Here is a 144,179-nt window from a genome sequence, read left to right as displayed (position 1 = left end):
TGAGGGAGATTCCCTCTTTTGGCTTATGGAAGCGTGTTTCACATATGAGTTTTAATACTGCCAGGATTCTTACTTCAGAGTAAATTCTGTTCTGTGTGTCCCGTTTGTCTTTCAGCTGGGATTCTACAAGGGGCCAGCCAGGTCCCAGGTTACCCTGAGCAGCATGGTCAACCAGACCCGGGTCGTCTTAGAGGAGCAAGCTCGGCATCTGCTGAATGAACAGGAGAGGGCAACCATGGGCTATTACCTGGATGAGTACAAGGAAAATAACATCCATGTGGATGCCCTCATCATGGCTCTGTTCGAACTACTCAACACCCAAGCCAAGGTACAGTGATGTGGCCAGGGCTATTGCCACTGGAGCTAATTCAGGCCATTTCTGGACACCTCAAGGCTCCAAATGGCAGCCAGGATTCAGGGAATGGGGAGGGGTAATTTGAATGCCCATTGGAATCTTCACTTTCCTCTCTATTTTGTCAAGGCCTCAGTTACACATTCAGAGCCCCCGGGGTCTAAGAAACACGTGCTTAAGATCCATACACCTTTGCTAGGCAGTAGAAGCAAAAGCCTCATTTGTTTGTACTAGAGTGGAGGCTAAGGAAGAGATCTTTGGAAACCATGGATTTGGGTTTGGGTTTCATAGGGATTGCGGATTCAGAACTAGAAATGACCTTGGAGGTAATTTAGCCCAAACTCCTCATATTATAGGTGAGAAAATAAGTCTAGAGAAATTATGAAATTTGCTCAGAGTCATATAGATAGTAATTGTTAGTCTCATGTGAAAAGTTAGAGCTAGGACTGAGGCAGAACATAGCAGTTCCCTCTGCCCACAAATTGAGATACTTGATATAGGTCTAAATGGTCATGGGGTCCTAGGAATTAGAAGTGGAAGAGATCTTCAAGTTCATTTGGTCCAATCCTTTTATTTTATTGATAGAAATCCAGGCCTTAGGTAAAGTGACTTGCCAAAGACCACTCAGACAAAGTATAGCAAAGACATGATTTAATTTGAAACCAAGCCTTCTAACTTTAGATTCAGAATTCTTTCCATTGGTGCAGAGGAAAGTTCCCTGACTCTGGAGCTAGAGTAGCTGCATCCAAATCCTGCTACTGATACCTACTACCACTGGTATAATCCTTGCCAGGTCACCTTGGCCCTGAGCCTCAGTTTCCTCATCTATAAAATGAAAATATTTGACATATTGGAAAATATGGCCTTTGTGATCTCATCCAGTTCTATATCCATGAATCTGTTTGACCTTGAGCAAGTTATTTTACCAAAGTGATCAAGAAATGTTATGGTTTGTGAAAAGGAGTTAAAATTGAAGGGGGCATTAGATATTATTTAGTTTAAGATTATAGAAGGGGAAAAAACCTCTCCTGGAGCTCTCAGCTAAATGCATTCTTTTGTTCCTCAGTTTTCCCTTCTCTCTGAGGTGAGGGGGCTGATCTCCCCCCATGACCTCGATCGCTTTGACAACATGGTGCTGAAACGGGAGATTGAGTCCATGAAGGCCCGGCAGCCATCCTGCACTGGCACGGATGCTTACTCTGTGGTGTCTTACAGTGACACTGGTTCCTCCTCTGGGAGCCACGTCACTTCGACCACGGTCAGCTCCGCTCGAGTGAGTGCCCACCATCCGCTTGGGGGTGGGGGTGGGGGGCTCAAATCCTCCCAGCCCCTGATTCTCCATCTCTGGAATCAGGCTCAGTAGCAGCTCCCATCCCCATCCCTTCCTTCCTTCCCTCCCAAATCATAACCAGATCCTGGTCAAGAGCTTTTTACAGCTGACCCTTTGTAACAATGTGGTCTGACAAATAGTGAGTGCCTCATGATCCCAAAGGTTTCAAGACTTTTCATCAAAATTAAATGATCTGATGCAAAAGAGAGGATACAAACTAGCAGGGATCCTTCTCCTTTGGGCCCTCCATCACCAGGTGTGACACATCAGTCTGGAAGCATCTATGTTTTCCCACATAGGATCAGTGATTGTCCAGCTTGTCTGGGTCTCCTGACTCAGTTTCTCCTCCTTGTTTCACACCTTTTGGTTAATTCACTCTACCTCGACCAATAAAAAGGAGGAAAAGGGAACAGAGATGAAATTCTGACTTCTCTGTCTGGAGCCTTGCTGCTCTCATCTACTGGCAAAGGAGGTTAGAACTATTGCAAATATGAGATTTTTATATTATCTAGAGATTTTCATAACACTGTCTCTCGTATTTTTCTTTGTCAGTGGATATCAAGGTAGGAATAATGACCTGTGATTTCACTGCTTAAGGGAGCTCCTGGTGAGGACCTTCTCTGAAAAGTAGTTATTTATAAATCACTTACTCCGGGTCACATAGCCAGCGTGTCAGAGGTGAGACTAGAATTCTGGTCTTCCTCACTTCAAGGCCAACTCTATCTTCTATGCCATACTGCCTCTGAGTATTCTAAATATGGTTCATACAGGACCTCTTGACCATTACCAGATTTTAAGAGGCCACAGATGGCATTCCTTCAGTTGCAAAGTGCCTCCTTCCCTTTGCAAAATGCCTCCCTCCCCTCCTCCTTAAATTGGGGCAGATGTGGGAACAAAGTCCCCTGGCAGCTTTATTTCCTACAAGAACTCCAAGTCCAAATGGTTTTCCTGGACAGCTGCAAGAAGCAGCATCAATGCCCTGATTACAACAACATCATCATTTCATGCTTCAGGATATAAACTGATCACCTGGAGTCCTGATTCTCCAGGATGAAACAAGAGCTGCTCTCCACGTGTTCAGCATAGCAAATTCACTTGGGTGTCTTGTTCATCCAATTAGTTGTGTAGCTCTTAAGAGATGGGCTAGGTATATATACCTTTTCCAAAGAATGACCTTTTCGGTGAAAATCAGGATCACCTGGGCATGGTAAAGGGCTCAAATACAAATGCAAAATGATGCCTTCTGAAGCCCTGAAGATAATCTGGGCTTGGGTTGAAAACTGCACGCTTTAAGCCATCACATGCCTGTTACCTTAAGATAGAGACCCTGCCAGAAACAAATTTCAATCATCTGCTGTTTGTTAGGAATCATTTAGATTTTAGGAGATGATTCTGCATGCTTCTTAAGGCCCCGAGAACAAGTCTTAAAATTAGTATAGAAAGAACAATGTCTGTGGCTCGAATTCTCCTGGCTCAATTACCAACTTGCCCTATCACTGTGGGGAGTACCATTCTAGCTCTCCAATTCTCTAATTCTCTGACCCACTGGTTCAGGTCCTACCGTGCACCACCATCATTTCACATGTTCTTAAAGGTCAAAATCTTACATAAGTACTGAAATAGAAAATTTCCCCTGAGAACTTCTTTGACCACATAAGTTTTGGTATGTTGTCTCATTATTGTCTTTCTCTTGCATGAAAATATTGTTTCTATGATTTGTTGTTTGACCTATTCAATCTTTATTTAATTTCCAATTAATTTTTGGTCTATTTTTTCATGGCTTTTTATTATACATAATTTTTATTGCATCATGATCTGAAAAGGATGAGTTTAATATTTGTCTTTTTGTACTTAATTGTGAGGTTTTTATGCCAAAATCTTGTCTTAAAAAGCCCTGACAGATTTTGAATTTTTTTGTATAACAGCTGATATTACCTCCCTTTCTGTGCTGAGGCCCTCTGGGAGTTGCAGAAGGGGCCTCTGATCTTTTCGCACATAGTTTCTATGTTTGGAATTTTTTTCTAACTAGCTAGGCTTCATTTTACTCAGTCCAGTCTCTGATGACCTGTAGGAGATGGTCCTTTCACCTATGGTCACTTTTATAAGCAAATGCCTTCTACTGTTGGGCAGTACCTAGCCTGGGACAAGAGAAGGTTCAGCTTTAATGATTGCCACTGACCCTCCACAGCCAGAAAGAGACCTAAAAGCCTTACAGGCAATACCTTCAGCACTTTAATTATAGCCTTCAAGGGGGAACCAGAACACTGAGCATGAAAACCTGAACACCTTCTTCATAACAGGGAAGAATGAAATACTTTGTGCCTGGGTGTAGTAAGACTATATGCATGTATCTATACATATGCACACGTCTGTGTACATAGTCATGTGTGCAACACACACAAATATATAATATACACACAATATATACTTATGCACATATATTACAAATGTGCTTGTTCTTCCATCCAAGCAGCAGCAAACATTTGTTAGAATACCTCGGGTATGCACTATTGTTAGTTGGTAAGGGATTTAAGAAACCTTCCTAAATGCCCAGGAGTGAAATTCGTTAAGTCTGGAGCTATGTACACTATGCAGGCTGAATCTGAATCTGATTATCTGGCCCCTTTTCCTTCTTCTGTCATCATTCCTAGGATACCTCCCAGGCTATAGCATTCAGACTCAATCTCTGGTTCCCCTCTGACGATGGATTTCTAAGGGTGGCATTTGCCTCCAAGATCTTGCCTGTGTTTCATATAAAGCCTTCTGGGAAGGGCTGAGAGGCTCTGCTTCTCCCCTAAGGCCCAGAGCACAGGCCATACTATTAGATGACCCCTAATTTTCTATTTTTAGTATGCTGGTTTCAAGACCACTAGATGAGTTTCTGTATTAATACTCACCTAACTCTAGGGCCCTCTAAAATTTCTATCCTGAACTGCTCTTGTGATTTTTACTTTAATAGTTTCATGCAAGAGAATATATTACTTAGTGGGTTTGTGGCAAAAAGGATTGGGGGATTCTTTTACCAGGGTCTTATGTTTATTTTTATTGCATTTTTGTGTGTGTGGTGATAGTGGTTTGCTACATCTGTTCTAGTCCCTAATGCATTGTTTTATTTTTGTTTTTCCCCTCCTTTTTGTGTTTGCCTGAATTATCTTTCCCAGGAGCGGCTCTTGTGGTTAATAGACCTAATGGAGGTATGGTCCTTTCACCGGGAAGGTTTCCTGCTGTGGTTTCCATAGTGAAAAAGATGAGATTGAGGGTGGGGTGGAGGACAGAAAGTGTTTGGCTGCCAAAGGCAGGTCTGTCTCTAAGGTCTGGCTCGATAGGGGGCCGAGTAGGAAGGACATGTTCTCCAGCATCTCCCCCTGTTTGCCTCTCGGTCTTTTTATGTGCCCATCTGCCTGTTCTTGGATCTCTCTGTCTCATTGTCTGGTCTCGTTGCCAGCTCATTAGGCTTTTCTCATGACTTCAGTCCTCTTCTTCCTCCTTGTCACATCACCCCACATGACAGCTGCCATGTCAGTGTGTTGTGGTGGAAAGAGACCTCAATAGTGGCAGACCTGGGAGTACAGTTCTATGACTTTGGCCAGATCACTCCATTGGTATCTCGGTTCAAACATTTATTTTTTAAGGGTCTTTCCAACTCTGACAGTCTATGCCTTAAGGGCTCTGATACTGTTGACATTCTGAGTGCCTTCCAGCTCTGAAATTCTATGTCCTATAGTCCTTTTTACTTCTGACGCTCTATAGTCTAATGTCTCTTCTAGTCTGATATTCTATGTTCTGAGATCCCTTATGTTTATGACATTCTATAGTCTAATGTCCTGAGGTCCCTTGAACCTCTGACATTCTATAGTCTAATATCTCTTCTAGTCTGATAGTCTGTGTCCCTGACATCTCTTATGCTTATGATATTCTGTAGTCTAATGTCCTTTCCAGTTCTGATAGTTTATGTCCTGAGAACCTTTATATCTCTCCTATTCCATGTCCTAAAGTCCTTTCAGCTCTAAGACTGTATTCTTTAAAGTCCCTTCCAGTTTTAATTTGTTTATTGATATGTGTGATAAAAGCTGCTTATGGGATTAATATGTCGCTGCCACAATATGAGATAGTAGAAGGGCTTGAATTCAGGACCTGAATTCAAACATTATTTCTAACACTTGATAGCCATGTGGACATGGGAAAGAAACTTAACAGAGTCTCAGTTTTCTCATCTGTAAAAAGGGAAAAATAATACTTTAATAATAACTACCTCTAAGGGCAGTTAGGTGACACAGTAAATGAAGTATTGGGTCTGGAGTCAAGAAAACTCATCTTCCTGAGTTCAAATCCAGCCTCAGACACATACTGGCTATGTGACTGGGCAAGTCACATCATCCTATTTGCCTCAGTTTCCTCATCTGTCAAATGAACTGGAGATGGGAATGGCAAAGCACTCCAGTATCTTTGGCAAGAAAACCCCAACTGGGGTCACAAAGAGTTGGACAATTGAACAACAAATAAAAATCCAACAAACATCTGTGAGCATCAAGTGAAATAATTATGCAAAGTTCTTTGATTCTCTAATTCTCTAAGAGCTTTATAAATGTCAGCTATTATTTTAATTACTCATGACTGTTTCTAACCATTGATTTATGAACTGACCAGATCTGATGGATTTGCCAAATTATTTCATACAATGGCCCTATGTCATCTAAGGGGATAGAGAGCTTAGCCTTCTCTCATTGCCTTTTCTTATCTTTGCTTACCTAGTAGCCCTCAATCTTTGAGTATCAACTGTTCAGACAAGTTAAAGGGCAAAAGAATTTTTACCAAGACCTCTTAACTTTCTTCCATGTCACCTGAACTGACACTTACTGAGAATTATTGTGCTCCAGGGATAAGGATGAGTACTTATCTAAATACATTAGTGACTGTGGGCCTTGGAGTAAGCAGAGATAAATGATGTCCGTTTGCATTAGTCTTATCTATTTCACTTGCCCTTTCCCAATGAAACTCAAGAACACATGAAGGATCTCAGTAGTCAAATCCCATAGAAAGAAACACAATAATGTTAACAAGTGTGATAGATTAAAACTTGGGTCTCCTAGTAAATCGACAAATAAATAATAGATAGGTGGATAAATGAGTGGATATATAGATATAGAGGATTTATTAAGTTTTTGTTATGTACTAGGTTATAGTACCTGGCTGGGCAGCTAGGTGGTGAAGTGGATAGAAACGCAAGATCTGGAATCAGAAAGACTTAAATCCATTCTAGCCTCAGATGCTTACTAGTTGTGTGACTCTGAGCAAGTCATTTAACTCTGTTTGCCTCAGTTTCCTTATCTGTAAATTGAGCTGGAGAAGAAAACTCCAAATGGGGTCATGGAGAGTCAGACACCACTTAAACAACTGAACAACAGTAACATCAAATGCACCGAGAATACAAATACAAGCAAGATATTGCTGTTTATTAAGAGAAAATTACACATAAAGGGGAATTGAAAAGAGTGGAAGGAAGGGTATAGAAGTGGATGGTTTGGAAATGACAAGGAAGCGAGGGTGGAGGCCTGGATCTGAGCAAGGTAAGGTGAAAGCTCACACATCTGATCCCAGAGTGGCTCCAGGAATAGAGTGCAAGTTTCCAGTGGGGATGAAGGCTGCAATGATGATGCTACATTGAAAAAAACATTGGATTTGAAGTCAGAGGCCTTTAGTGTGAATCTTGCCTCTGACATTGGCTGCCTGTATGATCATGGAAAATTCCCATTCTGGCTTCCGTGTTTTCATCTGCAAAGGAGTCACAACGGGTGGCCTCCAGTGCCACTTTCAGGCCTAGAACTATGATCTTGTGAGTCTACTATTCCTAAAAGTGGTATATGGCCTTCTCCATTCCTCTCCTTTCCATGCTGGCTGCAATCGCCCACACCCAGGCTCTTCAGGACAGCTATTGTAGCAGGCTAGAACTCCATCTCTCCATTGCATTGCCTCTTGTTCCCTGCTAAAGAAGATACATTATAATAATTATAAAGAAGGCTGCTGGGAGGTGGGGAAGGTGGGGGGGTAACCCCAGGGTTGCCCATGCAAAGTAAGGAATACAGCCCAGCTTTGGAGTCATCTTCAAGAACTCCCCGGGGGCTCCCTCAAGCAGCATCCTGAGCTTTACCACTAAAAGAGCCCTGGGAATTGACTGGCAGTCACACTCCGATTTTCAGAACTGTGGTATCAGAAGGAACATTAGAGAAGGCCCAGTCCTTACCCAAATAATTATTCCTTTTGACGCTCTTCTGTCAGCTAATACTTGAACTTTTCCATTGATGGGGAGCTCCCTCCCTAATGAATCTGTCCTTTAAAAATCTTGTGTTTTTTTTTTTTCTTTGCTTCTTCCATGCAAAAGTCCCACCAATGTTTCTGGAGCCATTTTTTTAAAAGTTACTTAAGGGGATAGCTAGGTGATGCAATGGATAGAGCACCAGCCCTGAAGGTAGGAGGACCTGAGTTCAAATCTGACCTCAGACACTTAATGTTTTCTGGCTGTGTGACCAGCAAGACACAACTCCAATTGCCTCAGAAAAAAAAAGTTACTAAGGAATAGATTTCTGATTTTCTGAAGCTAACCCATTCACTTCCCCCTTCCAACATCTCCCTCCCCTTCAAAATCCACAAACCCATTCAGAATTACTATTAAACCTTGTACATTGTACCAAAGTTGCTCTTTTTTTCCTTTTTGGCACATGTACAGCATGAAATGGAAACAGATAGGTGACCAGGGCCCCTGAATTTCGTCACTGTACATTGGGCAGGGGGAGGACCAATTACCATCTAGAATAATTCTCTTTATCAGGCAGAATGGCTATCTTTCCCAGGTTAAATGTCTTCTCCTATTGCAATTGTTTTCCATAAACAAGCTAATGATCAAGGAAGATCAAATGTAGTGCTCCTAAACGTGAAATTGTATTTATTTTTCATTTGCTTAATGTAGAGTCAACCCTGAGGATTTTCACCTTATTCCAAATAACATCATTTTTTCCTCCCCCTAAAAAAATATGCTGCCAAGACAACAAAATGAAAATCTGTATTGATTAATGGTGGGGGTTCTGTGGAGAGAACATCCCTCTCAACATTTCATTAAATAGCAAATGTTTATCATGAAAGGTGCCAAGTTTGTAGTTTCATAGAATGAAGCCTGCCTCATGTCCCTTTAATCTCTAGATGCTTTCCAAATCTAAAATACTTGGGTCTGTGATTTTCAGGACAGGAGAAGTAGAAGATTGTCCTCAACTCTTTAGAATGAAGTCTGACAGCCTCGTTTCAGGGAATTTCAGATTCTTTCTGAACCATAGCAAGGACAGGGATGCTGTATTATGCTGTTTGAAAGAATATAGACTTGGAAATATATATATAGTCCCGCCCTCCAACAGTCTGAGGGACAGTGAACTGGCCCCCTATTTAAAAAGTTTGAGGACCACTGTGACCATTCCCTGGAGTCGCAGCTTCTATAAAATAAGGAGGAACATTCCTGCCTTGCCCATCCCAACAGGATTGCTATGAAGATTCAATGGAATCAAGTGGAATGCATTTGAATTTTGGAAAAGCCCTTTACAAATACAATGTAGAGTTATTCTTTTTACCATGACTATTTAGGACATTTCAACTGCCATCAGCAATCTGCTAAACAGATTCATCCTTGAATCATGTGCTAAAGGAAGTTACAAGAGAAGGCAGAAGCTTGGACCTTACCGTGGACAGGACTATCTAGCTGATTGTGCTAGATGGCACAATAGAGTACTGGGCCTGCAATCAGAAAGACTTGAGCTCACATCTGGGCACTTGATCTTGCTTGCCTCAGTTCCCTCATCAGTAAAATGAGCTGGAGAAGGAAATTGTAAATCACTTCAGCATCTTTGTCAAGAATATCCTAATGGAGTCATAAAGAATTGGACAGGACTGGAAAAATAACAAAACTAAACAACAAGAGCAAGCCTAATTATATCCTGATTAGCCTGTCCTGACCCCTCTTAATTCTAGTGCTTTCCCTCTCTTGACTGATTCCAATTTATATTTACACAGGTTTTTTTGTACATAGTTGTTGATATATTGTCTCTTCCATTAAGTAGGAAGCTCCTTGAGGGCAGGAACTTTGTATTAGTATTTAGCTTAGTGCCTGGCACATGATAGTCACTAATAATTGTTTATTGATTGAGTGACATTTCAGACAAATTGTCCAAAATTATTCATTAAATGGTAGCTGAATTTCAGTCATCTTTTATTTTTAGTAAGATTGCTCTCCAAAGGAAATTTAAAGCCACCAAAAACCTTCCTAACATTAGATCAAAAATAAAAATTTGGTTCCTACCCTATAGTCTGTTGGTGAACATTTTAGTAAGCTAGTTAAGCAGCATCAATGCCAGAGGATCAAGATGGACCATAAAACAAGGAAATATTTGCTCTTTAAATCTGGAGATGGCATGTGGAAGAATAGCAAAAATCTGAAAACTTTAGGAAAGAAATCCTAAGAGGAAAAACTCAAGAATCATAATTGTAGAGCTGGAAAAAACCTTTACATTTTACCTCACCTCTTTTTCATGTGTGACCTGGATCCTTTTGGCAGGCTCTTGAAGCCTCTGGATCCCTTCTCAGAGTAACATTTTTAAAAGCATAAAATAAAAACATAGGATCACAAAGAAAACTAATTATATTAAAATATAGCTATCAAAATATTTTGAAAAAAAATTTAATTCACATACCCCAAGATAAGAACCCTTGGTCTACTCCAATTTTCTCCTTTTGACAACAGAAAAGTTAAATGACAGGCCCACTGTGACACACAGAGTAAATGCTGGAGTTTAAATGTAGGTTCTCTCACTTATGATTCAGCATTCTTTCTTCTGTGCTGCCTCCCCAAACTGGAATCATTCAACCTGGATCAGTAAAGACTGATGGAGGTGCTTAGTTACAGCCTCTTTAGAAAGAAATAATTCAGTACTTTGGATTCAGGACATTAGAAATAGGAAAAAGAAGATAAGCTAGTGTCAGAGCTAGAAGGGTTCTTTGAACATAGGGTGATAGGGTAAATAATATAACTTAAAGTCTTTAGGATATATAGAATGTTAAACATATGGCATAGAATGTTAGATCTGGAAAACATCTTAACAAATGAAATTATTCAACAAAGGGAGCAGAGATAGGAACAAGTTAAACTGCATGTGGAAGCACTGAAGGTTTACACTAAGAAACACCTCCATGTCAAAGATATAACCCTTATTTTCCTCTCTTTTCATCTCTTCTCCTCCTTTTCTTTTTCTTCTTTTCTTCTTCTTTCTCCTCCTCCTCCTTTTCTTCTTCTTCTTCTTCTCCTCATCCTCCTCATTATCCTTCTTTTTCTTCTCTTTCTCCTTCTCCTTTTCTTCTTCTTCTTCTCCTCCTCCTCCTCCTTCTTTTTCTTCTCTTCCTCCTCCTCCTCTTCTTCCTTCTCCTTCTAACCTTTCTCCTCTTTTCCTTCTTCTTCTCCAACTTTTCCTCTTTCTCCTCCTTCTACTTTTTCTTCTCCTTTTCTTCATCATTCTGGTACAGTAGACACAACACAAAGCTTTTCTAATAATAGGTGCATGATAAATATTTGTTGAATTTAGTTGAATTGATTAAATGTAGTTCCTCCCAAAGGCAACAAAATAAACTCTCCTGAAGACCTCTGACGGTCCCAACCATCTCTAGAGTATTGACCTGGAATCTTCTAGTTTTGGTAGACACTTTCAAAAATTGCTATTAATACTTCTTTTTTGCCTCCCTGATATTTCCTAATTACTACCCCCTTCCTCCTCCCTCCCCCCCCCCCCCCCGCCCTATAACAAATAAACCCAATCAAGAAAAACTGATCAACACATTGGCCAATGTCTGCCTAAGTATTACTCATTACACTCTTGTAGTCTTCCATCTCTTTTCTGAGAGGTAAGAAGCATGCTCTACCATCAGTTCTCTGACAATCAGATGCTGCCATGATTGAATTTCTTAGCTCTTTTTATGTTCTGTAGTAGACTCTTCATAGCAGACCAATGGATATATTTCTGCCACAGTTTCCCCATCCTCCTTTGCAATAATCATGATCTTATGCATTCAGTAACAGTTAGATCCTTATATTCCCAGTAAATGAAGATGAGAACCCATAAAGAGAAGAAATTGGAAAGCTTTTGTTTATAATATTTTCATTTCTTTTCCTCAAATCCTGCTGAGACCTCTTAGGCCCTTGTTGAAATCCCCAATCACTGTTCATCCTGAGTTGATGGGCTTTTCTCCTATTAAATCTCATATTCCTATTAAATTCCACTTTAAGATTCCTCAGCACACACACATACACACACACACACACACACACACACACAGAGCCCTCAGTGAGGCACCTGGAACAATAAATTCACCCAACAGTTTAACGGTATCTAAGATAGTTATTGCAAGTTTCTAACATTGCTATGAAGTTTGAATTTCAGCAAGAAACAATTCAGGTGATGAATGTTTCACTTTTGTCCATAGTGGGCTTATGCAACATCTGCTTCTGTGATAAGGACTTGGATGGGACCAATTCTATGTACAGCTGACTTGAGGATGAGAGCTGTGAGAGCCTTAAATGCAATATTAGTATTATATGTAGGAAAGGTATGTGGTTTCAAATTCCAGGTCTACAATGCATTATCTGACTTTGGGCTAATTATATCACCTCTTTGGCTCTCAGTTTTCTCATCTGTAAAATGAAGAGAATTGACTAAATGATACCTAACATCCTTTTCAACTTCTGAATTTTATGATCCCATAATGTGCTTTGGTCTGAGATGCCTTTTATTATGGTAAAACTATTTATTACATATTTTTCCACTTTTGCATTTTCTGTCAAACCCCTTTTTCCCTTCTTTCCCAGTTGACTCTGCACACAAAGAATTTCAGAATTAAGCAGGAATATTTGAGAACATGGGTTCTTAATCTTTTTTGTGTTATGGGCCCTTTTGGCAAACGATGAAAGCTATGGAGCTCTTCCCAGAATAATGTTTTTAAATAAAATACAGAAGATTACAAAGAAAACTAAAGGTTAGTGAAAAATAGAGATGTCATTTTCCCCCCATATATCTTTCCACAGACTTCTTTAGGATCTGTAGACTCTTTTGTTAAGACTCTTCTTGTAGACCAGCTCTCTCATTTTAAAAAATGAGGAAACTGGGGCTTAGAGAAATGACTTTTTAAGTGTCACAGAGCTCCAAAGTGGGGCAGCCAAGACTTGAATGCAGTTCTCCCAAGTTGAGGCCTTTCTCCAGCATACCAACACTGTCTTTACCACTAGATTCTTCACACAGAAACTTTAAAGAAAACAACCTAATCCTAGGTTTCATTTTATGTCTCCAGTGGAGCCTTGATTGTGACTCCATCAATATTCTTGAAGTCAAAGTGAGAAAGAAGGGGACTGTAAAAGTTAATAGCCATCAGGAAAAACCCAACACAAAATAACCTGCAGCTGGCAAGCTGTAATTGTTTAATACTAACTTCTAAAGTTTGGAAATTGATGTTTGAACAATGCCAAGCTCAGCACCTCTACCAGATGCTCCAGAAAATGACGAAATGCAAACAGCAGCCCCATTTGTCTTCCATGTTTATTCACTGGCAGACCCTGCAGCATTTCTAAGAATCACTCAGTGCTCTTGGATTGAATAAGTACCATACAAGAGTCAGGAGGCCTGGAGATCTACTACTGAGTCTGAAGCTTTGCAACCTTGAGAGCTACAGAATAGGGAGAGCAGTTGTATTTTTGTCTCTGATGGCATCTGGAGATGGCTGTCCCCTTATGGTTTCATTGAAGGATTTGGATTCTGAGACTTTAAACCTTGGAATTATAGAATGTTAGACTTAGGCAGGCCCTTTTAGGTCAGGATGTTAAAACTAGAAGGATCAGAAGAAAAGAGAGCTAGAATTAGTAGAGATCTTATAACAGGAATATTAGAGCTAGAAAGGGTCTTAGTGCATAGAATCAGAGTCACAAAATAAGAGTTGGAAGGGACCACAGAAGTCATGTAGTCCACCCTATACGTAGAAGACTCTCACATGTATAACATATCCAACAAGTGGTGATCCAGCCTCTGCCTAAAGACCTACTAGGAGAAGAAACCACCACTTCTTGAAGGATAAAAGAAGTTAGATATGGAAAAATACCATCTATTAAATGTAGAGTATGCCAGGTACTGAGTTAAGTGCTTTAAAAATATTAAATATTTACAAATATTCAGAAATTTAGAGTGTGATTTTTGGTCTTTTTTTGTGTGTATGTCCCCTTTAACAGTTTGATGAAACCTATGAATTCTTTTTCAAAATAATGTTTTTAATGGATAAAGTACTTAGAATTACTCAGGAAATCAATTGAATATAGTATTGAATATAGTTTTTCTCTTTACCCATCTCTATCTCTCTATTATCTTTCTATCTTTCTGTTTGTGAGCTTGTTTTTCTATCCATGTGTGTCTATCTGTTTATCTACCTATCTTTCTAAGAAATTCACAAATCATAGGTTAAGAAACCCTGCTTTAGAATATAAAATGTTAGAATGCAAAATGTTGTACTTCATTTTGGGGTCCAAACTCTGAGTTTTAATAAGTGGGGAAAAACGAAGCTTAGGCTATTCACCTCCAACATAAAGAATCAACAACAGAACATAATAAGAACCCAAAGTAGTGATTTTTTTTTATTATTCTTCCATTTTTAAAAGAGTAAAAAACTAAGTAGTCAAATGACAACACATCATAAGCATATATACCAGACATTTGCGGGCCTCTTGGAGGTGATGATCAGACATGACAAAAATTTTAATATACTTCACTTTGAAAGTCATAGTCCTATGCTTAAAAGTCATTACAATTTATGGCCACACACAATCTCTATTTTTGACCTAAAATATTAAACACTGGGGATTTCCTAAGCTGTGTGCTTGCACGTTTTATTTTATTTCTAACTTAGAAGATAATTTCTTGTTCTAGTTGCTTATGGGCTGAACAAGGAGTTTGGGGGTAGGGAGAGGAAAAGGAAATGTTCTGGATGTTGATATACATTCTTAGCTTCTTGAAGACTTACAGATTCATAGAGTTTTAGAATTAGAAAGTACTTTATAGATCCATCTAGTCTAATCAGGGCAGCCTAGATAGCACTGTGGAGAGAGAGCATCAGCCCTGAAGTCAGGAGGACCTGAGTTCAAATGCATCCTCAGACACTGAACATTTACTAGTTATGTGATCCCAGACAAGTCACTTTATCCCAATTGCTTCACTAAAAACAAAAAAAAAAAAAACAACTAAAATTTAGTTCTAACCCAGATGAAACTGATGAGCTGGGACTAACCCAAGATCATACTAGCAATAAGTTACAGAGTTGGTATTTGAATCCTGTTTTTCTGAATCTAAAGTTAATACTCTTTCTTCAGCATCATAATAATTCATTACCTGCTTACTAAAGGCTTATACACAAGGAATTATGCTGCTAAGTACTGAAGGGAATGCAAGGTATTCCTGGTCTTCATAGTCTAACATTGTACACAGCACAGGATATACACTAGAGTGGTGCTGTTAATAAGTGTGGTAAAATAAGTGTTAAGGAGTGGAAAGGAATGAAAACTTGGAGTGCTCCAGTTAGATTTCTCATAGTGCTTGATGGTTTTCTCTAACTTCCAATTAGGTGGGTTTCCTTTCTCCTCCCGACCACACTGATGAAATAATTGTGTTCTGAGGACCTGTTTCCTGTTTCCCCTAACTGTTCCCCTCACCCCACCCCTAGCAAAAATCTTTTCCCTATTGGAAGCATCACTTCTTCAAGGTCTAGCTTTTAAATATTTTTGCTATTTTTCCCCTTGTTCTAAACTCCCTTATTTGAGCAGTTTTGACCTTGATCCTTATCGGGAAGCTTTAGCAATAAAAAGCCTATTCTTTGAATATCTTTGCTGACTAATACATTAGGTTATTAAACTGCTGTCTCTGTCTATTTTAGTAGCAAATGAGGTAAGACTTTAAGGACAGGAGCCTTCTGAGCAACTGGATTTAGCAGATGGAGAAATGCAGACATCCTGCAGTTCCAGACTAATCAGTTGTTTATCCAACAATAAATAACAGGCAATAGAACAGAAGATGTGTTCTCCACTCTTTGGCACCTTCCAGCACCAATTATACCATTAATGGCAGAGAATGAAGTCATATTTCACAGTGCCCACAATGCAATAATGCCACTTCTGTCCAATGCAGTGATGAAGAAAGCCATTCTTTACCTTCTAGCTGCCTACTGTCATCATCCTAGGCCTCTGTCAATATCACACCTCCTTTTCTGGGGACTTCGGTTCACCCAAAGGCAGGAAGAATAAAATGTAGAACTAGTAAGGTCCTTTGGAACCACCTCGTCCAAACCCTTCATTTTACATATGAGGAACCTGAGGTCCAAGAGGAAAAGTATTTGCTCTACGTCACATAGATGATAACAGCTCACATGCAGAACATAAAGGTTTGCAAATAGCTTTAGAAATCTTTTGGTCCTTACAATAGTCCCATGCTGTTATCAGATCTGTTTTATAAATAAGAAAACTGAGGTTGGCAGAGATTTCAAATGACTTGCCCAGGTTCACCTCCTCTAGTGCTGACAGGGAAAAGATTATGAAGGATACAACCACAATGTTTGTTAAGTGTCAGGATTTGAGGCTGGGTAATTAGGGTGTTCTAAGACTATGTACTCTGGGTTTTCATTGGAAAAAGCTATTGTTAGTAGGGGCTGCCTAGGAAAGGCTCCAGGGAGGAGGTGGGCCATTGATTAAGCGTTGAAAGAAAGGGGACATTATGACAGGTACCAAATGAAGCCCAAAGGGAACTCGATAAAGAAGAACCAATATTTGTGATTCGCCTACATGCTAATAGTTTGTCCTCTTCTGCAAATCATTGTAATAATCTTGTCACTTAAAAAGTGCTTATCTCTTGACAGCTCTTCAATTGGACATCCAAATAGGGCTACAGCAGAGTTTCAGGTGGTACCAGTCCAGGGAACAGCCCAAGTATCATGATTCCTATTTTACAAATGAAATTCAGATTCAGTTAGATCAAGTAACTCACTTAGGGTCACACAGTTAGTTGGTGGCAGAGCTGAGTCTAGTGCACTTAGATTTGGAATCAGAAAATCTGGGTGAAGATCCACCTCTGCCGCCAACTAGCCATATGACCATAACTCAGTAAACTGGGCATCCTCCAGACTTGGCTCAGTGCTGAGCCAAACTTCTGGATAAGGCTTTCTATGACCAATGTCATATTTTTTTCTCTCACTTCTGTGCATGTTCCAGCCGTATTTGGATGTTGGATATTTCTCCTTTAACTTCAGAAGACATCAACAAAACTCTTACATTCCTCTTTTGCTTCTAATACATGCAAATGATATTTTTATAAATTCCTTGGCATTAATTGGAAGTACTTAGTCAAAGTCACTTTAGGCCCAAATTACTTCTCTCCGGTTCCCTGATTACTGTTCTTTACCAGGATGGTTTTTGGAGAGCCATGAATTAATTTCATTTTCCTTGGTGCTCATTTTTGTGTCTCTAGCCCAGTTGTTGACATGGGCCAAGACATGCTTTGACATTTCATAATGTCATTTGGGCTGCAATTACACAGAAAGCAAACATCTGGCACTGATTTGAATAGGTGATTGCCAAGATATGGGGAGGCCTTACCCTTTACAGCAGGGAATGGGAACAACAGATGAAGTAACAGAGATATATGCTATTTGAGCATCCCATGGAGAGAGGACCTAACTCTCAGGAACAATAACTACTGACTTAGTGAAACATGCAGGGGTGAAGGTTAGCAACCTTTATCAATACCTAAATAAAAAAAATGTCCTCTGCATGTTATTTTGAGCTAGGATGATGAAGGTGAAAGAAGACCCATGACATGACACTGAAGCATCAGAAAGACAGGATTGTTTTCCCAGGGCACAAGAAGCTTGCTTCTTCTTAGTGTGTCTTTGCTGACTGCTTTCTTTTTCCTTTCTTTCTAGAATACTCTGGACCTTGAAGAGACTGGAGAAGTAATCCAAGGCAGTATCAATGCTTTACCAGATGTTTCCCTGGTAAGATGTTCCATCTCCGGTTTTTGGTCTTTAATTGGAAGGAGACATTTTGGCCATTAAGAAGTAACAAAAAGGGGCTGCTAGGTGGTACAGCGGCTAGAACACTGGTCCTGGAATTAGGAGGACCAGAGAGAAGCAGCATGTCGCCATAAACCATAAATCATAGACGAAAGCTGGAATTTAAACCCAGGGAGTTCAAGTGATTTTCCCGTGGTAGCACGGGTAGTTAGCATCAGGCTTGAGTTAGAGAACCTGCCTTGGAACCCCCAAGACTAGGGTTCAAGTCCTGCCTCTGACATACTTGTCTCTGTGCCCGATGCACTAACTGCTTCTCCTCTCAGTACCCTTGGGCAGCCCTCTAAAGCTCTTAAGTTCCAACGAGGAACTGATCTGGATGAGGGCAGGGAGTTCCATATTTGGAATTCCTCACTCTGACGAAATTATAGGTTGGCACAAAACTGCAAAATAAAAAACAATCCAATATACCAGGCATGCAATCTGGTTTTAATGAAATACACTTGGCATAATGACAGAAAGGAGCTCTGCTTCTCAGTCCTAGCCCCAGCGGCACTGCTCTTCCCTCTAGTCTTAGCCATCTACTTAATGCCTGGGTTGCAGTGTCCTGAGTATATAAAATGAGGGGATTGAAGGAGATGCTCCTTCCCCGGGAGGGACCCTTCCCCTGTCATCTCAGCTTCTCCGTTCCCTTCCAGCTCTAATCTCTTGTGTCAGGGGTCCTAATCCTCCGACTCTCTCTCTTTCTGTCTCTGTCTCTGTCTCTCTGTTTCTCTTTCTCTGTGTGTGTCTCTCTCTATCTCTGTATGTCTCTGTCTCTCTCTGTCTCTGTCTGTCTCTCTGTCTCTGTCTAACCCCTGTTTTCTTTGTTCTAACAGCTGCCATCCCATATTATCTATTGTGTTTCCTTCTGTGTCTGTCTGCAAGCCACTATCTCTGTACGGCGACAATTGTCACTCATTTTCTCTTCCTCCACTCCCGCTGCGCTCCCCACGGGTAGAAGCTAATCCCTTAGAAAGCAGCAAAGCCAGGGAAGTGTCCTTTTTTTTTTTTTCCAATACCCCTGTAATTAAGTCTGTACAGACTTCCTGCTACAGGATATTGCTGATGCCAAGGAGTCCGTAAGATTCCCAAAAGGCGGAGGCTATTAGGTAACAATACCGTCTGCACAGACACTCGCCAAGCTCCAAGCCCCAGGGTCAGGCTCTATCGGCGGCTGAGATGACACAGATTTTCCACTACGGTGTTGCATTATTCAAGCAGGCCCAGTCACGTGGCACGGAGGATCCTGACAACTGTGGGAAACAGAATTCCAGCCTGGACCTTGGTTGGTTCTGGTGCAGCCTCTCCTCTCTTGAGTTTCCCTACACGGGAAGGCTCTCCCCGCTCTAGGGATGGAGTCTGACGGCCTCTGTTCTTGCTGGATTTTTTGGCAGGACGATGTCGCCTCTCTTTCTGAAGCTTCGCCCAACTTCAAGCTTCCGCCACCACCTCCTCCAGCTCAGTCCCTTGATTCTTCTGTTCCCCAACAGAGAAAGACTGGGAAAGACCACCCCAAACGACCTTCGTCAGAGTCTTCTCAATCGGGGCTTTTCTTCACAGCGCCCCGCAACCTCAGCCCACCGCCTGGCCAAGCAGGGAGGGACACGCCCAGCACCCCCTCCCCCGGAGCCACTTCCTCCACCCAGGGTTCTCTTGCCAGCCCCATCTATGCCACAATTTCTCCAGCCAATCACAGCTCGAAGAGACCGATGGATACACATCTGTCGTTTGTCAACCAGCACCCCATAGGCCCCTTCCCAAGAGTCCAATCCCCCACTCATCTGAAAGGCATGTCCCCTGAAGCTTCCTCGGGAAGCAGCCTCCCAAGTCCTCCTCTTCCCTCTCCTCCTGCTGTCCCCATAGCCCTGGATAAGGCCAGCCCCAAGTCAGGAACAAATCATCACTTTGTAATGGTGGAAGTACACCGGCCAAACAGTGAGCCAGATGTGAACGAAGTGAGGGCCTTGCCACAGACTCGAGGTGAGTGATCCGCCACGCCGTCGCGTACCCAGAATTCTCTCTACTCACTCAGAGTGCTCCTGTGTCCATTGTTGTTTTTCTATCCTTTGACTTTTATGAGAAAGGAACAAGAAAGAAACTACATTAGGGGCTTATTCCACCAAAAAAAATTTTTTCAGACTGTAGCCCTGGGGCCAAAAATTCCTACCATGAAGTGATAAAAGTCATTGCTGACTGAGAGACAATGTAGAAATTGATTAACCTCCTAAAAGACCTAATTATATTCAGTATAGTCTTTAGTGAGGATATGAGGGTGGTAAAATACAGTTTAAAAATGATTTTGAAGTCAAAAAAACTATGTACAAATCCCAGTTCTGCTACTTGTGAATTGTGTGCTTTCAGAAAGTTAATTTCTCTGAGCCTCAGTTTCTCTTTTCTGTAAAATAAGGCAAAAGACTAGGTGACTCCAAGGTCCCCTTCCAGCTCTGTTTTGAATATTTAATTCTATCCTGTTTCTTCGAAAATTGGTAATCAATATTAATAAGAAAGCAGCATGGTAGATTGGATAGATGGACAGCTTTGGAATCAAAGTCCTGCTGACACGTAGTTCACCCATATACTCTGACACCATAGGCAAAGTCATATAACTCCCTCATCAGCACTTCAGGCACTTCTCAAGACTTAAAGTTATAGATGAGTTTCCAATTTCCATGAATTAGAGGAAATTTTCACATTAGAACTTCACTACATCAATCACACCACAGATTGGGGGAAAATAATCACTTATGTGATTCTTTAAGCTTTGCAAATTGCACCGCATATATTATCTCATTTGCTCCTCACAAGAATCTTGTGAATTAGAATATTCTTTTCCTCTCCACATACAGAAGGTAACCTCTACCAAAGTCTACTTCCATTGCTTTATAATAGCATAAAAGTGTCTCGGAGGCTTTGACAGTGGCATTCTAATTCTGATAGGTCCTACCCAGCTGGAAAGACTTTGAATGTGGACAGGACTATCTCTTGTTCACGCACCAGCTCAGCTAAATAAGGAAGAGAAACTCACCAGGTTGGCCTAAGTCTGAAAGTTTTTCTGGTGGACCAGCCCAGGGAGCTCATAAAGGCCATCTACCACGAGGGGTTGCAATCTGAATTGGCAACAGAATCATCCAATCAATGAACTAATGGCTTCTCCAAGTACAGATCACTCAGACATTTATTAAAGTGTCTGAAGTATAAAGATAGTTGTGTATATAATAACAACAACAACAAAAAAACTCTTTCCCTAGCCATCCTATATTAATGGGAGCTTTCCATACTTCATCCTTGGAATGAGTTTCAAGATGCCAGGGAGAAGAGAGAAAGAGAAATGGCCTTCCGTACGGCACATTACACACTGTGCTCTGGTTTGTGAGTCTGGGGTGATGATACTGAGCTATCTTAGACCATCCCCTTTAGTCTCCTCTTCCCCCTGGGTGACAATGACAAACCCCTAGGATGAGCCCAGCCATTCAAGACCCAGTAGCTGGTAAACCACAAGGAGTCAACTGAATTAGTTGATTCCAAATTTCCTAGTAGGAAGTCCAGCAACATTTCGAGAGGGAGAGGTTCTAAATTGACTTTGATATCCCTCTAAGGTAGGACTTGCCATCCATTGCCAGCTTTCCAACTTCCCCACCCCTGGACGTGGAAAGATGGTGGCTTTGTTGGGCCATGTTGCCCTCTTGTGGTTTGACCTGTCATTGCTGGCTAGGTCTTCACAGCTGATATATAGTAATGGAAGGAAATTGGTGGAACATTGCACCTGACTAGGACCTGTTTACCCCTAGATCAGGGGATTTTGTCTGTCTGTCATAGAACCTTTTGGCAGTTTAATGACAGCGAGGGACTCCTTCTCAGAAGAATGCTTCTAAATACATAAAATGAGATCCATAACATTACAAAGGAAACCAATTACACTGAAATCCTTACCGAAATATTCGGTTTCTTTTAAGTTAATGGCCTCCAGGTTAAGAACACCATCTTAGATCATGGGGTAAGGATCAGACATTAACCCCTACACCTTCCTAACTTGCCTCCGAATTGGAAGATGATTTCTCTCAGTTTTCAGGGAAGGAATTGAAAAATGATTAGCTTCAGCAGCAGACACGAGAATGGAATAGAGCAGTCCAGACTTGAAGCATCCATTATGATCCTCTGAACCAGGGGTTATTAATCTCTGGTCTGGGAACTTTAAAAAATCATATTTCAATATAACTGGTTCCCTTTGTAATTTTATTTTATACATTTAAATACATTATTCTGAGAAGGGAGTCCCTAGTTTTCATCTGACCATGGAAGGAAGACCTCCACCTTAAACTCAAGCTTCTCTAAGCTAGTAAGCTTTTGGATTTTCAACTGAAATCCATTTGGATCCTATTTCTGAGCTCTAATCATGTCAGATAGGCAGGAGTCCAACTCTGATCTTCAGCTCTGACCAAAGAGCAGGCTCTCTTCCTCTTGCTGTCTCTCGTTCTGCTTATCACCATGTTTAGTCCCAGTTTATTTCACAAACTGTCCTAATGCCTGAAAACAAGTGATTAATTATTTTCTGCAACATTGTCTGGGACCTTTTTTTCCCAGCAGTAACAAAACACTATCAGAATTACAGTGTCAGAGAGGGTCCCTTTATTTATTTCCAGTACAATACAATAAACATTTAGTAAATGTCAGCTGTGCTCAGAGACCTGTGCTAGGAACTAGAGGAGATACCAAGCTTATATATCATAATAGTCCATGCCCTCAAATTGCTTGTAAAATACAGCCCATTATGGCTGAAGCACAATAAGTATGTATGTATGTATGTATGTATGTATGTATGTAAAATGATGTAAAATAAAATACAGTGAAAATAGTAAGAATTACTGAATGTCTACTACGTACAGGAGCGTTGTGCCAAGCCCTAGGGGACACTGAGCTGAATTAAGATATCTTCATCCTCAAGGAACTTACCAGTAGTAGGAGGAAGGGAGGAATTGGAAAAATAGTGATACCAGATGATTGAGGGTCTTGAATGCCAAGCAGAATAATGTTAAATACCCTTTAGGATACTAGGAAACCACTAACAATTGTTAAAAAGTGAAGAGGTCTATGTGTAAGAAAGATTATTCTGGTAGTGGGATGAAGAATGGATTACATGAAGAAAAAAAGTAGCAAAGAATAAAACATAGTATCCCTTTGCAGTTGTCCAAAAAGCGATACTGAGTATATATTTATTTGGAAGTATTAAGAGGAAGTATGTAGAAATGTCCAGTAGCCTGTAAATGCTGGGAAAAGAAGAGAGTTCCGATCTAGAGATAGAGATTTGCAACATAGAGGTGATATTTGTCAGTAACCCAGGGCTAACCATTTCTAAGCCTTCTCCACCTTTCTACAATGCAGGGGATATTGAGAATAGATTTTGCACTAGTACTGTTGTTATCAGTCCTTTGTTTCTAAAAGGATCAATGACATTATAGGTTATGTCTTGACGTGTGTATGAATTGGATTAAAATGGATTGGATAAAGTGCAGAGTTGTGCAGTCAGCCTTACTCTTCTCTTCCTGAGTTTTCCAAGTCCTTTGGAGAATTGCAAAGAGATGACACTCAATTGCTCTCTTATTTTTTCCCTTACAAGCAAAGAAGTATGAGTAAATTTCAGTAAACTAAACCATGGATCATCACCAAATAATGTCTTCTTGCAGTTTTAGTTGGCTGATTTGAAGTGAGGATGGCCTGGGATAGCACTGTAAATATCTCATTTGTCTGCTGCCAGTGCATGGCTGCCATGGCTTCTCTCTGTTGTGACTCCTGAGTCAAAAACCATTTGTACTCCTGTTTGGGTCCTCAAGTCTTATAGGAGTCACTTAAAAAACAACCACCCTAAGATTCCTTAGATGGCCCTGGTGGCCAGCTAGCCTCCTTATCCTCCTATCTAGCTCCTTGTGCTCCCTGCGGAGAGCAGCAGACTCAGAGGTCGGTCTCCCCAAGTGTTCCTCAGCAGCCTCCTGATCACTACTGTGTTTTCCTTCCTGCTAACAGCTGTTCTCCCGCTATCGCCCCCAGCAGCTTCCACCCTTTCCCAGCTGTCAGACAGTGGGCAGACTCTCAGTGAGGACAGCGGCGTGGACACCGGGGAGGCGGAGGCCAGCAGCAAGGACAGAGGCCGGCAACAGCCATCCACCAAGGGCAGAGGCAGCAAGGACCTCCCCCGGAATGAGGGGGCAGCAGAGGCAGCAGCCAAACCGGTAAGGAGCGGGGTGGGGCTGGACGCAAACCTGGGGAAGATTGGGGGGGGGGGGGTGAGATGGGAAAGGGGTGGGCGTGCCCAAGGGAGGGGTTTCCTAACTGTGATGCAGAAACCAATGGACAAGAGAGCTGGCAGATTCTATTTTGAACCCAGCCTATGGGTGTGGTGTGAGAAGCAGGGGCTGGTCAGCGGCTGTCTGCATGAACTACGCAGACAGGATTTTGCCGTACCCTGAGGGCGCCCAGTCACAGAGGTCTCATCACCACCTCCCTCCAACTTTAATTAAATATGCTGGCCTTGCCCTACCCCTAGAAACACTGAATCAGGACATCGGAGAGCTTCTCCCTCCCGCACACTGACCGAAGAGCTGGCAAACTAGAGACCAAATCTGCCAGTGTTGCCCAATCTCTATCACACCCTGGGAGTGGTGGCAAAAGATACCAGAATTTCTCTCTCTTCTGGGTGAGAACATAAGCCCTACTGAGCTTTGGCTGGCTTCTGGGTGACTCTCTTCCACATAAGGGTTATTTCCTGTAAAAAGCTCGGCTTGCAATAAATGTCCACAAAAACTGGGGATCGGTAAGCCTGTGATATTGGACAAGTCACGGACTTCAGCTGAAGTCACTTCCTTCATTATGGTAATTTGTAAATTTCTTGAGGATGAGGAATATATTGTATGTAGCTCTCCTACACTCTATGCTCATCATCCATGGTAGACTTTTTTTTTTTATTTATTTAATGTATTTATTAATTTATTTTTTGCTGAGACAATTGGGGTTAAGTGACTTGCCCAGGATCACACAGCTAAGAAGTTAAGTGTCTAAGGTCAAATTTGAACTCAGGTCCTCCTGGCTTCAGGGCTGGTGCTCTAACCACTGCACCACCTAGCTGCCCCTAATGGAAGACTCTTAATAAATGCTGAATGACTGGATGAGTTTTTTTAACTCAGTAGTTTGGATCAGCTGGACTATAAGGTTCTTTCTGGCTCTGAAATCCCATGATCCTTGGATAGGGCTGGCCAGCTTAGAAGAAACAAAACAATCCCCTTTTAGAGCCAGAAAGGCGCTCCAGCGCAGACCTTTAAGGGAGCCCCGGAAGTGGGTCAGGCATGGTGACTGACGGTAGCGTTCTCTCTGCCTCCAGCCTGGCCTCTTGGAGCCCACGTCCTCTCTGATCCGAGTGGTGAAGAGCGCGGCCACTTTGGGCATTGCTATTGAAGGGGGTGCTAACACGAGACAGCCGCTACCCCGGATTGTTACCATCCAGGTAAGGGAAGCAGCCACACCTGGGAAAGCGGGCTCCTCTGGGGGCTCCCCTAGACTCGCTAGGTGGCTCCTCCTGCCTGCTCCCAGGCCGCTAAAGTGGGCACTCAGGAATGCCAGCAGATGAAGCATTCTAAGGGCTCTGCCCCCTCTTCCCTACCTGTCCCCCACCATATTCTCTAGATCTTGGCAGAATTGGCGCTCCATCCAAACCTCTCTGGGCTTTGAAGCTTGCCGAAGATGGGATCTGGGAGCGAGGGCTTTGTCCTTAGCCCTCGCCACCAGAAGTCAGGGGCTGTACCCCGGAACCGAGGCTTAGAGCTGTAGACTAAGGGAGGGGAAGCAGGCCCTGGCCACCGAGAAGTGACGAGGGTTCCCCCTGTGCATGGGGGGTGGGGTGGGGTGGGGTGGGAGGGAGTCTGGGAATGGGCACGAGCCGGGTGCAGGGCCATCTTGCATTTGTCTGTGAGCCGGACTCCTCACGTGCATGTAGGTAAGGATTAATGAGGGTGGGCTCTGTCCAGGCCGCAGCAGTCTGTCTGAGCCGCCAGCAGCCAGCCCAGGACCATGGTGCTGGGAGCTGACCTCCTCTTCCTCTCATCCCTTTTCAGAGAGGCGGCTCTGCCCACAACTGTGGGAAGCTGAAGGTGGGTCACGTGATCCTAGAGGTGAATGGCGTGGCAATGCGGGGCAAGGAGCACCGAGAGGCTGCCCCGCATCATCGCCGAAGCCTTCAAGATGAAGGACCGCGACTATGTGGACTTCCTGGTTACTGAGTTCAATGTGATGCTTTAGGGGAAGGACCCCGGAGCCAAGTAGAAAGATGGCCCTAGGGAGAGTGCCGGGATCCAGGTGGCCAAGTCCAGCGGAGGCGCTGATGAGCTCTGCGTGGTCCCTGCCCCAAGCTCCACATCAGGCGCTCCTTCCCAGACCTCCTAGTGCCCCCTCCCTCTCCCAGGCTGGTGATAATGAGATGGCCGTGACATGACACGCCCGTTCCAACCAGCCTGACCCCCAGCCCAGATCAGGGCCCGCCGACTCCCCTCATCCTCAGGGAGGGTCCTGTTCCAGGGCACACGGTCAGCCTGGCTGCTGGCAGACAGACAGACAGACAGACAGACAGACTGACAGATCTTAGCATCCCCGGCCTAGCAGTCAGCCCCAACAGAGCTCAGAGTGCCGGAAGGAGGATGGGGAAGTAGAAAGGATGAAGAATAAGAAAAAGACCTAAGGGGGAGGGGAAGAAAGAACTCCAAGGAAAGAGCAGAAAAGGAAGCAGGAGAAGTTTAAGCTTTTGCTCATCCTTCCCCTGACCTGTTTACAGTTATCTCTACTTGGCTCCATCTCTGTGTTAAGGAACATTTCTTGTCTTTACCATGCGCTGAGCTCCGTTGTTCTTTCCCCTCACGGTGAACCCTTCTGAATCCCCTCTGAGTCAGGTCAGACGTTCTCCCTGCCTACCTGCTCTGGTCTCTTCCCCATGTTCCTCTGCTCATCCTCTTTGAAGGGAGGAATATATCCCACCTACCCAGAAGAGCCTGGCTCCATTCAGTATTCTTTCTCCTTCCCTCTGAGAAACTGTTAGCCAGAGCAGGGGTGAATAGAGAGCTCTGGGGCCCTGGCTGCCACAGGATGGTCCCCAGGAAATTGCCCTACAGCAATCTTAGTGCCACAGACTGGGTGGGCTGCAAGTGCCCTCCTGCCCTGGCTGTTTGTTCCACCCAGCTTACTTCTCTGCTGTCTTATTTATTATTTATTTTTCCACCCTGTCAGCCATGGATCCCAAGCTCCCCTCCTTTCCAGCAGCTATCCTGTCTGGTCATGCTGTGCACAGCCTAACAATGGATGCCTTGTAAATGGCCAGCAATGTCAGTGTATTTATATAAAGAGCTTGTGACTTTAATTTTTCAATAAATCTAACATGTTAGGAAAAAGTATACTGTGGGACATGCTTCTTCCCTTTGGAGAGCATCATTAGGTTCCTTGGTAGGAAGCCTCTTTACTGCCTCCCAAGGTTATTGTACAACAGTGTTTAATGAGTTTTGGACCTCTCTCTGATAGCTCTGTGGGCAAATCATTTAACCACCTCGGGCCCCAGTCTCCTCATCTGTAAAATGGAAGTAATACTACCTTAAAAATATTGATGCAGGGGGTTGGACTAAATGACATCCTGAGATCTTTTCCAAGCCTGTCTTATTTTATTTTTTTTATAAGCTCCTTGAAAACAGAGACTACATGGGATTCATTTCTGTGTTTTTCCCCATTCCCATTCCCATTGATTGATTCTGTGTTTGGGACAAAAACTGGGCAATCTATTCTGCTGTATGTCTCCTGCCGGCCACAAGGGGGCCAGCTTCATCCTGATTAAAGACCAATTTCCCTTCATCTCTCAGCTGGATTTGGAAAGGAATGAATCCTTTTAAGAACCAAGTCCTTCTAGCCTTTTTGGAGAGTCACTGAAGGTGCCCCATGAGGAGTTCACTGGAGGAAAGAGGTGCAGCATAATATTGCCATTGTGACTGTGGGTCTTGGTTTCCCTTGGTTTAAAATGGGATTGTTAAAACTTCACAGTTCTTATGATCCTTCCAAAGGCCAAATCTTAGGACATCTGTGAAATCCCCCTCTCTCCACAAGGCACTGTGGAGGGTTTCTGCATGATAGCCAGCTGAGGTGCTTAGAGAAGAATATTTCAGAAAGACTGTCTAGGACCCTAATAAATGTTTCCAGAAATAGTTTCTAGAGTCCATTTTATAATAACCTCAGGGCATCTAGCATTGAGTAATTTTTAAGTCTTTCCACAAAGGGATGAATCCTGAACTGGGTTTGTGAACCAGGCCAATTCCCATCAAACCAACTAACTAATTGGATCGTGAGGGATCAGGCAAAACACTCAAGACTCTCTCAGAGCATGTCCTCTGAGATAGATCTCCCATAACAACAGACGACGGGATCAGAGTGAGAGAATCTTACGGGAGAGTAATGCCTGTCCATCTGTGTTCCTAAGACTTTCTACTAGAGATATGTTGTAATATGGATGAAGAAGCCTTTAACATTGAAGTGCTAATGAAAGGATAAAATTAATATTCATCTTCATATCTCCAGTGCTTTGTATGTATTAACTACTCAATAGATATTGAATTAATAACTGGAGAGATAATTTACGTGTACAGATATTTGTGTGTATGTGTGTGTGAAACAACATGCTTTACTAGAATACACAATGGAGTGAAAAGACCTGCATTTGAATCCTAGCTCCAACTAGACATGACTTTGGGCAAATAATTTAATTTCTCTTGAGCATCAATTTCCCCATGGAGAAGCATATACAGTGAAAAGAAAACTGAACTTGGAGTTAAAAGAGTCCTAAATCTGACACTTGCTTTCTGTGTGATCATAGACAAGTTCTCTGTTTCCCCATTTGTAAAATAGGGATAGAAATGTGTATTAGCTCCTCCTTTGGGCAGTTAGGTGCTCTAGGGGGTAGAATGCCATACCTGACATCAGGAAGACTCATCTTCCTGAGTTCAAATTTGGCATCAGACCCTTTCTAGCTGTGTGACTCTGAGCAGATCATATCATCTTCTCTGCCTCAGTTTCCTCATCTGTAAAATGAGTTGAAGAAGGAAATGTCAAACCACTTCACTATCTTTGCCAAGAAAACTCCAAAAAGGACCCTGTGAGTTGACTACAATCGGAAAACAAATGAATAACAAATCTTCTCCTTAAGGTTGTCATAAGAATGAGTGGGATTTTGCTGATTGTGAAGTGCATTGTGTACTTTAAAGCTCTATACATAGAAACTGTCCATAAGTGAAGCTGTATTGGACACTGTGTTGTTCAATGGTTTTTAAGTTGTGTCTGATTCTTGATGACTCCATTTGGAATTTTCATGGCAAAGACACTGGAGTGGTTTATCATTTATTCCTCCAGCTCATTTTATAGATGAGAAAATTAAGGATGGGACTTGCCCAGAGTTACATTGCTAGTAAGTGTCTGAGACTGTATTTTAACTCAGAAAGATGAGTTTTCCGTACTCCAGGCCTGGGACTCTACCCACTGTGCTACCCATCTGCCCAAACACTGCATAAATGACAGTAATTGTTAAGATGGGATAATAACACTTGTATAAACATCCTCACAAACTTATGAGAAAAGTGCTTTTGTAAATCTTGATGATTCTTACTTAAAGTCAATAAGTCAGACAATAAAGAAGTGGACCATATAATCACCAGGCAGGAAGACCCTCTCTACTCACCCACATTTATCACACAAAAACATCATATCCAATAACAATGACTCACTTTTTTTTTTTTTTTTTTTTGCTGAAGCAACTGAGGCTAAGTGATCATACAGCTAAGAAGTGTTAAATGTCTGAGGCTAAATTTGAACTAAGGTCCTTCTGACTTCAGGGCTGGTGCTAGCACTTTAAAAAAAATTTTATTATAGCTTTTTATTTACAAAACATATGCATGGGTAATTTTTCAACATTGACCCTTGCAAAACCTTCTGTTCTAACTTTTCCCCTCCTTCCTCCCACCCTCTCCCCTAGATATCAGGTAGACCAATACATGTTAAATATGTTAATGTTAAATACAATATATGTATACATATCTATACAGTTATCTTGCTACACAAGAAAAATCAGAAAAATTAGAAAGAAGGTAAAAAATAACTTGAGAAGAAAAACAAAAATGTAAGCAGACAAAACCAGAAAGAGTGGAAATACTATGTTGTGGTCCACACTCATTTCCCAGAGTTCTTTCGCTGGGTGTAGCTGGTTCTCTTCATTACTGAACAATTGGAACTATTTGGATGCTCTCATTGTTGAAGAGATTCCCGTCCATCAGAAATGATCATCTTATAGTCTTTTTGAAGTATCTTGTTGATCTCCTGGTTCTGCTCATTTAACTCAGCATCAGTTCATGTAAATATCTCCAGGCCTTTCTAAAAGCATCCTGCAGGTCATTTCTTGCAGAACAATAATATCCCATAATATTCATATACCATAACTTATTCACCCATTCTCCAACTTACGGGCACTCACTCAGTTTCCGGTTTCTTGCCACTGCAAAAAAGGTTATTACTAATTTTGCACATGTGGATCCCTTTCTCTCCTTTAAGATCTCTTTGGGATATAAGCCCAGTAGTAATGCTGCTGGATCAAAGGGTGTGCACAGTTTGATAACTTTTTGAGCATAGTTCCAAATTAGCACTTTAAATTTTAAAAGTGCTTTTGTCATAATAATTATGTAAGACAAATGACAGGGTTATTTATAGTCATCTCTGTCTAGAGATCCTCATCTCATCTCCAGATTTGTTGCTAGATTTGAACCCAGGCCTCCTGCCTGATTCCAAGTCTAGCATTCTTTCCATAGCATCATACTAACATGGTCTGGACCTCAAACAGACTAGTCCTAGCAATAAAATTGCTACATAAATAGCTATGATTTTTTAAAAGATGTTAGGAAACCATTACAGGCTGTTACTGTTGTATGAACTGTAAGTGTTGTAAGGTTTACAGGAGGCAGAGGGAAGTACAGCTGCTGACCACTGCTGCCATATAAGAGTTGTAACCAGAAACATTTTCATTGGGAGCAAGGGGTGGTGAAGTAGTATATACTGGAAATGTCTGAAAGTTTCTCTTTTGATGCTGAAAATAGTGGATGGAGAGCTTGATGGGGTAGTAAGGCAATGAGTGAATGAGGCTCCCATGAGGCAAGTAGGATGTGGTACTTTCTAAAAGAGCTGGACATAAAAGGAAGATTCAGGTAGATAAGTTCAGCTATAATTTCTGTCTCTATCAAGAGAGGAAGCTGGCCAGTAAAAATGGTGTCAATTTCCTGTAAATTACCCAACTTGGGAAAAAGGCTCAGCTGCCCTATCCTACTTATAACCCTATTCCTTTTCCTGTAAAAAAATGTTTTAAATAACTTAATTCCATGAATCACTGAATAAGACTAGTCCTCTTCTAGGGAGGGGCAGCCCTCCATGCATTAAAGTGACCCAGAAAATTTTTCATTTCCTCCTCTCTTGTCCCAACATGTACATCCTAAATTTTGTCCATATTATCCTGAGAGACGAAGTTCCCTGCACCTAGAATAAGGCTTCCAGCAGGTATTAGTATTTCTTCACTCTAAAGTCCAGAATATCAGATTCCCCTTAAAAGAGTTTAGTAGAGCTCAGTGGAGGTTGGAGGGAAGGGAGAAGTCTGAGAGTCAGGAGATTTTGCTTCAAGTTCTACCTTACATTAACTTAGTGTATGATTTGGGCCAAATCATTTAACCACATTAGGCCTCAATTTCCTCACTTGAAAAATGGAGGTATTAGACTAGATGGTCAGTCCTTAAGGCTCCTTCTAGCAATAACATCCTATGTTGACAATAACTCATTATTTCTGTTTTTGAAGGTTTTCAAAGCACTTTTCTATTCCCTAATCTAGGCAGTGTAAATATTATTAAGCTCCCTTGTTGGAGAAGAAACTGAGGTGTTGAGATTTTAAATGATTCGCCCAGGGTCACCCAGTTAGTAAATTTCAGGGCCAAGGTTTGAACTTTGGCCTTTCGGTGCCATATCCAGCCCTTTGTACTATAACATATTGCTTAAAATTCTCTCCATCACAGACATTTTATAATAATAAAAATGTCATTAGTACCTAAAATTTGTATGGCAGTGGTCCTCAAACTTTTTAAATAGGGGCCAGTTCACTGTCCCTCAGACTGTGGGAGGGCCCGACTATAGTAAAAACAAAACCTCACACTCTGTCTCCGCCCCTCAGCCCATTTGCCATAACCCAGCCGGGCGTAGTTTGAGAACCCCTGCTCTATGGCAATATACAGTTTACAAAGCATTTTTTCCACAATGGCCTTGTCTTGGGCTTGTTCTTCACATCTCTCTCAGCCTCAGTTTCCCCTTATGTAAAATCATCAGTTTGGACCAAATTATCTCAATGGTCTCTTAATCCCTGGGAACAACGGAGTGGCTGAGTGGGGTGTAATTTTAAAGCCTCTAGGTCCTAGCTTTAGAAAAATAGCCTTCTCATTGAGGGAACTTTCTTTTCTTTAGAACGTTCTACTTTCAAAGTTGCCTACTGCCAAAATGTGTCAGAGCCCAGCTTCTGGGTTAGGCGAAAGCAGGTCATCCGCTCCTGGGGATGAAGAAAGGGATTATATTTCTGGTGTCACTCACCCTGATTTGGACACCTAGCGAAAGCCAGGGTTTGAAAGTGCTAAGGATAAATAAAGGGGCGGGAGGGCAGGCTGTGACAAGGGTGGGCTCTCTCCGACCACCATGAGTTGCCACGAGAGGGAAAAAGGATGTGGACAATTTTCCCAGAAGAGACACAAGGAAACCCTCCCACTCCTGTGTCAGCAAAACTTGACTCTCAGAACTGGAGGAACCGTGGGGTGGGGTACTCGCGTTTTTGCAGTTGGGGAAACCGAGGCCAGGCGGTGAAGACCGCAGAAGAGGGGAAGGGAAGGAAGGTAGTGGCGAGGGGGGTGGGGGGCACGGGGAATCGGGGATGGGAAGAAGAGGGGAGGGAAAGAAAAGAAAGCAGAGGGGAGTGATTTTGAGCCAAAAGATCGGGCGTTGTTTACCTCTGGCTACCTGTTTGATCTTGACCCCATTTTCTCTTCTGTAAAATAAAGGATGGCTCTAAACTCCTCCGGGGTCCCGTCCGAGCCTGAATGCTGTTACTTTACTGTTTGAGGAGGCCCGTTAATGGGCCCTCCCCACCCGCATCTCTAAGTGCCCTCTGCGGGAGGACGAGACTTTCCGGACACCACGGATTCTATGAAGGGCGGGCAGGAAAGGATGCGTCTCCTCGATTGGTGGAGACGGCTCACTCCCCGCCTTCCTGGGGCCGTTCCCTCTGTCCCATTGGTCAGGCCTCTGGAATTATGCTAAAATTGAGCCAAGCCCCCCGCCCCGAGCAGCTGCGGCTCCGAGATTGGAGACTATTGTTTGCAGTGTTTAACTCCAGGAAATTGACTACGGGAGGCGGGGAACAGTTGCACGGGAGCTGGGCTGGGTTGCTGGGCTGGCGGCTCCGGGCCGGGGATGCGGAGGACCGCGGCATCCCACTGAGGCATGACGCCCATCCCCACCTGGCATCAGGACGGCGGCGGCAGCAGCTCAGGTGAGACGGCAGAAATCACGCCCCAGAGCGGTGGACGGGAACTTTCCCCGGCTCCGGGGAGGCGCGGGCTGCTTCTGCGGCGTGTCCTGCGCCGGGCCCCAGCTCCTCAGGCAAAGCGGGGTGGAGAGACTGCGTGTTAGGGTACCCCACCCTGCGAGCCATCTCCGAGCTTCCCCGGACTTCTCAGAAACCGACCGGACTTCTTCCTCCTTCCCCGCCTCCTCCCACCCCTCCCCGGGCGGGGGCTCGGTCCCGCATCCGCACGACCTCGGTTAAAAGATCCCGGGAGCCTCAGGTTCTCCGTATGTGAACCCGGCGGTCTGGGAGATTTCTTTCATACCTCACATTCTTTCTATCCTTTAATCACAAGAAACTTGACTTTAGATCCTCACCTTAACCGTCCTATCTGCCGTCGGTCTGCTGGTAACATGGTCAAGCTTCAGTCTCGGTTTCCTCTCATCAGTAAATGAGGGGTTTGGATTCAGATGATCCCTGGAGCGTCTTCGAGCTCCAAATCCTTGGACTTCTCCATTCTGGGTCAGTTTGTATAGGTAAAGGTGTAAAGAGCCGAATTAAGTTGTCGCCTCTGAAATTATTTTTCCTTGATTCTATTACCTCCCCCGGGGAAGCAAGGATTCTTTCCCTCCCTCTCCCTCTCCTACAGTCCCAGAGAAGAGGTGCTGGACTTTCTGGAAGTTACAGGTGGCTGGGACCCCCTCGAGGGAAAGGGCCAACTTCTTAAATCCCTGAAGTGTTTCCTAAGGTGGGTTTGGTGGAGCGAGGAAACATCGTTAGTCATTTTCATGCATCCCTCTCTCCTGTGAAGGATTGGCCTGGAGCTTCTGGCTAGGAAGCAGCATTGTCTCTGATGTGGCTCTATTTGCCAGGTAGGCCCACCTTCCAAGGAAGCTCCTCTGAGGAGGTTTCAGGGATCTGGATTGCTTTCTGTGGTTGCTGTCTCGGGGCCTGAGTTGCTGTGGTTACCCCCAGGGAAATGGCGCCCTTGCCTGGGCCCTGGTTTGTGTGGGTCTCACTCACTAGGCAACCAAGGGCACACTGGCTGCGGCTCTGGCAAGAAGCTCTGGGTTGACCTATCTCATGCTTTCCCATGAGCCAAAGTAATTTCCACCCCTTTCTGGGGACTGCGTGTGTTTTGGCTGGGGGAGGGATAAGGTGAGAAGATCACAGGGACTTGGTCCAGTTATAAGATGAGCTTGTTCGGCATATTTTTAGTGATGCAACAGAGAGAAAAAGAGAAATGGATATAATCTAATGATTGGTGTGGGAGTAGGACTCAAGTCTTAAGGAAATACGCTATAGATGCATAGTAGACTGCACTTAAGAATCAAGAGATATAAGTTCTAGGCCTGACTCTTTAGAAAGCCTGAGGCTCAGATGACAAGTGACTTGCTCACCTGTAAAATAAGAGTTTGCAATGATAGGTCTCTAAGGTTCCTTCCAATACTAACATTCTAGAATCCCTAGGGTCCTATCAAGGTTTTATTCCAACCTTTTTTCTCCTTCCTCTTTTGAAAAGCCTTTGACTGGTGGGCACCCTTTATACACTTTTATAGTCATTTCAGAGAGTATCTTGGGACATTGAAAGGTTAAATGATTTTCCCAGGGTCACATAGACAGCAGTCATGTCATAAGCAGGACTTGAATCCAGGTCTTGTAGACTACAAGATCAGCTCTGTGTCTACTAAGCCATACTGCCTCTGAACTTCAGCTTTTTCTAAGCAGGGGATTTCATCAGCTCTCCAGGGTTGATGACTAGAGTACCTCAGAAGATGCCAAGTTTTAAGAGTTTCCAGGGAGATTTGGAAAAGCTGGGAGCAGATGTGTATCATCGTGCCTAGAGGATATTTTGAAAATTGATACTTGCCTTTTAAATTCCTATTTCTCCCACTCGGGGGAAGAAATATTTTTAAAGCCTCTAGGTTCTGGCATTAGAAAAATAACTTTCCCATTAGGGGAGCTTTCTTTTATTTAAAACATAATACTTCCAGGAAGAACCAGGCTTAGAAATCAAATCTCTTGATTTCAATGAACTGTGTGATCTTGGGAAAGACATTTAATATTTTGGAGCCTCAGTTTTCTCATCTGTAAAATGGAGAGTAATTGTCCTGCCTTTTCTCTCTCTACTATGAGAATCCAATGAGAATGGATGTCAGTCTTTAGTAAAATGTCAAGTATTGTCTTTATACTCATCATCTCATCACTTCCTAAATCTTTATAGGAGCATCTATTTAGATGTGGTTGGGACTTCAGAGATTACCTAGTCCCACCTCATTATTTTACAGAGAAAGAAATCAAAGTGCAATAACTTTTAAGTGATTTGCCCAAGATCCTCTAGGTGGGAAGTATAACATTTTCTGACTTTACATCTCATTAGGTCAAACAGCTTATTTAAAACTTGTCTTAATACTTTTTTATTGATTCTTTCATTTTTACCTATTACTTCTTCTTCCCTTTCCAGCAAGCCATCACTTATATAATATGAAGTGAGTGAGAGGCAGGCAGACAGACAGATAGAGATGGAGACAAAGACTGGAGGGAAAGACAAGTTGAGAGGAGAGATGAGGGATGAGAGAGAAAGAGAGAAGAGATAGATATAAAGACAAAGAGAGAAACAGAGACACAGAGAGATAGATATAGAGAAATCAGAGACAGAGAGACAGGGAGTGAGAAATAGACACATACAGAGAGAAACAGAGACAAAGACAGAGAAACAGAGAGAGTTTAGAAGCTAACTAATACATCAACCAAGTCTGACAATATGTTAGCAATACTCAAACTTTTTGATCTTAGGACCACTTTTATACTCTTTAAAATGAGTGAGGAACCCTCCCCCCAAAGAGTTTTTGTTTAGGTGAGTTTTATCTGTTGATATTCACTATTAGAAATTAAAATGTCTTAGTATTTTTATTTTTTTAGTATTCATATAATTTATATAATATATGGTTTAGTATTATTAGTTTTGAATTCATGGACTTACAAAAAAAACAAAAAAAGGTCTCAGGGATACCCAAGGATTCCTGAACCATACTTTGAAATCCTCTGATATCAGCAGGGTTTACCAGTCATAGATAGTCCCTCACCATTGCAGAGGAGAGAAAGAACTGCCACAGGGCCAACTTAGGTCATAATAATTATACAGTGTTTATTTTCTGTTTATTGTTATTGTTCCATTTGCACTGTGATAATAATTGTTTTGTTGCTTTTCATTATGCATCTGTTCATCTAAGTGAATCTGTTTACTATGCTTCTCTGAGTTCTTCACATTCAAATTTGTTCCAGAGAAGTACTACTGCATTTGAGTGATTGACTTTTAAGTGTGTCAGCTTTTTGTCTGATTGCCATAACCCTGGAAACAAGAGAGTGTCCTAAAATACTTGTAAAATGAATTTCCTCTGTAAAGGTATGATTTAGACTTGATGCCTACTGAGGTCCCTTCCAACTCTGACATCCTTTAAAGAAGGACTTTTTAAACTTTTTCCATTCGCAACCCCTTTTCACCTGAGAAATTTTATGCAACCCCGGATATATAAGTATATAAAATAGGTATATAAATCAAACATTTACTGATAGTAAATCATAGCTTCACAACTTCCACATTCAGTTACAAGACTCCATATAGACTCACATACCACAGATTAAAAAGCTAGGAATAACCAGTAAGACCACTGATGACATCGAAATCAAAGGAAGTTAGAAATGGAAGTAATTTAGTTATCTGTAAAATGTGCAGGATGAGTCAAAATTTGTCCATTGAGAAAGGGAAAAGAGACTGTTTCTAACTCCCAGATCAAGCTCTTAACATGCACTGCCTTGGGTGTGATTTGGGCCTATGAGGGACATAAAGCCAGCCCAGAGGGGACCATCAGGAAAAACCCTACTTTTGTGAGAAGGAAAGTGGTGAGAGACATTTAATTCATAATTTCAGACGACCCCAGTTTATTCTTCTATCCATTTGATCATCCTTTCATTTGGTGAAACAGCCCAGCTGGCACCCTAGCATAATCAGTGTTGCAGGAATCATGCTTATTTGGAGGGACTGTATACTCTTTTTCATAGTCATGAGTGCTCTTAGGAATTATGGAGCATGGGCTTTTTAAACTTGTGAGCAATGGGCAACCCAGCCTTGAAAAGTTTTGAACAGAGAAGTCACAGGATGATAGTTGTATCTTAGGGCAATGAACCTGATGTCCTGTGCATGATAGACTGGAAAGGAAGCTACTGCAGACCAAGAGAATATGTGAAAGTCTATTGTAATAGTCCAGGTATGAAGTAATAAAGGCCTGGACTAGGGTGGGGTCAATGGAGGAGGCAAGGTAGGCAAGAACTCCTGGACCGGAGGGTATATACTGGGCCTTCCTATGCTTTTCTCTTACTTCAGGGTGAGTACCATTCTCCATGACAGGTGTCTTTGGCAACCATAAGCCAAGCTAAGATTCTGTCGCCAAATTGGATGCCCTGGGCTCCCCCGGGGCACAGTCTGATAGCATCTTTAACAGTGTTGCTTAGTGCAGCCACCTGGACTCCTGCCAGAGACCAGCCCAATATTGGGAGATAAAAGAAACTATTCATCAGCATCCAGGACATGTGCAGAGGGAGGGGCTAGGGCATGGAACCAAAGCAAAAATATATCTGGCTGACAGGTCCCTTTGTGTCTAGCACCATGAAGGGAAAGGATAGCTGTTTCTCTGAGGGAAACTTACCCTCTGAATGATCAAGCAAATATAATTAACATGGCTGAATTATCATCTTTTCCCAGAATTGAAAGGAGATGTCGCTATATTTCACATCCTTGCTACCCTGGCTTGATGGACCCAAAGCTGGTCCCACAAGCAGTAGGTGAATCCTTGGTTACCAATGGCTTTCAGGTGACCTTGGCAAACACTCAATAGAGCCTTCACCCTCTCATTTCACAGATAAAAGTCTCATTTTTCTCAGTAGTGACTGGATGAGCACCTGTTGGGGGGTCTCATAGAAGAGATTTCTTCAGTTCAATTTGGATTGAATTCCTTCTGAGGTCCTTTCCTTTCTCAGATCCTATAAGAGCTTTGAAACTCAGTAAGACAGTCAAGGTCATGGAAGTCAAAGGATGTCAGAACTGGAAGATAACTTAATTCATCTTTAAAATGAACAAGTGGGACAGGATTATCCTTGGAAGAGAAAATAACTTTAGTGAAGTCATTTATTAAAATAAAATACTGTCCAAATGCAAGATCTTATATAGAAGAGAAAAATTGATTCAGCTTTGGCAAATTGGAATAGTCTTAAAAGAAATTCAAGTTTCTTGTGAAGGAAATTGTCTAGTAAGCTTAGAAGTCATAAAATAAGTGCTGTGTCTCTTGTCTATTCTCTTGGATGGGATGTCAGACGTTTTTATTTTATCCTTGAGATCTAGAAAATGGGAGAAAGAGTAGATTGAAGATGGGGCTGCAGTGTTACTCATTAATGGAAGCAAGATTGATCAATGGAGGAATGGGTGATACCCACACCAGTTTTGTGATAAAATCTTTGATCCTGCCTACAAGGGCATCTTAACTTATTGATCATCAAAAGATGATTTCTAAAGACAGAAGCCACGTATCAGAGTCTATGTATGTTTTGGGTAGTAAAAGTAGTTTAGTAACAGGTCTGAAACAGAGTCTCAGAGGTTAACTCACCATGGATTTCAGTGGTAATCATTGTCTGGACAGTGATTTGAAGCCAGGTCTCTCTTAACTCTGGGCCCAGTGAATTCTTCACTAAATCATGCTACCTGGGATCAGGGTAAACTGATATCCGAAAGAAGCATCTTGCTGAGGCTGAACATGTTCCCTACCCACACTTATTTCCTAGATGCTAAACTGGTGATACTGCTGAAGCAAAGAGGAAGTGGGTTAGAGGCCTGAGGAACACCCTGCAAGAGGAGTCACTGCACTTTTAGTACTTCAGACAGACAAGGTAAATGAAACAGCTGGACAAGAACATAGGCTGGAGGACTCAACTTGTAAAGCCAGTTGCCATTTCCCAATAACTAGACATCCTAACTGGTCCAGGCAGTCTCTCTAGGAGGCAGCTGTATCCTCAGGCCTAGCAGCCTCCCCCACCCCTCCAGACGGTCTCCGGTTCATTCAGAGACTTTCAATGGCTGCGAGAGCTTCACAATTGTAATCCTTGTATCACTAATTGCAGAACGCTGCTTTCTTTAATCACCTCCTCATGGAAATGTCAGGCCATGATATGCCCAGAACACAATAGCCCCAGCAGTGCCCAAGTCACTGGAGGGAAGCTGAAGATCATTAGTGCCAGAGAAAACCCCACTGCTGAGCTGGGGAAGAGGGGGGGAAAGACTCTATTGGGCAATGGTGGGCTTACTGCTCCTCTGGCCTTGCTCTGCTGCATAGTACCTGTGTGGCAGGCAGGAGCCAGGCTTTATGGAATAAAGCCATCCCCCATCTCCCCTCCCCACCCACAATAACAATGACAATTCACATTTCTGTAAAAGGTAAGGTTTGCAGAACATTTCCCTCACATAAATCTTGTGATAGAGATAGTACAAATATTTCTTTTTCTTCCTTCCTTCCACTTTCTTTCTTTCTCTCCTTTCTCTCTCTCTTCCTTTCTTTCTTCCCTCCTTCCTTTTTTCTTTCTCTCTTTCTTTCTTTGTTTCTCTCTCTTTTCTCTTTCTCTCTCTTCCTTCCTCCCTTCCTTCCTTCTTTTCTTTCTTTCTTTCCTTTTAAGTAGCATTTTTTGTTTTATTATATTGTCTCAGCCTACCTACAAGCAATTAATATTTCTCCAATTATTATCCATTCTGTCTTTATATATGTGAAAAAGTATTTTGTAACTGTATTGATGCAGTTCCCGTATGTCTTGGCAGGTAAATTCACAAGTATTTTATACTATTTATAGTTATTTCAAATGGAATTTCTCTTTCTTTCTTTTCCTGGTGTTTTTTATTTTTAAAAAATATACATAGTTTTCAACATTCACCACTGCAAAACCTTGTGCTCCTAATTTTTTCTCCCTCCTTTCCTCCACCCTCTCTTCTAGACAGCAAGTAATCCAATATATGTTAAATATGTGTAATTCTTCTATACATATTTCCACAATTATCATGTTGTACAAGAAAAATAAGGTCAAAAGGAGAAAAAAATAAAGAAACCAAAATGCAAGCAAATAACAACAAAAAAGTGAAAATATTATGTTGTAAATATTTCTTTATCTTTTTGATCTAGATTGGTGATATTATTCATCTGGGTAACCTCCAGTATAGAAACACCCCCGACCAACATGTTAGCTAGAGACCAGCTTCTTAAAAGTGTGGTTCACAACTCCATATGGGATCTTATAACTGAATGTGGGTTTGTGAAATCATGATTTATTACCAGTAAATGTTTGATTTGACAACATATTTTATATACCTATACACCCGAGGTTGTGTAAAAATTTCTCAGGTAGGAAGGTAGAAGAGAAGATTTGCTCCGTGTCATATGGGACTAACTCTTTGGCCTTCCTGTCTCCTTTTCTTTTTTTTCTTTCTTTCCTTTTTTGAAACATTCTTTTTTAAATTAAATAGTATTTTTTCTCTAGTTGTACATCAAGAAAAATTTTAGCATTCATTTTTATAAGATTTTGAGTTCCTAATTTTTTCCTCTCTCGCCTTTTTCTGAAGATGGTAGGCAATTTGATATAGTTTACATATGTACCACCATGTAACATATTTCCATATTAGCCACAATTTTAAAAGAGGAAACAGAAAGGAGAAAACATGAGAAAGAATAAAGTAAATTTAAAAATATGCTTTGATCTACATTCCAAGTCTATCAGTTCTTTATCTGGATATGGATAGCATTTTTCATTATGAATCTTTCAGACTTGTCTTGGATTATTATATGGCTGAGAAGAGCAGACTCATTTATAGTTACAATGTTACTGATGCTATATATAATTGCGTGATTCTGCCCAATTTACTTTGTATCAGTTCACACAATTCTTTTCAGGTTTTTCTGAAATTTAAGACAGATTTTCTACATACTATACATATTGATTTTCATGGAGGTAGGAATAGTAATAACATTAATAATACCTTACATTTATATATTGCTTACTATGTGGCAAGCACTTTGCCTAAGTGTTTCACAATCACTATTACCACTTGATCTTCACAACAACCCTGGAAAGTAGGTGCTATTATTATCTCCATTTTATAGATGAGGAAACAGATTAAATAGCTTGCCTAGGCTCACAGAGTTAGAGTTTCTGAGGCTCTAGATGGAGGGTTCAAATCCTACCTTTAGCACTTATTGACTGTGTGAACTTAGGCAAATTACTTTCCCTCCCTGGGCCTCAGTTTTATTATCTGTAAAATAAAGACTTTGGAAGAGATGTCCTCTGAGGTTCCTTTCCAGCCTTAGCTCTCTGGTCCTTTGGCTTCCTGGAGGGAGACAATGTAGGAGAGATGGATGGGTGGGACAAAAATTGATAATGGAGGAGGGAAGACAATTCACACATGGATATAAATTTATAGGTTATGTTTATAGTGATCCATTGGTGCACAACAACTCAGGGTGCTGAATGCCATCATTCTTGACTCAGCATAGTTAAATACCTGGAAAATATGTAGCTGTGGTGCAGAAACCAAGGAGCAAGGAAGCTGCAGAAAGATTCATCTTTTCTTTCAGAAAAGTACCTATATGATCCCAATGGAGAGATAAGAGAAGTTTTTTTCTTCTTTTTCTCCATCCCCCTTCCTACTCCCACCTCATTCCAGCCTTTTAACTACAAGACATCTGAATGTTTTTAATTAAAAGGCCACAGGAGCTCTAAATTAAAGCTTTAAAGTAGAGTCCCTTTATAGCCATAGAATGGGGTTGAGGATGAGGAAGAATGGATAGAATTATAATTTTTGTTTTTGTTTTTAAAAATCAGATCTTTGGATTCCTTTAAAATTTTTTATTTATTTCATTCAATGTTTTCCAATTATGTGCAAAAAATTTAGCATTCATTTTTTAAAAATTGAGTTCCAAATTTTCCCTCCTTCCTGCCCTTTCCCATCCCTTTAAACAGCAAGCAATATGATATTAATTATACACATGAAATCATTTAAAACCTATTTACATAATAGCCATGTTGCAAAAGAAAACATACCCCCTACTCCCTGAAGAAAAATAAAGCTAAAAAAAAGTATGCTTCAATCTGCACTCAGAGTTCATCGGTTTCTCCCTTGGAGGTGGATTAGCATCAGAGTAGCCAAGTCTTTTGCAGTTGATCATCCTTACAATATTGCTGTTATTGTGTACAATATTCTCACTTCACTTTATATCAGTTCACACAGGTCTTCTAAAGCTATTCTGCCCATCATTTCTTATAGCACAATACTCAGTCATAATCATACACCACAACTTATTTGGCTATTCCTCAATTGATTGGTGTGTTCTCAATTTCCGGTTCTTTGCAACCACAAAAAACTGCTATAAATATTTTTGTATAAATAGGGACCTATGATTTCAACCTTGTTGGGGAACTCTTGGTGTAGACGTTCTCTCCTTCAGTGCATATTATCAATTCACCTGCTACTTCTAGGGTGCCCAAAACTTAAGCGATTTGTCCAGGATTACACAGCCAGTGTTTGAACCCAGGTAAGCCTGCTTTGTGTCCCCTATATTCTGCTACTTCTCTGAATTGTATATTATTAGTTATATAACACAGATCCCACAGGGGATGCAGCTCAGCACGATGGAAACAGCTTCGGGCTTCGAGGTTCTTACAGAGAGGATTATAGTAACCTGAGTGCTGCTCTAGCCATCGCTGAATCCAAATTCATCATTTTACAAGAAGGGAATGGGAGACTCACTTAGAGGGGAAGGGGCCTTGTTTAAGGTCATACAGGTAGTTAAGTAGCAGAGCCAGAATGTGAACCCAAATTTCTGACTCCAAACTTCTACCATTGAACTACCTTGATGTACAGCTCTGAGCAAAGTCACTTCCCCTTTCCCCTTTCTCTATCTGTAAAATGAGGGGTTTGAACTAGATTGGTTTCTAAGGGCCTTTGCAGCTCCAACATTCTGAGTTTTATGCTCTAACATTCTAGTGTTCTAAGGTCCCTTTCAGATCCAATGTGCTATAATGCTGCGATTCTTTCCCTAGCCGGTGAGAGACCCATACAAGGTCTCTAAGGGGTTAAGATCTCTTAAGCTGCTTGCTGCGTACACACACAGACACCCTTCTCGTTCTCTGACGAAAACTTGTAGGAAATCTGCCTGCTTCCTGCGCAGCTTGTGAAGAAAAGGCAGGGGGCGGGGAAGGGGTTGAGGGGCAGAGATGTGGGTCTGTGAGGGCTCCTTTGCTTTGCTGACAGAACGACCTGGAAGTGTGCCAGGGAACCCGGGAGAGATGGAGGGAGGGAGGCAGAGCAAGTTAGAACAAAGACGAGCCGAAGTCTCCTGAGAGCGGGACCTGACTGGGGAGTCCTCAGGACTGTCCTGGGCAGAAAGTGGTGAGCAGGAATGGGGCCGGGGAGCCGAGGGGTGCAGCCCTTTGGGGTCAGAGTTTCCAGAAAGAATAGAGGGAGAAGCAGATCTCTGGCTGTAACTGAGGTCATATAGAGCAGTTGGGTGATGGATATAGGAATCCTCATCTCCATGTGCTGCCCCTCCTTCTCCCCTTCCCACCAGTGCACACACTAGTGGGGGGGGCTGCGGGAAGGAATGGATAAGCCGCTGTGAATTTCTAGGGGTTACATCAGCATCTAGAAAGGAGGCAGCTCGGCTCTGGGGATGCAGCCAGCGGGGCTGTAGTCATGAGACCTCAGGGTCCTGGCTAGAAGGGTGGACCAGTGGGTTGGGCCAGGATGAAGTGTTTGGGAACTTGTAGCAGCACCACAACTAATCTGAGCTCTGATCCAAAAGGCAGAGACTCAGCTAATCCGATTCAGCCCCTCGTCAATGAGAAGGGTCATGGTTTGAGACTTCTTGAGATTGAGTCCTAGGTTTCTGTTCTGAGTCTTTTGGGCTTCTGGGGATTTAAGCTCCTGAACCCAAGGGCTCTGCCCAAGTGGGCAGAGCCAATTCTTCCCTCCTTGAGTGAAACTGCTTTGACTTAATTGTTAGAATGGGGCTGATAATAGGGGTTGATGGGAGTGGTGAATATGTTTGGGTTGGTGAGCCCAATGAGGTTGGGCCCAGTGGTGTTGGACTCAGATTTACTCTATGGGAAGCTCAGGGATTTGGGAGAAAATCCAACATTTACTGGGTGCTTATTTGGTCTTATAAAACCATTGAGTCTTGAAGTGAATAGAGCATGGCCTCTAAGTGTTGGTATCTCTCATGAAGAAATGACTGTGTTCCTTATAGGGCAGTGGATGACGTGGAAGAGTATTTATTATCAGGGGGCATCTCTTATTTTGTGTCCTCTGTGAGTTGAAATAACTTGGGTACTAGTTGATGTGCCTGAAGAAGATCCAGTAATTAGGGGTCACCACTTAGTCACTGTATGACTTTGCACAGTTGCTTTAATTTTCTGATTTACATTTTCCCCCTCCATAACCCTTTTTTTCATGGAAGTTTTAGAGCTAGACAGGATCTTAAGGATCATATTGTTCAACCTCTCATTTTATAGATGAGAAATAGCAGAACAGAGGAGTGAATGAACTTGTCCAAAGTCACATAGCTTCTCAGGGCCACAGCCCAGTTTTGACTGGCTTCCTCAAAGGTTTGAAGATCAAATGAGATAATAGGTGTGAAATTCCTATGAAAATGATTTTGAATATCCAATTATTATACATATATATTTATATATATATACACATAAGATTATTATACTCTGAGAAGTGTGAAGAACAAGATTCTGAAAGAAAAAAAAAGAATTTCTCCCCCTCCATGAGAGACCTGAGTACGTCCTTTACAGCTAGCTAGAGAAGATGAAACTATAATAATAAACTCCATCATTTCACCATGATAATCTGCCAGGGCCATATGTCCATGGTGTCAAGGATGAGAACAGGCCAGGCCAGTGTCTTGGAACAGATGTAGGACCTGGGGACTTATAGGACCCTGTCGGTCTATGAGAGGGCAACCACAGATGACGGATGCTCTCCTCCCTGTAGTCAAAGTGAGATTTCTGTCCATGGTGACTCATCCCAAGAGACAGGAAGTTCCCCTTTTTACACTCTTGGGCCTTGTGATTGGGTAAATGGTAACTGAGAAACCACATTGAAAAAACCCAAAAAACCTTACTCTCCAGCTGGCTTCCTGGAGCCCCTCCATTTCGTGCTTTTTTTTTTTTTTTTTTTTTTGCATGGGGAGAGAAGAGCACACCTAAGTCTTCACAGAGTGGGTGCTCCAATCAGAGGCACACCCATACTAAGAAGCTGGGCCAGTTTGATACTTTGGGGACAGGTGGTGGGAGTAATAGTACCACCATTGTGGTCTGTTTACCTTTGTGAGTTAAATAGAATCAGTATTCACATTTTATAGCCAAAGATTTGTATAAAACAGATCAAGGACTATAGGGCTTAGAGTCAGAAAGGATTTTAGAGATCCATCCCAGTCCCTTACCAGTGTTAAACAGCTAATAAGAAGTAGGACTTTGACTTGAACTCGGGTCCACTGGGACCACTGTTCTCTGCTGCTCTCCTATTAGGGAAAAAGGAAGGGAATTTGCATTTATATAACTAAATGTTGTGGTTCAGTCATTGCAGCTTTGTCTGATTCTTTGTGACCCTCTTTTGGAAGGTGTTTTGGCAAAGATACTGGAGTGATTTGCCATTTTTGCCTCCAACTCATTTTACAGATAAAGAAATAGGGGCAAACAGGCTTTGGTGATTTATCCAGGGCCACACAGTTGGGAAGTGTTTGAGGTGGATTTGAATTCAGGTCTTCCTGATTCCAGACCCATTGCTCTGTGCCACTAGCTGCCTCTAGGAGGGAGAGATTGACTCTAGATTTCTCAGAACGTTTGAATTCATTCAACTTTGTGGGTACTTGGAGACTGGGCAGGGCTCACGATTCTAGCAGTCGAGAAAGGTCAGTACAGGACTACTTCTGGAGAGAAAGAGTCTCTAGGGAGCTACAGAGCCTGAGAAGTTAGTGTGTAACTGGGACTACAGGCAGGCTGCCTCTTAAAGGGGCTGGGAGGAAATCCAGGCTAACTGTCAGCAAGCATATATAAGCACTTGCTACAAGCCAGACTCTGCTAAACATTACAGAGACCCACAAAGGCCAAATGACATATAGCTGCTGAGCTCCAGCACTAGCAGGGTGTGCCTGGGAAAGAAAGCAGGGTTTGGAGTCAGAGCACTGGACTCTCATGCTTATTTATGCCTTCTGGCCCTCAGTTTCCTCATCTGTAAAATGAAGAAACAGTGGCCTTTCAGGCTCTGAAGCTATGATCTTAGTTCTCTACCCTGGCTGCAGCCTTTTCCCCCTGGATACAGTGTGTCTCAGGGTCTTTCTCTTCACTCCATTTTAGTCCTAAATATCTTAGAGATTTCCTCCTTAAAAACAAAAGTGAATCTTTTAAAAGGTACATCTGGAAGCATTGTGGAATAGTGTGAAAGCACTGGTTTGGGAGTCAGAAAAAATGGGATCCATGCCCCCAGACTCCCTGCTCTAAGAGAGACTCAGCATGTAAGAGGAAAAGTCGCCTTACTTCTCAGGGGAATTCTCTCTTTATATCTATCTATAAAGTAAAGGAGTTAGATTAGACCAGCAGTTCTCAAACTTTTTGGTCTCAGGACCCTTTTTATGGTTTTTTTATTAATTTTTGGTGAGACAGGTTAGGTGACTTGTCCAGGACCACACAAGTAGTATTTGAGGCTGAATTTGAACTCAATCCTATAGACTCCAGAATTAGTGCTTTATCCACCGTGCCAACAGCTGCCTCTCTTTTATACTCTTAAAGTTTATCAGAACCCCTCTCCCCAAAAAGCTTTTGTTTGTATGATTATATATGTATATACACACATATATGTGTGTATGTGTATGTACATATCAAGTTTCCAAAATAGAAACTCAAATGTTACTATAATAAAAATAGTTTTGACCTTGAGGACTCTGTGAAAGAGTTTGGGAGACTTTCAGAGAACCGCCCCTCTAGCTGGTCTCTAAGCTCCCTTCTTGACCTACTGCTCTATGATCTAGGATGGGGAAATTAAGGAGTCTGATCTTTGGAGCACAAGTTGCATCAGTTAGGATTCCTGCTTGGAGCTCTCCACACTGCCTTCCACCCCTCTGAAAGCCATGAAATAAAAGCCATTTGGCCACTGCATACTCCCGACTGATGTCATGGCCCGTGACAGTGGAGTCTGTGTCTCCAGCTGCTCCAAGTAGAGAGTGATAAGTCAGTCCTGGGAGCTGATCCACACTTGCAGCTGCCTCCTCTGACCAATTTCAGCTCAGCCCCAGGAGGGAAGAACTGATGTCAGGGGGAGCCTACCTGGCAGACCCCCAGGGAAGTGGAAGCCTTTGGGCTACTGTTCGACCTTATTTACTTCTCATCATTCCCTTTCCTGTTCAACTCACCTTCCCTCCCTTTTCTCATCTATTTTATTGGTTTTTTATTATTAAAAAGAAGTGCTGGAGAGGAAAGAGTCTGGGAGGTTGGAAGAGCTAGATCTGCCATCATGAGTGGATGGATGCCTTCCCTGCCCTAGTCCTGTTATCCCACCTATAAAATGAGGAATTTGGACACGCCAGGGTTTCTTAAACTTCCACTTTCAGGAATTGGTACACATCCACGATGGCTGTGAGAAAGGATGAGTGGGAAAACAGTAGGATGAGAAGTCAATAACAATACCTACTTCAGGATTGTGGTAATGAGATCATACAAAGTGCTTTGCACACCTTAAAGTGTTACATAAAATGTTAGCTGTTATTTTGATGTAGGGGTACTCAAAACTTTTTGCTCTCAAAAATCCTTAATTCTTAAAATCACCAAATTTAAAAACTATAAATATTACTTTTCCTTCCCTTGACCTACCATGTCCACCCATGACTTTCTCATAAGTTCCTAGTTTCCTAAGCTGCTTCTAGTCACTCACTTGTGGCTGTGAGAGGTGGGAGAGTCTTCAGTAGAGAATTTATCCAAGGCATACTTTGGGTTGGGAAATATTTGACTAGAAGATTCTGAAGGTCTGTTCCAGGCCTGATGTTTCATAATTCTACATTCTTGAGTCTCTTCTGTTACTAACATATTATAATCCCACCTCTTGGGTGGTGTGGATAAGCACAGCTCAAAAGACCACCTCCTCTCCAAGGCCTTTTTTAGTTTCCCCCCCCCCCTCTCCCTTTCAAAATCATTTTTGTTTTTGGTCCAGACCTGGAATTTTCATTGAGATAAGGGGGCTCTTTTTAACAATATAGATTAGTGACTCTTTTTTTTTCTAATTTATAGTTTTTAAATTAAAATTAATCTTGGTGCCTAGAACATTGAGAGATTAAGTCACTTACTCAAAGCCATACAGCCAGCCTGTGTCTGTGGTAGAGCTTGAACGTGAGTCCTTATCACTCTTAAGTAGTACAGGTCAACCCCTCCACTATGTCATGCTGTCTTCCATTTTACTTTGTATTTACTTATCTGCCTGTGTTATATCCCTTGCAAATTAAACAATTTTGAGGGAGAGAGTGTGTTGAATGTCTCTCCAGCTCCTATTGGCATATCTATGGACACCAGCAGCCTGCACATTTAATAAATATTGTTTATTAAATTTGTTATTTATTAATTTACTTAATAAATAATAAATATTAATAAATATTTGTGGAACTGAGTGGACACCATTTTTAATTTTATCTTTATCTTTAAATTTACCTCCTACTGAGTAAACCAGGACTGCCTTTTCTTTGCCCAAGATTTACCTTACTTGTAATTCTGGGTGGGGTAGTGGTTAGAGAGCTAGCCCGGAAGCCAGAAAAACCTAGATTCAAATTCCATGTCTGACATAAGTTTTTTGACCCTCACTTAATCTCTTGTGCTCTAGATAATTATGTAAGCTATATATTGCATAAAGAGTGCCAGCTTGACTTGGTAGAAGGAGTTTCCTTCATTAAGAATTTCCTATACCAGGGAAATCACAGCTCCTTTTCCTGTCTAGTCCCTATGCTGTCCTTATCCAAATTTTATGTCTCAAGACTTTTAGTGAAAAGTTCTCTGTTGAAAATAGTTTTTTTTTATTTTAGGTAGTGAGGGGTTTTGCTTTCTTTACCTCAAGGAAAAACTATGGTAGTGATTACTCTGTAAAACAAATGCCATCCAGTTCTAAATGCCATTCTAGGTAAAAATGGTATTTAACCAAAGGATTGCTTAAGAGATCACTCACTGAGTCAGCTGGGCTTGGAATCAGGACAACTTGGGATTAGAAACTTCCTCTAACACTAGCTGTGTGAACCTGGAAAAATGACATAATCTCTATGAGCCTGTGGAGATATATTATCTGTAGTATTTACCTCAGGTGTTGGCAAAAGTATACTAGTCAATGTTTAATAGTTGGTTCTTTCCCTTAAAATAAATACGTGCAACACAATTTTAAGTTTCATTTGTATTATTAATATTTTCTCCATCACTTTCTTAATTCTAGAAATCAATAAAAACAATAAGCCATGAATGATTTGTAGCACTTACTAATTTCCCAGGTGCCCACATTTATACTAAAAATCAGCTTTTGAAAATCAGTACTAACTGGTTTCTGTACAACCCTGCTGATCAAAACCTACTCTTTAAAGTTCCTTTGAAACATGTTTTTTTAATCTATTATTATTATTAGGTAAATAAATCTTTTCATATATTGAGTTTTGCTTGAAGTGGGGAATCCTTGTAAGCATTAACATTCCTTTTTCATCGTGTCTCTCATGAAAGAGGGGGTCTGGCAAGAAAAGTTTTATGACCCCTCTCAAGTCTAGAGTGACAGCACTGAAGTGAAGGACACAAGTGACTTTCCCTGGCCACCCCACCCCCTTTCAGGGCCTCCTTCATCACTATACCAAATATGGCCAGCTCAATGCTGCTAGCTTGTGTAACCGTAGGCAGATCCTTTCTTTCTGAGTTCCACTTTCCTTCTCTTCAAAATGAGGGACTTGGTTGGATTAATATTCTTTAGAACGCTTTTATTTCTGATGATCTATAGCCATTCAGAAAGAGAATCCTATTACATGATGAGAAATTGTCTCATTACTATTTTCACTTTCTGGAGGAGGAAACTGAGGGTCAATGCAGCAAGGTGGTTTAGGTGTGGCACTGGACATGATAAGATCTCTTATAACTTATAAGTTAGGGAAATACCATCAACCTCTTTCTCAGACTCAGTTTCCCTATCTGTAAGATGGGGACAATAATGCTTGTATTGCCTATCTCCCAGAGCATTATAAAGGAAACATTTTGTAAACCTTAAAGCACCCTGATAATGTGTATCATTACTGTTATTTCAGATGATGAAAAGGAACTGGAGGATGTAGAAAGCCAAGGAAATTCCACCTGTTCTCTTTATGGGTCCCCTCAGCAAGACCTTCGGCGGGACATGGCTGAAGATGGACTCCGCAGAGCCAGTAGGGATTTCCTAGAACTGCAGAGCACCGAGTGCCCTAGCAAACGCTGCCCGCAGCAGGTGTACAAGCGCCGCTTCAGCTCTGACTCCATCAGCCCCGCGGATCTGGGAGAGGCTCAGGCTCGATTGGAAGGGTCACATTATGGTGGGGAGGAGGACAGGCTCTCAGGCCGATCTGACATCAGTCTGTACCCCCCGGGACATGGTCCAGGCCCAGGCTCTTCGGCATCAGCAGACAGCATGTCTGAGAGTGTTGGTCAGTTTGGGGACAGCTCCGAGTCTCCCACCCATTCCTCCTTTGGGTGTCACCTGAGACCCGGTTTTATGGAGTCAGCAGACAGCACACCCGAGAGCACTAGTCAGTCTGGTGACAGCTCGGAATATCCCTCAGAGTCAGAGGCAGCTTCCTCTTTGGGTGAAATCCCTCCGAGAACGCCCCCAGCCAAATCCTCCCAGAGCCACTTTTTAGGCCCTTTGCCCCCTGAGGGACTGCAGCAAACCCCAAGTACTAAGGGCAGAATGAGCTCTGGTGATTGTTATGAAGAGACGCCTGGTGGCTTTATGGGAACTGTCACTCAGACAGGCTCTGCAGCCTCTCAGGACCTGTCAAACTCTAAAGCCCACATGCCCCAGAGTCCTGCCCATAAGTTGGAGAGGGAAGAGTCCAATTCTCCTTTTCCATGGGGGGAACCCCAGCCCTCAGACCAAATTCCCAAGCCCAAGAAGGCGTCCGCCGCAGCACTTCGTTCCCAGTTCAGTGGTTCATTCTGCCCCTTCAGTCCCCCAAAGAATAGCACCCCAAAGAGGCCAAACCAAACCAGAACTCCCAGGCAAGGGAAAAATGTGCCTGCCCACTCCTCATCCGAAGTCTCCAGATATGGCAGGGGCCAGCTGAACTACCCACTGCCTGACTTCTCCAAAGTGGAACCCAAAGTACGGTTTCCTAAAGACGAAGAGAGCTACCGTCCCCCCAAGGGCAGGAGCCCCTCCAAGCTGCTCCAGGGCTCCACGAGGCCCCTGGTCTTCAAGTCCCCTGCCGAGATCGTACGGGAGGTGCTGCTCAGCAGCGGGGATAGCTCCTCTCAGAAAACCTCTCTCCATTCCTACCCGGTGGCCAAAGTGCCCAAGGAATTCAAGACCCCTCAGCAGGCAACCGAGCTGGTGCGGCAGTTGCAGGTAACCACTCACAGCAATCTGGTCAGTGGGGCGGCAGCTGCGTTGCCAGAGGAGTCTCAGGGTCCCCATGCTCCACAGGAAGTGAAAGGCCCAACTTGGGTCCCTTCCATGACTAACATGCCATTTAACGATCAGGACTTGAAACAGTCAACATTCTGAAGGCTGGGGGTTCAATCACTTCCATTTGTGTATATGTCCATTTGATCCCATGGGAGCCTTTTTATAAGGATCTGAATTAAGGATTATACGAATAAGGATTCCTTTATAAGGAATGAAATCATCAAAAGGAAAAACAAATGGTGAGGAATGATTAAAGTATTCTTAATTGAAAAGGATACAGACCCAATCTTTGTGTCAGAAACACCTGGATTCAGGTACTATGTCTGATTCATATTATGTCTGTATGATGGTGGGCAGGTGACTTCATCTCTCAGTTCCCCAGTCAGCTCTCTGGATCGGAGTTCCTTACTGGAAGCTCTTTGTGTAAATGAAATCACAGATCTAGCAAAATACTTAAAGAATTGGGAAGTGCTCAGTGTCCATTAGCATGGATTTGGTCTGCTATTTATTGTGTAATTACTCAGTATCATGCTAAGGGAATGTAAAAGACAGGATCCCATCACGTGACTGTTCCATTTGGTGCCCACGCTAATAGATATCCAACTGTGCTGCTTTTCCCTACAGGAGGACTATCACAAATTGCTCACCAAATATGCAGAGGCTGAGAACACCATTGACCAGCTGCGGCTTGGAGCTAAGGTACAGAATTAAGATCATTACAACTATGTCTGCAACTGCCCATGATTGATGTGAGCAGAGGTAGCATCCCTGGTTCTTCAGAGAGAACAGTGACCTGCTCAGTGAGAGTCTGCTCTCAGAAGGGTATTGCTCCTCAAAAGGTGGGCAGGTAGTGACCACTAAAGTACTCCCAAACAAGGCGTCAATGTGCCTGCCCACTGTTTCTTAAGCACTGTAAGAAATGCAAAGTGCTTTACAAATACCTCATTTGATGAACACGATAACCCTGAGAGGTAGGTACCATTATTGCCCCCACCTTACAGGTGAGGAAACTGAGGCATACAGTAATTAAGTCACTTGAGGATGAATTTGAACTCAGATCTTCTGACTTCTGGTTTAGTGCTCTATCCCCACCCAGCTGCCTAACAGAAAAAACACTGAATTATAATCCAGGAAATCAACTTTGCCACTAACTCAGTCACTTCATTTCTCTGAATGTAAATGGGAATAATACTATCCACCCATCCCTCTCTTAGGTAGTTGTCCCTAGAACTTTGTAAGATAAAATAACATTAGTGAAAGTGCTTTGGGAATTATGAATTGAAGATGAGTAAGGTTAGTTTATATTTGTATGTTTTGGGGTTTGTTTGTTTTTTGGCAACAATCCTAGAATTTCTAGCCACATGGCTCTTGTGCACTTTCTACAAAACATTTGGCCCTCATGTCACTCAGTTGGCCTGAAAAATGAATACATAAGAATTGGAGGATGTCAGAGAAGCTGGTTCAAATCTAGCTCCATTGCTTGAGGACCTTTATGATCCTGTGCAAGTCATTTAACTCCCTTAGTCTTGCTTTAATCATATATGTAGTAAGAGTCGCTTCTGCTTGAAATCCTATGATTTATGTGGAAATGCCTGGCAGGCTGATCAAATCCCCACAGAATTTTCCCCCTGCCCCCACATCTTCTTCTCAAGGGCAGGTTTGTATTTTGCATTTTGTTGCTTCCTCTTTCTGGGTTTTACTTCACTGTGGCTAAGGAACTAAAGCCAGAGGGGAGGAAACTGAGCTCTGTTGTAACCTCTTATAGTTTCCTGCCTTTATCCCCTCAGCTACTCTAATTTGGGGCTACAGACATAGGCAGGAGCTGGGGCATATTTCTATTTCCAGACCATATGCCCTGCCTGTTGAGTAGTTGAAATTCAAGTCTCTCCCTTACCAACCTACCTTAATGTGACCCCATTGCTTGAATCCCAACAGAAGTGCCTTTTTTTTCCTTCTCCCAGGTTACTCCCACTTGTTCCACTTTGGCTCTAAAATATCTGATCTTTGAAATATTGTGTGAATGAGGGTGAGGCAAGATAAGATTAAGGGATAGGGCAGTGTTATGGAGAGATTGCTGCAAAAGCGTACCCAAGGCCCTGCTTCTTGTTCCACCCTTTACAACTAACTTGAGTCAGTCACTTAAAACTTCAGGGCTCTGTCTCCCCATCTGAGGAGAGCATGCTATCTTCATCCTATCTAATAAGGTTAAGAAAAGCTATTCTCCCTATTTTAAGGATCTAATGAGACAATATGTACAAGAAAACATCTTGTAAACTTGGAGGTTTGCAAGTAGATAAGAGCAATCATTGTTATTAGTGGAGGAAGAATGGAATAAATTGAAGGCCCAAGAGATCTGGGGATATGTTGTTTCTCCGTGGCCCCAATGAACAACTTTCTAGCTTAGTGTTCCATTAGGGAAAGAGGCTTCCCCTACCCGAAAATGAGATGAATTGTTTAGAAGTCTTAAAGACAGGTCCCTGGTATGTCTCTCAAGTCCTGGTCTATCTCCTCTCAATCACGTCAAGTATCACTGAAAATCAATGTTTTTCAAGTTGTGGGTTTCCAATTGTTTCTCTATCTCCCTATCATTTTGGCTCATCTTGTCTCATATCCTGGGAAACTAAGTCAATAAGAAGGACCCAAGTAGAACGGGAAAGGAAAAACAACTGTATGAATAATTTATATGCACATAGCTCTTCAAAGTCCACACAAGGTTTTCCTATGACAATGTCTTGAGATAGGGAGGTAAAGCATGAAGCCCTGAGCTGACATTTACTTAGACTTGAAAAACTGCACAAAACGAAGGAGTAGTATGTCTATAATAATATGGCAACACTTCCCACTATCAGAATTGGTTTATGAATATGTGATTCTGTGATTTCTAGCACAGGCGCATCTGAGAGCTTAGAGAATGACCCAGAAGCCTAAGCAAAGATGCCTTGGACTTTGTGAAACATGGTTACCATGATGAAGCTCTTTTGTATATGTTATATATCTGAACACTTCCAGTCACTTGTAGGACAGTCCACTGCATGAGAATTTCCAGAGACATATTTAATAGAAAGACAAGTTTAAATACACAGAGAAGGTCCATACAAGTAACTAAAGCCCTCCAGGACAGTATCTTTAAAAACACACACACACACACACACACACACACACACACACACACACACAAAGGTTTCAATTTGTTCTTTTCAATAGTATAATTAGCTCTGAAGTGTGAGGGTCTGTTCAGAAACATTAGCTCAGCAGTCTGGGCTAGCTTTGGTTTTATAAACAAGCTAAGAATGAGAGACAGGATGTAGCAGCTCAGTAATCTCAGCAACTGGGAAGATTGAAATGTTGGATCTTTCAAGCTCAGAGTTCTCAACTGCAGTGGACTTAGCCAATCCAGTGTCTGCAGTAAATATAATGAGCCCCAAGGAGCAAGGGCCACTGAGTATATCCTAAGGAAGGATGAACTAGCCCAAATTGGAGATGAAGCAGGTTTTGTGGTTGATCAGAATATGCTTGGGCCAATAAATGACCTGTCTGATTGGGGTGAGGAAGGAAGGAAGGAAGGAAGGAAGGAAGGAAGGAAGGAAGGAAGGAAGGAAGGAAGGAAGGAAGGAAGGAAGGAAGGAAGGAAGGAAGGAAGGAAGGAAGGAAGGAAGGAAGGAAGGAAGGAAGGAAGGAAGGAAGGAAGGAAGGAAGGAAGGAAGGAAGGAAGGAAGGAAGGAAGGGAGGGAGGGAGGGAGGGAGGGAGGGAGGGAGGGAGGGAGGGAGGGAGGGAGGAAGAGAGAAAGAAAGAAAGAGAGAGGGAGGGAGGGAAGGAAGGAAGGAAGGAAGGAAGGAAGGAAGGAAGGAAGGAAGGAAGGAAGGAAGGAAGGAAGGAAGGAAGGAAGGAAGGAAGGAAGGAAGGAAGGGAGGGAGGGAGGGAGGGAGGGAGGGAGGGAGGGAGGGAGGGAGGGAAACTGGTGCTTATTAGGGTAATTTGTAACAACTGCTACCTTTCTAATGCACACATCAGTTATCTTGTCTTCCTGATTATGGCATCAGTGACCCTCCTAACTTTCTAACCCTCTCAAATGCCAGATATGGCTCCTGGGGAAAAAGCTCCAAATTTGCACCCAGCTTTTATGCTTCTTACTACTCTGCTTACAGGGTACAGCCCAGACCCACTAGTAAGTCCCTCTTTGAAAAGGAGGCAGCTGTTCAGGGACACAGCTGTGTGACTCCTCAGCTTTCTCACCCACACCTTCACCCTGTCTCTCCTTTTTATTCTTTTCATTTGAATCCATTGTGTTTTTTTTTTCTTCCATGTGAAACCTTTTTCTTTGATAAACCAGATGAAGAGTGGGGGGTGGGGCCCTGAAGAGCCCTCTTTTCTGTACAATTTGCTAGTTAACTTCACAGCTTCTTTACATCATCGGGTTAAGGGGAGGGGGGAGAGGAGGAGACACTTCCTATTCCTTACTTAGTCACAGGAGAACAGGGAGAAAAACAAGGGATGCTGAAGAAATGGTCCAGCGCCCTACATGCTCCAGTCCCACATCCCTCTCCTTGGGTTCCCTAGGGATTTGTGTTACCGCAAATAGAGAAGACAAAGCTTTGCGGCAGGAACTGCCCCTTGGGTAGCTCAGGATCACCAATAGAAGTGTGGGGCGACTGGTCTCACAGAGAGAGGGAGGGTGAACAGATGGCGGAGGGGATTATTAAAATCCAGCTTTGTTCTCCATCAGGCCCCATAAGGGGGGAGGGAGAAGGGAGCCAAGCAGCTCTAATGATCAACACCACTTTGGAATAGGCTTTCCAGAGGAACGTGAAGAGAAGCTTAAACAGGGACTCTGCCAGAAGATAGGCTGCCTTTGTGGGGTGCTCTCCTCCTCAGCATTAGCAGAGCAGGTCTGAAGTCCGAGGTACATGTCCTGACCCTGGGTAGACAAGTGAACAGTGAAGCAAAAAGACTGACCCCTCTTCAGTTTCCTTTTAAACAAACAGATGAATATGATGTTTTGAAAAGAAAATTGTATTTGTAGTTGGAAGACCTGGGAGACCATTTAAGTGCTGGATCTGCCACTTCCATGACTTTGGGCAAATTATTTAATCTGTTTGATTTCCAGCTTCCTCTTCTTCAAAGTCTGGATGAAATCTCAGATCCCTCCCAGTGCCAAACCCTTGGATCCAGAACTTAGGTGTCTGCTCCAGGCAGTCACCTTGGCAAGCTCTAGGCTTATTTTCATAGAACAGTTGTATGATGCAATGAATAGACTGCCAGACCTGCAGGAAGAGTCATCTTCCTGAATCTGGGCAAGTCACCTAACCTGCCTCAGTTTTCTCATCTGTAAAATGAGCTGGAGAAGGAAATGACAAACTACTCCAATGTTAAAAAACCCCAAATGGAGTCAGGAAGAGTCACTGAAAAATGACTGAACAACCAATGTTTATTTCAATGTGGATGCTATAGCTCCAAACATATCTGGACTCTTGTGATAACACACAAAAAGTTTGGCCCATTATTTTATTGCCAAATTGTTTTAGATATTAAGTGACACACTTCTATGTAGATTATTCACAATATTCACCAGACACTATTATGAATTCCCTTTGGCTAATGTTCAGGGTTACATCAACCTGAAAAATGGGAAGATGGGCATCATTTGGACCATTAAAGGCTCTAAAGGCCATTCCTAAAGTGGAGTTTCCATAATGTCTTGAGCAATGATAGCCCTTTGAATAAGCATATAGATTACCAAGTGGAATAATTTAGAGATGACAACATGAATTTAGATATCCAAGCTTTACTATGAAAAAACAGTTGCATTATCTTATGTAAATTCCTCATGCGTTAATGGTGATGATAGTTAACTTTTTATAGTGCACCTTATGGTTTACAAACTGTTTTATAGCCATTAAAAATAATAAGTGTCTACATATAGTTTCTTAAGGTTTATAAAGCACTTAATATACATTATCTCAGCTGAGATTTACAACCTGTGAAGTTGATATTATCCCATTTTGTAGTTGAAACTGAGATACAGGAAGGGAAGTGACTTTTCTGTGATTAGACAGTTAATGGATATTGGAGGCAAAATTTGAATCCACGGTCATACTGATTACCTAGTATACTGTGCTGTTTCTCAGTCTCATTTGATCTTTATGTCACCCTGCTGACAAAAGTCCCTATAGGTCAAAGCTATGGTTTTTCCAGTAATGCTATGTGGCTGTGAGAGTTGTACTATAAGGAAAGTTGAGCACCATAGAATAGATATTTTCACATTGTGGTATTGGAGAAAAAAATTGAGAGTCTCTTTAACAGCAAGGAGATCAAATATATCAGTCAAAATAACTCAAAAGAAATTAATTCAGGATATTCACTAAAAGGTCAAATACTGAAACTGAAGCTCAAATACTTTGACCATATTATGAGGAGTCAGGACTTGTTGGAAAAGACCTTGATGTTTCGAAAGATTGAAGGCAAAAGAGAAAGAGAGTGGCAGAGAACTAAATGGATAGATAGTATAAACAACAATAATGAACTTGGACAGACTTCAGGAGATAGTGGAGGACAGAAGGGCCCATACTATAATTCATAGGTTTACAAAGATTCAAACAGGACAACAACTGAACAACAAAAATGTTCCTCCAAGATGCCCTATGAAGTAGGTAATTAAATAGATGTCATCCCATTGTACAGGAAACTGAGGTTTATATAGGGAAAATTACTTGCCCAAAATCCATCTTTCTTCCTTGGAAAATCAAGCTTATATATTCAAAGGTTTTGAGTGTTAGAATTATAAAGAGCCTTGGAAATAATCCCTTTCATCTTAAAAATAAGGAAACTGAGATTCAGAGATTTCAAGAGAATTTCTCAAGACACTTTCGTGAATTAATGATTAGTAACTCATTAGTAATTAATTTCTATGGATTAATTAATTGCAGAGCCAGAATTCAAGCGTTGGTCTTCTGCCTCCACCTAGTGTCCTTTCTTTGGCATTGCTCCTTTTCCCTCCTGGTCCCAGAGGCAGGTGTGCTGCTCCCCATTTTCAGGGTTAATTAGTTATTTAAGATTACCCATGTGTGTGATATGGTTACCATTTCCCTTTGAATTTTCTCTTTCCTTCACTGATCTTGATTTCTTTCAGATATGACTCTATCTTCCTATCTTCTTACAGGTAAATTTGTATTCAGATCCGCCAAAGCCCAGTCACAGTGTTCACATGGGGACCCTACCCCATGGGACCAAGGTCATGTCCTTCACCATTCCCCAAGCGAGGATGGCAGAATGGCAGTCAACAACCCACACTGGATCACAGGATTTGCTGGACTCAGGTGAGTTTGGAAGGAATTAAATCTCCTAACTGTTTTGCAACATCCATCAATGTCCCAATTATCCATCTAGTAGTGAGAATAATCATGAAGGGCATGAGTTCCACATCTAATAAAGAAGGTGCTACTGAAAGGACTAAAACACACAAAAATAGGAAGGAGGCTCTAAAGTCCCACAGACCCTGGTCATACCTGCTGACATACCATTGCAGTTGCTTTCCTGGCCCTGAAAGGTTCATAGAACTTAGAGCTAGAAGGATTTTAGGTTCTCTTTTCCAAACCCATCATTTAACAGAAAAGGAAACTAAGACCCAGAGAGGGAAAGTAATTTGCTAGTGGTCTTACAGCTTCAAACCAAGCTCTTCCATTTCTAATACCCTGTAATTTTCTCTGGGACAGTTAGGTCGTTCAGTGGATAGAGTTCCAAGCCTGGAGTGAGGAATATCTGAGTTCAAATTCAGCTTTAAACTATCATACTAGCTGTGTAACTGTGTAACCCATCTGCCTCAGTTTCTCAGCTTTAAAACAAGCATAATAATAACACCGATCTACCAATGTTGTGAAGGTAAATGAGATAATATTTGCAAAGTGTTTTGCAAACCTTAGAGTGTTACATGAATGCTAGCTATTATCATTAACATAGACAATGAAACCTCATATTATCTCCATGGTAAGCCCTCCTCAGTGGAGAATTTTAGAGTTAGAAGGGACTTTAGAGACCATTTGATTCAGCTCATATCAAAATAATACTCCTCCATGCAGCAAACCCAACAAATCCAGCTTTTGTTGGAAGGTTTCCAATGAAGAAGAACTTACTTCTTTTTTCATGGATTTTTGTATTCTGTTTGGAGTTAACTACTTTTTAATTTGCCCACTGATTGAATTGTAATTATTTTCATAAAGACCATCTACCTTGGAACGGTCTCCTAAGATGTAAGGTCATTGATGAGAGGGACTTCTTGGTATATTTGAAGCCTTGACTCTGCCTCTTCTCCCAGGTGCCCTTACACTGCTCCACTCATATCAGCACCTAGCATTCATAGTTAGAAGAGACTTTGGTTTGATTTCCAGCTTCAGCACTTAATAGCTATGTGACAAAGACTGCCCTGAACCTCTAGCTATAAATGGGGAGAATAACTATATTAACTAGGTCCAGGAAGAAAGACTCTTCACAATCCTTAAAATGAATAGAAATAGTCATATTTTGAAGGATCTCTATTAGCTTATTTATCATTGGACAGAGACATGACAGAGTACTAAAAGTTAAGATAATATTTCTTTGGGGAACTGAAAACTATGCTTCTTATACTCCTAATAATGATTTTAATAATAATAGTTACCATTTTTATTGTTTCGGGCACATTTATAAATATTATCTCATTTACAGCTCTGGGAAATAGATAGGGTTATTACCCTTATTTTACAGTTGAGGAAATTGAGATAGATAGAAGTTAAATTACATGTCCAACATCATACAGCTAATAAGATCTAAGGCTAGGCTTGAATTCAGGTCTTCCTGATCCTAGGACCAGTGACTTAGCTGCTTCACCACCTAATTTCATTTTTGATCATTCCACCATCCTCATTATATAGGACTAAAGTCTGTTTTATGTTTTTATGTATGTTGTCATTGTAAGTTTCTAGTATGACTAGTCCAGTGGCATTGATAATCAATGACTGGGGCCCAATGGGCCCTACAACATAAATACTGGGACTTTAAGGTCCCTGATATTTTCCATGATTATTGGCCTGTGGGAATAGGAGACTATGCTTACTCCCTATTCCTGCTTCAAAAAGCCAGTGGGATCTTCTGGAGGTTCTGGGACTATTGTACCCTTTTGTTTTGTGTTTCTGCCATGGAAAGAGCCACTGTTAAGACTCCATCCCTGATCATGAATCTCAACATTGATCTATTCCAGAGCTGTCAGCAACTCAAGGTGACCTAATTCCATCCCCAGCTGCCTCAAACCCTGGCCCACTGACAGATGGCACTGGCACCTCTATGCTAGAGCCATCTGTGGGAGATCGTCTGACTCAGACACTGGCCAATGAAGTGGTCAAGTTCCTAGCACAGGTGAGCAAAATCCCAGCTATGTAGTATGTGCAAAAAGGACAAAGGAACATTAAAAAAACAAAAAGCAAAAGCAGAAATCTGGATAATATGATGGTATACTTAGAGAACCCCAAAGACGCTTCTAAAAAGCTATTAGAAATAATTCAGAACTTTTGCAAAGTTGCAGGATACAAAATAAATCCACATAAATCCTCAGCATTTTTATACATTACCAACACAATCCAACAACAAGAGATACAAAGAGAAATTCCCTTCAAAATAACAGTCGATAGTATAAAATATTTGGAAATATATCTACCAAAGGAGAGTCAGGAATTATATGAGCAAAATTACAAAACACTTGCCACAAAAATAAAGTCAGATTTAAATAATTGGAAAGATATTCAGTGCTCTTGGATAGGCCGAGCGAATATAATCAAGATGACAATACTCCCCAAACTAATCTATTTATTTAGTGCTATACCAATCAGACTCCCAAGAAACTATTTTAATGGCCTAGAAAAATAACAAAATTCATATGGAAGAACAAAAGCTCGAGAATTTCAAGGGAACTAATGAAAAAAAAATCAAATGAAGTTGGCCTAGCTGTACCTGATCTAGAACTATATTATAAAGCAACAGTCACCAAAACCATTTGGTATTGGTTAAGAAATAGACTAGTTGATCAGTGGAATAGGTTTGGTCCACAGAGCAAGATTTTTTGTTTAACCTTTTTTTTCTGCATTACAAGGAAGTGTACAATTTTAGGGCTGGGGAACTGTGAGACTAGGTCTAGAAGTGACTTGACATAAAAACAAAACTTATGAACAAATTAACATGTAATTTTTAAAATATTTAATTAAAAAGTAAAAACTATATAATTATAGAATATTAATTTGACAGATGGGAAAGCTAAGTCTAAAAGAAATGATTTGTTGAAGGTCACACAGATAATTATAGAGCTGGAATAGATTCTTGGCTCACAGTCCTGGGATTTTTTTAAATTTTGAGCTCTTTTTGGTTACTTGAAAATCAAATTTATAGTTTCTCCCATCAAAAGAACTTATCTTTCAAAAAAGCATAGTATCATAGAATTTTCTCAAAGGACAGTAGAGAAATGTAGTCTTAAGCCCGCCAGCAGACTGCTTCCACACTACATGTGGACATAACATAATAGAGCCAGGAAACTGAACTGCTCTAAACACACAACATGCATGGGGCCCTGAGGTTAAGACCTAAGGTCTGAAAAGGATGCAGACGAGACTGTCACTCTGAGCAGTCTGCAAGAACTGCTGGCTAATGATGCGTGTGATTTTTCCCCTTTAATCCAGGTGGAATCTTTTGAAGGACTGGTCCAAGAAGGAACGTTGGTACCTCAGGATCAGCTCAAGGTACCAGTAGCTACTGTTCTTCTCACTTCAGCATTTATCTATAGAATCTGAGTTAAACATCTATCTGTTATATATGTATTTATTGTTACTATTATACTTGTAACTAGTCAATTACTTCTGAGCCTTCATCTCTCCCCTACCCCTCTAGTTTATTATAATACATATATAAATATAAAAATTTGTATTTACATATAATTTTATGTAGTATATTTATATTTTATTTATGTAAATATATGTCACATGTATGATCCTCAGATATTTATTAATATACACATATATTATATATACACATTATATATATACATGTTATAAAACTATACATATAAACTATATATATATATATATACATATAAATTACACTGATTTGTGTTATATATATTTATGTGTATTTGTACATAAATATATGTATATATACATCAGTAATATTAAATATGCATCTTTATAAATCAGTAGCCATATACATAAATATGTATGTATAAACTATGAGTAGATATTCATAAATAAATGTATGTATGTATGTATGTATGTATGTGTGTGTATATATGTCTTCATAAATCAGTGGCCAGGTGAGAATCAAAATTAGTAAAGGCCAGAGCTCTGGCCTGCCTGTCAAGGCTTTGAAGACCACCACAGCAGCTTCCATGAGGCAGGTTATCTCCTAGTTTTCAAGCATCAGGCTGTTTTGTATACTCCCTCCTCCTATACCCTAAGCAGTATCATGACTGGCTATAAGTCGCAGGGCTGCAACCTTTCAGATATGAGAGCCAAAGTTCTCAATTCCTGGTGCCAGAAAATGAGGATGAGTAGTAAAGGAGGAGATGGGAGGGGAAATAGCTCCAAATCTCAAGCAGCAAGAGGGAACCTGTGCTGACTGGGAGAGCTGAGGGGATGAACATGCTGACCCTCATAAAGGAGCTAGACCCATTTATGTCAACTTGGAAAATCTGACTGGATGCATAAAACGGCATCTGTCACTAGCCTTCATATTACTGAAAATTGATTTGCATTTGGGGTTAATAACTGACTGGTATGTGACTGGCTTGGTTGGTATTTTATCAAAAACACTAGGAATAATCTTAGTAACATCAGGTTCTGAATTTTTTTTCTTTTAAACTTTTGGGAATAATAACAGCCTCAATTCAGTTTACAAGAATTTCTTAAGTGCTTATTATATTCCAGATACTGTGTGGTGGGTCGCTGGCTGTAGTAAGGAAAAAGGAAAGGAAGGGTTCTTACCTAGAAGTAGTTTACATTCTCTTTGGGGGCAGAGGGGTATAAGGATACTCACATGTGCAAAGATAAGTAAATACAAAATACATATGCAGAATAAATTAAATTGGGGGAATCAGGGAAGAGCTAGTAGAAGGCAGTACTTGAGTGGATCTTTGAAAGGAGTTAATTAAGGAATTTCCACGTTGAAGGGAGTACATTCCAGGCCTGGACAAGAGCAGGGAGATTAGAAATCAATCTAGTTTGTGAAGATGGTAAGTAGAAGGTATAATAAATGATTCTAAGCTATCAGAGCTGAGATTTTAACCCAGGTGCCCTAGGAAACAAAGCTAGGGACTAATCCACTCTGCTATGTTGTTAGAAGTTGTCAATTCCTGAATTAATCACAAAGGGACATTGACTGTTCCTAGCTTTGTATAACTGCTGAGACATATACTAGCACCCGATGACTCTACGAGGCTCCTGCGGCCTCTGAAAGCTCATGCTCCTGCCTGTGTTCTTGTTCCAGGGGCTATGGAGGCTGAAGGAAGAACAGGATGCTTTGGAGAAAGCCTTTCTCTGGGCACGAGGAGAGCATAGACGCATGCAACAGCTCCAGACATCTGAGGTGTCGCCTGGTGAATTTGATCCTAACAGGTATGTGTTAGGGAAGGGAACCCATTGCCTGCGAGGATGATATCTGCATGGCCCTGGGTTTTATTCCTAAAATTTCCTTAAAGATTTTGTAATTATGTTCTAGGGGAATTGCAGTTAATCTTCAGGTATTCAGAATAATCTACTGCAAGGCTAGTGGTAACATGTACCAAAGGATGCCTGTGATCCACTTAGTGAAAAACCCAATTTGTGGAATATTTTTAAAAAGTGATAGTTTCATCCCTTTAAAGTATTTTATACATTAAGATTATGTAACTTGGTATTAATAAGTAAATGAGCTAATGGGGATAAGTACTAGATCTATAATTTCATCAGTATAAGGGGCTCATTAGAAGGAACTTTCTCCAACAATCTAAGTTGGCATTTATTCTGCAACTTGAAATATTAGAGCACTTCTTAGAGCACTGAGGGATTAAATGAGTCTGTAACAAGTATCAGTGCCATAGGTTCTGAATACAATTTCTGCCTCTCATGATCATTTCCTACGAGACTTGGTCAAGTCATTTAATTTTCCTATACTAGGTCTTGTTTTCTTTGTTTAAAATTTTTTTTCTCCAATTATACATAAAGACAATTTTAACATTCTTTTTTTTTTATTTTGAGTTCAGATTCTTTCTCCCTTCTTCCTTTTCTCATTGAAAAGACAAGCAATTTGATATAGTTTATCCATGTCAGTCATGCAAAACATATTGTCATTTTAGTCATGTTGTGAAATAACCTCCCCAAAAATATCCAAGAAAGATAAAGTGAAAGCAAAAATGTGCTTTGACTTTTATTCACCCTCCATCAGTTCTTTCTCTGAATGTGGATAGCATTTTTCACTAAAAGTCCTTCAAAATTGTCTTGGATCATTGAGTTACTAAGAATAGCTAAGTCATTCAGTTGCTCATTGTACACTATTTATGTTACTGGGCACAGTGATCTCCTGGTTCTGCTTATTTCACTTTGCATCAGTTCATGTAAGTCTCTCCAGGTTTTTCTGAAATCATCCTGCTGGTCATTTCTTATACAGGACAGTAGTATTCCATCACAATCATACACCGCAACTTGCTGAGAATTTTTTTTCAAATTAATAAGCAAGATTAAGTTCTATTAGGTATTATATGCTACATACTCTGCTAAGTAGTAAGGACACAAAGAATTACAAAATAATCCCTGCCTCAAGGAACACGTACATGTTCTAATGAGAAAGGCAACATGTAAATAATTAGTGACATACGAAATATATTAAATGGCAAATGGAAGGTAGTCTCAGAAGGGAAGATGCCAACTTCTGGGAGAGATTGACTGGGAAAAGGTCTCCTAAAGAACATAGAATTTGAACTGAGTCTTGAAGGAAGCCTAAGAGGTTGCGATGATAATATTCCAAGCGTGGGGAATGTCCAGAATAAATGAACAGAGATAGAAGATGGACTTCTTGTGTGAAGGACAGAAAATAGGTTCATTGTGCTTGGCTCATAGAACTCATGAAGAAGAGTGAAGTAAAGAAAGACTGGAAAGGTAGGAAGTATACATGAAATACTTTAAATTGCAAACAGAGGACTTTGTTTGATATTGGAAGTAATAGGGAGCCGCTGGAGTTTGAGTGAGAAGGTGGTCCTTTCTAACACTAAGATTTTATGGGTTTTTTTTCTTTTTTAGTTGATAGCAAAACCTACAAGAAAACAAGAAAAATTGACTTATATGCCCTTACTGATCTAGAGAACACGTTAACAGCTGAATGTCTGGGATGGGGTGGGGGGAAGCACAATGATGCACTTTTAAGTTTAAGCAGTCAACAAAACAGTAAATCAGACCCTGATTTGTGTACTTGGCTAATTTCTTAATGTACAGATAGTTGTGCTCAAAATGCAACAGTTAGTTACAGAAAATCTCTGACTGTAACAACGGATGGTGCTCAATGAGCTCTTACCAAGGATTCATACAGACTATATGTATATTCATGCCGATCCTATAGTACTGCTGCTAACTGTCTGAGATTCTGTGTCAGTGAGCATACATCACCTCTGCTCTTGCAGATTAGCTGGAGAGGATATATGTAGATTTTTTGTCACCTAGCCGGAAGACTTAAAACAGAGAGTAAGGCAGCCCAATGAACAGCCTGGAACCAAAGCCAATGAGGGCACGCTTCTCTGGAAGAACAGAAGCAGTGGGTGCTGATGAACCCACTGGGAGAAAATCACTGTGCCCTGGCAGCCCCCAGCTCCTTGCAAGCTGAGTCTTCAGAGGCTCTGGCTCTTCCTGGCTTACTTGTTTTCTAGCCATTCGGGCTCTGTTCTTGTAGTGGGCCAGTCTTCATGTTTCTATGTGTAGGATTTTTCTCCCCTACAGAGAGACACAGAAAGAGTGTGTCTGTCTATCTCTCCTTTCTCATCTCTCTCTCTCTCTGTCTGTCTCTGTCTGTCTCTCTGTCTCTTTGTCTCTCTCTCCCTCCCTCTCTCTCTTTCATCTCTCTCCTGTCTCTGTCTCTGTCTCTTTCACTCACTCTATCTGCCTTTGCCTCTGTCTCTCTCTGTCTCTCTTTTTCTCTGTCTGTCTCTCTCTGTGTGTCTTCTCTGTGTGTCTGTCTCTGTCTCTTTCACTCTCTCTGCCTCTGTCTATGTGTGTGTCTCTCTTTCTCTCTGTCTCTCTGTCTCCTATCTCTTTCTATTTGGTTTCATTCTCCTACATAAGCATGGTTTGACCTATTTCAGGGAAGTGGAAGGAGAGATATTTCGGCTGGGAATGCGCCTTGAAGAGCTCATGGATGAGATAGATGACTTAAGACCCGAAGAACTCTCTCTAAGAACCCCTCCAGGAGAAAAGTACCGTGACAGCTCAACAGCTTCACCTGTATCAGATGCACCTACTCCATCTCCTGCTCCATTGGCTCAAGCCCCCATGCCAACTGTCCGCACCCCCTACCCTGAGGTAATTCCTTTTCCCACGACAGGAAGAAGGCAGTCCTCAAGCCCAGTGAGGAATGAACTACCTTAGACTTCTTGTTCCTTTTTCTTTTGTATTAAAACTTCAAGAGAATCTGTTTGAATCAGACTCAGCATTTACTATTAAAATATGCTTGGATTGATCAAGTAAGACATACAGTAGAATGCAAAAGACATTTATTAAGCACTTCTCATGGAATCAGATTTCAGAGGGCCTTAAATGCTGATCAAAGGAATTTAAACTTATTTTGGAAGTAATTAAGAACTTCTGAAGATTTTTGATAAGAGGACTGGTATGTCCAAATCTATGCCTAGGGAAATTTATTCTGGCAGCAGTGTGAAGGAGACTAGAAGGAAGAGAGATCAAAGATGGAAAGATCTGTTAGAAAGCTATTACAATAGTCCTAATAAGTGGACTAATAATAAGGATCAGACTGTGAGTGGTGGCAATGGGGAAAGTGACAGTCGTTGGGAGACAGAAAAGAGAGAGACAGAGAGAGAGAGAGAGAGAGAGACAGAGACAGAGAGAGAGACAGAGACAGAGAGACAGAGACAGAGAGGAAAGAGAGCCAGACACTAGGAGGGAGGAAAGAAGATTTTAGTGAAAGCAAGAAGTGAGTAGTAAAGCTAAAACAGACTCTGTACTCCTGATTTTTTTTTATAAACTAATGTATTCTCCAAGGATTTATATTTCTCAAGACTATTCTGTCCTGTTTGAGATCTAAGAGTGTCATTTCTTTTGAGTTACCGTTGCAAGGTGATTTTTTTTGTTTAATTATTTCAATCATATTTAACTCTTTATGACCCATTTGGGATTTTCTTCTCTGTAGTTTGCCATTTCTTTTTCCATCTCATTTTACAGATGAGGAAACTGAGGAAAATGGGGTTAAATGACCATCCCATGGTCAAACAACTAAGTGTCTGACAGGTCAGATTGGAACTTAGGAAGGAGAGTTTTACTGAGTTTAGCTCCTGCTCTCTCTCTCTCTGCCTTTTTTTTCCTTCTAGGATGCTGAAAATCAAGAGTAGTTATTGGATGTTAATCTTGTAAGTCCTGCTGTGCACTGGATGTTTCTGCTAGGAGTTAGGGTGATTGTGTTAATCAGTCCTTCCCCTGAGGGAAATTAGATTTCATACTCTTCCTCCTATACTCCACTCCATCTCCCATCTCTGCCATTGCTCTGACTGTCCCCATGTCTGGGATATTCTCCTTCCTCATTTCTGTCTCATGGGTTCTTTGGCTTCAGCTCAAATCCTATCTTCTGCAGAGACCTTTCTGGTCCCTCCCATTGCTATTACCTTCTCCTATGAGTTTCCCTTCCATTCACTCTATGTGTATCTTTCATAGATTTAATTTCATGTGGTTCCTTCCAGATAAGAATGTAAGCCCCTTGAAGGCAGGGACTATTCTGTCAGTGGCTAGAGATGGATCTAGAATCAGGGAGAACTGAAGTTCAAATCTGGACTCAGGCCCTTACTAGCTGTGTGACCCTAGGCAAGTCAGTTAACCCTATTTGCTTTAATTCCTTAAGTATGAAATGAGCTGGAGAAGGAAACGGCAAACCACTCTAATATCTTTTCTAAGAGAACCCCAAATGAGGTATAAAGAGTCAGATGGGACTGAAGTGACTGAACAAAGACAGGGCTTAGTATTGTGCCTGGTACTGCCTAATGCTTGTTGGCTAATTGCGAGGGGGAAGGACATTGGAGCAGGCTAAAATCTCAGTTCCAATATTTACTAGTTCTGTGACCCTAGGCAACTCATTTAGCATTTCTTAACTTTAATTTTCTCATCTGTAAAATGAAAATACTATTCACACTTCCTACTTTGTATGACTTTTATTTTCACACATATATATTATATGTGAAGAGCTACAGAAAATTGAGTTATTGTTAAAAGACGTGGTTAAGTGTATAATATGAAATATCTTGAAATACTTGCCAGAGAGTTACAAACAGTAGACTAAGGTCTGATGAGAGGAAGGGAAAGGAAGGGAAATAAGCATCATATTTTGCCTACTATGTGCTAGGAACTGTGCTATATCATTTGATCCTCACAACAACCCTGTGAGGTTAAGGGCTCCCCACTTAATAGTTAAGAAATTGAGACAAACAGAGATTAAGCGATTTGGCCAGGATCATATAGCTAGACTCGACTCTGATGTTCAAGTCTGGATTTTAATCCAGATCTTCCTGATTCCGGGGTCAGGAGAAAGGCCATTTTCTACAGGAGATCAGAGATGATTTTTTGGGTGGATCCTGCAACTGATCAGAGTTTTGGAAGAGAGAGGATTCTCACAGGCAAAGATGGGAAGGGAATGTATTTGAGAGCTGGGTTACAGAATGGTCAAAAAGAAAGAGGGAAGAATGTACATCTCATACTATGCTTGCGTGTTCTCTTGCTTATGCGACATGCCTTTCTATGGAAAAAAAGAGAGAGATCTATCCACTGAATCAGTTGACAGCTTTGTGTCACCTTCACATTTGAAAAGCCAACACACTGGATGATAGAGACACGATCCCAAAAAATCTCAAGAGAAATTAAGAAGATGAAATTTACCAAGGATAAATGTGAATTGTCCTATAAATTAATTTCACAAGTATGAGATAAGGCAGCCATGGTTTCTCCTCCCTCTCACTTTAAAAAAAAAAATAATTTGAAAATTTAGATTTGTTGTTGTATTTCAGTTATGTCTAACTTCTCATGGCCCCATTTGGGATTTTCTTGGCAAAGATACTGCAGGGGTTTGCCATTTCCTTCTCTGACTCATTTTACAGATGAGGAAACTGAGGTAAAAAGGGTCACATGGCTAGTAAATATCTGAGAACAGATTGGAACTCAGGACTTACTAACTTTAGGCTGGCATTCTATCCACATAGCTAGTACATTCACAAGTTTTATATATACACACACATATATATACATATATATAATGCATTATGAATTACATAAATTGACACATAATTGCATAAATGAATTTTCCCTGTGAGATGGGAAGAGTTGTCTCTCTTGCTTATTTTGTCCAGAACACAAATTAATTGGACTCTCCCCGACTCCTTGCCTCTCTTTCCCACAGACGCCAACTCTGCAGAATGGCCATGCTTTTCTGTGTGGAGTACATTCAGAAGTGAGCCCTGCCAGTAGTGAGTTAGAAGATGAGGGCCCAGGACTCCCACAGCCACTTCAGTACAAGCAGCTCCAAATGGAGCAGGATTTCCAGAGTCTTATAACCCGGTAAGTGTTCAAGGGTAGGGTCAGAGAGAGTCCCATTCACTTGTGAGAACTTCCCAACCTTCCTGGCTCTAGCCTATCCCAGCCTATAAAACTTTCCAACCCATTTTGTGTCCGAACAAGTTAGGGAGTGCACAGAAAGACCTGGTAAACTGTTAGGGAAAACTCAAAACCTTTATTATACTTAATATTTGATTACTGAGATATTCACTTTGCTGGAATGATATATGCTGTAGGTGATAAACTCAGCCCTTTTAGTTTCAATCCATATTAAAAAAATTTTCTTCAAGATATTTTGAGTCCTTTTTCCTATATGGATAAGTAGAATTTCAAGAATCCCTCATTTTTTCCCTTTGATCTCTGTGAGGAGCCATGGGGCTTTGGGACCATCGTTTTAAACATTAGTTCTGGCTGCTTAAGAATAAAAATGGAGAAGTACAACCTCAGTTGAATGTATATCAATTCTAGGAACATTCCAGGAAGATTTTTTTTAGACAAAATTACCAATACTCACTTGGTTTTTGTTGTTCACCTCTCCTATTCCTCCTGTAAGTTGAAAGTGGGGGAAAAAATCAGGTTAATTTGAGTTGTAGTGTGAGTAAGGAAATTTACCTCATTTCCAACTTACCCCCCTCCTGTTCCTTTCCTCCCTCCCCCAGGGGTTGTAGGGAATAATTTTTTTTTTCAATTTTTCATTTTCATTGCTGTCTTTGTCATTTTTCCTCCCTAAAGATGTTCCTTTCCTTCCTGTCCCCTACCCAGAAAACTATCCTTTTTAAAAGGGGGAAAAAAGAAAAGAAAAGGGAAGGATAGGTAAGTCAATACAACTAACCAACACATTAACTAAATCTGACAGCTTATGAAGTTCTGTACCCATAGCCCCCATTTCTGCAAACAAGAGAAAGATGCATTTTCTTATCTCTTCTTCAGGGAAAACCTTTGGCTTTTTATTATTATAATTACTCAGTAAGAGATGTTTTAAAAGCAGCATTTTCTTTTGGCTGCATTGAGTGTGAGAGAAAGTATCCTATGACTTTTTGGGTTGGAAGGAGGGTTGGGGGGAGGACAGGAGAAAGCTACACTTTGGAGAAGTCCTTTGGGAAACTCCATTGGCTTGGCCTATAGCTCAAGAGTTCTATATCCTTTGCAAACAAACGCTAGTTGATTATGTAGTAGTGGTGCAGTAGATAGGGTCTCAGACCTGAAGTCAAAAAGAGTCTCTTGATGAGTTTAAATTCAGCCTCAGACATCTCTTGGCTGTGTGATCTGCTTGCCTCAGTTTCCTCATCTGTAAAATGAGCTGGAGAAGGAATGGCAGAGGACTGCTGTATTTTTGCCAAAAAATTCCCAATGTAATCAAGAAGAGTCAGACATGACTGAGAATGACTGAAAGCTTTGCAATAGAGTACCTATCTCACCATACCACAGACTATATAGTGCTGCCTGGGCTTTATCACCCCCTCTACATAGGAAGATACAGTGCATCCATCATTATGACTAGAGAAAGGGTACTGCGGGAGTCAGATAACCATCATCTTTGGTGATGTATTCAGAGTGCAGATTGAGAGATAGTTTTTTGGACATAGCCCATGTGGAAATTTATTTTTCTTGACTATATATATATATATATTTACAACAGCTTTGTTTTTCTTTGCTTTTCCTTACCCCATCCCCATTGCAGGGAGGAGTTTTAATGGGGTGGGGTTAAAAGGGAGAGAGAATAGGTTTTTGCTAATTGACAAAAATAATTTTTAAAATTTAAAAATTTTAAATATGCAGGTTCAATAGGAAAAAATCAATTCTATCTTTGACACTTATTACCTTAGATCTTAGACAAATCACTTAACATCTCTGGGCCTCAATTTTCTTTTCAGTAAAATGGGGAATTGGATTAGATGCTTCTAAAGTCCTATCCAGCTCAAGATTTATGAACTTGTGAGCCTATGACTAGAATGTGCATTGTGGGGATTGCTGCTGAAGAGGCCTAGGAGATCTTTGCCAAGGGACAAACCACCTGGTTTGCTGATGGCTTTAGGGAGACCGAGATTGAGTCTATTAATGATTTGTGTAATTCACACAGAGAGGATTTGATGTAGATAACCAAGGGCAGTTATTTTCCAGTTCCACAAAATATAAGGACTAGAGTAAATGTGCTTCAGTCAAAATTGTAGGGATTAAAGTGAAATAATGGGATGAATCAGCAATCAGGAAGTACTGTGCTAAATGCAGGAATGCAAAGAAAATTAAAATAGTACTGTCCTACAGGCTTGTCACTAAAATCTGTTATAAGTATAGGTTGTGTTATGGAGATTTCTTTGAAAAATTTTGTAAGTTAACATGGAGTCTCATCTGCTGAATGAGTGAATATAATAATAATAATAATAATAGTTAATGCCTATGTGAAGGCAGGGGGATGGACTATATGACCTCTCAGAGTCCCTTCTGGCTCTTATAAAAGCTGCTCTGAGTCATAATCTAGTCATTTAGGGAGTCATCCATAAGAGGATCCACCGAATGACCTGCTTAAAAGAAGCATCTCATCCATCATTTAGAGACTGGATTGAGGATATGTCTCATTGATTAGTCCCCAGAAGTTTAGTCTTCAATCTTGAATATCAGTTCTTGGTCATGTCTGCCAGGTTTTCCCTGTCAAGAATACTACAGGACAGCCCCTGGTAATACTCAAATTCACACCTTTTTCTGTTTGATCCATTATAGATACCATAGTATCAAGTCCCTTCCTGATGCCATCAAGTTGGAAGGAGATCAGGAAGAGAAGGATTTCACCCATGAAGTTGATGGGTCAATTGCTAAGAATCCCAGTGCTTTTGAACCCAGCTCCAGGAGGACAGAAAAAGAGCAAGGGAAGCATCCGAACCTTCTTGAGTAAGACACTTGCTGTTCATTCTTTACTATTTTCAAGCATCTCCATGATAGAAGAGATTGAGTTAGTCCCTGGTCCAATTAAGGAAACTTTATTAATCACCCACTTTGTGCAAAGTACATAGTTTGGATTCAAAGACAAAAGCAAAGTAGTCTCCATCCTTGGAAACCTTAAAGGGGTAGGAGGTAAGGAGGAGAGGGAAATTTAGCATGTACTCAGATTAGTAAATAAAATGTAGTTTGAGGAGGGGGAGGGATCAGGGAAGGCTTCGTAAAGGAAGTGGTACCTGAGCTAAATCCTGAAGGAAGTATATGAAGAAGTGATAATCACAAAACAAAAACCCATAACTCTCTTTAAGAGAGATTTCCTTTTCTTCACAAGAAAAAAATTAGCACCCTGTACTTCCTGAGAATACTTCAAACAATGAGATATGATATCTCCCTTTTGTATATTGCTTTTTAAAAATATATTTTTATTTTAAATCTATTATTTTTATTTTTATATCACATTCATTTTTAACAGTTTTTATTTACCAGATATATGCATGGGTAATTTTACAGCATTGACAAATGCCAAATCTTTTGTTCTAATTTTTTCCCTCCTCCCCCCCCACAGATGGCAGGTTGACCAATACATATTCAATACGTTAAAGTATAAATTAAAAACAATATATGTATACATGTCCAAACAGGTTTTTTTTCTGTACAAAAAGAATCGGACTTTGAAATAGTGTACAATTAGCCTGTGAAGGAAATCCAAAATGCAGACAGACAAAAATAGAAGGATTGGGGATTCTATGTAGTGGTTCATAGTCATCTCCCAGAGTTCTTTCGCTGGGTATCACATTCATTTTCAACTATATCCCTCCTTCCTTACGTAGCTAGTGAGCCAATCCTTGTAACTAAGAATTAAAAAAAAAGAAAGATCAAAAAGTAGTTCAGCAAACCAGTGCCTCAGTTATGTCTGACAGTATCCCACTTCTGAAAAGAGGGGAAGGAGGTATGTTTTGTCATTTCTTTTCTTTTTTTCTAGGGCCACTGATTTATACTTTCCAAAGGCAGCTAGATGGTACATAAAGAATAAGACTTGAAGTCAGAAAGACCTGAGTGCAAGTTATGCTGCTTACTAATTATATAATACTAGACAAGTAATTGACTCTCCATGTGCCTCAGTTTCCTCATATCCCCATAGAATGGGGATAATGACAGCTCCTTCTTCACAAGGTTGTCATGAGATCAAATGAGGAAATACATGTAAAATGCTATATAAAGACTCATATATTTCATTTGTAAATATAATATTATTTATTTTATATGACGATATTTATGGTTGTTTATTATTATTACACCTCTCATGAGGTGGTTGGGCAGGGCTTATTGGATAGAAAAGCTAATAATAGCTTGGAGTGGGGGCTGCAGAGGATAGCTAATAAGGGCTTGTTATTAAACCCAAGTCTCCTGATTCTTGAAACTACCTTTCCACTGTGTTTTCATATGCCTGCCCTACCAATGGGCAGCTTCAGCTTCAACACTGATTGCCATCCTGATTCCTTCACCACTTAAATGGATCTGTTGATTTCCTTCCATGGGGCTGGGGCACCCCATCTCATCATCCTAGGTACCAATTAGCCACTTCTTTTTCCATAAATATTACATAGAAAGTTTACCTGACACAAGAGACCTTCATACTGCCTCTTTGAAAAATTTCATGGGCACCAGGGAAACATTTTGGTAACATACCAGCCTGTTACCCCTCAGTCCCCCTCCTCTTCTGGTCATATGTTTCCTCAAGGCTCTATCTTATTCTTTGCTCATGAGCTCCATAGTAGCCTTGCATGCATGTGAGTCTGGACTTCTTTTCCTAAAGACCCACAATCCTGACCAGGAACTTCTCAGTTGGAGCCCTTAATTAGGGAATTTTTCTTTGTCTACAATCCTAGAACTTCCAGAGGGCCTCCTCCCCTTCCCCATCCTCCAGATGCGAAGTGAACTCAAGGACTAGGGCCTGAGGAGCCCCAGGAAGGATGAAGCTGACACCTGTTTTCATTTTTTATCAGGGAATCTATGGAGCAGAGGCAATCAACCCAGCTAGAGCTGCGGCCATCAGCGAGGAGTGACCGGCACTTGGGTGGGCTTCTCCAAAGTCCCATTGCTCAGCCACCCGCATCCACCCCCAAGCTCACTCCACCAGCCTCAGAGCAAAAGCAGCTGTCTTCGCACCCGAGCAGCATCACCAGCTTGGCTGGCAGTGGCCTTTCGGGCTCTCTGCCGCTTCAGAAGGCTTTCCATTCAGCCAGTGCCCCTCAGCTGGTAAGGAATTTTGATGTGAGTCACTATAAGGTAACAAACATGTGTGGGAAATATATAATCTATGCTTCTAGAAAAAGGCATGCTTTAATTTATGGCTCGCAAGCTGTTTTCTGAAGTTGTCAGCCAAACAGTGATGGGATAGGGAAAAGAGTAATGGCAAGAGCCCTGAGTTTGAGTTCAGACTCCGACTCTTAGAAGCAGTGATAAGTCACTATCTCTCTGAGAATCAGTCCTTCATTTGTAAAATAGGAATGATAATAATGATATTGATCATAATAATATAGCACCTCATAATTCTGTAGAGCTTTTAGGTTTATCAAGGGACCTTTCTTCACAACTTTATGAGGTATATATATATAAAAGAGTTTGACCCTTCCCTCTAATGACAATGATAAAGAAGAAGACCATGTGTTTACATGGCCAGAAAGACCAATGAAATAATACTGAGCATCAGGAAGAGAACTAGAATTGAGACATAAAATATATTCTTATTATTAAAATTATTTTTATTTCATTAAATATTAACCAATTACATGTAAAAAGTTTTTAATAATCATATTACAAGTCCTTATTTGGTAGGACTTCTTTATCTATTTTTTCCAAATACTGTATATAGTATGGAGATTAATTATTCCTTAACTATTTGATAGAATCCATTTGTGAATCCATGTGGTCCTCCTTAGGGCACTCTTTGATGGCTTCCTCAATTTTTTCTAAGATGGAATTACTTAAATATTCTATAATTTGCTGCAGTTTATATTTTTGAAAAATTCATCCATTTAATTTAAATTGCCAGTTTTACTAGCATATAATTGGGCAAAATAACTCCTAATAATTGCTTTAATTTCATCTTTATTGAAAATAATTTTTATAATATTTATTTGGTTCTTTCTTTTTTAAAATAAAATTAACCAATGTCTTATTTTTTTTATTAGTTTATTGGCCCTCTTATCTTCATTTTTGGTATGCTGGTTTGGTATTAGGGATTTTTAATTTTTTTTTTCTAATTATTATGGAGTTTTTTTGGTTGCTTGCCCAGTTCATTAATCTTTTTCTTTTTCTGTGTTATTAATGTACACATTTAGTGTTATAAAATTTTCTTAAATACTGGTTTGGCTATATCCCACAAATTTAGAAATATTGTCTCACTGTTATCATTCCCTTTAATGAAATTATTGTTTCTATGATTTGCTCTCTGAACTCACTCATTTTTAGGGTTAGATTATTTAGTTTACAATTAGCTTTAAATCTATGCTTCTACAGCTATTTATTAAATATGATTTATTGCATCATGGTTTGAAAAGGATGCATTTGGTTGTGAAAGTTTCACGTCCCAAAACATGGACATTTTTGGGGGGAGAGTGTTTTGTACAGCTGAGAAAAAGGTACACTTCTATCTCTATTCAATTTTCTCCAGAGATCTGTCATATCTAACTTTTCTAAGATTCTATTAATCTCTCTCTTTTGACTTCTTTCTCATTTATTTTGAGGTTAGATTTATCTGGTTCTGAAAAGGTAAAATTGTGGTGTCACCTACTAGTTTTACTGTCTGTTATTGCCTTTTGTAATTCATATAACTTTCCCTTTAAAAATTTGGATGTTATGGGGCAGCTAGGTGGTGCAGGAGATAGAGCACCAGTCCTGAAGTCAGGAGGAGTTGAGTTCAAATTTGACTTCAGACACTTAACACTTCCTAGCTGGGTGACCCTGGGCAAGTCACTTATCTAATTGACTCAGCAAAACAAAAAAAAAAGAATTTGGGTGCTATGTCATTTGATGTATATATGTTTGGTATTACTGTTTCTTCATTGTCTGTTGTTCCTTTTGGCTAGATGTTGTTTTCTTGCTTATTCCTTTTAATTAGATCTATTTTTGTTTTTGCTTTGTCTGAAATCATGGTTACTTCCCCCTTTTGTTTTTTTTTTTTTGTTTTGTTTTGTTTTGTTTTGTTTTTTACTTTAGCTGAAGCATAATAGATTCTCCTTCAGCTCCTTAACTTTGTATTTCTCTATTTCAAGTGTGTTTCTTTTAAACAAAACGCTTTTGGATTCTAATTTCTTATGGGTCAGTTCATTCTATTCATGTGCCTAATTATGACTACTAGCTGTACATTTTCTTCCAACCTATTTTCTTCTGTTTATCCTTCTCTCTCCCTTTTTATCCTATTCCTCCACAAAGTCTGTTTTGCTTTTAATTACTGCTCCCTTTTATATGTCTTGGTTTGGAACTTTATGTTCCAGTGGGGCTGTTCCACTGCCGGAGTGGTGAAGGATATTGTCAAGTTTGAGGCTTTTTCACACTGCTGCTTTCAGAACTAGTTCTGGGATTTTGGAAGGTTTTGGCTCTTCTAAGGTGGTTACGATCATCTCTGGCTTGAAATCTCCCCACTGGCTTGAAATCACCATCACTAGTCACAGCCTTGGTGTTTCATCCATGTCGGCTCCAGATCAGCCTTCTCATCCATGTCACAGAGATCTCCTTCCAACCTCCTATACTATCTTGGTCTGGAAGGATATGCACTCTGATCTTTTGTTGATTCTCCCTCTCCATATTTTGGCTGGAGCCATTGTTTTAAAGTTGTTTGTAGGGGGATGTTGAGAGAGTTCAGTTGAAGTGTTTCTCTCACTATCTTGGTTCCACTCCCCGAACTCTATGCTCCTTTTCTTACACAAGTCCTGATGGCCACACACACCCTACCATGGTAAATTCTGGTCAATGAGCATCTAGAAACCTAGCTTAAGCCAAAAGTCCTCCCTTCTAAATCTTTAAATCTCAGAATTAAAGGAGGAACCTTAGGCATTATCTAGCTCTGACTGCAGTCTTTTCTCCACGAATATTTAACTACAAAATCCAGTCTTTTCTGACAAATGCTACTTTCTAAAAATCCCACAATGGCCTGGGGATTAATCTATTTTCTTCATTCTGGGGACCATTATTATGAAAGAATCTAGGAATACTTTAGTCTGAAAAAGAGAAGACTTCGCTAAGGAGAACGTAATAATCAGTATTTTGATAGTTGTAATCCAGAAAAGTAAAAGCTTCCATCACAAAGATGGGTGAGAAATGTTTGGGAGACACTTTGGCTTCATAGCATTGTTCAAATACAAGCTTGGCAAGGAGAAAAACATGTCGGCTTGATTAAGCAGCAGCTTCCTAATAGAGCTGCCCCAAAGTGCAGTCCTGGGAAATAGTGAGTTACCATCAGTAGAGACCTTCAAACAGAGGGTGGATGATATCTGTCCTGGTTGATGATATTTGCAGAGGGGATATATCTAGTTTAGGCACAGTTGGGGTCCTCAGAAATCTGTCCCAATTCTGAGGTTCAGTTGGTCTGTGAAAGCTGGAATTCTGGACCAACTTCCAAAGGGTAAGAATATAATTGGTGTTAAGGAGAACTGTTACTACTTTTCAGGAACACCGGATAGTATCTCCAGAAACTGACAGCGGCTTTGTGGGATCTGAAACCAGCAGGGTATCTCCATTAACTCAGACTCCAGAGCACCGACTTTCCCATACCAGGTAAAGCAGTTCATATTTCTGCCTCCCTTTCCATGGTTCATTTGCAAAATGAGGAATCTGGATGAGATGGTCTCTAAGTTCTTTTTCGAGCTCTAAATCTTATGAATATATGAACCAGATAATCTTTGAGAGGGTGTGGGCTAAAAGCACTTGGACATGAATTTATCCAAGGCAAGAAAAGGAACAGTGCAAGTGGGCCTACTGACATTTTTTTTAAATTAAAGATTTGTGTTTTCAAAACATAGGCAAACATAGACCCTTGCAAAACCTTGTGTTCCAAATTATTCCCCCTTTCCCCTACCTCTTCCCCTAGATGGCAAATAGTCCAATAGATGTTAAATATGTTTTTGAAAATACATGTTAAATCCAATATGCATACATATTTATACAATTTTCTTGCTATACAAGAAGAATCAGATCAAAAAGAAAAAAATGAGAAAGAAAACAAAATGCACACAAACAACAACAAAAGAACTGAAAATGCTATATTGTGACCCACACTCAGTTCCCATAGTCCTCTCTCTGAATGTAGATGGCTCTCTCCATCATAAGATGATGGAACTGGCCTGAATCACCTCATTGTTGAAAAGAGCCACATATATCAGAATTGATCATCATATAATCTTTTTGTTGCCATCTGACATTTTTCTTTGTCACAGTATGTCTTTTGGTACCAGTGACTCGAGGCGATTACCCCAGTCATCTACAGCGTGTCTACCCCCAGCTCCATCCTCCCCCCATCCAGGAAGGGACCAGCTTGTCGCCAGAGTGTCCTCTGGGCTTAGCACATCAGAGGACCAGGCCCAGAGGTCCGGCCCAACGCCTACCAGTCCCCCAAAGAAGTGGACAAGGAGCTTCCACCACAAATCGGGTCCAGGTACAAAGATGGGTGAGTGGATGGAGCATGTAAGGAATGTTTGGGTAACAATCTGCCTCCATAGCATTGTCCAAATGCTATGTGTGGGAATCAGGGTAGGGAGGGAATTAAATACCCTGCAGCCCATGTCCTTGGAGGCTGGGCCAGGGCTGGGATCATTAGTGATTAGTTCCAGAGGATCTGATGGAGCAGGTGCCCATCTGTGTCCTCCCCCTCCCCAAAAACCTATAGGTATGCTGATTGATTTTTTGACTCCTGGATTAATAACCTCCCTGAGACTAATTTTCAACCTTATCTAGCTCCTTCCTGTATCTTTTTCTTATCAGACGACTTGGATGGTGAGGACCATGATGGAGCCCATAGCCAGTATTCCCATGGCAGAGAACGTGGCCAGTCTCCTGATCTCACCCCTTCTGAGGAAGCCCATCAAGAGAAAGCACAAGACCCACTACGCAACCTCATCTCCCGGGAAGTCAGAGAGTGAGTCCCCTGTGACTATTTAAGAGAGAAAGTTGTAGAGCAGGTAGAAGGACAAAAGGTCATCGGCTCCACTATCTCCATTTTATAAATAGGAAAAACTTAGGAAATTTTTTTAATTAGGTACCACTGTCTTGAATGTCACATTTCCTTCTTCCTATTTTTAGGGGAAATGGTAGAGAAAATATGCAGCTTTCCAGATGCTGAGATTCCCTGTCACTACCCTTATCCTAGAGGGAATGCCTTGGCAGGAAAAGAAAATGTTGCTTAATTGCCTTTTTCTCCCACTTGGACTATGTGAGAATCTCTGCTGAGTTCTTAGCCAAATACTGTCTTTCTGCTGAGAAAGCTTAGATAAGCAGTGGTTTTAAATGTTTTCTGTTAGTTTCCATTTGCTTTTGGAGAGTGGTAGGCATTTTTCTGGGCTGTTGGTCCATAGCTGTCAGCATAGACAAACATTGTTTAGCTGTGAAAAAACCTGTAGATTTTTTATTCTTGAGACCCTCTTATTAGATCATAGAACATGGAATGTTGGACATAGAAAAGACCTTAGAGACCAGCTAGTGTAAGAGCTCCGTTTTGAAGCTAAGGAAAGAAAGGTCCAGAAGGGATAAATAATTTGCCTAAAGTCACACAGTTGGTATGTAAGTGACAGGGGCAAAGTTGGACCTACGGCCTACCCCAAAGTTAGAGCTGAAAGGGCCTCTTCCAATGCCTTCTCTCTTCCAGGGATTCTCAATGTGGGGCCTGTGTTTTTTTTTTTTCCTCAATATACTAAATACTGTATTTCGATATAATTGGCTTCCATTATAACTTACATGTATTTTGCACATTTAAAAACATTCTTTTGAGAAGAGGTCCACAGGATTTACCAGATTGCCAAAAGGGTCCATGACATACATAAAACACACATGCATGTAAAACCATTAAGAGCCCTTCAGAATAAAGACAGACAAGCCCAGAAACCTATAATTCACAGTTAAAACTAAGGTTTTCAGAGGCAGCTGGGTAGTCCTAATACTAGCAAGTACTAGACCCAGAGGCAAGGAGACCACAGTTCAAATCCTACTTCAAGCACTTACAAACTATGTGATCCCAGCCAAGTCACTTAACCCAGTCTGCCTAAGTTTCTCCACCTGTAAAATGGGGATAATAATAGCTTCTGCCTTCCAAGGTTATTGTGAGGATCAAATGAGAGACTATATGTAAAGTACTTTGCAGGCCTTAAAACAGTATGACATTTATATAATGTATCTAGTATAAATATAATATAAATAAATACAATTATTATCCCTCCCAGGATGAGCTCTTATATAAGGAAACCTTAATCAAATAGATTCAGAGTCCAAAGCATCTACTCCCAGCAGCATTTGCTGTTAATCCTTGTAGTAATGAACTGAGAGTCTAACAGACCATGAATTAGAGAGTAAACAAGCCAGGCCCATCTAAAGCCAGGCTCTAATTCTCTTTTATCCCCCTGACTGACCAGATCCCCTCCCCCATCAGTGACCCTGCCAGGCGTGCCAGTTGCCCGGAGCTCACTGCCCAGCCAGTGGTGATGGGCAGGAATGCTTTCCCCAGCCCACACGCGGACAAACATCTCCTGATTGTGCAGCCCCAACAAATGTCTCCATGGGGATTGCTAGGGAACCAGCCACTCAGCCACGTGCAGTTCCAGCAGGTTCTAAGCTCCGGCTATTCCAAGGCTGTAGAACTAGGAGATACAGAGGTCCCCTAAGGGCCTCTCCTTCCCCATTCTCTCAGTCTGGAAAGAAGCCTTGGGAGAAAGGCCACTTTTGGGGGAAGAGTTAGGAGGGTTGTGATCTCTCAAGAACCTGGCCGAGTCAAGGAGTCTAGAGGAGCTGTACTGCTCGGGAAGATGGCCACGGCAGTCCCAAAGATGCTGGATCCCTCCGTCCTGTGTGTATGCGAGCCGCGCCTGTGGGGGTGGGAAACCGGCCTGGGGCCATAAAGTGACTCTGGATGAAGGGGGTCTTTTAACATCCCAGCCCTTGAGAGGAAACCCACTTCAGAAAGGGCCCAAGTCTCTGTTTCTAGCAAATGAATCAAGGGGACTAGCATCTGATGGAGTGAGAAGAAAACTCAGGTTTGAAGCGCAAAGGACCTGAATTCAAATCCCGTCTCTTGCAGCTTGCTAGCCAGACACCTCTGTGTCTTCACTTGAGTGTTCTTTATGTGTAGAATAAAACGACTGGGCTTATTGTTCCCTTAAGTCCCTTTCGGTTTTTTCCAGCTCCATTCCTTACCCCGCCTCCATTTTAAAAGATGAAGAATTGGAAGTACAAATAGTAAAAACTACTTTTCTAAGGTCACAGAACAAGACAGTGGCAAAGTTCTAAATTAGAATTCAGGTCTCTTCACTCCCAGTCCAATGTCCCATGCTACCTCTAGTAGAAAACTAACCACTATTTCTGTTCAGACTTTGGGGGAAAGGAAATGGGGAGACAGGAAGAGGGGAGCTGATGAATTAAGATGACCTTGCAGCAAGGATGTGGTAGTAGTTGGGACATTTTATCTATATTTTACCAGCCTTTTTTACTCATGTCATATTGCTCATGTTTTGCTCTAGCCCACTGATTTCTCCAGTCCTGTTGGTGGGGATAGCAAATATTTACAGTGAATTTCCCTCCATCATCCAAGGGAGGATGTTAAAAACAACTCTTCTTTCCCATTCATTCTGGCAGCTTGTGGAAGTCACGGAAAAAACCCAAGTCTTGGAATAAAAAACTAGAATCTTGATTCTGCCACTTGCTATAATATGTGTGACCTTTGGTAAATTACTTCTCTTCTCAGCTTCTATTTCTTCATCTGTAAAAAGAGGGAACTAAAAGAGGTGACGTGATCCTCTAGGGGATGTGGGATCCTCTGACCTATGGGAACCCCTAAAGAACTTAAGGGAAAAGCTCCTACTCTTTTCACCCACTCCACCTCAATTCGCCTCAACAGAAAATTCTCCTTGATTGGTTTAAATACAGTCAAATTTCTACTGCATGGATAACAACCAAAACTCTTTATTAACAAGAATCTCACCCTATCCCCCTGAGCTAGGCAGAGACATCATGGCGGGGGGAGTATTCAGAATACCCAGGAGATAGCTATTAGAATTCCTGCTCCTTAGGAAAAGAGTCTGGGATTTTTGGTTTTTGCCTTTCTCTATCCCCCGTGCTCACAGCACAAGGTCTGGCTCATAGGAAGTGTTCCAGTCAAGGCTTATCGATTGGCTGATATATTGAGAGCCCAGCAGAGTCCCCCTCATTAGAGAGATTGGAGAGGAAAGAATTGGGGAGAAAAGAGGCAGACAATGAGTTTTACCCTCTGAATAAGCCTTCAGGGACTGGGCCCACTGAGGAAGATGTCAAGTTGAATACATGGCCACTGTTTTTCTCTTTACCTGTTCTCCTTATGGTATAGGAGGAAAGGGTCAGAGGACCCGAGCTAAATCCCAGTTCTTCAACTTACTGCTTTTGAGACTTTAGATATATTGCTTAAATTCTCAGTTTCCTCAGCTATAAAATAAACCTTTGATAGTCAGCTGGGTCTAAACCAATGGTTCTGTGGTGCCTAAAAATCATAAGGCTGCCAGAATCAGCAGATGCAGGCCCTTCCCTTGGGTCTAAGACAAAATGGTCACAGGAGCCCCTTAGCTTCCCCCCATTGCCTTCTGCTCACTGACTCTATTTCTGTGGCAGCCAAGCCATCCGGGCCCTCCAGCAAGAAGTGACCCGACTCCGAGAGAGGATAGAAGCCAGCTTGAACAACCCACCTCGGAGCAGCTCGAGCCATAACTTCCACCAAGCGACCAGGGCTCGGAGCCGGCTTGCAAAGGACCCCTTGGCTTCAGGGAGCCCTTCCCACCTCAGGTGTGTACATCCCTCACAGAAGCTCAGGTTGGCAGGGCCTCAGAGGTGATGCAGGGAGCTCATGCTTGAAAAGCTACCAAGTGGCCTTCTAGGTTCCTCTTGGAACTGCAAAGGCGCACCTGCTGCTGTCAGTGACATTGAACCATACGATTCCAAAACTGATGTTAATTAAAGCAAATCTAACACTAACAGCTCTTTAAATACTTCTTGTTATTATTTGTTTATTTGTTGTTGTTGAACTGTGGCCAATTCTTCATGATCCCATGGACCATAGCACTGAGGTTCTTCATTTTCCACTATTTGTTGTTTCCATGTTACTTATTTCTCCATTTAACTCTGCTGCCACCTTTTCCTTTTATCCTTAATCTTTCCCAGTGTCAGGGTCCTCACTCTGCTCCAGCCTTGTCTTTCTTTCCCAGGTTCACTCATCTTGTTCTTTTAATCGTTCCTTATATGAAATGGTCTCTGATTCTCTCAGCATCCTCATTAACTTCCTCTGAATGTTCCCCAGCTTGGCAACAACCTTCCTAAGATGTGGTACACAATTCTCTGTTTGAGATCTTCCCAGGATAGAAGGATGAGAGTGTCCAGCACAGAGAACTCTCTATATGTGACCTGACCAGGACAGAGGATGAAGGGTGGAACAATCCCATATCCTTGATCATTCTAATGTTCCCTATGGCTCTTTTGAAGCAGCTCACTAAGTGTGGGGACTTAAACTTTGAGTTCAGCTTCCTATTTTCCCGCTGAAAGTATGTTTCCTTGCCATGATGGCACCAGGGATCTAAAACAATAAGTGCATCTCCCATATGAGATCTTACTGTCACAAAGCAATGTGGGATATGGGAAAATATGGATGTCATCTTTTAGGAAGGGGATGATAACTTTGTATGGAAGCTACTTTTTTCTTTGGGTTGGGTGCCATCTATTTATGCTACTGTCCTTGAAATATTTGCTAGCCAAGGTAAGTTCTAAAAGATTGTATTTCTGAGCAAGGTCCCAGGAGGTAACTTTTTTGTCTTTTTTGCCTTTTACCAGTAAATCTGCAGAAAGATATCAAGGTGATCGTGGAGATGCATCTCAAAACAATAGCACAGTACGGTTGCGATTGAGATCCTCCTCAGTGCCCCGAGAAGGGACCCAACCAGCCCAAAGTAAGTGACTTCCAGGAGGGGCTGATTTCTTTGTGTTTTTTAAAAGAATTATTTTTGGTTCCAAATTGTCTTATATCCCTCTTTACATCCATTAAAGAAGCAATAAATCTGATACACATTGTACATAAGAAGTCTTGTAAAACATTTCCACATTTAGGCTGACTTTCTAAAGATCAGGACCTGAATTAAACAATGGAGTTAGGAAAACTGCTTCTACAGCACCAGGAGTTATCACTCTTGAAGGCCCTGACTGGGTTCTTTGGTTTGTCCCATGGTATTAGTGGATGGAACACTGGACATGGAGTTAGGAGCATGGGGTTCAAACTCCCAACTCTTGAGGCTTGCTAACTTTGTGTCCTTGTGGACATATCACTTAATCATAAAATCATAGGATTTAGAGTTAGAAAAAAGGACCTTATGAAATATCCAGTCCTACCCCTTCATTTTATGGATGAGAAGATGGAAACCCAGAAAGGTAGGACTTTGTGTCCTAGATCACAAAACTAGTCCGGGAATCACATTTCTTTTCTGTGACTCCAAATTACAGCTTTTATGCCATCTCCTTTAGTTCAATTCCTTCCCTCTGTAAAGTGGGGATATTTTCTCTACCCACCTTAGAATCACAAGGAACCTAAGTGACCCATACTAAAAAAAAAAAAAAAAAAAAAAAAAGTCTCTTCCATAACACAAGTGGTCTTCCAGCCTCTATTTAAAGAGTTTAAATGAAAAGAAACCATTGAGCTCTGAGGCAGCCCTTTCATTTTGGGGTAGCTCTCCTTGTTTGGAAGCTTTTTATGACATCAAGCTTAGATTTTCCTCTTTGTGACTTCTTCCCATTGTTTCTAATTCTGTTCTCTGGGGAAAACAGAATGAATCGATTCCTTATTCCACATGAGAGACCTTTGAATACTTGAAAACATCTACCATATCATTCTTGAGACTTCTTTTCTCAAGTTAAATATCTTCCATCAATTTATCTCCATGGTGACATGGACCCAAGGCCCTTCACCATCCTGGTTTGCCCTTCTTAGAACATATATATCATTAAATTTACCAATAGTTTTCTTAAACTTTGAGGTTCAGAGATATCGTTGTGAGGAAAGCACTTTGTGGGTAACAGCGTATTGTGTGAATGTCACTGATGATGATGACATGGTATTAGGACAACAAAGAGGGTCCTTTACTGGACCTTATATCAAATGTAGCTCTCTTTTCAGAAAGTTAATACTACCAGCTTTTCTTAGTGCCAGAAACAACTTAGGAAAGATGAAAATCTGGCTCAAGTTGCCCCTTAATGAGGGTCCCTGAGATAAGGCAATACTATCTAATACAATTCTGCCTCCTATCCAAGTAGGGAGCAGAAGCCCTTGGAATTAATTTTTCTTCAGCTGTGGAGAATTTCAGAGTACCTTCATGGTCAGTCCCTTCAATGACCTTGACATATTAATGAGATGCTGGCTGGAGTCAGAGGTACTGTCTGTATCCACAGAACAAAAATGAAAACAAATTGGTACTCACCCCATAACCCCTCTATTATCATTTATTGAAGTCTTTTCTTTCCTACAAGACCCACATCAGGTCCATGAAGCCTCACTATTCCCCCACCTGAAAGCATATGAAAGCAATTTCTTTCCTGAAAATTCTCCTTTACTCCTTGTACATTCTACCTTGTATTATTGTTATTCAGATACAAGTTGTGTTGCCCCATTAGATTAGAATACAGCATTTAGAACTAGAACTTTAAAAACTCTATCATTCTTGGAATTTTACAGTTGAGGAAACAAGGCCCAAAAAGGAAAAATTATTTGCCCATAGCCAGATAGGCAGTAATACTCATAAAGATAAGAATTTGAGTCCTGACCCTGGGCTTTTTCTTCTAGATCATGTTAATTCCTTGAGAGTAGGGACTGTGTTTTCATTTTTTAACAAGCATTTGTTAAATATCTTCCTGCATCAAGCATAAACACTGGAGATATAAAGACAAAAAATGGAAGTCTTCTATCTGAAGCAGCTTAGCATCTATGATGGAGGGGAAAGCAAATGTACTCAGTGATATTTGAGCGAAGTGAGAGAGTTAAAATAGTGAAATTGAGGGTGGGATGGGCCCTAGTAACTGTGGGGAGCAGGATATATCTCCTATAGGAAGAGGCTACTGAATTGTGTTTTGAAGGAAAGTCAGGGTTCTAAAAGAGGTGAGGAGAAAGAACCTTTTAAGCATGGGAAACCAGCCTGGGAAGAGTCAGAGGTGTGCAGATGGAATGTCACATATTGGGGCAGAGAAAGAAGTCTTGATTGGCTATAATAAAGATAGTAAAATGGGTACAAGGTGAGATGGTCTGGAAAATTGGGTCACAGCTAGATTATGACAGGCTTTATTTGCCAAACATGAGAATATGTATTTTATCCTTGGAGCAAAAGGGAGCCACCAAAGTCTCTTGAGCAATGGAGTGACATGGTCTGACTTGTCCTTTACAGTGACTAATTTTGCAGTTGTGTGGAGGATGGATTTGAGAGAAGAGAGTCTAGTGACAGAGAAGACAATTAAAAGATTGTTGTAATGTTCAAGCAAGAGATGATGAAGTCCTGAATTAAGGGAGTGACTGGGTAACTGAAGAGGAAGGAATAGGTGCAAGAGATGTCATAGAGAAAGATTCTGGATGTGAGGAGTGAGGATGAAGAGAGGAGGAAGACTTCAAGGTTTCTAATCTAAAGGATGCCTGGAAGATTTGGTGGTACCCTCCATAAGGGCTAGAGAGGTGAGGAGTGAGTGTGTGACATATTAATATTCAAATAGGGCAGTACTCCTTATCCAAGCAAAGGCATGAATCACCCTAAAGGTAAAACCACTTCATAGCAGAATACTGTCTCAAATGTGACATCATTGATAAGTCTAATCTCCATTTTTCCTCTCCCACCCTCTTTCCTTGCCTCCCCCCCTCGCCATCATCCCTCCTCCCCTGAGTCTCTATCTTCTCTCTCTCCCCCTCTCTCCTATCTCTCTTTCTCCATCTCTGTCTCTGTCTCTGTTTCTGTTCCTCTGTCTCTTTCTTCCTTTGGTTTCTCTGTCAGTCTATCTCTGTCTCTTTCTCTCTCTGTTTTTTGGTTTCTCTCTTTCCCTCTTTCTTTGTGCATCTCTTTCATTTTGGGGATATGGAAAATGTAAAGAAAGATTGGATAGTGAAGGAGGTGTGGGAGGCAGATCAATCTCTTCCTCATGCTTTGTTTTGTATCCCTCAAGTGCATCTATCAAGGGTTTTGTAATTTTATTAATAATAGCTCACATTCCTAGAGCACATTATCATCTACAAAGCATTTTTCTTATAATAAATTTGAAAGGCAGGCAGTGTCATTACTATACATGCTCATTTTGACAGATAAGGAAATTGAGGCTTTTAGATTGTGTGAATTATCCAGGATAACAAATCAAAGTGATGGAGTTAGAATTTGAACTCAGGCTTTTCAAGTCTGTATTCACTGATTTTTCTAAGATATAACACTTTCTTTTATATTTTCTTGGGGAACTATTTATTTATTTATTTGCTGAGGCAATTGGGGTTAAGTGACTTGCCCAGTGTCATACATCTAGGAATTGTTATGTCTAAGACCAGATTTGAATTCAGGTTCTCCTGATTTGAGGGCTGGTGTCCAATTAATTTTCAATCTATCTTTCTACTGCCCTTTATTGAATGTAATTTTATTGCATTTTTGATCCAGAAAAAAAATGTTTAATATTTCTGCCTTTTATATTTGACTGAATAATTTTATGTCCAAATACATGGCCAATTTTTGTGTAGGTGCCATACATACACTGCTGAGGAAAAAAAAAGTAAATTCTTTTCTCGTCTCATTTATTTTTCTTCAAAGGGCTTTCTAATATTCTATTTACTTTCTTAGTTTCTTTATTTTTTAATTGGATTTATCAAGTTCTAAGAGGGGTTAGGTGAAGCCCCCATTGGTATAGTTTTGCTATATATTTCTTCCTGTAACTCACTTAACTTCTCCTTTAAGAATCTGGATGTCATATCATATAGATAGATAGATAGATAGATAGATAGATAGATAGATAGATAGATGTTTGTATATGTTTGTATGTGCATTTGGTTGTATGATTAGTGTTGATTTTTATGATTAGTATTGATATTGCTACATTTGTCTATGATACCTTTTAGCAAGATGTAGGTTCCTTCTTTATTTCTCTTAATTAGGCCTATTTTTGTTTTTGCTTTGTCTGAGATCTGGATTGTTACCACTGCCTTTTTTTTTAACTTCAGCTGAAGCATAATAGATTCAGCTCCAGCCCCTTACCTTTACTCTGTGTTTATCTCTTTTCTTCAAGTGTATTTCTTAAAAACATCATATTATAGGATTCTGGTTTTTTTATCCATTTTGCTATCTGCAGAATGGGTGAGTTCATCCCATTCACATTTACAGTTATTTTTACTATGTGTTTCCCTGAATCCTATTGTTCCTCCTTTTGTCCTCTCTCCTTTCACTCTTTCTTTCCTCACCAGTGTTTTGTTACTTTCTATTACCTTCCCCAATCTGCCCTGCCTTCTGTCAGTGTCCTCCCTGTCCCCTGCCTGTTATTTAATCTTGCTCCCTTCTGCTTCCTTGTTGGATAAAATATATTTCTACATTCAGTTGATTGTGCATATTATTCCCTCTTTGAACCAATACTGATAAGAGAAGATTCAAGTGATGCCCATCACCATTCCCCCATTTTTCCCTCCGTTTTCATAGGTTTTTGCACCTCTCCATGTGAAATAACTTACCCCATTTTACCTCTTTCTTCCTTCTGTACTCATTGTACTCTTCTTTCCCTTAATTTTTTATGTCATTCCATCAAATATATCTTACACCCATACCCTCTGTATATATTTCTCCTAGCTGTACTATTGGCAATACAATCTTTAAGAATTACAAGTATCATCTTCTATATAGGGAAGCAAACAGTTCAGTTCTATTGAATCCCTTATGATTTTTTCCCTTTTCCCAATGTCAGAATCACTGGGCTATTGAATTCTGAGGTGGATTCTTTCAATACCTGTTTTGCCTTCTGATTCCAGGATATCAGGGCAATTTTCCTTGATAATTTCTTGAAAGTTACTGTCTGGGTCCAATAGCCCAATGATTCTGATATCATCCTGGATCTATTTTCCAGGTCAATTGTTTACCCAGTTAGGTATTTTATATATTTTTTCTATTTTTTCCATTCTTTTTAATTTGTTTAATTCTTGATATCTCATAGAATCATTAGAGTCCATTTCCCCAATTCTAACTTTTAAGGAGTTGCTTTCCCTATTTAGCTTTTATACTTCTATTTGGTCAATTCTACTTTTTTTAGCAATTATTTTATTTTTCCAAATTGGTGACTCTTCTCATAATTCTCTTGCATCATTTTCATGTTAGACTTACTAGGGACTGCCGGTTTGCCTAAGATTATGCTAAAGCACATGGCAGTTCTTGAACTTGGAATGTACCTGTTCCACTGGTTATGCTGAGGCATATTGAGCTTGACATTTGCTTGACATTTGCTTATTCTATGGCATTGGGCTCAGGATTTTCCACTGGTTTACTGAGGTGGGGCTTGCTGGGATGCTTCCTATCCTGAACTGTATTATCTTTTTATCTAAGTTGGACAGATCTTTGCTGATGATCTTCCAGGTTTCCTGGGCTAAAAGATTGCTTCACTCCATATTTGCAGTTCCATCTGTTTCAGGATGGAATAGGATGGAAACAGTTGAGGCACTGTTTTATGGTTGTATGGAGGGGAATATGGGAGAGTTATAGTGATTTATTGCTTAATCCTCAAATTTTGGCTCCTATAAATGTCAGGAGCTATGCTTTTTAACATAAACAGATTAGCGCATATAATTTTGTTCCATATCTGTCTCCCTCCCTAGGTCCCTTCATTTTCTCTAAGGGTGGGAAAGGAGTTATATCTTTAGTCTTATGCATTGGGAAGAGATGAAATACCCTTGGCCTGAAGTACAAAGCCATAAATAAAACATCTAGGGCTTTCCTATGTTATACTGTCCTCAACTAAAGGAATTGCAATTTATATTCTTTTTTTTTTTTTTTTTGGTGGGATGTGCTAATGTCCAAACTCATCACCAGAGTAGGGCATCCAGAGTTTTGCCCCAAGACAGAAAACTTAAAGGATGCTGTCAGCACCTTTCAGAAGACACGCTTCCTCTGCTTACCCTTCTATGACCTTGTCCAACAGGACAGTATTAAATCTAAGCAGTATAATGCTGCTGTCCTCCTCAGGGATCATCTTTGATCAGGGTAGAAACCCCAAAGTGACCCAGGGCACATTTTTCCCCCACTGCAACCCTTGCTGACTCTAGATAATTATAACCCTTCCTCAGTAAGAGTTTTACTTCTCTTATTTCTGATGATTATTTCTTTTGACTCTTTTGGGCTCTATCCATTTCAGCTTCTGAGTCAGAACAATCTACATCCAAGATCCAGGGTAAGGGGAGCAGAGCTGAAGAACAGATCCCCAAAGACAGAATAAAAGGAGAAACCAGAGGGAAGCAAACACAAACAGTCTACTTCCGGGGCCACTACACAGGTGAGAGAAGAATGGAGACAGGAAGATATTGCAAGTTCTTCATCTCATATGATCCCATGTGTCCACTGGTCAGTCTAGATGAAGTACTGGAAAGATCTTACTTAAGAAAAAGAGAAACTGGAGGAGGAGAAAACGTGTAAATGGCATGTGGTATCAGTGATAATTAATGTTGTTGATCATAGATGCTAAAAAACTAATAAAATGAGAAGAAGAAAACTAAAAGCATTCATTTATGTGATATCAGTGACAATGATTAATGTTAATCATAAATGCTAAAGAATTAACAAAATGAGAAGGAAAAAAACTTTAAAAATTCATTTAATTGTATCAAAAATACTAATTATGGTTGTTTATGTGAATTGCTTACAATTTACCCATCAACAGAATCCAATTACTAGTCTGCCCTAGGCCCACCAGAGTACCTTTGACCACTGACCTTTGCTGTGTCAACTCTACCTGGCTCACCTCCTCTGAGGCCTTCAAAGGTCTCTGGCCACGATCTCTTGAATCTATAGTTTAATAACCAGTAGCACGCTGACACAGCCATGTGTAATCTTAAAAGCCTTTATTATACCTACTCACATAATGCCCTGATTGATGCCCTGACTTATTGGTTCCCGAGTGAACACCTGGTCAGAAGACCCACGTGTTCACTACCAAAATCCTTACCTCTTTCGGATATCCATCTCGGCTTGGCCACCCAGGCTAGGGAGCCAGGGTAAAGAGCGCCAGGTTAAAGATACTGTGTCATTAAATTTGTGCGCTACCAACCTTGGTCAGAGAAAACACATAATGATACTTCTACCCTATCCCTTCTCTTAGCACAGAAACAGGGAACTATGCTGAGAGGTTATTGCATGCACTGTCTGACTTAGTCACTCTATCAGATATTTTTCCTTGGTTGTTCTTTATTGTAATAAGGGAGATTTCAATTCAGGTCTCCAACCAGGAGAGATTGGTATCCAGACATGATTGATATAAAGTAAAAAGACATTTATAAAACTTATTTTACAATTAAAGGGAGGGCGGGAGAGAGGGAGGAACGAATGAACAGAGGGAGGGAGAAATGAAGGAATAGAGGGAGGGAGGGAGAAAAGAAGGAGGGAGGGAGGGAAAAAGGAAAGGAGGAAGGAAGGAAGAGAAATTTTGGCTCAATAGGAAAAAAAAAAGTTAATTCTGTTTCAAAGTAGAATGAGTTACCTCTTCATCTCTGGAGGCCTTTAGATTGATCCTATTGGACAAGTTGCTTAATGTCTCTGAACTTCAATTTTCTTTATTATTAAATGAGGGCACTTGACTGAGATGGCCTCCGGGTCCTTTTTTATAGTTCTAAATCTACGATTCCATAGACCAGGGACCCTGCAATAGAACCATTCTAACCCAAACCAGCACCTCAGGGATCAGAGCCTACAACTTGCTTCTGTGTTTTGAACTAAGTGCCAGGTTGACCAACAACCAACAGAGAACGAGCCTATTCCACCCTCAAGGCTCTTTTCACTAATGAGGATGTGATTTCATCATGGGCTTTTGATTTCCAGCTCTGAGCCATTCCCAAGGGTAACCATTTTGGTTTTGTGTCCCTAGGCCGTGAATATTCCGCCAAACCCTCCCAGAACTTCCAGGAAGATGACAAATCTCATCCCTGCCCCTGCTGTCATACAGTGAAGAAGAAAGTTCTTGGTAATAACCATTCCTGGGATCTCCCCAGGATCAGCCCAGCCCGGCCAGTCTGTAGAGTTAACCTTGGCTTCCAGAACTCTGTTACTAATAAGCACATATTAGTAGGGTTGGGCCTCTAGGGATATGGTCAATCAATCATTCAATCAACAAAGTATTATTTTAAACAGCTGTTATTTGCCAGGCACTATGTTGTGTGCTGGGAGAATTGGGGGGGGGGGGAAGAGGGTACAAAGACAAAAATTAAACTTCCTACACTCAATCAGCTTTTGTTCTATCAGATGGGCAGAGTGCATGCCTCATAAAGCATTGTTTCCTCCACTGATATTTCTGTCAGAAACTGCCTCCATTAACTTTAAGATAGTAAACTTGCCACCAAATGTCCATGGTTTCTCCAAGAAACTCCCACTGACTCATTCTGTCTCTTCCACCAACCTTGCTACCTTTCATCACCAATATATCTTTTTTGTGTGTTTTATTATTTATTTTTAAACACACATTGTTTTATGAATCATGTTGGGAAAGAAAAATCAGAGCAAAGATGAAAAACCACAGGAGAGATGAAAAAAAGCAAAAAAGAAATGAGCATAACATGGGTTGATTTATATTCAGTCTCCTTAATTCTTTTTCTGAATGTAGATGGTGTTTTTTATTCAAAGTCTATTGGGATTGCCTCGGATCACTGAACCACTGTGAAGAACCAAGTCTTTCACGATTGATTATTGCACATTCTTGCTGTTATTGTGTATAATGTATTCCTGGTTCTGCTTGTTTTACTCAACTTCAGTTCCTGTAAATCTTTCCAGGCCTTTCTAAAATCACCTTGTTCACCATTTTTTAATAGAACAATAATATTCCATTACCTTCATGTACCACTAAAATACCTCTAGGTGTAAAGAATATACCACGTCCTTTCCTGATTATTGGTATCAGAACTAACCGTAACTCTGAGCCAGGAGAAGACAGAAGTCTTTTGCTCATGTTGAACTCAATAAGAGTTAAGTCAAAGTTTACCTTACTGATCGCTTTTCTTTTTTTAGACGACCCTCCCAGCAAGGATCCAGAGGAACTTTTTCCCCATGATAACATCAAGACCACCCAGAATCCAATAAGTCACAGACCCAGGAGTCCCACAGAGAGGGACAGAGAGTCCTCGGGTAGGGTAAAAATTAATTCTCGACCCCCTCTTAAAACTGTTAAAAGTCACCTTGAAATAATATAAAAAGCCTTTTAGCAATGATAAGCCAGTCTCTGTAAAATGAGCAGGAGAAGGAAATGGAAAACCATTCTAATATCTTTTCAAGAAAACCCTAAATGTGGTCATGAAAAGTTGGACACAACTGAACAACAACATCCTAAGTTTTTTCATTTCTAAAATGTAGCAGGAATATAGAAGGTCCCTGCCAGCTGTAAATCTCATTTCTTCCCCCACATATTCTGCCTTTTACAAGAGACCTGTTGTACACCAAAGGGCAGAATCTGGATTAGAAGTGAGAGAACTGAGTCCTTCTTTAGCAGTCACAGACCAAGCAGAGTTGTTGGTCTAAGCCCCCATATAGGAGGGAGTTCTAGCAGGACAGCACAAAGGTTGCATCCCCTGACAACAGGAGCATTTACTGATTTTTGTTTCACTCCAAGATCTCCAGTTTCATCTTTCGGGGGCCACATCTGAAAAGCGCATGAGAATTCAGAGGTCCATAAAAGCCTCTGTTTATTGTATCAGCTGTGCCATTAATATTTAGCCACATATCTCCCAGCCCCCCCCTTTTTTTTAGCTTTTTTACATGCATCCTGTCACTCTCTTATTTCTTCAACTATTATTCACCCAGCTCCCCTCCCAATTGATAAGTACAGTAGAGCAGGGTGAGGGACTCAGAGCTGAGGAAGGAAGAAAGGCAGATTGGGATGAATACTGGAAGAATAGGAGAATATAGAAATTCTCAGTCTTGTCCAGTTCCCTAAAGGGAGCCCCAAAGGGAAGCCATTTAACACCAACTGCTTAAATTATCCGGTATGGCAAACACTGCTAAGGGATTCGAAGGAAACCTCGACCATCTGTCAGAGAGTCTAAGGATCTCAGATTCCTAGAATTTCAGTCAGGAAGGCAGGTGTCCTAGAGGTGAAATGATCCCATCTCCAACCCATATCTCCTCATCCTTTTCACAAGGTAATGCTTCATGTTTCTGGTCCTCATCCTCCCTACAGGGACAGACAAGGGCACACGGAAAGGAGCACCTCTCAGTTCTGGCCCCGTTCGGAAATCTGAGCAACGGGAGCAGCCATCGTCTCCGCCATCACTTCCTGGGGTGTGGTATCTCACACCCCCCGTGGGGACAACCTTCGCTTACGTCCCACCAGTTCCTGTTGTGCCTTATTCACCCTCAGCATTGTAAGAATCATTATCTTCTTCTAGATGAATATGCTGTCTCTTGTCCTGATATATGAGCCAGGCTTAGACAGGGCTTATTGAGTAGACAACAGGAATATCTTTGTCTTCTTTGCTACATGATACATACAGCCAGGTCCTCATGAGTGCAAACAGTGAATCCTGTCAAGTGGTCACTTAATTTACATTCACACTGAAGTTATATAAAACTGTGTGAAAAATATAAGTAATTGTTCCTGGCTTAATGGACGTAGGCAATAAAAATCCAAATAATGTCAGTCATTTCAGGGAATGCATTATTTGCATTAATCTAGACATAAATATAGAATAAATTCCAACTCTATTCAAAAGGCAGAGTGATTAGGTGTGATGGCACTCTGATAATATTTGCCATGGAAAAGGCTCAGGCTTGTGGACCACTTGTGCTTAGGAGTTCTGAGCTACAGTCAAGTGAAAATCCTTTCCCTGAGGGCTATTGGAGTAAGACAGTGCAAACACTCACTTGGCATTGGTATGGCACCTCAGAACTCCTGAGCTCAAGCAATCTGCCGTAAGGGATGACAGGTGTGGTCTAGCACACTTTGCTGCCTTTTCCTAATATAAAAATGTTAACCTCGTGTACTGTCTGCAAGGCCCCACACTAGATCCTCAAACATCAGGCCAAATAGATTTCATGACTCTTTGCCACTGCTTCCTCCCACACATAACTTAATATCTTTTCTATCGACCATTTGATTAAATTAGAGAAGCAATAATAATATGGTTCTCAAAAGGATATTGGAGAGGGTGCCTGAGAGCTAGTCCACACTTACTACATCTCCTTAAACTGCTGTTTTTTCCTCTGTGCTTCATGGTTTTCATGGTCCCTTCTGGCTCTTAAAATTCTGGGACTGATTGAATGACTTGGTTTACTCTCTCACTGGATTAAAAGGCCTTGTTTTAATTCTATTTGTGCCATCTCTAGGACCTTGGAAAGTCTTTTAATTTCCTGCTATGCCAGCAAACGTTTTGAACTAAAGGCTTTCTGAGGTTCCTTCCTCATCCTATGCTGCTTTCTAAATTGAGAGATCAGAATTTTTCCTTCTTTCCCCTCTCCTGATAGGGTGCTAGTGAGCAGCAGTCTAGGCACAAATCCAAGAGAAAGAAAGGGGAGAAAAGAACCAAAAAATGGTCCAGAGACTCTTTGAGAATTGAATGACCAATTTTAAAAGATCAAAAAAAGTCCTATTATTTATTGTCAATAATAGAGCATCACCCTTAGGTCTAAGTCTTCTGATCCTTCTATCTGAGCCCTTCTCATCAAAGAATATAATATAGAACATGTCCTGTTTATCTCATGGCTATACCATTCATTGATCAGGAACACAGGCATTTCTAAAACAAGCACTCTAGGCTTCATTATATTGAGCTCATCCAGAATTAATGGCCCTACAGGAAAGTACTGTTTATGTAATCAAGAATGAGGTTGTTGTGAGTTTTTGTCATTCCCTTATTTCCTTTGCATCTCCCCAGGTGGTATTCTCCGGGAGCACCTACCTCAGCATCCTCTCCTACACATCATACCAGTGGCAAAAAACCTGCTGAGGTGAGAGCTTGGCCTCAGAACCGCCAAACTTCAACCCCGAGCCACCGCTGCTTGTCCGAGCTGGACCTCGTAGATCTGGATGACCTCAGCCGGTCCTTGAGTCGTGCTGTGGAAGCAGCCAAAAGCGTGGAACTCACCACCAAACAAATGAGCCGGTCTTTGTCTGCTGACCTGCACAGAGCCCGAGGTCTAAGGGGATCCTGTCTCTTTTGACAGGAATTGACTTAACATGAGGGATAAAAGGGCAGGGAGTTTGATTTCTCTTTCATTGAGCATGGTACACTTTTTGCAAGAGCAAACAATCTGGAAATGCTGGGGGAAACCCTTCATGTGGATGCTAAGTTGGCAGAGAGATAACAAGCTTATTTTTTTAAACTTTTTTTTAAACAAGAGAACAATGTATTTTTTTCAACTATGAACAGAGCAGTCTTGGGCTTTCAGTCCAAAGTCCTCCACCAGCAGTATGATACTGAGAATGAACAAAGCTCTGTACACAAAGAACTCTGGGAATAGCAATAGCCTTTCCTTCCACACCTGTACTTTCCTATCTCCAGCTAACGAGATTTTTTTTCAAGGCCAGCCTGCTTTGTCTCAAGTCCCCATGAGTAGAATGAGTCCTTCAAGAGTCAAGGAGAGAAGGGCTTGCAGGGTCTGTGTATATATGGAAAAGGGAAGTGGTGGGAGGATAAAGCCATTGCCAACTCTTAGGGAAACAAAAGCTGTGAAAAAAAAAAAAGAGGAGGAGGGGGCTCTTTACTGGCAGCTTCTGCACTATTTTTAGAGTCTGAACAGAGGCCCTTGGGCTTTCAATTTCTCTTTTGCTGGAAATAAGGGCTTCCACATCAATATTTTAGAAGCCAGTGTTTTTGAATGTTTTTTTTTTTTCCTGCAAGAATTCCTCCTGGTACTTCCTCCTATAACTTCCTCCTTTCTATGGATTTATTTGGCATTTAATTGATTGGAGCTGAGGCATTTCCTAATGGAGCTGTCTCTTGGGTACGGACTATTGCACTGAGGGATGCCAAAATCCCCTGCATTGATGCTTACCTCAGCATTCCTAGAATGCATCACATAGATGGCATTTGTATATTTGGGGCATTTTAAACCTTATTTTAATTCCAAAGGTTAATGAAGAAAAATGAACGCTGATTTTTTTTTTTTTAAAGAAAAACAAAACAAAACAAAAAGTGTGTCTGGTGTATTTTATCATCTTGTGATTCCCGAAGTCATGTTTGCACTGCAAATATAGAAGCAAAGCAAAAAAAAAAAAAAAAAAAAAAAAACACCTTTCTCACAGCCAGCCTGTACATGATCCCTTGCAAAAATTAAGAGTGAATGCATACCTTTCCTTCTCGAACTCATTTCATTTTTCATTTCTCAAACATTTTGTCTCTCCCAGTCATTTTATATTCGCTATTCATTCTTCCTACTTTCTAGTCTTTAGTCTACTTCATTGAAATCCCCTTGGAAAATGAGGCCCCATCCAGTTCTTTTCTGACTTAGCTGTGGTCTGCCTTAACAGGATCCAAAATGTTAACTGAAGTAGAAACAGAATTCTTTTCTATTGGTGCTATGCTTCTGCATTGTGAGGGAATTCAGACTCTCAAAGAGTTCAACAGGTATGTTAACCCTTGAGAGGAAAGTGGACTTTTGGATGGGAAGGGAGTGAGCCAAAAGGAAATTTGATTTTGGAACTCCACATCTTCGTTATTTACATTAGAAATAAACTTTGGCCTTTGGGGGCCAAGCTCTCAACAAAAGTCAGACTTTTTTCACATTTTTTATTCTTGAATGGCTTTCCTCTATGCAGCAAGCCATCTTTGATTAAAAAAAAAAAAAAAGTCAAAGCTTACCCAATACATTAACAGGATCTGATGATATGTGCAATATTCCACATGCATAATTCATCTCTAGTAAAGATAAGGAAATGCAATTTCTCATAAGTTTGGTCATCATACATACAAATCTTATAGACCATCCCCATCTCATTCTTCTCAACCTTCCTATCCCAAAATTTCAACCAAATACTTCTACTGTGCCCTATAGAATGCCTCTTCCATAGGCAACAAATTTCCCTTCATCTTACATCTTCCACTCCTTGCACTTACTAGTTTTTACTGAACTCTTCCCCGATAAAACAACCACCTCCACCCTTTTCGGTACTAGCTGCACCTTCACTCGTTCTCCTTTGCTCACTTGTTGAGGTGAGGGAGTTAGAGTACTCTGTTTCCCATTGCCCCTTCCAGGTTCTCTCTCTGCCCCATCACTCAGTGCTTCTCTTTTGATGTTCATGCACAATTCATATCTATCATCTGATCTAAATCCTGGTAGCTATTGTCTATAATCCCCTGGGTCACTCCCCTTTCTTGAGTACAATACCTAGCTCTCAACTTTTCTCTCCTCCCCAACTCCTACTCTCATGATAGGGGACTGGAACATATTTACTCGTTCTCAGACATCCTCAGTTCCTCCAACAACCTCACTTCCTGTACAGCTGCCACTGTCCCACCTCAGCCACACACAGTCATATGATTTTTCCATGACGCTCAAATGTGCCATCTCTTGTGTTCAAGAATTCTGAAATTCCACTAACAGCATTGACTTCTCACCCCTCCCTCTGCTTTCCCTTATTAAACCCTATTCATTACTTCCAATCCTTTGACCCCCTTAATTCTCCCCTAGGCCATTTCCCTTGCATTAAGCCAACATCTTTTACCATCTTGACCAATTCAATTCTACATGATCTGTCTTGAAACCCGATCCCCCTTGTGGCTGATCATGGCCGGCTAAGTCTCAGCCTTGGATTACTCGCACCATTTGTCATTTTTATTCCTATATACGTGCTATCAAATAAAGATGAACATCAGACAACCACTGAGTCCACGGCAGATTTGTGTTACACAATCCCAATTGAGACCCCACTTCTGGTAGGCAATCTACTAGACTCCCTTATTAACCCAACATCCCACTCTCCATAGGTGTTCCACACCTTCTCTCCTCAAACTTCAGACCATTTGCCATGAGCTCCTCCTTATTCATCCCCTGTCACTCATATGCTTTCTACCACTATCTCCACCCATTTCACATAATGAAGCATTATTCCTTACCAAGGCTAGCCACTCTACTTGCCCAAATGATTCCCTTTTTATTTCTTCTCGAACATATTGTACCTTCTTGTCCCTACTCTTTCACTTGTTTTCAATCTCTTTCTACTGATTCTACTGTATATGTACTTGCCCATGTCTCTGTTCAAAAAAACCCTCACTTGATCATTCCATTCCTACTATCGTGCTCTATCTCCACTTCTTTTTGTAGCTAAACTACTTGAAAAAACTATAAAAAATGCTTCCTTTTTTTTTCTCTTAACTCCTTATAATCCAGTTTCCTTGATTTCTATGCAACATTTGACACTGTTGATCACTCTAATATTCTATTTTCTCTAGGATTTAAGGATACCATCATCTCTTGATTCTCTTCCTATCTGACCAGTCTTTATCTGTCTCCTTTGCTGGATCCTCTTCCAGACCATACCCTCTAACTGTAGGTGTCCTTCAAATTTCTGTCCCAGGTCCTCTTCTCTATATTACTTGGTGATCGTCAGCCCCCATAGATTTAATTAGCATCTTTATACTTTATACTTTATATACATCATTTTGAAATGATTCTCAAATCTACCCTATCCTTCCCCCAAATCTGCTGACTTCCAATCCTGAATATCCATCTGTTTTGTAGATATCTCGAATTGGATTTCCAGCTGACATCTTAAACTCAACATGTCCAATCCCCTAAACCCTGCCTACTCTCTACCTTCTATATTGCTATAGAAGGTAACCCCATATTCCTGGTCCTTCGGGCTTGCACCTGCGTCATCCTGGATCCCTCACTATCTCTCACCTATCAGTCCAATCAATTGCGAAGGTTTGTCCATTTCAATCTCACAACATCCCTTGAATACATCACCTTCTCTACTCTGACACTGCTACCATTCTAGTACAAGCCTTCACCTCATGACTGGGTTGCTGCAATAACTTGCTGGTGGATCTACCTGCCTCATGGCTCTCTCATTCCAGTCCATCCTCCAGTCCCTAAAATGATTTTCCTAAAGCAAAGGTCTAATGTCACCCTCCCCCCATTCACTCAATAAATCACAGTGCCTTCCTATTGTCTAGATCAAATACAAAGGCTCAATTTGACAAAAAAAAGTTTATAACATAGTCCCCTCCTACATTTCTAGTCTTTTACTCCCTGATATGTGCTCTCTGATTCCATGACTCTAGCCTCTTGGCTATTACATGAAAGGACACTCAATCTCTTGGCTCCAAGCATTTCCTCTAGCTATTTTTCATGCCCACATTACTTTTCCTCCTTTGTCCCATCTGCTCCTTAGCTTTTTTAAAGTCCCAAGTAAACTCCATTCTTTTACTGGAAGTCTTCCCCAATCCCTCTTAATTCTAGTGCCTTCCTTCTATTAATTACTTTCTATTTGTCTTGTATATAGCTTGCTTTGTATATATTTTTGTGTTGTCTTCCCCATTAAATTGTAAATTCCTTGAGGTTTATCTTTTGCCTCTTTTTGTATTCTCATAGTGCCTGGCACACAGTGGGTGCTTAATAAATGTTCATTGATTACAGCATTACGCTTCAATTTTTTACTTTCCTTTTACACAGACATACTCATTTACATATATACTTCATCTTTTAAAAATAAATTTTATTATCTTTTAATTTTTACATCACCTCCATTTTTCAGTACAATATTTCACGTAGTTGTTAATAATTTGCACTCCTTTTATTAATTGCTTATTCATCACCTTTTTCAATTTGTTGGGGGATGGTACTTGGTATTTAATATCTCTGATTGTCATATCTTGGATATATACATTTCAACATTTCAAAGATGCACATAAACCTTTCAATTACTTCAACTTGTATTTCATGAAATCTTTTTTCGCCAACACAATAGTAATAATGTATATTTGTGTGTTTTCTGACTGCTAGTTTAATGAATGCTACTTCCTCTGCACTCTGATGCCTCAAAAAACACTTCTGCCAGAGGTGCAGCATAACCAAAATCCAATCTGAATATGAAGTCATTGATCTAGTATTTTGTCTATCCATGTATTCTCCTAAGGACAGGAAAAATCAAGGGAGAATGACTGGCTAGTGCCAAGCTTTGAGAGACACAGCGTCATCCCACCGCAGCTGTGAGTGACAAAGCTCCAAGTATCTCAATAATTTATTTTTCAAAGCCTAGGGATGAGAGAAACTGGACACATATTTCAGATGTTCCTCTCAGGAACAGGGTGCCACTCTGAATATCTACCCCTACATTTTGGTAAAAAAGTACCATAGCGAAAACCGGAAATTAGTATGGCAGAAACTAGGCATGGACCCACACTTACCACCACATACTAAGAAAAGATAAAAATGGGTCCATGATTTAGGCATAAAGAACAAGATCATAAATAAATCAGAGGAACATAGGATAGTTTACCTCTCAGACTTGTGGAGGAGGAAGGAATTTGTGACCAAAGGAGAACTAGAGATCATTATTGATCACAAAATAGAAAATTTTGATTACATCAAATAAAGAAGCTTTTGGCAAACAAGATTAGAAGGGAAGTAACAAATTGGGAAAATACTTTTACAGTTAAAAGTTCTGATAAAGGCCTCATCACCAAAATATACAGAGAACTGACCCTAATTTATAAGAAATCAAACCATTCTCCAATTGATAAATGGTCAAAGGATATGAACAGACAATTTTCAGATGATGAAATTGAAACTATTTCCACTCATATGAAAGTGTTCCAAATCACTATTGATCAGAGAAATGCAAATTAAGACAACTCTGAGATACCACTACACACCTGTCAGCTTGGTGGAACAAATAATGATGGAAGTTGGAGGGGAAGTGAGAAAACTGGGACACTGATGCATTGTTGGTGGAGTTGTGAAAGAATCCAACCATTCTGGAGAGCAATCTGGAACTATGTCCAAAAAGTTATCAAACTGTGCATACCCTTTGATCCAGCAGTTCTACTACTGGGCTTATATCCCAAGGAACTACTAAAGAAGGGAAAGCGACCTGTATGTGCCAAAATGTTTGTGGCAGCCCTTTTCATAGTGGCTAGAAACTGGAAAATGAACGGATGTCCATCAATTGGAGAATGGTTGGGTAAATTAGGGTATATGAATGTTATGGAATATTTATTGTTCTGTAAGAAATGACCAACAGGAGGAATACAGAGAGGCTTGGAGAGACTTACATGAACTGATGCTGAGTGAAACGAGCAGAACTAGGAGATCATTATACACTTCAACAATGATTCTGTATGAGGATGTATTCTGATGCAAGTGGATATCTTCAACATAGAGAAGAGCTAATCCAATTCCAATTGATCAATGAGGGACAGAATCAGCTACACCAGAGAAGGAACATTGGGAAATGAGTGTAAACTGTGAGCATTGTTTTGTTTTGTTTTGTTTTGTTTTGTTTTTCTCCCCAGGTTATTTTTACCTTCCGAATCCAATTCTTCCTTTGCAACAACAACAACAAAAAAGTTCGGTTCTGCACATATATATTGTACCTAGGATATACTATAACATATTCAATATGTATGGGAATGCCTGCCATCTAGGGGAGGAGGTGGAGGGAAGGAGGGGAAAATTAGGAACAGAAGGAGTACAAGGGATAATGTTGTAATGTATACATATGTACTGTCAAAAAATGTTATAATTATAAAATTAATTTTAAAAAAAATACCATAGCATAGAATTTGGTGACTGGTTAGCGAAAGCACCAATCATTAAAAAGACATATCTTGTGTTGTTTGTATATAAGGCATGTCAATTTTTCACTAGAAAACTAAAAATCAAAATTTCTACAGACTCATTCAAAGTTTCATTTTTAAAAATGAGCAAAATAAAGGCTAAGTTTCAAAAGTATATGTTTTCCCCCTAATTTGTTTTCTTTTTACAAATTAAACATTTCAGGTTCTATTAATTTATTTTATATACAATAGCTAAACAAGAGATCAGAATTACTCTAATAAGGATCATCCATCAATTCATTAAGTACTTATCATCGGCAGTAAAGAAAGAACTAGTGCCCTAGTCTCAAGGAGTTTATTTTTTAATCTGGTTCATAGAACCTTCATTTGAGAGGTAATATTTTGAATACTATTCTGAATTTCAATATTATTTTCCAGTGTAAACTGAATGCAATCCCTGTCCCCAACCCATTACTATGGAATTCTCTCTTTATTGGAAAGGAAATCCCTGTCCTATGTGAAGTGTGGAGCAGAGTTGATGAGAGGGAAGAACTTTAGGTCTCAATGATGAGAATTAGATAAGGACTATCTAAATGAAATTAGGATTAATTGAGGTCTAGTGGCCGGTTCGAGGTACAGTGAGTCAAATGGAGCTCCCCTGCAACTCCTTTGGATTTGGCGCAAGGATACAAAGTTAAATGAGGTCTGGTAGCAGCACAAGAGTCCTCTGTAAAGGAATTTACAGACCCCAAAACCTAGATTGATAAAAGAGGTTTATTGTGGGGTTGGAAGTAAGGTTAAAAGGTGGAAAGACACCAGGGCCAGAGCTGGTACCAGGTGGGCAGAAATTCTTGACATGGCCAGCGTAAGGATACCATGCTTGGGACTTCTGCAAAGAGTGGACTCCAGTTTCCCCCTTTTATAATGGGGGCTTTTGGTAATCTTGAAGGGGCTCGTGGGTGGAGTCCCAGGTTGGCTCCTGGCTGGGTTTCAGCCAGGGTAAGAATTTGAAGAGAATTCAATGGGGTTTTAGATAGGGAACTGTTTGTACTTGGGGTGGGGGTTGGGAAATCTGAGCAGATCATTAGAATGGGGGCTGGGACAGCCCAAGTTGGCTCAGATCCGCTGGGGACTCGGAGAGCCTGGATATCTCCCATTGGAATTCATGGGGGTTGGGAATCAGAAAGGAATCTTAACCCACATCATCAGTAGTTAGTCCCCTTTGAGTCCTCTTTGGAGATTCTCCAAGCCAGAGATCATGGAGCATCAAGTATGCTTTCAGTTTCAAGAGGGAAGATGGAAGAAGCCAAGCCTTCTTCAAGTTACTGAAGGAAAAAACGATGAGAAGACATGAAACAAATGGGCAGTCTCTGTCACGCTCTAGAGGCTTTAGGGAATTTCCTTTTTGCTTCTAGAGCTCCTTCACTCTGTGTTGTCTGACATATATTCTCCTAAGAGTTGTAATGGAAGAAATAAAGTTAGCAAGAATCACAAAATGAAATGAACTGAGAATTGAGTGTGACTGAAATCTCAGGAGAAAATGATGAAACTCAACTATTTATCGTGTTGAGATTTTTTTTTAAAATAGATTCAGTGAAAAACAATTATTACTAGAGAATAGAACGAATGAAGTAAGAAATCAAGCAGAGTAAATCCAGAAAATTACCCAAATGGGAAAAGGGTTGAAGCTATTAATAAAAGGAACAAAGTTAAAGATTAAACCAAGGCAGAAATGTTCAAGGGCTCCTAAAAAAAAGAAAAATGTGACTTCATGAAATTTCCCCAGAAATAATTAAAATAAGCATCAGGTTACAAAGCAATAGAATTAGCAAGATAACAATGAATCCCAAATTCAATTAATCCAAACACATAATGTTTAATGCTTCAAAAATACAATGATGAGATTATTTCAACAGCAGCTGAAGAAAATGCTAATAGCACAGATATGTCTAACAAAACAAATGACTTAATGACCTCAGAATTCAAGAACAATCAGATTTTGGCTCCAAATCAACTTTTCTGAATCAAATTTTCTGAAACAAAAGAAGACCATTTAAAAGACCATATGAAAACAAGAAATTAATGTTGGGATGCTAAAGCAATACTTTATGACTGTGATTAACTATTGTACTCATCATAGGGATGTTAAAAAATAAATGTAGAATCATTTTGGTTAATTTCTGAATTGTGATGCCTTGAAGAAAATAGAAAAAGAAACAAGTTGATTTGTGATGATATAATTAAAGAATGAAAAGGTAATAAACATGGCTACAGAAAAAGAGGAAGTCAATTCTTGAACAGTAGTCTCATCTTAAACAGAGTTGTAGATGGGAAAATTGATTTACTATAAACCTCACAGAATTAAAAATATAAAATATTGGAACTGTACTGAGTATTATGGATGTGTGTGAAAGTGGGAAAGTATTAATATTTCTGATATAAGAACAATTGAATGCCTTTGATGAGGAAGGGGGAAGCAAGTAATTAAACAAAGTGTGATAGTGAATAGATCAAATTCAGCAGTTTTAAATTTGAATGTAAATGGATTGATTTTCCTACAGAAAGAAATGACTGACTCATTGAATGAATGTATTGAAAACAAAAACATCCAATAAAATTTTGGAGGAAAAGATGTAACTTATTGCTCCCTGTTGTATAGAAACAATTTGGTTGCTGAAAGAGACAGGAAATGAATTGAGGGGGAAGAGAGGGGACATAAAATTAACTTCTACATGGGACAAAAGATTCAATCAGTTTGTGTGTTATATAGGAACTGCTTCTTTTGTATAGAATGGTTTGGCTATGAAAAGAAGCAGAAAAAAGTATTCATTTATAAAAAATTAAATGCAAATATGAATAAGGAGTTTTTAAATACAATGTGAGAAACAGATTAGTAGAAATAACTAAAGAACTGAGAGAATCTGAAGACAAAGAAATTACTAAAACTCCAAGGCACTGTGATCTTTTAATCTTTTGCATGTGACTTTTTAGAATTTAAGAAGTTAAGTTAAAAGTTAAAATTAAAGTTTAGTCTAATAAAGAAAAAAGTAGAGTTTAGAGTTTAATAAGTTAAAAGTAAAGTAAAACTTAGTAAAACTAAGTGGGAAATAAAATAATTGTTTACAGATGATGGGATGATTAAATTAAGTATTGAGTGGTTTCATAAATAACAAAAAGGTAGATTTTTATGTTTTGCCTCATAAGGGAAGGTGAGTCATTGACTGCCAAAAAGTTTTATTTTAGGCTGTTAGAAAGTAAAGAACCTAACAAGAATAGGAAAATTAAGACCAAAGCAGAAGAGTAAGTAAGAAACTGATAGCTCCTATGGCTTCAGTAATGTTGTAGTTATTTTGCTTGAAGATACTAATTGGGTAAAAAAAGACAAACTCATTGGAAGAGAACTGAATTCTGCTTATTTCTCTCCAGTGTGGTCTACCATTTGAGAGAATTAAGACCTTTTAAAGGTGTTAATTCTTCTCTCATGCTCCCTCTCATTTGAGAGCAAAAAGCAAAAGGAAAGGTAGGCTATGAAACTTTTACTATAGTTTTATGTTGAAGCCAATTGGACAATGTAGCATCTTGTTCAGTGAAGTTAGCTATGGATCCAACCTGAGAAATTTTGCTTTGAATTAATGATTCGCTATATGAAAATTTAGGGAGAAAATGGACAAACTAGCAACCAATTGAGTGAAAAACTCTCTGGGTTTTTCATCAGTGCCCAGAAATTCACAATTCCAACAACAATGAATTATTGTCCCAATTTTTCCACATCCCCTCTATTTTTTTTGCTTTCTCTTTCAATCATCTTATTCAATATGATAGATATAAAATAATATTTTAATGTATTAATTTTCATTTCTCTAAACAATAATGATTTAGAGCATTTTTAGTTGACTAATTTTTTTATTTCTTTACATTGCAAAACTTCCTGTTTATACTCTTCAACCATTTGTCAATTTGGGGATGATATATTCTTATAGATTTGATAAAGTTCTTTATATATTTTAGATATGAGAACTTTATCTGAGAAACAATCTATACAAATTTTTCCCCAATTATCTGCTTTTCTTTTTATCTTGGCTATATTTATTTTATTTGTACAAAATCTTTTTAATTTAATGAAATGAAGTCTATCCATTTTATACCAACTTTGCTCTCTCTCTTGTTTATTCATAAATTGTTCACTTATCCAGAAATCTAATAAGTAATATGTTCTATGTTATTCTAATTTTCTTACAATATTTCTGTTTATATTTAGATCATTGTGCACTTTGACATTATTTTGGTAAATAGTGTAAAATATTGGTCTATGCCCAGTTTTTGTCATACTGCTTTCCAGTTTTCTCAGCAATTTTTACTAAAAACTTTATTCTTATACCAAAATCTTAAGTTTTTACACTTGTCAAATTCAAAGTTATTATGTTAATTTCCTATCCTACTTCTATTTCTATTTGTATGTACTGTATGTCTACTCTATTCCATTGACATACCTTTCTATTTTTTAGCCAGTACTAGATAGTTTTGATACTCATTCCCTTATACTTTGAGATCTAGTATTGTTAAACTAAATTTTTTGATTATTTAATCAAGATGGCATTGAATATATTAGTTTGAGCAAAATTGTCATTTTTATTAATTGGCCCTGCCTACTCTGAACAATGAACATTTTTCCAATTATTTGATCTGATTTAATTTGTATAACAAGTTTCTTTATATACTTTTGTTTATAGAATCATTTTTAAATGGAGTATTTTTTGCTATTCCTTTTTGCTGAGTTTTGTTTGGGACATATAATAATGCTGATGATTTATGTGGGTTTACATTATCAATATTTATAATATCCACAAACAATGAGGAAATGAAACAAATTTATAGGAATAAGTTTATTCCCTGACCAATAAGGGATCAAAGGATCTTGAAATAAAAAATGCAAATGATAAATAACCAAATTGAGATATCATCATCACCAATAGTGGCAAATATAATTGGAAAAAGTCAGACTCATGCTCTTGGTAGATCTATTAATTTGCATATTCTTTGAAGAAAGAGGTATATAGTCCACCACCCCACTCCAGATCTAATCCCTTTCTATCTTGCCACATTTGTCCCTCTAATCTATGTCATGCTAGATAATGGAATAATAGTTGAAACAAGGAGTAGTACTCTTTGTCTTCCAAGCATACCTTTTCTTGAATTCATGCCTTTACACTATGCCTGAAACATTATCAGTCCCAATATTTGCTTATTGAACTAATTCATCCTCTAAAGCCCAACTCAGTGACTTCCTTCATGAATTCTGTAATCTCCTATTGATAACTCTTTTGCAAGATCTCACATAGCACTTCTTTTTCAATTTTTACATTTATTAAGTGACTGTTGCATATAGAACATTTTGCTAAAACATACTTATTTCCATTTTACTCAAAAATTAAATAACACATTGTCTCTGGATTCATGGAGCTAACAGTCTAATCAGGACATAGAACATGAAAAATGCTAAAAAGTTAACAAATCTTCCTCAAAATTCCTATACCAATATTCCATTTACTCCAATTAACTCTGAAGAGCTAATGTGTTTTATTTTTTTTCACTTAGTAATATTTCATTTTTTCTAATTATATGTAAAGATAATTTTTGACATTTATTTCTGTAAGATTTTGAGTTCTAAATTTTTCTCCCTCTATCCCTTCCCTGTTCTCTCCCCAAGACAGCAAGACATATAGCTGAATATAGATTAAACATGTACAATCATCCCATGGTACTTCTACAAGAGGGTAGCCAGGGAAGATTTATGGTCTTTCAAGGTGTTAAGGTTTTGTTTAGGATTTTTTTTAATTGCAGATTATGTTTAGAAGTTATGAACATGTCTTTCAACACCTCTTGGAGGATGGGTCTCATTGATGGGGACCACCCCCAAGATGAATTTGTCTCACAATTTTTGGAAGGTAGTCTCTTACAGAAAGGGTGCCCTTCAGAAACTAGACATTGACCCACACTTAACACCGTACACCAAGGTCAGGTCAAAATGGGTTCATGATCTAGGCATAAAGAATGAGATTATAAATAAATTAGAGGAACACAGGATAGTTTACCTCTCAGACCTGTGGAATAGGAAGGAATTTATGTCCAAAGAAGAACTATAGATCATTATTGATCACAAAATAGAAAACTTTGATTATATCAAATTTAAAAGTTTTTGTACAAACAAAACTAATGCAGATAAGATTACAAGGGAAACAATAAACTGGGAAAATATTTTTACAGTCAAAGGTTCAGATAAAGGCCTCATTTCCAAAATATATAGAGAATTAACTCTAATATATAAGAAATCAAGCCAATTGATAAATGGTCAAAGGATATGAACAGACTATTCTCAGATGAAGAAATTGAAACTATTTCTAGTCATATAAAAAGATGCTCCAAATCATTATTAATCAGAGAAATGCAAATTAAGACTTTGAGATACCACTGGTATCTGGTAAATAAAAACTATTAACAACAACAACAACAAAAGGTAGCCCTTTCAATTGGTCTACAAAAGGGAGTTGTAACAGAACATTCTACCCTTTTCTGTTTTTAATGTTTGTATACTAATGTGGCTATATGTATATGTATGTGCTAATATGTATGTATATTTATATATATATATATGTATATACTAATATATGTATATGTATTTACTAATGGTGGCCTTGAAGCAGACGTGCATAGCAGAAATAGACATTCCACTTCCCACGTGTATTTTTTAATACAACAAGCAAGAGTGATACACCAATTATTGAAGTCTTGGGGAAAAGTCAAAACTTTCACATGTTGTAGAGAGCAGGGCAGGGTTGCATGAGCCCATGAAATCTATTTGTTTTTAACTAGTCTGCTATAAAGTTAGAGAGACACATGAAAAGGAATGTTGTAAAGATGGAGAATGGCTTTGAGCAGGGCTGCAGTTTCATCCAGGAAGCTAGCTAGCATCTTCATCCACCAGGAACAGAGCAGTAATGATGGGAATGGATGCAAGTCTGACATTTCATGGACCTTTTGCTTGGGTGAGAATCCAAATAGCCAGGAAAATGATTTCTCTTAACCATTTTTCTTTTCCCTTCCCTTTTTGTTCATATGACCTGAGGCATGAGACCAAAGTTCTTTGTCACTTTTCAAGTCATCCCTTACTTTCCTAATATTAGCTTAAATCTTATTTTCTCTACATAAAAGATGAGGGATTTTAATTGTTTTGCATGTGTTTTTAATTGCATTTAAAGGGAACAAATGGTAAAACCTTTAGCTATTAAACTACATAGAATTTAATTGCCTGCGGAGTTTCTATCTTATTAACAGAGACCACTTGGGGACTTTGAAAAGCTGTTATAATTTCATTAATAACCAGCCATCAAAACCTGTTTTTTTTTTTCAAGCTTTCCAAATGAGCAGAGGAAAGAATCTCTATGGATACAACCATTGCCTCTGGATATAAGTAAGTGGTTTTTTTGGAATGTATCTGGGACTAATCTCCAAAGAGGGAAGGGAGGAAGGGCTATGCCTAGAAAAAGGCCTTACCCCAAGTCAAGCACCAGAGCAGAGATGGCCATAGTCTGGGAGGGTTTGGATCTTCCTGATTCCAAGAAGGGATGAGGGAACTCCCCAGCCAGCTATCTTCCACAGAGATCCAGCAAGTTCCACATAAACAAGGGGAAATATATATAATTTTTAGTCCTGTAGGTCCCAGATATCTGATTTTGGTTCTTGGAAATAGGAAATAGTTCAGAAGTGACTAGCCATGTTTGCAATTAGAGGCTAGAGAGACCTCAGAGTTGTCACTTTTTTTCCTTAGGGATAGATGAGGAAAAATGGATAATAATGTGTTGCCACAAGAAACTATCTGTGGTAAAGAAATTCTTTTACTTCCAAGCACATGTACAGCTTATTTGCAGGGCAGAATAAAAGGCAGATTCAAATTAGCACATTATCTTTGGCTGCACGAGATGGATTTGCCAGTCACATTTAATTGTTCCTGACATACTTCCTTTTGCTTTAACTCTTCTTTGGGGAAGTAGGAGGGGAGAAGTGGGAACAAACCTGACAAGCCTGTATCAATGTATTACAGTCAACTATGTTTTGTCATGTTGCCCAATGGATTCTAAGCATGATGAGGGTATTGACTATTACTTATGCAAGAAGTATAGAGATTTTTCTTTCTGAAGGAAAATAGATTAAAGGTTGTTAGGTTCATCAGGTGTCCTTTACTATTTTTGGTCTTGTTTTTGAGTTAATTGAATTGCAAATTAAGGATCCAAAAAGTTCAGCTCAACCCAACTTCTTTCTAATTTTTTAACGTAGATTCCCTGGGATAATTCAAAAGAGAACAATGTAATAAGGGTTGAAAGAAATTCTGAACCATTGCTCAAGCAAGAGTCTAAATTGAGAGGCCATTATCGGCAGAGAGAAGAATTCAAAACAGATTTTAAAGTGCTTAGAAGATTCTCAGGCTAGTTGGAGTGTAAGTCGCAAGCAGAACAAAAAGCAAACAAATAAAAAACCATGAAGAAAGCTCTAGGACTGCAGTCTATAGAGATTCGCAGTAGGAGATGCCCATTTCTGCAGGGAGGAAATCACCTGGAAATCCAAGACTAGTCAATGAGTACCCAAAGCTCCCAGAGTACCAAAAGCTCAGCACTTCCACCACACAGTTGAAGACCAGAAGATGGCATCAGAGAGCAGTTCATGATGTTTATGCTCCTCTATGAGTTACTGGCTTGTACATGTTTCTCATCTGTATACTCTGGTCGGTCTCTTCCTTTTTCACTAGAATCCTACTCTTCTCCCCACCCCCAACCTAGGTCCACCCGCAGGATTGCAAAAAAAAAAAAAAAGAAAAAAAAAAGAAAAAGCAAAGAAAAGAAAAGGGATCATTTGGGACAGGGAGGAATAGGGATTTTGGATAGGAGACATAAAGGACAAAAAGAAGGAAAAGGAGAAAGAAGGGAGGAAAAGGAGGAAGAGAAGGAAAAAAGTAAGAAAGAAAAATATCCTTATGTATGGTTTGGTGGCATCTATTTCAATTTGAGTTTGATCCCAGTGGGCAAGGAGACCACGTTCCTTTCCATTCATCTCCCAGATTGGACCTTGTGATTCAAGGCAAGAAGGGACTAAAAAAACCAAAGACCCCAAAGAAAAGGCTAGTCTTTGATGCTATTCTACACTTAGATCGAAATAACCTATCCCATATCCCCAGTCTTTCCTTGCTACCAAGATTTACTCAAGCTTTCTTCATTAGATGGAAGGCTTTTCCACTGCTCATCTTTATTTACTGACAACATATCTGCCCTTCAAAAACCAGCTCAAATATCACATGAAAATCATAGTATTTCATTGTTGCTGCAGTTGTGGGTAGGATGTATGTGCATAATTCAAATCGGGACTGAGAAAGAATCTTGTCTTCACAATATAGCCAATAGGGGGAGGCTGAAGAGCCCTATGTATTGCTTTAATTGTTGAGAAGTTTCTCCCAACAACTTGCCTAAATCTTCCCTTTTGTGATGTCTTACACTTTGTTCGGACTTCTGCCCTCAGAGGCCTATTGGAACAAGACAAACTCCTGTTGCACTTGACTGCCAACAGGAAGACTTTTCAAATCTTTAAAACTGAAATGATCCCTTTCATCTCGAACTTTTTTGTTTTCTTCCTGAGGACCTTTGGACAGCTGTAATCACTGGGAAGCTTTTTCTTTTTCTTTTTTCTTTAATAGTTTTTATTTACCAGATATATGCATGGGTAATTTTACAACACTGACAATTGCCAAACCCCCTGCTCCAACCTTTCCCCTCCTTCCCCCCACACCTCATGGCAGGCTGACCAGTACATGCTAAACACGTTAAAGTATAAACCAAACTAGAGCTAGTCCCACTAGCTGTGTGAACCCCAAGGTTCCCTGGATTTTCAACTCCCACATCCCTTGAATCACTCAGTGAGCAGCTCAGCCTATATAAAGGAGTCCTTTGACTCTGCCATCCCTAAATCCTATTGTGTAACCCAAAACTTCTTAAGTGGTGGGTCATGACCCCAAATTGGGTCACATTACTGAATGTGCAAAATTTTGATTATCAGTAAATGTTTGGTTTGTATTTTACATATTGATATACCAAGGGCTGCAAAAAATTTCTCAGATGAAGAAGAATCACAAGGGAAAATGTTTAAGAAGCCCTGGACTATAACCAAGTAATGAAATACCAGACTTCCTCTCTCTGCTGTTACTTCTATTGCTACCACCCAAAGACGTACAGGCAAGTTAGCCTTCCTTCCTAACTTTAGTTCTCTTCCACAACAGGGAAGAATCATACCTTCATTAAGAATTCCTTCAAAGATGAAACATGACATAATCCCTTTCCTCAAGAAACTTAACAACCAATGGCAGGAATATGAAAAAAAAAAAAAAAAAAAAAAAAACAAAGAAAAAATCAGAACAAAGTGTTCTAGAAACATTGATGGAAAGCTCTCCAGTGCCCTATTTTGATTGAATTTGAATGAATTACTCAGCCCCTTTCTTCTTAAGTCTCTGAGTTCTGGGTCTCCATTCACCTTTTTGCTACTTTCAATATTCTTCTAAATCCGCATTCAATGATTCTTCTCTTACTCATGGTTCTTTTCTTTCTTTGTTATTCTGTATTCCTGAGTCAAAGGACTCTCAGATGGATAGCAGGAGAAGGAGTCTAAGGAGTTTACATCTTATCTGTCCCATCACCTCTTACTTTGTTACCATTCACTTCAGACAATAGACCTTGATGTGCATCTAGATAGCAAAATGCATAGAGTGACTTGAAGACTTACCTTCCTGAATTCAAATCCAGCCTCAGACACATCCTGAGCCAGCCACTTCAACCTGTTTACTTCAGTTTCCTGAGATGAGTTTTCAGAGATGAAAATACCGAATTTTCCTTTCCTATTTATTACTCCATGTCTTCTGACATGTGCATAATTAACATGCTGTGAGAAAATATGATGGCTATTCAGATAGAATTCCAGGAAAATTATAGAACAACGTTTAGTTGGGTGAGAAGAAATAGAACAGTATCATGAAATATTTCATAGAGAAAGTGAACCTTGAATTTATCTTTGAAAGAAGAATTTCAACAGGCAGAGGGGGTGGGGGTAGTACCTTTCAGCCAGGAATTGTGGTCTGTGCACAGACATCTCTGTGGCACAGAGATGAGAGATGCTAGAATGAAATGGTGAACCAAAGAAGAGTGTGGTCTTCTTAACTTGTAGACTATATAATGAGAAATAGTGTGACATAATGTGGGCAATATAGATAGAAATAAGATTGTAGATGGCTGCAAATATTCAACTAAGGAGTTGGTATTTTCTCCTTAGACAACAGGGAGGCAATACATGAATTTTAGAAAGGAAGTTATATTTGTTCACAGGGGAAAAAAGGTAGAGACTGTTTTCACCACTCATAGTAGTAGGTCCTTGCAACATAGAGTCTGAAATCCTTCCCAGTTCCCCTTTCTCAATGACAGATTTATTTTCATACCAGCCCTTTCCACTGAGAGCAGAGGGACTTGTGATTGATTCCAATTCTCCTAAGCAGAAGATACACTGTCCAGCTATACAGAAGAAACACCAAGTAGCCATGGAAATGTCCAGGCTTCTCCCTATGCCTGGTTCTTGTTTTCTTTCTTTGTTGATGACTCTGCTCCTTGGCCTTTCTGGTGAGTGGGGATCCCAAGAACAGAACAAGGTCCTACAGGACTGGTCAGATCCTAGGTAGGATCCTTAGGGTGTATTACAGAGGTTTATGGCACATCTGGATAGATTAAGCCCTGAACCTGTGGGTGACAGGGAATAGTTCAAAGCCAATGAAATCCTAAAAAGGATTAGAAAATATTTACAGGCATACTTTAAATAGAGCTTGCCATTTTCTATTATACATTTTATGCGATCATTTTCTCCCAAAAGCCCAGTAAAAATGAATTATTATTCCTGTTTTTGAGATGGGGAAGATGAAGCTCCTAAAGCTGTCAGAGCTGGGGTTCCAACCTTTAAATCAAATTCTTCTTGGCCCAAGTCTAGTGGATGTTCTGCTATGGTTAGATGCATCCATTATCAGTATTTCAGGAACTTTCCACAGACAACTTGGAAATTTCTGAGTATTCTGTGTTGACAAAGGTAAATGGAGGAAGTTTGGCAGAGTGGTAAAAGCTCTGATATAAGGATCAAAAGCCCTGAGGTTTTGCCATTCTGCTATTAACTCAATGCCTTCATTTTGATGAGTCACTAAACCTCTTGGGATCTGTTCCCTTTTCTATAAAATGAGAGAATAAGGTTAGGTAACAACACTAATGAATGAGCAGCCTCTGATATATTTAAGGTACCTTATAATTTATAATATTTAACACAATGATCCTAGGAAATCAATAGTGGAAACATAATCATTTTTTTTTCACTTATGAGAAAACTAAGAAGTTAAGGAAGTTGTCCCATACCATATAACTCTAAGGTGATAAAGCTGAAACTTAACTCCAATTCCTCTGACATGATCTTTAAGATTCTTTCCAATTCAATTAACTGAATATTTTTTAAATATCTATTTTATATAAAGTCTTGGTTTAGGTGCTAGGATTACAAAGATGTAAAACCACTTGTTCTTTCTTTGTCATGGTTTATCGTTTTGTTCTGATTTTTCTCTCCCAATCTGACATATGGAAAATAGTATTAAATAAATAAATAAATAAAAATATGTTTATTTCCCATTATCCAGTAGATGACATTATGTTGGGAAAGAATTATAACACATATATCAATCAATATAATAAATGTAGAATGTTATTATGGCAGGAGACATCCAGATAAGGTGTTCTAGGTAATGTGGAAGGAAGGCTTTCTCCACTTCTTCATCCTCCTGAGCCCCAGATAACCACCTAAAACACACCTCTCTTCTCTATAGTCACTTCTGGTTTTTTCCAGCTTCCTCACTAATCCCTGCTATCCTCTTTTATCCACCATTTTCTTTCCCCTCTTTCATTGACTTTTGGATCCTATGTTTCTTAGCTAGATCCCAATGACAGTGGTCTAAAAATCCCTATCTTTCCTCCTCTTTCTGCTGTCTCTTTACCATTTAACTCTAGTCAAATAGCCTTAGGTAGGAAGTACCTGGGAATCTTCAAGTTAATTCATTTCAGTAAACATATTAGATGCTCACTCTATAATGGATGGCATATAGAAACTGGAATTGGGAAGATCTGAGATCAGTTAGAAGACCTGACTTTAAATCCTATCTCAGTTGCTTGCTAGCTCTGTGACCTTGGATAACTTTTTACCTTCCATGTGTCTTAGTTTCTTCACTTGTGGAAACAAAACTTGTCCCACCAGGTTGTTGTGAACTGTTTTGCAGACCTTTAAGTTCTATGTAAAGGCTAGTTATTATTGTTACTAATATTATTACTGTGTTCAAGATACTGTCCTTAGTAATGAGCTTTTAATGATGAGAAATAATACAGTCCCTATTTTCAAGAAGTTTACCTTCTTCTAAGTTCTTACCTTCTAGAAAGGACAAGTCATTTATCTACAAAAGAGTAATACAAGGGTGACCATATAGTGATTGGCATACTATATATATATACATATATATATATATATATATTCAAGAAATGGCTAGATGAATCAATAAATGAATAGCTGAATGACAAAAAAAAACAGTGGGAAAGAGAGTCAAACAAAATAGTCTAAAATATGAAGAAGGAGAATTTGGGGAGAGCTGGGGAATTTGGGAAAAGTTCATTGAAGATTGTGGTATTTGAGTTGAACCTTACATGAAGAGAAAGTCTTCAGTAGTTTGAGAAAAAGAGTGAGTACTTTTTGGGCATTGGGTATAGCTTGTGATAAAAGATGCAAAGAATTGGAAAATGGCTGGAAAAGATCAGAGAATAGTTACATGGAGAGCATGAATTGAATAGTGTTAAATTAGCGTGCAGAAATTGGAGACAGATTGTGGGAGGTCTTAAATGCCAGTCTGGGCAATGAGGTGATAAGAGTGTGTTTCATGCTAGAGGCAAAAGGGAATCACTTAATACTTTTGATCAGATGAGTGTCTCAATCTGACCATAGTCTTTTCATGGCCCGCATGGTATTCCTGTTAATTCATATTTGATCCTTACTATCTGTATGACTTTGGGTAAGTTATTGCTCTTCTCTGGATCTTCTCTAGGAATGGTTGGACTAAATGACTGTCAAGTTTTCTTCCAGCTCAAAATTTTGTGACAATAGTACAAACCAAGTGGCCATTGAGAGTCTCTCTTGTATACTGATTCTTCCTTGGCCTCCCTTACTCTGCTCCTGAGTATTTGCAATAAAATAGCTAGATGGCTCATTCAAGGCTGGTAGTGAAGAAGGGAGGCCCCAACATTCTCCATCAACAATAAATTTAGAACCTTATGAGCATATTCTAAAGAGATGAGAAAATTTTGTGGTAAATGTCTTGTGATCTGTGCAAAAATGAAAAGATCTTCTATCCCAATATAGTGCTAATAATCAAAGACCTAGAAGAGGAGATAAAAATCACAAGAGAATAGAATGAGGCACATATCATCCCAGTCATCTGGTTTGCTCCTGGAATTATATTCTATATGAGGATAATGTCAGTGATCCTACAGAGGAAGAGCTTCCAATTGAATTTGTTCAACTATAAGAAGTAATTTTAATTACCTGTGCAGTAATCCACAAAATACTAAAAGTAAATGAATGAGGGACATCACTGACCTCTATCTGAATGCCATCAAAAGTAATGATTAGATTTTCAAATAATTATAATGAAAAAGCAACAAAAATAATATAATTACTCATTTACATAACACTTTAAAAGTTTAAAAGTGATTTTCATGTATTTTTCATTAGATCCTCACAATAAAATTTTGAAGAGGCTAAAGGAAGTACTATTATCCTCATCTTACTGTGAAGAATGAGATTAAATGGCTTGTCAATCTTACACATTAATTATTGGAGGCTGGATTCAAAATCAAGTCTTACCTGATTTTGAGTCCAATGCTTTCTTTCCAAAGAAGTTCTTCAATCAATAAATCTTTATTTCATATTGACTATGTAGCTTGAAGACAAAGAAAGACAAGAAGCTCTGTCTTCCTGGCACTTATGTTTCCATGGTCAAGAGAGAAACAATATAGATCCATAATAGTCATAGAAAATATGCCCAAAATAAATACAAAGTCAGTTGACATTAACAGAGACTTGGATAATGAGTTTGTAGCAGAGATGGTGCTTAAACTGAAATCAAATGTGTTTGCATCATGTCATCCCTGGTTCCAGAATTATATGCCTTCTCCTTGACTCCATGTCAGTTTGCCTTCTCCTCTCTACCTCAAGTATCAGGATGCTCAGACTAGACAAAGACACTTAGGCTCAAATTTTAAGATGATCCGGACAGAAAAACAATGTCAAATCTCATCTTTCCTTGCAGGAACCGGAGGCCAGGAAGAGGTCCAAGTATTACAGCCTGATGATCATGTTTCTGGGATAGAGGGAGGCACTATTCTTCTGCACTGTATGGTATTTGGTTTTCCACTACCAGGACCAGTGAAATGGTTCAAGGGCAAAGAGCCCCAGAGAGAAGAAATTTTCAATTTCAAAGGAATTATCAATCACCGAATAAAGGCAATAGACTTTTCTAAGAGCAACACAAATTTCTCCATCAGCATTAGCCACATCACCCCAGAGGACTCGGGCACCTATTACTGTGTGAAGTTCAGAAAGGGGATTACTGCTGTCAAAGAATTTAAATCTGGCAGTGGCACCAAGCTCACTGTGAAGGGTAAGTAAAAAGCCTTGAGACTCCTATCTTTGTCCTGCTAAAAAAAATCCCAGACTCAAGACTCAGGACTTTGCCCAGCGAGGGCTCTCTAGTTTTTTCTTGAGGCTGAGGAAAGAAAGTCGTAGGACAGGGGAGGTTCCAGCTTCAGAACAAGGTGCCCCCAAACTAGGACAGTATGAAAGATCCAGCCTTGGGCCTTATTCCTCCTTGACTATATACCAGCTTTCAAGGTGCTGGCTCCCCTTAGAAACATCCAAGGATCATTAATGTTTCCTTTTTAAGGCTTTTTGTCTTTTATTTTTCTTAACTTTCACTGATCACTAAAGCCAAGTCTAAGGAACTAACCTCCTTGTGTGGAAAAGATTGGTATCTTTCATCCCACAACACTTTTGCTGCTTTTATAATCCCTCTTCTAAGCTCTTTGATCCTTTATGTCATTTGAAGATTACCTGAGTGAATAAGGAACCTTCCTGATTTAATATATTTCTAGGATCAGAGACCAACAACACTAGTTGCCTAATCTAGTATTGGCTCTCTTTTCCTTACTCTAGACAATATAAGTAGGATATCTGATAGTTATGTAAGAAGTGAGAAAGTATATGTTTATCCATAAAGTGTTATTACAACTGCATGAGCTTATTTGGCAGAAAATCAAGAAGTAGGAATCCCACACATCCATTTTTGTAGATATGGTGCTTCATCCTAATGAGCAAAAGTGCTATAAAGTGCTATAAAGAATACACAGCCTTCAAGTTTTCTATTTCCTCTCATCAAATCTAGATATGATGATTAAATTTATCCAATCAAAATGATCTCCGTATCTCCTAGACTACTAGAAACATCAACACTCCTCTAAACATGCTCTATTTCACTGAATGCTAATCAAGTGGTTTTGACATTAAGGAAATGATTTGCCCTGGAAGATGGATATTTTTAGATACTTTGGGCAGCATGTTCCTCTTGAAGGTTAAAAAGATTAGAAAACTCTCTCTTTTTTCTCTTTCTCTGAATGTGAATATATAGAGATAGAGATATAAATATACAAACACAAAACATATACTGTAGGGTTTTGTACTCTGAGAGACTCGGAATATCCATAGATGTTACATAGGTTATTCTGAATCCCAGAATTTTAATAAATGAATATTTCAGTTTGCTCTCTTTCTGTATCTGTACTTTTTGTAATCCATCAGACAAAGGTAGATAATGCCACACATTTTCCAAATGATGTTCAACATTCCTTATTCCCTGCATTACACAATCAAATAGGGCCAATTGTTAGATGAAAACTCAGGAACCTGGGACTTGTCTTCTCTTCTGATATGTAAATGTGGACCTAGGATCTATGAGGTTCTAAAACTCCTGTTTTTACACTCAGTGCCCTGTTGTTAGCAAGGCCCTTTCCTGGTCCCATTTTGAATGATTCTTTGCTTGGATAATAGGAAGGTATGGCCTGACTGGGAGATCTCAGCACGGAACTTCCAATCACTTCCATATAGAAGTGTGTTCATTCTCGAGATCTTCAGCCAATTTTCCATTTGCCAGTGGTTTCATGATATCCAATGTCTCTCCTATGTCCAATGACATTGACTATGGCACTTCCTTCATCTGCCTAGGTCTTATCACTTACAGTATTATACCTCACCTCTCGTACCCCATGGTTGACCAAAGGCCCAAAATTTGGTGCACTGGGAGTATATACAATAGAGACCGAGATAACCTGTGAAGAAGAGATGATCAAATTGCCCAATTCCTCATTTGTCTTAGTACTTCAGAAAATGGGAGATTTCATTAACCCCTTGGGTAAATTCTTCACCAATGTAAATAGCAGATATTCCATAGCTTAAGCAATGCCTTTTCGTGAATGACTGTACCCAACTCTTAGTAGATGATCTCTATTTCAACACTAAATTAAAAGACAAAATGTCTGATGGTAAATGGCTATAGGGAAGATGTTTGCCTATGGTATCAAGAAGATAACATTTTTCAACAGATGCTACAGGGAATGAGCACAGTCCAGCAAAGAAAAAAAAATAATCATAAAAATGTGAGGAACAATTGCAATTAGTCCTTATTCATTTGTTGTGACTTCATTTGTCTATAGATGATCTCCTCAAGTAGCATTTAGCAGCTTTGAAGTACAAGAAGAATAGGTGAATTGCTGGGATGTGATCCAGGATGGAGGTGTGTAATAAAATGTGACTGGCAGTCAGGAAAGGGAGTAATGACTCCAGGAAGAAGGTAAAATCTGAGCAATGAAAAGAATTGAAGGAATGGAGTGGGGTAGAGGAATATGAGGTTGGAGTGAGGACAAAGAATAGAGTTAGAAGTGGAGAGAGAGATTGAAGAACAAGAGTTTATGATTAAAGAAACAAAGTTTAAAATATAGATTTTGGTGGAATTATGAGTGGTGTCAGGTTCTGAAGTATTCGTGTGGGAGCTTAGGTAGGAAAAAAGTCAGAAAAGAAATGAAAAAAAATTAGTAGGTCATAGAAGTTTTTAAGGTTGACGAATTGATAGATCATGAGTCCATTTTAAGTCTTACTTTCTCTAGGAGGTGGAATCCAATTATCCTGTTCCTTCTCTCTTGGAGGCTATGAATGGAATCCTTCCTGTTCTAGTAATGTACCCAAGTTATGTCTCTCTCATATATCTGATTTTCTTTCTTCTGTGCTCCTGACTTCTCTATAACTACCACTTCTTTCTGAGCCTGAGAGATGCTGCTACTAACTCCCCTTGGCAAGGTCTAGAAATTCAGGCTGTCAGAACGCTTGCCTCTCCAATATTGGCTCCAGCTTCAGTCATCCCTTAGGCAATCCCTGCCACTGCTGCTTAATGTCTAATATCTTTAGGCTATCAGTGGCATTTATAGGAGTGGCAGCTAAGTGGTTCCATGGATAGAGTGCTGGACTGGAACTCAGGAAGAACTGTATTCAAATATTAGTTCAGATCATTAAAAGTAGTGATTCACAACTTCTATCTCAGTGCCCTCATCTACAAAAGGTAGATAATAATCACACTTATTTCCCCACGTGATTATGAGGATAAATGAGGTAATACTTGTAAAGCTTTTTTTATTGTAAAGCACTTTTTAAATCTTAAAGAACTATGTTATCTATATTAACTGTTGTTCTTATTTCAATTGTTTCCATTTTTGTTCTGGGTTCCCTGACAGACTGGACAGAAGCATAGGTTATTTGTTTTTATAGTCTTGCTGGTTTTGTATAGAATGCTCTTTTGATTTTGTTTACTTCACTCTGCATCAGTTCATAGGAGTCTTTCCAGATTTCTCTTATAGCACAAAATATTCCATTACATTCACATGCCATCCCTTACTTAGCCATTCCTTCATTGATGGACACCCCTTTAGTTTAGTTACCATACTTGTTTTTGATTATATGGGTTCTTTTCCTTTTTCTTTGGCCTCCTGAGGAGTAAATATCTAGTTGTATTATGACTGGGTCAGAAGATATTCCTAGCTAATAATTTGGGGAGTAGGTCCCACATTACTTTTCAGCATGACTGTGGGCATAATTGACAGCTCCACCAAGGTTCAAGGCACTTGACATTGATGAGTCAAATCTAGCTTCAATGGCAGGAGACAAGGATTTGAATAAGAATAAGGTAAATGTTAGAATCTCTAGGTAGATGTTAGAATCACTGCCATATATTTGGCTTAAAGAACTTGGTTATCTTTAATTAGGATAAGAGAAAATGTAAAGGGACGTATGAAAACTGCCTTCAAGAATTTGAAGAGTGGCCATGAGGAAGATGTATCAAATGGGGTCAGCTTTCAGGTGAAGAAATTAAAACCATTTCTAGTCATATAAAAAGTGCTCTAAATCACTATTGATCAGAAAAATGCAAATTAAGACAACTTTGAGGGGAAAGAGGGGGAAATTGGAATACAGGTTTTGCTAGGGTTAATGTTGGCAAGAAACTGGAAACTGAGTGGATGCCCATCAGTTGGAAAATAGCTGAATAAGTTATGGCCTATGGATATTATGGAATATTATTGTCCTGTAAGAAATGATCAGCAAAATGATTTCAAAGAGGTCTGAAGAGACTTACATGAACTGATGCTGAGTGAAATGAGCAGAACCAGGAGATCACTGTACATGGTAACAACAAGATTACACAATGATCAATTCTGATGGACGTGGCTCTCTTCAACAATGAAATGATTCAGACTAGATCCAATGATCTTGTGATAAAAAGAGCCATCTACACCCAGAGAGAGGACTGTGGGGACCGAGTGTGGTTCACAACATAGCATTTTCACTCTTTTTGTTATGGTTTGCTTGCATTTTATTTTCTTCCTAATTTTTTTTCCTTTTTGATTTGATTTTTCTTGTGTAGCAGTTGTATAAATATGTATATATGTATATATATTGGATTTAACATACATTTGTACCATGTTTAACATATATTGGACTACTTGCCATCTAGGGGACAGGGTAGAAAAAGGGAGGGAAAATTGGAACACAAGATTTTGTGAGGATTAATGTTGAAGAATTATCCATGAATATGTTTTGAAAAATAAAAAAGCTTTAATAAAAAGGGGATTAATGTTTTAAAATTATCCATGCATATGTAATGAAAAAAAGTTTTAATAAAAAAATAATAATTTTTAAAAATGTAGTCAACTTTGAATTCCAATGGCAGAATTATCCATTTCTTTACCTTCTCTCTTCAATAATGTCTCCTCTCACTCCCTTAGTTTAACATCCATATGTATCATAGTCAGAATCCATTTTAGTACTTACTTCTCTTATCATTCTCACTTTAAGCTATGTCCTGGATGTGGTTAGATCAAGCATTTCAAGGACTCTCTTTCTTAAAAAGAAAACAAAAAGAAAAATGTGCGAAGGAAACTGTTTCCATCTTCTCCTCATTGCGCATCCTTCCCCACTTCAGATTTATTAAAATCACAAAAAGCCTCAGAAAAGGCTGGTGACATTTGTCTGACCTCTCACTGGCAAAGATTCATGGTATGGTCTCCCTCTGGTTTCTGTATTAAGCCTTTTCAATTAGAATACTTTGTCTCCTCTTTTATTCTAGATAAAGAAGTATAAACTGTACGTAAAGTTTACAGCATTTGTGGATTTTTTATTTCTAATCCAGAAACCTCCAAAAATGAAACCCCAGAAATCTAAACGCCAAAGACAGCATCCACGGGTAAACTCTTGGACAGCATATCTTTGCATCTCTAATCTCTTTAGCAGCACTATGAAGGAGTAGAGTCTGCAAGTACAAGGCTATAAATGCACTTTTATAATAGTTTATATTTTTAAAATCCTTTTCTTTGCTGTGTGAGCCTGGGCAAGTTACTTAATCACAAATGCCTTAAAAAAAAAAAAAAAACCTCAAAAAAAAATAAAGAGCAACCAAAACAAACCTTTTCTGTGAGACTACAAGTGTATTACCATCAAGGTAGATAGGACAGTCAGAGGTGGTTAAGAAACTAGGCTATTACTTCTTCAATGGCAGTTGATGATGACAATTTCCTTTTTCATTAATGTAGCCTCCATAAAAGCTAATATTTATATATTGCCGGTCCTATGCCAGTGGCTATGCTAAGCATTTTTGGAGATAGTGTCTCATGTACTCTATACAACAACCACAGAAGGTAGGTGCGTGCTATTATTCGTTCCATTTTACAGATGAAGAAACTAACTTAAACAGAAGTTAAATGACTTGCCTGTGGTTACACAGTTATTAAGTGTCTGCTGCTGCATTTGAACTCATTTCCTTGATTCTAGGTCTGGGCTCTATCCGTTGCAAAACCTAACCAACCCCATGGAGCACTTTAAGACTGACAAAAGTGGTTTGCATCAATTATTTCATTTTATGTGATGGTGTGAAGTTACTTATTCCATGTAATGGTTGTTTTTTTTTTTTCAGTCAACCCTCTGTTCCTTTGGTGTCTGGCCCCCAGGAGAGAGGAAGTATCAACCAGACAGTGATTATCTCTTGCAACTCAACTGGCTTTTTCCCTAAAGCCATCACCCTGAAGTGGTTTAAGAATGGGAATGAATTCCCTGCTCTCTGGACTCATGTTTTCCCCAAAGGAGATGTTTCCTACAACCTCATCAGTACTGTGCAGCTGCTACTCACAGCCAGTGATGTTCACTCTGAGATTACCTGTGAAGTTCATCATGACACATTACAGACTCCTCTGCGTGGGAAAATGCAGCTGTCAGACGTCATTCGAGGTGAGTTAGTCATGCATGGCTCAGGCATTTCTTCCCATTTAGCCTGTTGTTTTTTTTCTCCTTGCTCTGTAGCCAAGAATACCTTAAAAGCTTGATCCTTATGTAGGAAAAAAGCATTTATTGTCTAATATGTGCCAGACACTGTGCCAAGTGTTTTACAAATATTAACTCGTTTGATCCTCACAAATTCCTGGGAGGTAGCTGGTATTTTACACTTGAGGAAGCTGAGGCAGACAGTTTCTATGCCCTTCTGCTCCATGGAGCCATAGGGGCAGCTTGTTCAGCATGCACAGTAAATCAAAGACTATCTTGCCAGCCTTGAGGTCCAATTTTCCTCTAGAAGTTTGAGAGTCCATTATGCCTTTCAATAAATCCAACTGCCTAGGACCTATAGGACAGATGGAACTACAAAATAGTTCTGTCCTCTATCCATTGCTGCAAGGCCCAAGATGTAAAATGTGTGCCCTGGTTCCTGTAGGTGACTGTGGGAAGGCCCCAAAGTACAAGGATTTTCTTTGAACATCTAGGTATGACATTATGAATTTTAGCTCCCCTTTTCTGAAGTGGAAATTACCATTCTAAGGTGTTCATACTCCCCAGTAGCTAAAAGAAGATTGTCAAAAGGTTATATGGAGTACTATCCTGTTGTAACTCACAGTTATTTTACTTTTCCTACATATCCATGATAAACTCCAGATAGTGATTTCTTTTTATATTAGAGAAGTTCTTCTGAAAATCAAGAGATTTAGAAGCCAAAATAGTTAGGAACTCCTTCCTATGTGGAAGAGTTCAACATATAGACAGAAATAGCAGAAATGATTGATGACTTCTACTAGTAACCAATGAGCACCAAAGGAAATGTCCCTAATTCTATTTGCATCTTTATCAGCTGACTCTCCCTTGAGGTATTCAGAGGTGCCTGTTCTTGCATTATCACTGATCAGTGTATGTGTAAATAGCCCAGCTCCCTTTGCTTGCTAATGAGTATAAAACTATGTGAGCTACCAAGTTCAAGAATCACCAAGGTCAGATTTTAGACCTGACAAGCTACAGGTTGAACCCTGCCAAGATAACAAGGGTTGGTTTATGTATTGAAACATTTTTTCCCTATATCATTTCTATTATTTGAAACCATGAGTTGGGCAATTTCCTATGAGTAAAGAATTAGATCTACCTTCCTTATACCTAAATAGCTTGGTGCAATTCCAGGAAATGTATTCCTGGAAATTCCTGGAAAATGTTTACATTTTCCCATGAGATGGAAGTTCGCTCAGCTCCAGGGAATATGCCTTTTGTAGAGTTAAGGATAATAGGTAATGGAGACTATGAAAGAGAATTCCTTGTACCCATTACAGTTTAGTACTAAGATAATCTTTGAGAGAATATGATGATGTTGCCATTCAGGTCCTGCGACAGCAGATCCAGGTACACTTTATTTTTGTAACTTAGAGTGTATTATTTGCTGGGGGCACTGAGCAGTTAAGTGACTTGCCCCAGATCATAGTCAGTTTATAGTCAGTATATGTCAAAGATCATACTCAAATACAATTCTTCCTGACTCTATCTACTCCACCTCACTACTTCTGCTCTAGGAGAGGAGGACCTTCTCCCTACCACCACTAACTATGAAGTTCAGGACATAAGCAAGCAGTTAAGAGATAGTAGAATTCAACCTCACTGTGAATTGAATTTGAATGTTAATTATATTCAAAAAGATTTGTTAAAGCACCTCCAGTATGTTAGTCAACATCACCGCCAACAAAATTGTGCAAATTACAGATACATCATAATGTAGTAAACAGAATAGACACGATAGTAAACAGAGTAGTAGAGACAGGTAGTAGACCATCTGATCCTGGATTCAGGTAGGTCTCAGTTAAATTGTGCCTCTGACACTTACTTACTTAGTGATGGCAAGCCCCAGCTCTTCAATGTATGTATCTCAGGCAGTTCCTTAAAGTCACCTATACCAGTTGCAATCTGCCTCGGTAAAAGTCCTCGAACAAATGAAATAACGATTCCTTCCTATAATAAGTATACTTCTATGTACAAGGCACTCAATTTCCACACTGAGACCACCACCCAGAAATTAAAGAGTCCTGCCTTCAAGGAGCTTTCAGTGGAGAAAAGAAAGCCAGTGTCCTCTATGTTAGGAATTATTCAGGATGAAGAGACCTATGAGCACCTACTCCCAAGAAGAAGTGATTATTGTTATTTTTGCCAAGGTATTTCTTCCTGTTGCCTCCCCTCTGCCTCTGTCATCAACCAGGAGATTGGATTCCGGTATTTGCTAAGCTAATTTTTATTTATATTCCTCTAGTTCCACCTGAAATTGGCATTTCCAGCCTGTTATTCCACAGCAGGTGGATGGCAGCCACCTGCTATGTGATAAAGTTCTACCCCAAGCACATAAATGTCAGCTGGCTGATGAATGGAATTGTTGTTAAAGGACAGAAGTCAACTATACCCACTGAGGACAAGGATGGCACCTACAGCCTTGAGTCCTCACTTGTGGTCCTCATGTCTGTGCAAAAAGAAAATACTGTTTTCACCTGTCAGGTGTACCATGACTCCCAGCGTCCTATCAATGAGATTCTGAGAGCTTCAGCTTCTCCCAAGGATGGGACTCAAACAGACCCAGGTGAGTCTCAGAGGTCCCAGTCAGAGCTTCTTTCTGACTCTTGTTCAGAGTTCAATCTGCTTTCAAACAAAGAGCAGCTCACCTGACTCAATATAATGATGACTGTACTCCTCCTTCACAAATAAATTACTTTAGAATTTTTACTTTCTGAAGATCCTCTTTAACCAGTATTTCATGTGCTCCTTACCTCATCTCTGGGGTTTTTAAGTTTGGCTGCAATCATGATCCCATCTTATTTTAAAAATGAAATGATCTACTCATGTTCACTCAGCTAGTAAACAGAAAGGCCCAAATTATATTTCAGTCTTTGATTTTTTAAAAGACTGGTTTATGCTATCTTACCCAGGCTAGAAGTCAAGGGACTACTCAAGGCTAGGACCCCACTGCCAATAGGTTACCTATTGGGATGGTCATCCTTCCTTTAGATTACCTGGCTATCTCTTGCTCTTGGAGTTTACAGCATCAATGCCAAATATATTTTGGATACCAGACTAGAATAGTCCAGTTAGCCTCTTGAAGCTCAAAACTTCCAACCTCCAGAGACCTGCTACCTCTAGTCTCTCAGATACCTGGGATAACAGACAGCCACCAGGCCTGGTTCTTTTTATTACTCACTGTTTCTTAGGTAGGATGCAGGATTCCACTGAGTCATTGGCAAATGTGAATAATTATTGTTCCCTTCACAATTTTAATACTGTTTACATCATAGGAAATAAAACCATCATAAAAATGGTCTCTATGTTATAAATTTATTAGGGAATGTATAAAGGTATTATTTATTGTTGTTTGCTTGGTTTTTTTTTCTTTCTTGTGCTTTTTTCCTTTATGATCTGATTTTTCTTGTGCAGAAAGATGAATATGGAAATATGTTTAGAAGAATTGCACATATTTAACTTATATCAGATTGTTTGCACTTTTGAGGAAGGGAAAGAGAGAAGAGAGGAAGAAAAATTTGGAACACAAGATTTTACAAAGGTGAATGTTGAAAACTATATTTGCATGTTTTTGGAAAAATAAAATGCTATCAAAATAAAAAAAATTTAATGCAATTACAAAATAAGATCGGAAAGATGAGTGGAAAGGTTGATATGATATTAAGAATAGTGTTAGGAATGTCAAACCTCAAAAGGAGTTAAAGTTGCCGAGAAAAACTAAGGACAATATAAGTGAAGATTTGGTTTTTATCTACATTGGGGAAGAAGAGGATCAAGAAAGTCAGGAAATCTCTGCTTAGCAAAAAATGGAATGATGATAAAGGATAAAAGAAAAAATAGTAGAATTCACTCGATCCTAATTTGCTCCTTTTCTTTCTGGCAAGAGAATGACCTCTATACTGGAAAGAACAGATTAAAATGGCTAACAGGAAAGTAATAGCTAAGATAAGTAAGAACCAAGAGCCCCTAGCTTCCTTATTCCTATATTCCATAAGGTAGTGCCCTTCACTTGCACTCTGAATATACATGCTCCTTCATTCCATGTCTATCCATGTGTGTTTTCTCAATATGTTTTATTGCTCATCATTTTAAGAATTTGTAAATGTTTAAGTATTTTTAAAGTCTGGAAAGTAGGGTGTAGTAAGGTGTGCTCAAGGTTTTAAAAATGATGCATTGTTATTTTCATTATTAAGATATTTTACACCTTTGCTTTCAATTAGTTGTGGCTCCTGGCATTCTTCCTGACTGTGATTGGAAAGGTGGGATTGCTTGTATGGGTTTTTTTCTCTCTTAATTTTGAGACTGATCCATTAAGATGATTTCTCATAATTCTGTAGCTTAATCTTATGCTATTTATAGTACTATACACATTGTGAATACTATTTTAATATAAAAAGCAGTGTGGACATTGAATTTTAGCATTATTGGTTCCCTGCAGCATAGAAAAGACAGCTAGCTAAAACAGTGCCTCCTGATTTACTCAATTAAGATCCTGAGAGTGCTTGAGAGATGTCATAGATACATTGGTGAGAAAACATGCACTTACAAAACAATAAGGGGAAGAATATCAAACTTGTCTATTTACAGTAACTTACCAGACTAAAAAAAATATTTTACAATCTCTTATGAAATAAGATTTTAGGATCCTAACTATAAAAAGTCAAAGCTCTGAGAACTAACAGACTCTCCTTATGGGAGAAATAAAAGTCAAGCTACTAAGGGTTTTTCCCCAAATATATGACCAGTCATCAAATTTAAGAAAAACAGTCTTGTTTTTGTAGTTTTTAAACTGAAAGAGAGATGACAGAAGGCCCTCTATCATTCTCTAATGGGAAAGAATTATCATACCAGTTAAGGATTATATCTGGTGCCAGAACAGGGAAGCAAAACCAAGCTTCTCTCTGTAGTTTCTGCCTTAATCTTGGCTCTAGAAATAATTTCATGACACTTCAAGAGTAAAGATTAGAACCTACAGGAATTTGAAGATCTTGAACACTATGGACAAAGCTTAACATACATACCATTGTTTTTGTTTTGTCCTTTATTTTCAAAGAGAGCCAAGACATCAGGGAAGTGAAGTTATGACATGCAAGTGGATTGGATTTGAGTGAGTAAGGGCTGTGCAAGGTCACCCGCCTCACTTTGCCCTCCAATGCCATCTGGGTTCACTGCAAAGATATAGATCAAGAAGACTGAAGATGGCCTTTGATAAAATGGGAGACTTAGCACTTTTTAAGCTAAGGTCTTCAATATGTCTCAGTTTGACTGAGGCTACACCAATTCAGTGATTGAGGCTAAGTAACAATTGATGCAAAAAAAATCTCTTTCACCTAGTCCAAAAAAATCTAAATAAATAAATGAATGAATGAGGGTCTTCCCCTCAGGATTTCTGGCCAAAGCATAGTGCGAAATTGGACATCCTATTACCTATTATCAATGGCTCACATATTCCCTCTGCCAAGCTCTCATCTGATCTTTCTTTTTGTCCCAATGACCTCTAGGCTCAGCAGTTCCTACACAGATCTTAGTGATTTTCCTCCTGGGTCTCAAGGTTCTGTTGCTGCTCAGTGTCTCCATATTCTTTGTCCATAGAAAGTGGAAGACAACAGGTGAGATGATGTATCTGTTAGTTACCAGCAGAGACAGAAGCCCCAGGTCTTAGCTACAATTGAGCTGAAGGGGCAGTAGATCTACCATCTCCACCATTCTTGAAGCATTTTGGTACTGGGGCAGGAAAAGATTTGAAAGCACAAGGACATATTTTATCTATGGTCTCCTGCATTACTGAGCTGTCTCCTAGCATCCTAAGAGCAGAAAAATTCAAGATAAAGGGCAAGTGATGGAGAGAACAAGTGAGGATCAGAGTCAGATAGTGAAGGAATGTCAAGATCAGGATCACTAAAAATTGGAGCTGACTGATCTCTGCTTTTTATTTTCTCTTGTAGCTTCAAAGGCCACTCTCTCCTCTAGAAGTGGCTCTTCTCCAGATCCTCAGTCTCAGCTTTCTCCTGCTTCCAGACAAGATCCTGGCCTGGGATAGAATACAGCATTTCCTCCTCCATGCTACTGGCTTATAACAGCTGGTCCCAAATCAATTCCCTTGGGCTCTCTGAATCCAGAAATCTGGTCTAGAGGGCAAAGGCTGACCTTGGCCTCTCTGGATAGACTCATGCTCCAGGGCACAACAGGGAAGACTCTGATTCTTGAAGTTCTTCCCCCTGTTCTTTCCCAGCAGAAGAACTAGCACTACACAAGTTGGAACCAATAAGATCATTTAACATTGCTCCTGTGGGGATACTAAAGACACCATTACTCCTTCTCTTTTCTGCCACCATCATTGCTGCCCATCCTCTTCTCCTTCCCTTCCTGATCTTGTTTTTATTAATCTCATCCTCCTTCTGATTCTCATTCTTGCTCTTATACTCATCCTTCTCTTCTCACCCTTGTTCTTAATTTTCTTGCTTTCATTGTGATTTTCTTCCCTTTCTCTTTTTTCTTTCTTCTTGTTCTCTTTCTCATATCTCCAACAGTGGAACAAGATGTGTAGGCATTCTTGGGATATGCAAGGAGCCATCTGATGTATACAGCAATAATAGCCCACATCCAGTTCATGCCATGATTTCTGTAAGTCTTTCGATATGTCGTTCAAATAAGAGTATGTGATGTTCTCATAAATGAAATATGACTCCTCAGAAACTTTTGGCATATCATCTAGCACCTCTGATGTTTGCTATAAAGTAAGACAATTCATCTTATATGAGCAAAAATGCCTTCAAATACTAGCGAAACTATTGCTAGTAAACATCTGTCAATTTAAGGTGTTTAAATTTTTACTATATACATTGGCTTTGTTCTTAGATGGAGGAAAAGTGGAGAGTGGAGAATAGAGGAAAAATATGTCTACCATGTTTTTAATGATTTCTTTTTTGTTCAAAACCTAACCTGCCTGACAGTAGTGAAGCAGCTATGATGTTCATTAATTCAATAGTCACTTTAAATTATGTTTGAATTTTTCCATTAAAGAAAATAAGGGGGGAAGAATATATCATGATCGATTATGATAGAATTAGCTCTTTTCAGCAATGCAGTGATCCCAATAGACTTGGGATGGAAAATGCCATCCATATCTAGAGAGATAACTACGGAGATTGAATATGGATCAAAGCATAAAATTGTCACCTTTTTTGTTAATTTGCTTGCTTTTTCTTTCTCATGATTTTTTTTTCCTTTTTGGTATGATTTTTCTTGCACAACATGACAAATATGGAAATATATTAAAAAGGACTGTACATGTTTAACCTATATCAAATTGTTTCCTATCTTGAGGAGAATGCAAAAGAGGAAGGGAGAAAAATTTGGAACACAATATCTTACAGAAATGAATATTAAAAACTATCTTTACATGTATTTGGAAAAATAAAATACTATTGAGAGAAATAGACAAATAAATAAATGAAATTATGAAAATGCTGTTCAATATTTTCCTTTTAAGTTAATTAATTAAATGATCTAGAAAGAAATATAGTATACAATTTGGACCTCTATGTGCCATTATTTTAAGGTGTTAAACTAATGACTTTGTTACAGCATGTCCTAAGTGCCTATGTCTATCTCCTAAAATGCAGTGGTATCATAATCAATGCCAACAAGAGGGCTCTTATATCCAAATTTTTAATTCTATCTCCAGCAGCTAAGTCCATAATAATGTTGGCATTGAATCAAAATTCAGTCTTGGAGGAAAAGAAAATGAAATTCCAGTTTGAAATATGACAATCTTAAAGTATCATGAAGAATCAATTAGTTCTCATCTCCCATTCCATATTTGGAAAATTTGCATTTCCAATTAAATTTTTAGCTAGTTCTTTTTAGCTGTCATTTATCCAGCATTTCAGTTTTATTCCTTCCTTTTATTTTCCTATTAGGCTTATTCAGAACTGAGAAATGATTTTGAAATAGCCTGATACTATTTGGTAATTGTTTTTGTGTCCTTGTTTTTATTCATTTGAATGCTAAGCTATCTGGAATGTATAAAAGTTCATTACTGATAGTGGTTTGGTGTTTCTGATTTTTTTCTGAATAATGTCATTTCATTGTTGGGCAGCTAATCAATGGAATAGCATTCAAATCCAGCTTCAGACACTTACTAGGTTTTTGACCCTCAGCAAGTCACTTAACCCGTTTGCTACAGTTTTCTCATGTGAAATATGAGCAGAAGGAAATGGTAAACTCTTTGCCAAGAAAACCCTAAATGAATCACAAAGAATTGGACATGGCTGAAAAACAACTTATCGTAATTCAGAGTTCCCTTGTTTATGCCTTTTTATTTTTGCTTTGTCAGCATGATTGCAATTCCTATTTTAAAGACTCACTTGATGTACAATGTGTTTTTTGTAAGCAATGGATTGAAGAATTTTTTTCATTCAATCTGAAACTCTTTTTTTCATTTTCATATATTGTAAGTGAATTTATGATTAAATTCATGAAAGTTAGGTTGACATTTTCTTCTGTTTATCTCTAATATGAGGTTTTATTAAAATTAAGATTTTCCTTACTCTCTTCCGTTATAAACACAGTTCTATGTCTCTTCAGTTATTTTAGTTTAATCCTTTTAAAGGTGGCTTTATTCCCACTGCCTGCCTTTCCCTTACTCCATATTCCCACAAAGATTTATCAAGTCTTTTCCCTTGAAGTTTTCTTAGTAATTCTCTTTTTTATTGTTATTTAATTCTTTCCTTCTTTCTTCCCTCTCAGTCAAGTCTTCTCCCCTAATAGTGTTGCTCATTGGGTTTTTAATTTCATTTTTGAATTTTGTTCCAGAGAATATTACTCTAAGTGTCTTCATTATCCAAGTTTTCTTTCTGTTAGAGCCTCATTCTCTACTTCACACATCCCCAGTAATGATATAGTCCTTTTTTCTCTATATTCTTTGTGGAATCAAAACTTCTAAAATGTCCATTCTGGGTTCTCCACTCTAGGAGTTTTCTGCCAGTGCCTTATAGAGTTTGCCCACAGATTCACCTTTTCCATTTTGGCTCATTTTCAGAACAATGCCAATTCCTATTGGTGACACAGGATCTCTGCCCTATAGTCACATCACTCCAACACCCTTGATTATTCAGTCCATGGCTACTCTATATTCCACTGGTTTCCCTTTTTTTCCAATTACCTTGAACTCTTCTCTCTCACCCCCTCCCCAAGGTGCCAGATGCCCAAAGGAATTTCAACTCATCCTCTCCTCACTTAATCTAATGGGCTTCTCAAGAACCAAATCCCCCAGACCAAATCCAGCTCCAGATCCCCATTTCTCTTCAAAGAACATTTCCCTTTACACATAGCAACATTCATCACTTGAAGCACTACCAAATCAAAGCTTCCCTCCTTTTTTCCATGCTTTTCCTAATTCTTTTTTCTTTAATTTAATTTCCTTTTAATTTAATTTAATCCTTTAATTTAATTTAATTTCCTTTTTCTGTAAGCAGAGATTATCATAAGATTCTGTCCCTATTGTTATAGACCTGATAATAATTCTTCACTATTATTACCTGGCTTCTACATTTACCCCTATATTAGACAGTATGGAATGAAGGAGCTCTCTCATTAGGAACAAGATAAATCCACCCAAAAGATAGAATCCCAGATCTCATCCAAGAGGAAGTTCTCCCAAGTCTCTCCTATAACAATTCTAGGATTAGAACTTGATGGATCACTAGCTGTTCTCATGTCTTCCCAGAATCTTTTCCTTCAAAAACCTACTTCTCTCTCAAAGATGGATGCTAGAAGTACCCAAAGTAACTCAAAGATAAAGAAAATTTGAAGTGACTTGAAGGAAGCCTAAAGAAGACTGAAGAACTCTCTTCTTCTCTTGGCAATTCTGCCCCATCCCTTATACAGGGCAAGACCTTCATCTCTAGATAATGAGGATAAACTCTCAAAATAATGGGATTTGAGACAGACTTTAGATATAATTAATTATGCTCAGATCTGCAGTGTAGGTGACCATTAGATGCATCCTGACACCATGGACCTTTTGTAAATAATACTCCATTCCTCCATTTTGGCTTAGTTGTTTTGATTTTTTTGTGTTGCTGGGGTTGTTGTTTTTGTTTTTGTTTTTTTTTTTTTTTTTTGAGAAGACAGAGAAATTCCTCTAACAGGATGTGTTCCATGTCTTTCTGTGTGTGAACCTTGAGAGAAGGTGCTGTTCTGGTCCCTTGAGGGGAGAGAAAGAGGAAAGTCAATAAGGAGTGAGTGTTTCATCTGCTCTTCAGGTTAAACTTTTTTCTCCTGCTACACAAGCTTCTGCCTAATTTTCAGTCTTCAGAAAGGTGAAACAGAGTCTCTTATGTGGCCATCTGACTTTATGCCTTGCTTCTCATATTGTACTTGTCTGCAGTTCAGTCTCCATCCTCCTCTGTGATGAAGAGTGAATCCTTCTACTCAATGATGAACATTTTCATAGCTGATCATACCTTATACATCCCTATGATTCTAAACCTTCTCTTGTAGGTCCATTCCTATAGAAATAAAATGAATGAATTTACTAATCACCTTGATTTGCTTGAGCTTATTATTCAGGAGAGGCTAAAATAACTTAGAAATCAAAATCAGCCCATCAGAGGTAGAATGTTTGACATACCAGTGATGCTTTGCAGAGCCTATTGGATGATCATGGAACACCTCTGCTATGCCAGCTAAACAGGGCTGATTGAAAATGGTTAATACCGTCTCCAAATGGATTACACAAACTTACTTACACAAACATCCTGATTCTGGGTACTCTGAATTCCTCCTATTTCCTGCCTCCTTTTGTTGTTAAAAACCACCTAGTAAGTCCACAATTTTTACAACAGCAGACTACATTCTGTTACTCTCCATGGGTCCATGGAGTGTCCATGAGTGAATTCACCCACTAAATGCTTCCAGTTTTACACTTGAATTGTGCTTTCATTCCTTTTGTTCTGGTGGACACTGTACCTCAATTAATCAAATTGTCAATTAGTCATCCCCTACCATCCAATTCTTTTATTCCTTCTTCCACAACCCTTCCACTCCAAAGTTCCACCTAATCCCTACAAAAATCTTCCACTATCTCCTCTGGAATTCCTGTTCCATGAACAGCAAACATCTCTTAATTCTAAATCTTTTCCTCTCCCCTTCTATATCCTAACTCTCTTGAAACTTGCCTCCCATTTAATGACCCAGTCTCACTGGCCAGCCCTTCTTGTTCTGTTTTCATCTTTACTCTTTCCCGTAGGCTCACTGATTGAGGCAAGAGAGTTGGAATACTTCCACTGACACTTCCATGTTCTTTCCTCACCTCCATTACCCAGGACCCTCTTCTCTTTTGAGGTTCATGCTATTCATAATTAATACTCAATCAAAATCCTGTTATTGTCTTCAGATCTCCAGATCACTATCTTTTCTTCCTTGATGAGTTCTATACCTAGTTCAATTTTTTTTCCTCCTCAACTTCTGCCCTCATAGTAGTCATCTCCAATATAGATACTAATTCTCCTTCCAAAATCTTAAGCACTCATTTCCTCAACCTACTTATTTCCCATGCCACCAAAGTCATACAAAAAGATGGTCATATCTTTGATATTGATAGCAATAATTGTCAGACTTCAACCTTGAATCATTGTCACCATCCGCTACCTTCACTCCTACACAAATGCTGCTGAAAAGAAGTAGAGAAAATCATGCAACTGTTCTGATTGAGTCCCCTACAAATTTATGTTTTACAACCTCATATTGGCTTTTCCAAACTTTTTAGTCCCTTTTCAAATCCCAGGGTCATTTTTTCCCAATTTTGTCAGCTGATAACTTTGTCTTAGATTTTAGTTCACTATGAACTGCTCCATCTCCTACCTTCCTCATCACATACAATTCATATGCCTTCTGCTACTTTTGCTTCCTTTGTCTTACTTGAAGAGATTATTTTACTGATTACTAAGATTAATGTATAATTTATATAAGTGGTCCTATTCTATTGAGTTTCCTACAACAGATTGCTCCCTCTGCCATCCCCATTCTGTAATTTTTCTTTGGTTTTTCCCTCTCTACTAGCTCCTTTACTGCCTAAAACATTTTGTCTACCCCATTCTCAAAAAAAAAAAAAAATTGATCCTTCTACTATCACCAACTACCTTCCTATATTTCTTCCACCCTTTTTGACTAAACTCCTTGTAAAGGTCATATGCAACAGAGGTGCCTTTACTATCTCTCTTCTCACTCTCTGAATCCCTTACAATCTAACTTCTCATCTCATCCTTCCACTGAAACTATTCTCTTCAAAGTTATCAAGGATCCCTTCATCGCCCATCCCAGTGATGTAGATCACAGACTCTTTTTTCACTAGGTTTTATGGACACTATTCTCTTCTCATATTAGAACTCTTACATATTAGATACTTCTTTGAAACTATCCTCAAACATATCATAGCCATAAGCATACTACATGGTTCTCTTCTACATTCCCTTCTTTTCTCCCTCTCTACTACTTCACTATTTATCATTTCCCAAGGATTTTGTTGCCATACAAATGCTGATGATTCTTAAAAATATATCTACTTATATAGATACATATCTGTCTTATCTAGTTTTCTCTGATGATCTCCAAAATTATATTTCAACTGTCATTCAGACTTCTCAAAACAAATATGTGGCACATATCTTAAATTCAATATATTCAAGCTGAATTCATTACTGTTCCCCCTAAGCTCTTTTCCTATCTGAACTAACCTATTTAATCATCAATTCTAAGGAATCCCAGTTCACTCTTTGATATGAAGACAAGAGTTAAACATTTCTGAGTCATTTGTTTAGCCACCATTTGGTAGTGCTATGAACTCACTAGATCTTGTTTAAATAATTGTGTAGTGTCTGAACAAGTGACATACCCTGGAAGTTATGGGGTTCGTCTTATAGAGCAGACATGCCTGTGGAAAAACAGGAAAGCCTTCAAATAATCTCAGAGAGTGATCCTGTGCTCTCTGTGATTAAGTTAACTGACAGTCTAATATGTATAGTTAGTGGAAATTTACAAAACTAAAATGACCTCATACACCCAACAATTCCTGGTAATTTCAACATTTCTTTGGCTTAATTCTATTTCATTGAGATTTATGTGACCTTAGAATAATGATATTGGTTCTCCTAAAATGGATATAATAAATTTCATCAAAATAACACACAATTGACCATAAGAAAAAATCTACTTGGTAACAACATGCTCAGAGTTTCCCCTAGAAACAGACAACCTCCAGAAAGAACATGTAGTTCATTATGTTTAACCCTCAAAATCATATCTTCTGTGAACAAGAAATGTTGAAAATAAATTTATTTCTTAACTGAAAAATGAATCGCAAATGTATATAATGCATTCAAGAATTTAGGATTCTTCAAAGACTATGAACAGACAATTCTGAAGAAATTAAAACCATTTCTAATCATATTAAAAGATGTTCCAAATCACTATTGATCAGAGAGATGCAAATTAAAACAAGTCTTGAGATACCACTACACACCTCTCAGATTGGCTAAGATGACAGGAACAAATAATGATGAATGTTGGAGGGGATGTGGGAAAACTGGGACACTAATACATTGTTAGTAGAGCTGTGAACTGATTCAACCATTCTGGAGAGCAATCTGGAATTATGCCCAAAGGGCTATCAAACTGTGCATACCCTTTGATCCAGCAGCACTACTACTGGGATTATATCCCAAAGATCTTTTTATTTATTTTTAAGTTTGAGGCAATTGTGGTTAAGTGACTTGCCCAGGATCACACAGCTTGGAAGTGTTAAGTATCTGAGGTCACATTTGAATTCAAGTCCTCCTGACTTCTGGGCTGGTGCTCTTTTCACTGCACTATCTAGTTGTCCCCCAAAAGAGATCTTAAAGGAGGGAAAGGGACCCACTTGTGCAAAAATGTTTGTGGTAGCCCTTGTTGTAGTGCAAGAAACTGGAAACTGAGAAATACCTATCAGTTGGAGAATGACTGAATAAATTATGGTATATGAATGTTATGGAATATTGTTCTATAAGAAATGTTCAGCAAGATGATTTCAGAGAGGCCTGGAAAGACTTTCATGAACTGATGCTAAATGAAGTGAGCAGAACTAAGAGAACATTGTACACAGCAACAAGAAGATTATATTACGATCAATTTTGATGGACGTGGCTCTTTTCAACAATGAGATGATTCCGGCCATTTCCAATGATCTTGTGATGAAGAGAGCCATCTATACCCAGAGACAAGACTATGGGAATTGAGTGTGGACCACAACATAGTATTTTCACTCTTTTGGTTGTGATTTGCTTGCATTTTATTTGTTTTTTATTTTTTCCTTTTTGATTTGATTTTTCTTATGCAGCAAGATAATTGTATAAATATGTATGCATATATTGGATTTAACATATATTTTTACCATGGTCAACATTTATTGGATTATTTGCCATCAAGGGGAGGGATTTAGGGGAAGAGAGGGAATTGGAACACATTTTGCAAGAGTTAATGTTGAAAAATTATCTATGCATATGTTTTGAAAATAAAAAGCTTTAATTAAAAAAGTTTTTTTAAAAAAGAATTTAGGACTCTTGTCTCAGCTACTCTCCATGGCACAGGAACATGTGCCTTGTCTCCAGTGTAGAAAGCATCTCTTATAGCTTGTACTTGAATGAGAAATGATGGATACAAAGAGTAGAAAAAAGCATATATTTTTGTACATTGCTACTATGAGGACTAGTTTTGATTAAAATGTGCTAATTTGTCCTTTTTTTCCCTTCCCTTTAGGTTTTAATTGAAGGAAAATTAGAGGAAGGGAGAATAGGAATATTCATGACTAAAAATTCAGCACAAAAGACAAGCAAAGGAAGTTCAAAAGGAAACATAACCAGCATGATTTTAAAACCAATATTCTATATATTATATAGTCATGTTTTTAAAAAAAGCAAATGATATGAAATAGAGGTTCACAATTTCACACAGAATCCAATTTGTGTTCAGTTATCTGTATGGGAAGATTCTTTTTTAATTGTTCAAGTTCAAAATTAAAAACAAATCAATAAACAATAAAGAAAGAATTGAAGAAGAGAGGAGGGGTGGGCAGGAAAAGGGATAGGCAAGAAGAAGAAGAAAGGAGAAAAAAAAAGAAAAAAGGGGAGGGAAGGAGAGAGAAGAGAAAGATGGTAAAGGTAGCCAAAACAGAAGAATACTGCAATGTCAAATATTGAAGGTCAATGAAATGCCAATAATGATACCTCCCTGTTTCCTTTTCCCATATCCACCTCATCCTTTCAATTCTATGACTACAGTCAGAACTCAGAGTCCTGGGTTCATGAGGAGAAGACAGGGGGAGAGAGACTACGTGGTTTACTAGATTGTGCCTTCACCAGTTTGGGTTTCAGAGAATACAAACCCCAATTCTAGCTCTGCTATTTATTAGCTGTTTTATTTTGGACAAGTCAATCTAACTTCTCTGGGCCTTATTCCTCCATTAGGAAATTGGATACCCTGACCCCTGAGATCCTTTCCAATTTAAAACCTTTTTCTTATGAGATATTCCTTCTAACTTTCAGGGGGAAAAAAGAGACTAATCTGCTTGATTCAATCATTGTGACTTCAGCATAGCCATATTAATCATCGAGTAGGTACTACACCAGGAGTATGACTCTCCAGCTGTGTGAACCGCAAGATTTTTAGGATGCTCGACTCCCACACCCCTTGAATTAATCAGGAGGCAGCCCAGCCCACACAAAGGAACCCTTTGAGTCTCCTACCCCAGAAACCATATTGTGTAACCAGGTGATGAAATGACATACTTCCTCTCTGCTGTTACTTCTACTGCCATTACTTGAAGACATCATTTTACATTCCTTCCTAACTTCAGTTCCTCTCCTCACCAGGAAAGAATCACATCCTCAACCCAAGCTGCAGCTACTTATATTTAGGGCAACAGAATCCCCTTCAAAGATGAAAGATAGCACAATTCCTTCCCTCAAGAAACTTAATACCCAATAGCAGGAATGAGAAAAGAACACATGTAAGTTTAGAACAAGGGAAAAGTCAGGACAAAGTGTTCTATAAACATTGATGGAAGGCACTCCAGTGTCCTTTATTAACTCACTTTGAATGAATTACTTAGTCCTTTTCTTCCTAAATCTCTGAGTTCTGGGTCTCCCCTACCTCTTTGTTACTTCCAATATTCTCCTAAATTCCCACCAATGATTCTTCTTCTCTTATTCGTAAACAGTTACTTTGTATCTGAGATTTCGGGGTCACAAGCTGCTCAGATGGATGCTGGGGGGAGCCAAGTTATGGTTAATTCAGATTTATCCAATCAAAATCATCTCTGAGGCCCTAAACTACCAGAAACCTCATTATTCCTATGAATATATTCTCTTTCACTGAATCATGACCAAATGACCTGAACATCAAGGATTTGACTTTGCCTTGCAAGACAGACATGCTTAGTTTTTTTTTTTTTTTAAACACATTTTCCTCTTGACTAGAAAGGTTAGAAAATGATATATAACAAAATAGCATTTCTGGTAGTTTTTGAATCTTATTTAATATTTTATTTTCTTTTGGATCTTTTTTTAATATTTTATTTTCCCCAATTACATGTGAGAAAATTAAACTTTTTAGTTTATTCTTTCCAAGTTACAAGGAAAATTTTTCAATATTTGTTCTTAAAGCTTTAAGTTCTACATTCTTTCCCTTCATTCCTCTCAACTTCATCTCAAAGAAATGCAATTCGATATAGGTTATATGTCATGAAATACATTTCTATAATGTCATGTTGTGAAAGAAAGCATAGCCCCCCCCCAAAAAAAAAGCCTTCAAGAAAAATAAAGTTTTAAAGTGTGGTTCAATCTGCATTCAGTCACCATCAGTTCTTTGTCTGGGTTTGGATAGAATTTTTCATAAGTCCATCAGAGTTGTCTTGAAGTG

The 144,179-nt window shown here is 39.6% G+C and overlaps 3 protein-coding genes across 8 annotated transcripts in view; all 3 read left to right on the top strand.

The window, feature by feature from the left end:
• Positions 1-27,259, top strand: part of WHRN (whirlin) — a 120,523-nt gene extending 93,264 nt beyond the window's left edge. Inside the window, 8 exon segments of the mRNA XM_074292889.1 lie at positions 116-328; positions 1,419-1,625; positions 17,709-17,780; positions 19,232-19,817; positions 23,880-24,061; positions 25,207-25,329; positions 25,937-26,038; positions 26,040-27,259. Of these exon segments, the coding sequence (XP_074148990.1) occupies positions 116-328; positions 1,419-1,625; positions 17,709-17,780; positions 19,232-19,817; positions 23,880-24,061; positions 25,207-25,329; positions 25,937-26,038; positions 26,040-26,120 (1,566 nt within the window). The 3' untranslated portion in view covers positions 26,121-27,259.
• Positions 27,260-32,934: 5,675 nt separating this feature from the next.
• On the top strand, positions 32,935-99,536 carry AKNA (AT-hook transcription factor). 6 transcript variants are annotated; one of them, XM_074292885.1, is made up of 23 exons: positions 32,935-33,462; positions 39,313-39,417; positions 50,877-52,168; positions 52,853-52,927; positions 59,386-59,542; positions 61,459-61,613; positions 62,924-62,983; positions 64,722-64,849; positions 67,561-67,777; positions 70,869-71,026; positions 71,756-71,836; positions 73,742-73,909; positions 75,964-76,231; positions 79,629-79,735; positions 80,395-80,624; positions 80,939-81,092; positions 84,800-84,970; positions 86,009-86,124; positions 92,564-92,701; positions 94,286-94,381; positions 95,419-95,535; positions 96,584-96,767; positions 98,277-99,536. In XM_074292885.1, exons 3-23 carry the CDS (start codon positions 50,966-50,968, stop codon positions 98,560-98,562), a joined length of 4,269 nt encoding a protein of 1,422 aa, XP_074148986.1. In that variant the 5' UTR covers positions 32,935-33,462; positions 39,313-39,417; positions 50,877-50,965; the 3' UTR covers positions 98,563-99,536. The 6 variants fall into 6 exon arrangements, with proteins under 6 accessions (XP_074148986.1, XP_074148984.1, XP_074148987.1 ...); XM_074292886.1 differs by lacking the exon at positions 32,935-33,462 and adding an exon at positions 33,885-33,999; XM_074292888.1 differs by lacking the exon at positions 32,935-33,462 and adding an exon at positions 34,457-37,862 and having other exon boundaries at positions 75,964-76,216; positions 80,395-80,612.
• Positions 99,537-120,536: 21,000 nt separating this feature from the next.
• Positions 120,537-133,263, top strand: LOC141552899 (signal-regulatory protein beta-1-like). The gene is made up of 5 exons (XM_074284818.1): positions 120,537-120,937; positions 126,838-127,148; positions 129,469-129,789; positions 132,725-132,832; positions 133,169-133,263. Exons 1-5 carry the CDS (start codon positions 120,537-120,539, stop codon positions 133,261-133,263), a joined length of 1,236 nt encoding a protein of 411 aa, XP_074140919.1.
• Positions 133,264-144,179: the final 10,916 nt, after the last annotated feature.

Source organism: Sminthopsis crassicaudata, chromosome 2 (assembly GCF_048593235.1).
Source record: "Sminthopsis crassicaudata isolate SCR6 chromosome 2, ASM4859323v1, whole genome shotgun sequence".
Lineage (NCBI taxonomy): Eukaryota > Metazoa > Chordata > Mammalia > Dasyuromorphia > Dasyuridae > Sminthopsis > Sminthopsis crassicaudata.
The sequence above is the reverse complement of the archived record's forward strand: the minus strand, read 5'-3'. Positions and strand labels throughout refer to the sequence as shown.

Excerpts from the sequence above, each read along its gene's own strand:
- AKNA (XM_074292883.1), top strand. The coding sequence starts at position 33,414 with ATGACGCCCATCCCCACCTGGCATCAGGACGGCGGCGGCAGCAGCTCA. Across the intron at positions 79,736-80,394 it reads CACCGACTTTCCCATACCAG|TATGTCTTTTGGTACCAGTG; the intron begins GTAAAGCAGTTC and ends TCTTTGTCACAG. Across the intron at positions 92,702-94,285 it reads CTTCCGGGGCCACTACACAG|GCCGTGAATATTCCGCCAAA; the intron begins GTGAGAGAAGAA and ends TTGTGTCCCTAG.
- LOC141552899 (XM_074284818.1), top strand. The coding sequence starts at position 120,537 with ATGATCCGGACAGAAAAACAATGTCAAATCTCATCTTTCCTTGCAGGA. Across the intron at positions 120,938-126,837 it reads AAGCTCACTGTGAAGGGTAA|TCAACCCTCTGTTCCTTTGG; the intron begins GTAAAAAGCCTT and ends TTTTTTTTTCAG. Across the intron at positions 127,149-129,468 it reads GCTGTCAGACGTCATTCGAG|TTCCACCTGAAATTGGCATT; the intron begins GTGAGTTAGTCA and ends ATATTCCTCTAG.